This window comes from Sceloporus occidentalis, unplaced genomic scaffold (genome assembly GCF_023333645.1).
Source record: "Sceloporus occidentalis isolate IW3139 unplaced genomic scaffold, rSceOcc1.0.p SCAF_27, whole genome shotgun sequence".
NCBI classification, from domain to species: Eukaryota; Metazoa; Chordata; class Lepidosauria; order Squamata; family Phrynosomatidae; genus Sceloporus; species Sceloporus occidentalis.
The window spans coordinates 8,256,440-8,378,335 of NW_028317007.1; the positions used below are offsets into that span (position 1 = coordinate 8,256,440).

Below are 121,896 nucleotides of genomic sequence, written 5' to 3' on the forward strand. Positions count from 1 at the left end.
TTTTAATGACAAAGAGATCTGCCAAAATACTTGTCTGCTTCGACAGCGTTCAAAAACCTACTCAAACTGTCCAGAATAATTATACGAGATCATTTTAGTATTTCGCACCTAAATATGTCACTTTTTAATTCCATAACGCATTTGTTATGGCTGGCAACTCTTAGTGTAAAACAATTGAATTAAGTAGAACTACTCTATTAACGTTCACCAATTCATACAAATTTATTCCGATTAAATTTGAAAAAAGGCATTTTTGTATTCCAATTTATTGCCTGCCAAGAAATAATTAAGAATAGGAGCCAGAAGATTAATTTTAAATAAAAACTCTTCCCGAATGAAAATGTCAGGTCATAAAAATTCCTTTTAAATCATAACAGCATATAAATCTTTGAAATTAACCATGTAATTGCAACGTCTATCAACTTTACCTTGAGCTTTGAGTTTCTCTTTTTAATCTGCTATTCTTGTTTTAATGAATAGCTATTTTCAAATTAAAAAGTACTGTTCATTACACATGCCCCACTATAATAGGGCTTTTTATCATATTTGCTCTATTTGAAAATACTTGCTACTTTGTAATTATTCACATGATGATCCCTGCCTATATTGAGTAGGAAATAAAAAATGAAATGGAAGTCAAAGGTGCTTTTGAGCTGAATGATTTACACAATTCATTAAGGACGGTGATTTTTCAGTTAGCATCAGATTAAATGGTTACTTACTCTCAAATAGCCCTTGGGGACTTGAATTGCTGGGTAGCAAACAGATTAAAGTTTGCATTGAAAGAAAAATTGAATTCAGAGGTAATCAATAGCATAATAGGGGCAGTGAGTGGTGCCTGCTGCCTGAAATGAAATTACCATATTTTTAATCTTAATTTTCCACTCTGTTTATCTGACAGTGTGGATGTGAAATCCAAACAGATAATGAGAGAGCAGGATATTGACACTGCTGTCCTCTGGAGTGCTTGTTTTCAGTGATTAAATGCTGTGATCTGTGATTACTTTGTGCAGGGATGTCAGGGATGCCGGCCAGGACGAGGGGAGGCATAGTAACTCAGCAGCTGGTCTCAGTAGTCTCATAGGTCCTAAAGACTGAAATTCATTTTCTCCTGGCTATCGCCGGAAAAAAAAAAAAAAAAAAAGGAAAAAAAAAAAAAAAAAAAAAAAGTGGCAATTTATGTAAAACTTCGACTCGGCAGATTATAATAATTAATCCTGATATTATTGGTATCCAGCCCTGTAAACATTATGCATGATTAAAACAGGTTCTTTCAATATATGTTTCCCCATGGTATCAACTGCAAGAGAACAGTTATTGAATAAGCTCATCATGAATCCTCTGTATAGCGCTTTAAAGATTTACAGGCAACTACCAATCTGTTAATGAACACCTCGTCTTCTAGTCTTTCAAAGCTACATTGAATATTTCCTTAAAATCAAAAAGCTAAGCAGTGGCATGAGACAGTCATTATTAAAAGCAAGCCCTTAGAAATATTAAAATTAGCAACAGAAAAAAAAAACAAGACTATATAACCGCTATGCCATATTTCCATATATTCATGTTTAATGTGTTGACTGTTAAAATATGATTTTTTTCAAACCATAATAAAGGCATGTTAATGCTGTTTGTGAAATTAACACCAATACTTTATCTAGGTTAAAGCCGCTTATAAATATCACTCCACCCTTTTTTCCATACATATATATATATATATATATATATATATATATATATATATATATATATATACTACTATATGAACAAAACCATTGGGACACCTGACCATTACATCAACAGTGACTTTAATGGGATTGCATTCCAAATACATAGACATTAATATGCAGTTGGTCCCCCATTCACAGCTATAACGGCTTCCACTCTTCTGGGAAGGCTTTCCACAAGATTTTGGAGTGTTTCTGTGGGAATTGTTGCCTATTCATCTATTAGAGAATTTGTGAGATCAGGCACTGATGTTGGACAAGAAGGCCTGGCTCGCAAGCTATGTTCCAGTTCATCCTAAATGTGGTTGATGGGGTTGAGGTCAGGGCCAGTCAAGTTCTTCCCCCTACCAAACTCATCTAACCGTGTCTTTATGGACCTTGCTTTGTACACTGTCCCCAAAGTGTTCCCACAAACTTGGAAGCATAGCATTGTCCAAAATGTCTTGGTATGTTCCTTTGAGCACACCAAGACATTTTGGACAATGTTATGCTTCCACTACTGTTTCTCAAAAGAAAGATTTGAGTCTGGATGCATTTGCTTTAAAAAATGTATTCTAGTAATGAAAGCTCCATAGGTGAAGAAAAAAAATCCACAAGGTAAGGATTCATTAGTATTGAGTCTTTACATCAAGAATAAACGGGCTCACCAGATGGGTTCATATCTGCTGTCACATTTTATGTTTCTATGTTAGCAGCACAAGCAATCCCTATGGTTGATTATAGACGTCAGGAGCGCAGTTTAACCTGAACACCCTCTCAGGATTTATATGCAAATCTAACCCATTTTTGTCACTCCGCTGTTAACTCTATACTTAGAAATGTGCTTTAGGCAGATAAACTAAACTTATGCATTGACATTATCCAAACATAATCTCATCCTAATGACCTTGATGAGTTAAAGCAGTGATTTAAAGTCTGCATGCGATTATTACCAGGTTTAGATACAATTCGAAGAGAATGCAGTTATTTAGTGTTGTTTATTTTAATATAGCTTAATGTCAGGGATATGTTTACGATAATGACCTCTTAGCATATAATTTCCCTCTGATAGTTGCATGAGACTTTTATATGGAACACTGTGCTAACACTCAGTTTAACATTGGCCTCAGTGCCAATTCCATCAGATTGCAAAAGCACATGAAGTATCACCAGTTGTGAAATGCTACAGTTGAGCAAAACTATTGGTATGTTTTCATTTTGCATTTTTAAGCATTGGTTTTATATACAATTGTAACTGTGTGTGCTAAGGTTCGCTGCTTAGGTTCTAATAATGTTCTTGCACTTAGCTGTTTGGCATTAAAAAATACATGTTGCTAAAGTATTCTTTTTTTGTGACTGTTCCTCTATTTTTCTTTTTTTATGCATGTGTGTGAATTTTATTTAGCCCATTGGGGACCAAAGCAATTTTTTGTTTTGTCTTTCTTCAACCATTATTTCCCTCTTTCCTCACATATTATATGGCTTTAAACCCCCCCCCAAAAAAAACCATTCATTTATGTAAGAAAACACATAAACACTGTTTTATAGGCATTTAAATTATGCACAGCTAGTATACATGTAAAAAATGCCAAAAATATATGAATTCTAATTTTAACATTTTAAACCAGAGTTTATCAGTAAGCGGTAGATTATGACGCGAAATACGCTAAGCCTTTGTTTGTTCTGATCCTGTATGGGCTTCAGAGTATATTGCTGTATCCACCGTGAAATTATAATAAACCTTCACAAGGATTGTAAGAGTGCCTGTCTCATTCATCTTTTTGATTCATTTAACTATCATTCTATAGTTTTTATTTAAGTTTTTTAATAATCTTCAGGATTATTTTTTTTACCACTGCCTTATCATAGCCCTACATAATTCCCCACTAACAACCCAATATACATTAAAGATGCATATAAAAATTAACTCTTTAGGGTCAGGTAAAAATAAAAAATATATATATTTTAAACCTGGGTCTTGCGACCCAGGGAAGCACTGGTTCTTACTGTTTTCTGACAACGAACAGAGACAAAGGCAGTGCTTACAAGCACTGCTGTTGTCATTTAACTGTATCCATTCATATGATTGGCTGTAGTAGTGATCACATGCGCAGAAGCGCAGGGGACCTGCTGTAGGCTGACGGGGATTGGTCATGGATTATGAAGCTACAGTGATGAACCTGCAATCACCAGAATCATGGTAATGTAGAAGAATTTTTGTCCCACGGAAAATTGGTCCTCTAGAGGCTTTTTTTTATGTATCTGGTATGTCATTGGTCACAAAGGGGTTAATATCGATGATGGCATGCAAGTGCTTCTGTCAGACAGCATTAAGGAGTTTATTTTTTTACACCTTGTGTGAATTCTAAAAGTATTTTTAAATTCTCCTGCCTCAGATTTTTTTAACCTTTTTTTTTTAAAAAAATTTTTAGGATGTCTTCATCCTGTAGAAGTGTTGAATATGTCCCTATATAAAGACACTGGTGTCAGTAATAAGGCTTGCGGAAGTCTTTGGTGCACAGGTCCTTTAATAAAAGGCCTAACCCAAAACTCATTGCTGCCCAAACCTAGAACTTTGTCACTTTTTTGGAATTGTCCCTACCAAGCTCTCTTGTACTTTTCTGCCGGCTGCAATCAAACATTTATATTTTTATTTAAAGAAAAAACTTGAATAGCATACATATGACACGCCTGTATTTTGACTGATTGATTGTGTCCACTAATCTTACAGTGTTTTGGCATGTGTAGAGTGAAATGTAATTCTCTTTTTGAAAAGATTTAATCGCTGGGAGTAGACATGCCGGCAAACAAATATAATGCATGAGAACCACAGAAATATAATCACAAAGAGACTTCAATTCAAGTGAGTCACCTGCTTTGTTTAGAAATTAGGCATTTTCCGGTCTCTGTATAATGTCATGTAATTTTTTTTGTGTTTTATTGTTCTGCATATTGTGAATATAACTACAAGGGGAACAGAAGTGTTAGAACAAGATGCCCTAGTCTAATACGAGAGGGTCATAGGTTTGCATGTGATATTAACAAGTTTTACCACACCGAGAGTGTGGTGGGTAACAAGAACAGCCTTGTATTAGTAGAGATTAATACAATAAAGGTAATTTAACCATAAGGCTATCTTGAATAAAAACCAAGATCAATGACTACTCATGGTTTGATGTCAATGTTTTGAAGTTGGCATTTTTGGATTTCAGCAAAACTCTAAGCAAAAAATCACCTTTAAGCAGTAGATGATTTTGAAAATGGTGACTTTCTTGATCTCTACTACTGTAATGTGACAGATATGATTATTCTAAACAAGCCCCTTTTATGATAGGGGCATATACTGTTTCTGCTGTAATGTAACATTGTTCCCAACAGAATGAAAGAGATAGCAGTCATAAACTGTAAAGAACTTTTGCGTTGATCTCATAGCAACTCTTTTTTTACATTTAAGGCCACAATTAAGAAAAAAAGTTGAGGTACAAACTCAAGGATTCTGTCTTCCAAAGTCTTCACGTTACTTGTGCCCCAACTATTGTAGCAGATTAAGTAATACAGATTATTTGATTAGATTAACTCTATGTTTTGGAAGGCAGCAGGCTATAATATATTAGAAATGACTAAAATGCTTAAGCTCCACCTTGTAGAATCACCAGCAGGGCCGGCCTTAGGGGTGTGCGACCTGTGCGACCGCACAGGGCGCCATGGTTGCAGGGGCGCCTGACCGGGACTTAGATTAAAGCATCAGGTTTTTTTTTGTGTTTTTTTTTTTAAACTTTATTTAACATCATTCATGTTAAATAAAGTTTAAAAAAAAAACGATGCTTAAATCTAAGTCCCGGTCAGGGGCGCCGAGCGGTTGCTCGTGAAGTTCTCGGCAACCGCTCGGCGCCCCTTACTCTCCGTGACTCCGTCGCTGTGCCGGCATCTCATGTTGAGCGCCGGACTATTCCGGCTCTCAACATGAAATGCCGGCACCGCAGCAGAGCGAGAAGACGGATGCCTCCCGCTCTCACCGCAGGACTCCGGCAACAAGGTAAGTGGGGGGGGTGTAGTTTGAAGGGGCAGAGGGGGGGTGTAGTTTGAAGGGGCAGAGGGGGGGTGTAGTTTGAAGGGGCAGAGGGGGGGTGTAGTTTGAAGGGGCAGAGGGAGGGGGGTGTAGTTTGAAGGGGCAGAGGGAGGGGGTGTAGTTTGAAGGGGCAGAGGGAGGGGGGTGTAGTTTGAAGGGGCAGAGGGAGGGGGGTGTAGTTTGAAGGGGCAGAGGGGGGTGTAGTTTGAAGGGGCAGAGGGGGGGTGTAGTTTGAATGGGCAGGGGGGGTAGTTTGAGGGGCGGTAGTTTGAAGGGGCATGGGGGGGTAGTTTGAAGGGGCAGAGAGGGCGGGTAGTTTGAAGGGGGGGCGCCAGAGGAGTAGTCCGCACAGGGCGCCACAACGCCTAAGGCCGGCTCTGATCACCAGGATGACTTCTGTATATAGAGGGCCATGGCCCAGTTTTTCTGTCTTGCCCACCTGTAATTTTGAGAGTTCTTATAAATCTAACTGATTACCTGCAATGTTGAGGCAGGGATACTGTAATACTTATTGTATGAACAACATCTAAGCAATACTCGACTAAAGATAGACAAGGTGAGCAAGACCATGGCCACAAAGAACCCAACTGTTAAATCTCCAGAGATAGTGATTGGGCTTGCAGTCCGCCCATCCTTCTAAAACAGGTACAGCTATGCTTAAATTCACAGCACCCTAAAGGATCTCTGATAATAGCCAGCTTAGCTTTTTCCCATATTCTGTATTGCCTATAACTTAAGTACAGTTGTTATTATGAGAAATATTACTTTCCAATTTAACAAAAATGGGGTGAGGCACAGAACACATTTTTATACACACCCTGTTTTGAAGTTGTTTAGGTAAACCCTTCAGGCTTCACTATCAAGGTTTCTGAAAAAATGTAACAACTAGGGAGTGTCTCAATCATTAATTATTCATACCGTACAATGTAATATTTCATAGATATTTACTTTCAAAATGATTAAGATGTTTGTGTGTCATTGTAATGGCAGATTTATCAGTGACTTAACTTTAATTGTGTTAGATAACGTTTAGGAAAGAACAATGACATTATCACATAATAACTTGTGGAAAATCTACTGTAATCTTATTCTTGATGTTAAAAGCAGCAGAGGATCACAACGTACAGAGGGCTCATACGTAAAACTGTATGCGCCACCTAGGCTTACACAAGTCTCATTTCAATATAATTTCAGTAGAAGGATAATAAACAGCAAGAGAAATGGTTGAATTTTACACTTTTCCTGTCTTGGGTTAGAGACTTTAGTAATAAAAAATATACTTTATAAACTTAACATCACAAAACGCCCAATCAGCCATCAATAAAACACAACGCCTTGGTTTAAGGGGTCCACATGGGGCTGACTACTTTAGAATGACCAAGGCTCACCCATCATATAGCGTTAAGAGGAGTGCTTTTCCAAAGTTTGAGAGAGCTACACAGATATAAAATTCTGTTTATTCGGCAAAATACTTATAGCCTGAGGGCTGTCTAAAGAGCGAAGATGAAGAATAGACGAGAAACTCTGAGTGGTTTGTTATTTTTTTTTTTTGGCAGTAGTGAAATAGAGCTAATATTTACAGCTCTCCCTGCAGACACCTTCATTTCAGCTCAATGACAATAACTTACTACGGAGCTAAACCATTTGCAGCTCTGTTATTAAATGTCTTTCAAAGCAGCCTGCAACCTCTATAATTACCGTATAATGGGCACCTGCAAAGAAAACGAGTCCCTTCTCATCAAAAATTATGTTTGTTTGTATATTTTCATGCTGCTAAAAACTATTCAGCACTTTTGAGAGAAGTAAGCTCTAATTAGACAGACTCTTCTTCATGCCAAGCCATGCTTCCAATTTAACACATTAAGCTTTTTTTGTCAGGCATGGACAACAACTTCAATAAAGAGTCGATTTTTATTTCACTCACCGTTTATTGTCAGTCTGTCATTTCTATAGATAATTGTGCAGAATTGACAGTTTAGAAAACATAGCTTTAGCACTTTGTCTCAAATTAATTAGGCAGCATTACCATTTTAAAGGGTAATTAATTACCCTAGATCAACAGAGACGCTGCAAAAATAAAAAGAATGTTCTGTGGCAAATAATATTGGGAATTAGAATTTAAGAGGTTCTTCAGAAGGTATCGACCAGGATCAAGGCCTGTCATATGATACTTAACCTTAATATACCTCGTTTTAAAATGGTACATAGCTCTTCCAAGACTTTTTCTTCAATACATATTAACATTGATTTACCAAGAGGAGCATTTTTTAAGATATGAAAAATTATAGTAGGAACACTCAGATGACCTTGTTTTAAGGCTAAGTCATAAACTCCACAGACAATTTTTCTTGGGTTTTGTTAAAATGTAATCACTGTACATAATTAAATTTATATATATTATATATACATTAATGCTTTGTGCTTCTCTTTACCCTCTAACAGATACACTTAGTTGAGCCGAGAAGGTATCATTTTCTTTCTTTCATTTCTTTTATTTGCTTGCATGTTCCCACAATTCTGTTTTGCTGATTAAGAAAAGTGCTATATTTACCCGATGTTATTCTACAATGTCTGGACTGTATCATCATGCTATGCCCCTTCTAATGAAACAAGAAAAGGAATAAATAATGGATAAATACATATGTATTAATAAACAGTAATATTTTGGCTGTTTCTGAAGCTGTGTAGTACAACAGCAGAATTACAGTGTATTGATACACTTTAATACTAGTGTCACAGTTTGGCCCTTGTCAAAGCCGCTCAGACCCTTTACGCATGCCCATTTTTCCTGCTTCTAACATGTCAACTTTGAGGATGAAATGTTCACTTTGCTGGCTAATATATCCCACCCACTGTCAGGTGCCATGATAACAATTATATAAGTGTTATTCACTTCACCTGTCAGTGGTTATAATGCTATAGCGGTGTAGAAAGGTAAGTCTCCTGTTTAACATGGTGGGTTTTTTTGGGTTGGTAGGCAAGTTATTTTGTCACAGTGATGGGGTGAGTATTACTTTGTTGCTTGGACAAAGGTTTTTTTTTTAGTGTAGTATTATGTAACTGAGGCAGGGTTATGATCTTCCCATCTTTACCCTCTCCCACCCAATACCTCCTTACCAGCACCTTACCACCTCAATAGCAGCAATGAGACCACCTCTCAGCATGTTGAAGCAGAGTGCCACAATATGACATCGTATCCTAATGTTCTGCTTCAGAACATTGCAAAGCGGCGGGTAAGCCCAACTTATGGGTCCCACTTTTGGCACCTAAATGTGTAAAGGGTCTCAACTTTTAGCATATTTGTATCAATTACAGTAATAGTCGAAGGGCATTTGTAATATTTGCAATAATTTTTTAACTGACATATTCATAACTTACTATGACATCATTTTACAATACTATGCTACTGTAAGCAACTCTACGACTGTAAAAATGTATACATTAAATATTCCTAGAATTGGTTCCCATCAAATAAAGAACCACTCTCATACTGTGAAGAGTTGCCTGCAGTGTTTTAGAATAAATGTTTTATGTACATACTTGTATGTGTTATTAATACATCAAAACATAAATAAATGTGGTGTCAGTTACTCAATACTGACAAGGCCTGTACTCTTCTTGCCAAACACAATTATAAGTGTCAATAAAGGCTTTAGTCAGCAGATGAATCACTCAGGATAGATTAAACTGAAAGAATTAGATATCACCCAAAGAACTGAATTCTAAGCAAGGTATCAATTTTTTTTTAGTAAGCAGCCCAGACAAGCTGTATGTTACTTGTCAGATCCTGCACATTGCAATGAACTTATTGTCAGAGATTGTGTTGCTTTGTCATAATGTAGAATTTTTGTTGAATGACAACTTTTTATTAAAGTAAAATTGATTCAACTGGAAAAAAACAACAGCGTGGAAAATATTCATAAAACCTGTAGTAATCTGAACAAAAATTCTAAAAACTGTAGCCTATAATAGAAAACATCAAGCATATTTCTGGAGGCCCCATACATGTTCTGTATACAAAATCCAAAAGATATCCTGATCCATAAACAAAGAGAAGGCAGTATGATGGGATGCCGTGTACCACGACTGGGTACACCCGTCAGATGTTCATTGCTTCCTCCTGGAACTGGTTAAGCACGTCCAGCGCTAGACGATACTATGAGGAAGGGATCAGGAACCGACTCTGTATCCGCGGTGTCCGCCAAGAAGTAGCCAAATACGGTGCTGTAATTTTCCTGAAATGGACAATGAGTGATATAGCGGGTCCCTGAAGCATTAGGCGAGACTAATGTCCAGGTGAACAACAACAGTTTATTGAGAAACACATAGCCTTTTATATTCCACTCTAACAATGAACGGGACATAATCACATTAGCACAACAATACCCTGCCCAGACAGCCTGGCGTCATACTCGGGCCACCAGTCTCCGCAATATCCGTATAACCCCAAACCACTGTTTTCTGGGCGATCCCAAGAAACCCATGGATAGCTCGAGGCCCCTAGAATATTCTGTCCAAAAAGCGCCCTGATCCGCTGTTGGGACTCAGCCCAGTAGCAGTTTAAAGTTTCCCCGGGACGGACCGCCAGTCGTGCAATCCATGACCGCGCTGGCTGAAACCCCCTCTCCTGGAAGTCATAGAAACTGGGGTTACATAGGAAGCTCCCTCTCCGAACCGCCCCTTGTCTGTACTCCACCATCTGTGGGTTAACTCTACAAAACAGCGCCCTGGTAGGATCAATGGTGTATGGGTTATGAGGGGTTAAAGTCAGCAGGCAAGTGCTCAGGTCCTAGCCGAGAAACAGTTCCAGGCAAAAGGGTATGTGATATGCTGGTGATATAAAGGGGGAAACATGACCACATAACAATAAGTAAAAACAAACAAATCTTTCCAACCCAGGGTTATGAGAAGCAGTTTATCTTGAATATCATAAAGTATGTTAATAACGAGAAATATAAGAGGCATTAATTGAAGCTAAAGACTTTATTACAATGCTTGTCTTAGTTTCACAAAACAAAAAAATTATTTTTAAAGCATCAAAAAATAAATAGTAAACTCAATACACACTCACTGGCCACTTTATTATGAACACATTGTTTCTACCGGCTTGGACCCCTTTTGCCTTCAGAACTGCCTTCATTTTTCTTGGTATACTTTCTACAAGGAAACATTCCTCAGAGATTTTGGTCCATATGGACATGATGGCATCACACAGTTGCTGCAGATTTGTCGGCTGCGCATCCATGATGCGAATCTCCCATGATTCCACCCTTCCCAAATGTGCTCTATTGGATTGAGATGTGGTGACTGTGGAGGCCATTGGAGTACAGGGAACTCATTGTCATGTTCAAGAAACCAGTTGGAGATGATGTGAGCTTTGTGACATGGTGCATTATTACTGAGTGTACAGCCTGTATAACAGTGTAAATTTGCTGTCCCCTCAAAATAACTCAACACACAGCCATTAATGTCTAAACCTTGGCAACAAAAGTGAGTACACCCCTAAGTGGAAATGTCCAAATTAGCAATTTTTCCTCCCTAGTGTCATGTGACTCGCTAGTGTTACAAGGTCTCAGGTGTGAATGGGGAGCAGGTGTGTGTATCAATTTCCCACTCTCTCATACTTGTCAATGGAAGTTCAACATGGCACCTCATGGCAAAGAACTCTCTGAGTATGCTCTACATAAAGATGGCCTAGGCTATAAGAAGATTGCCAAGATCCTGAAACTGAGCAGCAGCACGGTGGGCAAGACCATACAGCGGTTTCACAGGACTGGTTCCACTCAGAACAGGCCTCGCCATGGTCGACCAAAGAAGTTGAGTGCACATGCTCAGCGAAATAGATGTATGAGTGCTGCAGAGGTTAAAGGGGGGGGGGTGTCAGCCTGTCAGTGCTCAGACCATACGCTGCACACTGGATCAAAATGGTCTGCATGGCTGTCGTCCCAGAACGAAGCCTCTTCTAAAGATGATGCACAAGAAAGCCCGCAGTTTGCTGAAGATAAGCAGACTAAGGACATGATTACTGGAACCATGTCCTGTGGTACGATGAGACCAAGATAAACTTATTTGGTTCAGATGGTGGGTGTCAAGCGTGTGCGGCGGCAACCAGTTGAGGAGTACAAGTGTGTCTTGCACAGTCATGGTGGTGGGAGTGTCATAGTCTGGGCCTGCATGAGTGCTGCCGGTATGGGGAGCTACGGTTCATTGAAGGAATCATGAATGCCAACATGTGCTGTGACATACTGAAGCAGAGCATGATCCCCTCCCTTCGGAGACCGGGCCACAGCGCAGTATTCCAACATGATAAAGACCCCAAACACACCTCCAAGACGACCACTGCCTTGTTAAAGAAACTGAGGGTAAAGATGATGGACTGGCCAAGCATGTCTCCAGACCTAAACCCTATTGAGCATCTGTGGGGCATCCTTAAATGGAAGGTGGGGGAGCGCAAGGTCTCTAACATCCACCAGCTCCGTGATGTTGTCATGGAGGAGTGGAAGAGGACTCCAGTGGCAACCTGTGACGCTCTGGTGAACTCTATGCCCAAGAGGGTTAAGGCAGTGCTAGAAAATAATGGTGGCCACACAAAATATTGAGACTTTGGGCACAATTCGGACATTTCCACTTAGGGGTGTACTCACTTTTTTTCCAAGGTTTAGACATTAATGACTATGTGTTGAGTTATTTTGAGGGGACAGCACATTTACACTGTTATACAGGCTGTACACTTACTACTTTACATTGTAGCAGAGTCATATCTTCAGTGTTGTCACATGAAAAGATATAATAAAATATTTACAAAAATGTGAGGGGTGTACTCACTTTTGTGAGATACTGTATGCTCTATGTGGCTGTAGTTATATGTGCCAAAGACATGATCCATATGCTATACTCACACATCTAGAAAACGGCATAATGCTTGGTGGAAAGGGTTCACAAAGCAGATTAACTCTATTAATGCATACACAAAGTAAATTAACTTTAGGTAATTCTCGACGTAGTACAGCTGGATTTACTAGAGACCAATATCCACAAATTCTAACAAGACACAGGTCTGAAGCTAGAACATTTGTCTCTTTATACCATACCTATAAACTTTGGTCTATTAAAATTCATCTCACACCTGGTTGGACTATATTCTCTCTGAGACAAATACAGAGTTTTTGAGATCACTCCTTACTGATAGTGTGAAGCTTACAATTTGATAGAATGCATACCGTGTTACAAACTTCACACAATCTTTTACTTTATCAGACAAAATTCTTACAAGAGGGGATATTCACACTTTTTTTTTTTTTTTTTAACGGACATGATCCTTCCCTGCAATGTTTTTCTTAGCTTTAACTAACTACATGAAATAGAACACAGATAAGATGTTCAGCGCAGTATGCAGACTCTCCCAAACACTGATTTTTTGGCAGGTGACAAGAATTTTTCTTCAGGCCATTTAAATTCCCAGGCTTGCATCACTTTGGAATTGCATCAGGTCTCTATTCAAATAGTGTTTATTTACTGTTAAGATATCACAGATAATGTAATCTCTAAATGATTTTTTTTTTAAATAAATCATGTACAGAATTTTATCTGTATATGTTTGAAACTTTCTTCTATAATGTGCCTAAAGAATCACATGTAATTAAAGCAACCAGCAAGCTGTATATGTACCCACGCCTAGTGTTTGTGAAAGTCCACATTGTAAGGTCATGCACTACCGGTATACCCATTGTCCAGTACAGCGGAATATGATTGTTATATAAATCAATAAATAATAACAGGAGCAATCTCTTGTGTCATTGTGATTTCAGTTTTTTTTTTAATGTCCACAAAATGCCAGAGCCTCTGGCCAAATCCTCTACCCCGATAGGCGAAACAGGAGAGAGAGGCTTTCCCTTTTTTTCCACCATCTTGCAGAATGGCACAGACAGGGCAGAATAATACAGATAGATTTGTCAAGAAACGAGGTGCAGAAACGCTTCTCTTTCTCAACAAATTTGTCTTCATTATTCGCTATATTACTCCACAAAATGGCAAAGACTCCGGGCACAGGTCATTATCGTTAGAGCTTTGATGACAGGTATAAGCCCTAAATAGTAGAAAAGTGTACATTGTATTAATATTAAACAGTTAACACAATGTACCATACTTTTTACCAAAATTTGCTCATAATATTACACAATGGCCTCTTAATTTTTGCTTTATCATAATACATGCGGGTGGCAAGCCATTCCATTCCAGTACAATCCACCCAGCTGCCAAAACTACAGCTTCCACAACTACATAAGCATCTATGAATGCACAGCATCTTTGGTTTGCTAAACAGTTAGTCCCATATAATTCATATAGCGCCATACCCACGTGTTTAGATTAAATCCTAGAACACACAGACTGTTATTACAATGATAGTTATTTGCATCTCCTTTCTGTATGTCAACAGATCCTGTGCAGCTTCCCAAGTTACTTATATGTAACTTCACATATTGTCATGTGACCTCACGATTCAATTAACATGACCCAATATAAATGTCAATTGAGCAAAACATAACATGCCTAAAAGGATAAATTTTCTGTATGTTTTCAGCAATCTGTGGCAATAGAGGTGATTTTCCAAAACTGCTCAATTTAGTTGTCAAGACCTGTTTTTAAGTAGCAAGAAGAAAGAAGTTTTTATCAAAGGCATGCAATTTTAACCAAAAATGTGATTGCAATGTCAGCCTTATTATTACATTTCCTTTATAGAGCACCAGCAGATTACATAGCACTTGAATATTGTAATTTTAATGTTAACAAAAATCGGAACACATATAACATATACTCATATAAAAGTACATAAGAGCTCTGCTCTTGCAAGTGCTTGGCCTCTACCGTTTGGAGAGGACCTCAACTTCCAAAAGTTTTCAGGAACTGGGTCACAATTGCCCTCAGAGCATACAGTGCAAAGAAAAAGTAAGTGAACCCTTTGGAATTACCTTGTTTTCTGCATTAATGGTTCAGATCTACATCTAAGTTACAAGTATAGACAAATACAATGTGCTTAAGCAGATTTTTGAGAACAGCAAACTTTGTTTATGTCAAAGTAGCTCTAAAACACATCTCCAGTCCCGTTTTATTGATTGGACTCCAGGTTTGCCAACTCCTGACTTCAATTAGCTTTTCTTGAAGTGATTATGCTAGGGGTTCACATACTTTTTCCAACCCACACTGTGAATGTTTGAATGACATATTCAATATGGATAAGAACAATACAATAATTTGTGTGTTAGTTAACAAGAGTGTGTTGTTCATTATTGTAATTTAGATGAAGTATATATACATAAAATGCTGGTAATTCCAAATGATTCACTTAGTTTTTCTTGCAACTGTACATTCATACTCCCTCCCTAAGTGTGTGTGTTAGCATGAGTTTATACGTGTAAGCATGTATGTGTTAACATCAAAATATATATTATATACACGTGTGTTAGTGTGTGTGTATGTGTAGCATTTGTATGTATGCATGTGTGTACATTGGAATATGTGTACATATATGTGTGTACCAGTGTGTATGTGAGTTAACAAGGGAAGGGAAAGAGACGGAAGGGGACACTTGGCCTAACCTGCCCACAAGGCAAGAAGGTGCCAGTCCTCGCATGCGTCCATTCGATAATGTGCGGCTGTGGCTGCAGTAGCACTTGTGCCAATTGAGGCACAAATATCCTGTCCAAAAAAATTCCTTCTTGACGCCAAAAGGCAATCGGATTTCTCCTTGGATCAAGAAGCTCTAAAATATTAATTGTTTTTATAGCCCTGTATGTCATGCCTTTCAAAACAAAATATCCAGACCCCTTTTGAATGCATCTAATGTATTTGATAGCACCACATCCCTTGGCAGAGAATTCCATACCTTTATTGTCCTCACTGTAAAGAATCCCTTCCTTTGTTGTCTATGAAATCTCCGTTCTTCCAGTCTCACAGGGTGACCTTTTGTTCTTTGTACATTTCTGTTAATGAACAGGTCACTGAAGAGCTCTTTACATTGGTCCGGCATATATTTATATAATGTTATCGTTTTTCCAGTGTATACAATTTTAACTTTTTTAGTCTCTCTTTATAACTAGTATCTTCCAATCCCCTTATTAATTTTGTAGCCCTCCTTTGCACGTCTAGTTCCATGATGTCCTTTTTAATATCCGGTGCCCAGAACTGTACCACATATTCAAGGTAAGGTCTTACCATTGACCTGTAAAGAGGCAAGATGATATCCTCCTCCCATGAATCAATACCTAATTTTATGCATGCCAAAACCTTACTGGCCCTTGCAGCTGCTTGCTGGCATTGTGCACTGTTACCAAGTCCTTCTCATTGGTAGTCATTGCTATTTGATAGAACTTTATTTCCAGTAATGTGAATAAAATTTAAATAGTTAATTTTATACCTGTCCCCTCCAAGGTGGTCCCAACCCATTACATCATGTCACAAGTCAAAGTAATATTAGGAATTAGATTCAATATGTAACTTATTTATGTTCTTCAGATATACTTTAAAATGCATGGTTTGTTTGTCCCTATTTTGAGCAAAAAAAAATATTGGGGCTGGGACATTATTGTGCAGCGTGCACAATAAGAGCACTATGAAATATAGAACTAATATTCAATTATTTCCAGGGCTGGGTTTTATACCCAGTCTGGCCCTTAAGGGGAAGTCCCATGGAAAAAAAATCTTAAACATAAAACACAATAATGTAGTTTTAGTTTTGACCTAAAATGAATTTCATCTCACTTACTTCCAAACAACTTTTTGTTCAGCACCGACTGGATACTCCTTATGGCAAATCCATTAGTCTTCTATGCAAAAACTAGAACTATTTAAAAAAAATATATATTGTTGAAAAGTTATTGTTAATCTGATACTACTACTACTAATAATAAAGGGTGAGTTCCTATGAACTGGTGAGCCCCCAAATGTATTGATATGCTGGCTAGATGAGTACTCACTTACTCTTTGTTCATATTTTAAGTTGTAACGAAACCTATGGGCTAGCAGAACTTCTCCCTGGACAAATGTCTGATAAAAGGGACTAAAAGAGGGTACAAATTACTGGAGAGTATAAATTTATACCAGTCAGCTTCAGGGTATACAATACTACCATATTGTAATTAGACAGGACTCAATTGAGGTAGTTTTGTTGCAAAGCAATATATGGCCACATAGTTTGATTGAATCACCAGTATTTTCATCTAAAATATCTGTTTTAAATAGCATGGACAGTGCCCTCCACCGATATTGGCAGTCTTGGTAAATATGAGCAAAGATTTTTTGCGTATCTTTTGAAGAAAAGATCAAAACTTTAAACAATAAAGACAATTTTTTCACAGCCTCCTTTGTTTATATTTACCAAAGGTGCCAATATTAGTGGAGTGCTCTGTATATATTTGCTTTATGTATGAAATATGTTTACTGCAAATTCTTTGCGTATGTACTGGTCATCTTAGCAGCACCCCCAAAAAACAGCTGTCTCAGGAGCACCCATTACCTTGTGGTGCAATGGGGTAGCTGCCCCCCTTGCCCCACGGAGGTTACTGTCCTCTTAAAATGTCAACACGGATTCATTATATCTTATTTATAGAGCACCAGCAGATTCTGTACTTATATTTTACTATCTCACATTCTACAAACAAAGTGAAGAAAGCCAGACAATGTTTACAACAAAAAACACTACACACATTTGGGAAAAATGTTTTATAGTATTTTCTTTTAGACATGGATACAAATTGGTATATGGGACAGCATCGCGCCTTCATACATTTTCTTCAAAATAAATATTGTTGCACCTTGCATGAATAATGCCCATTTACATTAAGTCATTACCATTTTAGTCTTTAAGACATAAATGAAATATTACAACCCAGTAACTTTTGACAAGTGTAGTATAGACAACCATACTTTCAATCCATGATAATGTATGCTATAACAAAAGAAGTATCCAACATAATAAACTAGAATGTATTGTTACTTTACATAAGGTTTACTAAAGCATAACATGAGAAACTAAATTATTTGAATGCAAAATTTGAAGCTGTTACGAATAAAAAAAAAATGCTAATCTATTTACTAGGCAATGACCATTTAAATGATTCATGATATTTGAGCTTATTGGGGTGGAAGACATCATGTTGGCAGAAGAAAATGTGATCTTGTATCCCTTCATAATGACACAAAGTAACACCACTGCTGGGACATGGAGGTTATTTCCAGCCAGAAATAATCCTACAGTTTGATTACACTCAGCCATATGGTTTCAGCACTTTAAATTCACACAAGTTGTAAGGAGTGTTCTAACGAGATTAAATAAAAAAATTTCATTTTGGCGTTGCATTTTTTTTTTTATATTTCACCACTTTGGTTCTTAGGCGATACCTTAAATACAGCCAGTATTCAATCGCTAATGCTGCTGCTATTGTTACTGAAAACTACAGCTTAAAATTCAAGGATGGCGGTTTAGCCCTACAAAAAAGTTTTGATAAGCAAGTGATGTAATGAAATAACATTCCACATACTACTATTTGTAATAAATTAATAATCTCCACATGTGTATTTAATAAAAAAAAAAAAAATATGGTTATATTTTCTTTACATCTCTGCAGCATTTTATCTATGAGAACATTGTCTTGATACGTACTCGAATATAGAATATGCATATTTAGAAATTCCCTGTAGAATAAACTGTTCAATACGGAACAGTTTGCTATATCTGGGCAAATAAAAAAAATATAAAAATAATATCATATAAGGCACATTCAGGCAAAAACCACAAAATTAAAAGATTGGCTTTAAAAAGAAAACCCAATCAACTTACAACTGGCTTAACTACAGTTGGCCCAACTCTAGTTGGCTTGTTTGATGGAATTGGATGCAAACATTTTCTCCTCCGTAATCAAAAATGGTGCAGTGTTACCGATACCAGCAACATTTTTAAAATTAATACACATTTATATTTACATTACAAGGAGCTACATCCAGACCATAGATGGAATATATACATTCCTCAGATGGCTGCCAAGTGCACAATTATCCCAGAATTTAGTGTTAATCCAAAGAGACTAATTTTTTTGTTTCAATTTGTAATACATTAATTACAATTCAGGGATAAATAATAACGTTAACAGCTTGTTTCTTCAAATACAACAGGACTTTACGAGAAGACAGAAACCTTAAATCAAACTATAGCAAAATGTCAATACACTTTTTCTACAAAAAAGGATTGTGGGGCTGTATTAAACTGATGGGCCAAATTGGTCCTGAATAATGTACTGATAAAGAGCTAACATGTTTGAATTTCATCACACTGACATTATGCACAGTCAATTAACCCATTACGGCAGAACAAATGTTTCATAAGGCATAGTTAAATGGGCACTGCAGCCGTCATATGTACTTTAATCCACATTATAGCTGAGAAGCTACTTTAATTTTTTCTGGTGTCTCCTTGCAAATTCTTCTAGGGTTCTGCAGACCCCCACCCCCCATATACATTTGCCTCCATCCCCATGGCTATATGACATGTAGGAAATGTGTTTGGACAAACAGCTCCAGCAGTGGCTTGGCGAGTGTTATGGGGGAGTAGTTAGACCTCCTTTGTCCACATATGCGACCAATGCGTCCATTCAATATAATTACAAAGCACTTTTATATGCATTAATTGTTTAGGGAGTTCCCTTTTAAGTCAGTGAGATGAAATAATTGATAAATAAATCCCTTTCTAAAATTCACAAAAGTATCTATCTGTAATATCTACATCCCATACTAAATATATCTGGAGTTATTTTTACATGACAACCTATAAAAATGGAGTAATCTGAATTTCAGAAATGTTTTCATTAAAAACAACATACCAAAGTAAACATTATACAAGTTGTATCCAGATAGTTTAACCCCTTAATGATCAATGACTAAGTTTGGCATTAAACAAGCTTAGAACTTTAAGAGATTTACAATCGCTTTCTTTGCCTGAACGGTGTTGCTGTAATGCCTTGATATCAAGGCATTCAGCAACACTGAGATTGGCATCAGGGGCCATGTCTGGTCCCTCCAATGTCCACCATACACTGTATGGCGGCGGATGCCCATTTTAAAAGCACCATCAACGGGACACAATGTGTGAAAAAAGCACACAAATTTTGACAAAGGCTGGTGGTAAAGTTAGTGCATGGAAAGGGTTAAAAGCAGCATTTTAAATACCCTGGGGTGTCCAAGCTCCAAGTTAAAAAAAAAAAAAATAAAAAAAAAATGCGCACTTCCCAAATGTGGGGTTTTACCTCCCAAAAACCCTACAAACCATGCATATTGGGGTGTTATTTGATAGTGGCATATACCAGGAGCTATAAGTTCATACCTGAAGTACAATTTGTCTGGAATTTTTTTTATTTTTTTTTAAATGACTGCCACACACTTTGGCAAAGGCTGGTGGTAAAATCTCGTGCAAGGAAAGGGTTAAAATACCAGCATTTGAAATACCTTGGGGTGTCTAGTTTTCAAAAATATATGGTTTGATGGGGTAAATTGAATTAGCCAGCTTCAAAGATGGCCCTATTAGGACACGGGGCAGTAAGACTAGATGTCAAAGGTCCAAGTTTAAAAAAAAAAAAATGTGAACTTCCCAAATGTGGCATTTTATCTCTCAAACAACCTGACAAATCCATGCACGGGGGGGGGGGGGTAATGTACTCAGGATATGTTGAAGACATATTGTGTTTGGCTGTGACATATACCAGGAGCTGTACATGCATGCATGGAAAGGGTTAAAATAACAGCATTTGACATACCTTGGGGTGTCTAGTTTTAAAAAAATATATGGTTTGATGGGGTAAATTCCATTGGCTGGTTTCAAAGATACCCGAAATAGGACATGGGGCAGAATTACCAGATTTGGAAAAAATGGTTTTGAAATAGCAAAATGCTACCTACTTATTGCCCAATAACTTGCAGAAAAAAGCAAAAAACATAAAAACATTGGGTGTTTCTAAACGCAGGACAAATAGTAGAATCTATTGAGAAGGTTGTTTTCATTAGTTGTTTTTTTTTAGATGAGTAAAAGATTTTTCAAATAAAAGTGAGAAAAGTGTTTTTTCAATTGTTCATCATATTTTATTATTTTTCTTTTTATAGAAAATTAGATACGATCAAAAATTGTATCTGAAGAATGCCCTTCTTGTCCTGAAAACAACAATATATAACTTGTATGGGTTTACTAAATGGGAGAGGAGAAAATTACAGCTAAACACAAGCACTGCAAAAGTGTTAAAAACAGCCTTGGTCACAAAGGGTACAAAAAAAATAAAAAATCAGCCTGGTCCTTAAGGGGTTAAGGCACAAATGGATTTCACAAAGCTGCAGAATATATTTACTGCAATTATAATAAATGGACCTGAGAAATTCTGAAGATATTTCTATTTGTATAGGTTAAATACCTTGGTGGGTTTAATGTTGCTTTCGGTATTGATAATGTAGTTGAAAAGGGACAAGTATGAGGATTTTGGTAAACAGTAATTCAAATAGAACATCTCTTTAAGACATTCTTTGTATTCACCACTAGAATATTGGCAAAGTGAAGACTATACATCAATAATATATCTGTTACTAATGCTTTTTTGGTATGGTATTTCAATCTTATGACAGTGGCATATCTTTAAATAATTGAATATTAATGCATTATAATAATAGATATTATTATAATATTGATAATGCCTGCAATTCTCAGAATGTTTTCTGTATGTTATACGAGTCGGCCAAGCAGTAACCAAGGGATTTTGCCCCCTTTAACTAACTCACCAACACTACTGACAACAATGGGCGGAAGTAAAAGCTTGACACAACCAGTTAAAAGCATGGTGCAGGTGTTCCATTCCTTAAGACATATGGCAGAAGGCACAAAACCATGTCCACATTCGTGAATAAGTGGTACCATCTAGATACTTGGATGAGTGGTGCTGCTCAATATTCCCATGCCATCCACACAGCACATTATAATTCTTCAATACTGCAATTATGTCTCTAATAAGACAGATGTGAAAATATTGGCAATTCGAAAGACCCTTTAAGTATACAAAGACAACAATCCAATGCACCAGTTAGGTTTAGTGCCACAGTCGCGCAGTTGGCTTGTAAGCAAGTAAATATGCTATTACAGAGCCGTTTCAAATATAATGAATGGTTCACCATCGCCTTTAGAGCTGTTCTGTCTGTCTTTTTGGTGGCTTTTATTCAAGTAAGCCTGGAAAAAAGAACAAATATTATTAATATATAAATTGCATATGAGAGAAGAAATATAGATTGACATAAAATCAGAAAGAAAAAAAAGAATAAATTTGTGTGACTCAAATCAACTACCTGATCCTCCTAACAATGAGAGAAGGACTGAATTCATTGTCAATAAAACAGATTTTTCTAGACTCTCAATAGATATAAACCATCACTACATTGCACTGATAAGCGAGAATCACTTTGCAAACTCAAAAACACCACGATAAATTAAACATGGTATGGAGGATCTGGCGTCAGCAAAAAAAAAAAAAAAAAAAAAGGTTTCTCATTTTCACATATAAAACCAAACACAATGACTTTAGATGTTAATATCAGGATGTAATCCCTATATTTTACAAACCGTGATTGACAAGCATTGAAAGTTCAAGGTACATGTATTTGAAATATCACCGTGTTTAATTTGTACTGCAGAGCAGTTATAAGGCCCATAGAAATGTGATCGATGGATAGTATGTGACAATAATGAAACTGGAGGCTCAAGCTTTAACAAAGACTCATCCAGGCAACTTCTTTAAAATGTAAGATGATACTAAATAATAGGAAAGGGTTTTTTTTTTGCTTTGCTTTTCACATTTTGAATTCTCCCTGATTTCTAGCTGAACTAGAAAAGATACAGCATTCCTGATAAATGTATAATCAGAACATAAAGGCAATGAAACGCTGTCAAGTTTCAGTGTCCCACAATCAGAGGTTTTTAGGCGCTGTATCGTATCTCGGTACTTTGACAGATGCGCATAACAAAATGAAATAATGTCAAGACTTGTGTGCTCTTATCTCTAACTGTGTGGGTGAAAAAGGGACTTCAAATGCAATTTTCATCCTCTGCAGATGAATGCGAAAAGTTTTGTTTAGGGCTTTCAAAAAGAAAATGCAATCTGGAAAAGCTGACATCTGCCATGATTCGGACCAAAAATAAAATGTACGCAGCTCTAGAAATATGTTTACAGTATATGAATAGATTAACTGCCATAAAGTGATGTTTATTTGACAATAATATGCTTTATGTGTTGGGTTGATGTGATTTCTTTATATGCTGTATACATTAGGCATTCTGAACAAGCTGTGCTGAAAGAAATTGAAAATTAAATGACAATGGATCAGCTAATGTATAGTGCACAGCCTGCAGAATATGTTTAAGAGACAGAACGAAACATAATGACCCTGACTAATCTTTGTCATCTTTGATTTCTACCAAGTCAAGGTTTGCCTTGAATATACCATCGCCTCTGTTGTGCTGAATAATGTTGTAATGCAGGGGAGCTTTACATTACTGAGAGGGTGGTTGATAAAAGCTTGATGAAAGGAATAGCCATAAGAATTGGTAGAGGCTAATATAGTAAAAGGATTTTAAACATGCATGGGATGGGCATAGGGCTATCCTTAATCTAAAGACAAGACCAATGAGTGATTAAGACCCGAGTCTTACGTCCGGAGAACTGGGCAGACTATATGTGCCAAACAGTTCTTATCTGCTGCCAAGTTCTATGTTCAGATGTATTCAAGATACTTAGTTGTGCAGGTCCATAAGAATTGTTCATAGTTATACATCTACGGGTGTATTCACTTAATAACACAGGGAGGCCATTCAGTAAAAACTATAAGAAAGTTCAATGATTTACCCACCACATTCACTTAGAATATTTAAGATAAAAATGCTTAATCTCCAAGTTTAACAAACATACTCAAGAGTTTAGAAGAACATCCCGCTGAGGGGTGCGGAAGATTGTTTTCCAATGGGTGCTGAATTTAAGATCTCAACTCAGAGTAAACTCAAGGTGTCGGAGTTGCAAATTTAGCAATTATTAATTCTTGTATTTTATATAGAGACCTAATCTTATGGTTAGTGTTTACTGAGTCTTAAAAGGTTTGGAATCAAGTTTACAAGGAGCAGTTTTGAATTTTAAAGCCTTCTAAAAGGCAGTTGAGTACGGTCATTTTTTTTAGCAATGAAGCTTCCGTTCCCATATTTTAGCAGTTATGCAGCAAGATGCGATTATAATTATTATAATCACCTATGACCCATTAGCTTTGTTACAGACTACTCACCTCTTTGGCTGCATGTGCTAGTGCTGCAGCTTCCGCCTTTCCCACCTGCTGCACCATGCTGTAGAAAAGGGACTCTTTATTTTGAAGCAGAATATGTGGCGCGTCATATTCTTTCACTCTTCCCGAATCCAACACCTGTGAAGTAACGGAATGTGGCTTAATGACAAAAAAAACAAAAACAAAACTAAACATTGTCTGTGTATCTCAGCATCGCAGGTTAACACAGCTTTACGGAAGAATGCATGTTCTTGTCCAAAAACTTAAAAAGGTACACCCACCATACTTCTAGATATTTTTGTCCTATGGTTCCTTCATGTGTAATATTTGTAGTAACTATCATTGTATCTATGTTTCACACAAATACTCACCTACCCATGATGCTAGTTTTCATGGCCTTGAAGCTTTTTGGGGATCAGATTGTGGCGCTGATTGCATCACATGTGAACAGTTATGCCACAGATGGCATCAATCGTCCTTATACAAAGCGCATGTTACAAGATGCAAAGTGTGTGTATTTATAACAATACTGTGGCTTCACATACAGAGCGTCGGAACTACAGAGAATACTGGGTTAACTGCATGTGAATTATGCTGGGGAAACAGTAACTCCGTCAAGTCACAAAATACGAGTTGGCACACATTGGTAGTGGCAACATAAATATGCCACATGCAAGGAAAAATTAACACAGGAGTTCAGTTCAATTTTAATGCATTGCACAGAAACTCTTAAAACATGGTGGAAGTTTAAAAAAATCAAGCGATTTAAATAGACCATTAAAAAAGGCTGTTAGACCATGTTATTCCAAAAATACATAACCATTCAAAATGTATCATTTTCTTTTTCTTTCACATTACTATCCGATATTGCAGACACAAATGAGTTATAGGATTAGGGTCAAGGGGATGCAATGGCTAATCTAAAATCTAATTATGGATTTTATCAGATGTTTTTCTTGTATTAGCAATTTTAAAATATACACTTTTGACAAAGGTTAATCTTTACCGGGAGTGACTACTTTGTCCTGTTTGCAGCTTTAATTCAACAATATATCCATCCCAAAATATAATTTTTTCATATTTTAGTAAATCTACCAAAATCATATTCTACATATGCAAGGCCACCACTAAGATTTCTTAACCTTGGTTTTGTACATAGCACTTTATTTTGTTAAGTACCATTACACTTCCACATACCCCTAATAATAGTTAGGACTTTTCGTCAAGGACTGGTTCAAACAGGGTATGGGGTTTTGGGGTATTCAGCGGACATTATCAAGTAATGGGAATTTGTACAACACAAGTTAATTATGGATATACAGGCATTAACAGGAAAAGAGGGGAGCAACAAGTTGATGGACTGTCCCTACTACATCCTAGGTAAATAGAACATTGGTGATATATGGTGTACAATTCATTGTCAAATTACATTTCTAGAATGTTTCAGATGTGTAACTATATATTAAAGGGACACTTTAATGCACCTGATAGCTGAGACATCCCTTTAACATTCTATTGTGTCCCCTTTGCAAATGCATAGGGGGATTCTGCACTTGTACCTTTGCCTGTTTTCCACTATTTTCGGGTGCAGAAGATGATTTCAGCCGAGCACGCTTCCTTGCACGCGATATACTTACTCAGCACAGGGAGGTCTGCTCAGACCCTGGCGAGCATGGTTTCAATGGAAGCGCTTTCCTGACAGTCAGTGGCAGGAATCATCAGACCATGGACCCAAAGAACAGTTGGGTCCGCACTTTGTACCTCAGGTAAGTGCTTTTTTTGTTTCAGAAAAATGTGTATTTAAATATGCAGAGAACTCTACCATACATTCTTCTTTAATGTGGCCCTTAGGACCAGTAAACTGTCCCCTTAAGATCCAGTTCAGTCATTTTGCAGAGCGTTAGCCCTTTGAAATGCAAATAAGTCATAAATCTTTCAACTCATTGTAGTAAATGTGCAAACCAATAGTCCGATATCCCTTTAATGTTTACATTTACCAGAAAGGCCGCTGCTAAAGAAGTTCTAGTTACCAACAAGCACCTAAACACAAAGAACAGAATTAAATTATCTTGAGCACTTGCTAGTGGTTGCCAGCTGCTGGCACACATGGTGTAAGCTGGATTCCACAACCGTGATTCACTTAACTTCACACCTTCATTTGCATTTCTACATAAACATAAAAAGGAATCAAAAACCATTTTTTGCATCTGCCTCTTAGGCCAGTAAGTGTAACTGTGTGCTTTGGCCTGGGTTAAAGTTGAAACTCATAATCTGTAATTAAGGCTCATAAATCTCAGTGACTGTCTTTGAAGCATTTAGAAGTACTTTTATCTGTTTTATCTACCCTCACTATAATTAAGACATCTGATAATTTGACATTCCAATTTGGTGCAACTTAATGTTATGTTCTTTTCTCTCCTTTCCAGTATAACATCATACCTCTCAGAAGGCCCAGTCTCGCCGGGACAGTCCTGATTTTTGGGCACTTTACCTGCCCCACTCGCTTAAAGGGGCAGTGGGGATCATGGGCCATTTAGAGATGTAACTCAATTGACTGGCCCTGGAAGCTGTAATGTCTATGAAATGCCACACACCTCGATAACCCCCAACATTTAGACACCAGAAGTTAGGGGTTATGCAACTCTATAGATCAAGTGTGTGATGGAGTGAGTTAATGTAACTCATGTAAGAAACAAACAGAACTGCCTTGAAGGAGCAGAGTACAAAACTGTAGAATACTAGGCACAGTATGGAGCATGAAAGATAGACCAATCTTCGAATGTCTCACACTGCCATCCACGTAGTGTCAACCAGAGTGGGACATTTGGAAGCGTTGATATATTGAAGATCAGTTGTGTGTCTCAAGTACCATACTGCGCCCACAACTTTGCTGTTTTGTACCCTGCTTTTGCAGGGTAGTAGGGCAGAAACAAATAATCGATAAAATCAACGCTGCAGGGGACCTGGATTCCCGTCACTGTCAGCCGGTGGGTGTCCGTGCGATGCGCACAGACAACTTCCGCCTCTCCCCTCCACTTCCGCTCCTACGATGCAGTGGCAGCATCACATGATGTAGAAGCCCCAGCGGAAGTGAAGGTGAGTAACGGAGGCTGTCTGTGCGCATCGTGCAGACCCCCACCGGCTGACAGAGAATCGAGGTCTCCTGCAGAGGATCATCCTCTGTCAGCTGGTGGGGGTCTGCGCGATGCGCACAGACAGCCTCCGTTACTGCCCTTCACTTACGCTGAGGCTTCTATGAAGCTGCAGTGAAAGTGCCTGTCAGCAACGGAGGCTCACAAGACACCAGGGAGTCGGGAGAGAGGCAGAGCGGTCTATGGGAGGGGGGAGGAGGCAGAGTGGTGTATGGGTGAGTTATAGTGGTGTATGGGGGTATAATGAATTTCAGGGTAGCAGAGTGGTGTATGGGGGTGTAATTAATTTCAGGGAGGCAGAATGGCATATCTGGGGGAGTTAGATTGGTGTATAGGGGGAGGTAGAGTGGTGAATCAGGGAGTATAATGAATTTCAGGGTGGTGCAGGGCATTTATGGGGGCGGAGTGGCATATCTGGGTACACAGTGGCATATAGGGAGGTATAAGGCATAAATGGGGGCGAGTGGCATATTGGAAGTTATAAGGCATATCAGGGGGCACAGTGGCAAATAGGGGGTATAAGGCATGTCGATATTAGGCATATCAGGGGGGCATAAGACATATCTGGGGGTAAAAGGTATATCAGGGGGCTCAGTTGCATATCACTGGCATATAAGGAGTGTAAGGCATATCAGGGGGCACAGTGGAATCTCTGGCATATAGGAGGTATAAGGCATATCTGGGGGCAGAGCGGCAAGCTGGGGGTCAGATGTGCATAACTGGGGGCAGTTTGGTAAATAAAAAAATATAAACAAGGCTTTTTTCTCATAGTTTTTATTAAATATGAAAAATAGTTAACATATGAATTAATATTTACTAATAACTTTGTATTAAAACCTAGTTTGAGAAACACTGTTTGGGTTCTTGTAGCTTTTATTATGTCAGTAAAATAAGAAGGTGAATAGAGAGAGGCCATTGCGATAAAGAGATGAAAGTGTAAATTGTATGTTTTTTATTACATTATTTTAAATTAAAAAAAATTGCATTTTTTATCCGATTAATAGAAAAAATAATCGGCCAACTAATAGATTATTAAAATAATAGTTAGTTGCAGCCCTACAGGGTAGTTCCAGTCATTTCCTACACTTACTTGCTTAACCATCATGTTCTGCACATCACCTTTCCGTTTACCGCATGCACATGCTAATGCGATGTTAGCATTGACAGCAGGCAATTGGAACATGAGCCCAGTGATTGGAACTGTTCCCGCAAATGCAGGACTCTTAGCAGCTACATGTTTAGTGTTATTGAACTAAAACTCCAATGAGCCTCAGTCTGTCCTATTGGCCTACAGATTGGGTCCATTACAAAGCTGAAATGTACACACACGGACAATATAAGCAAGAACAATGTAACTCTGACTCAACTAACACAGACAAGTACTTATGTATGTGACTGCCATACAAATGTGTACAAAGCATCATATTTTCCATATAATATAGTGTGCAGCCTGCAAATTATATTCTATATATTTTGAGTGACGAAGCCCTAAAGTTTATGCAGCTAAGTCAGTTTCCACATATTTGGCATAACTCACATTTTCTGCACAACCACTGGCTCTAGATTACGGACTATTCTATTCCACTCCACTTCAGTCTAAGGCCCAGAATGCACCCAATCGCAGCAACAAAGCCAACATACAAGTGAAACAGAACGCTCTCCGGTGACATAGTTACTAATAGGCGGGTGCGGCTACAACACAGGTATAGCAGGTCTAACTGCAGACTTACTAAAGAAGCCTTAAAGCTATTAACAAGATAATTCTCCATTGGCAATTGAGGATGCTTTTAAGTTTTTTACAATAGCCAATTTTATTTTTATTTGATAAGTTATTTTAGAGGACTTTAATGGTAAAAATGACAGTTAACTTGGTATTAGAATGTATCTAACTTCTGACAGCTAATTATAAAAACTACACATAGGTGCTGTCCTTACAACAACAAAAAAAAAAACCAACACAAAAAACATTGGTTCTTAGTGTTCCTGGCCCAACACTCCTCATGTAGGCGTAATATACAATACAACCAAAATACTCAATAGCATATGAGGACTACTGAAACCAACAAATACTAAAAAAGCTAGTCGCCTCCAAATGATTGTGAATGTGCTAGTGTGGGCATGTGTTCAATTAGTATGCACTAGTTTTGGGGTGCTTAGTGTTTTTGTTACTTTGTTAGCTATTTAGCAAGTATGTTATATTCCTTGTTATGCAAAAATATGTTTATTTAAACATATTCTCTCGCTTTAAAGATATCCTCTGTGAATATCAACAGTTTGAGTACTGAGTATCATATGCAAGGCCCATAAAGACATGGTTTAAAGATAGTTTGGCGTGGAGGAGTTTGGCGTGGAGGAGTTTGGCATGGAGGACCTTGACTGGCCCACAGTCTCTTCAATTATATTACTTAACAGGGACCAAAAGGCCAATTCTACACCTGCAATATATAGTTGTGTTTTTTAACAGTTTCCAGAGAAACCTATAAATGGCAGACGTGTACTCCTTAACCATGCTTTATGTAGCTAACCCCAACAAAACACAAGCAGACGTGCATCAGATGTGAAACTATAGTTGGAATAATTGTAAAATACCACTGCTAATTTACGCAAAACAGCCTAGTGGATAAACAAAAACAACATAATTTACAAGTGTATTATGCCAATGCAAAATAGTGAATTAAAACTAGGTGAATCCCCTTGGAGAATCAGCAAGTAAACAATGCTCATAACAATATCATTAATTATCTTGCAGATGTTTTCTCATATTTCTTTTGTTAAGCTCTATGATCACAAAAAACTCAATGTCCCTCATGAATACATGGAAGGTTATATCTCAATACATCAATGGAATTATAGCTTGTTTAATAGTAAATTAAGAAATGTTTTCAAGACAATGCTAATGCTTAACAGATTTTCTTGACAATAAAAAAGGCAGCGTGACCACTATATTATTACAGATATTTAGAAATTGTGTTCTCTCTCTCTTTCTGGGACAACAAAAACAAGAGGTTTGTTGGAAAAATCTTTTTGCACAATCATGACTGAAAAATATTGCTAGCAGGTCTGTTGTGGACCTGTCTGCGCTTCTTACCCTAATAAAGTTGGCAACAAATATATAAACATAATATAAATGAGAGGTTTTTGTTTTTTGTATACATTGTACAGCCAATACGCTGTTTTTGCAGCATGCTTACACCTGTTTGGTAGGCCTCGTTTTATACATTTGTATTATTTGAGCCTGTGACCTCAAATGACCTCAAATCTGTGCCAGATTTGTAGAAAAGTAGTTAGTGCCCACTTCTAGCCAATTATCTTCTGTCCTTCCCCAAAATCATGTTTGATGCATTCTATTCCAGTGCAAGCAGAATTTTGAATATTTAAATAACCATAAAAATTCCTCACAATAGCCATCAAGGCACCCAGTTTAATTATGTAGTTACCCCCCCCCCCACAAAGACAATACATATAAGCTTGGCAGATGAAGCCGCTGGGATTTTTGCTCATTCTTCAAGGTAAAACTGCTCCAGCTCCTTCAAGTTGGATGGGTTCTGCTGGTGTACAGCAATCTTTATGTCATACCACAGATTCTCAATTGGATTGAAGACTAGGCCATTCCAATTAAATGTTTCCCCTTAAACCACTCGGTGTTGCTTTAGCAGTATGCATTGACCTGCTGGAAGGTGAACCTCCACCCCAGCCGCAAATCTCTGGAAGACAAACAGGTTTCCCTCAAGAATTTCCCTGTATTAAGCACCATCATTCCTACGATCCTGACCAGTTTCCCAGTCCCTGCTGATGAAGGACATCCCCACAGCATGATGTTGCCACCAACATGCTTCACTGTGGGGATGGTGTTCTCTGGGTGATGAGGCTTGCGCCAGACATTTTTATTAATGGCCAAAAAGCTATTTATTTTTTTTTTATTATTATTTTTTTTTTTAAACAATGGCTTTTTTTCTGGCCATTCTTCCGTAGAGCCCAGCTTTGTGGAGTGTACGGACAGATACTCCAATCTCCGCTGTGGAGCTTTGCAGCTTCTTCACAGTTGTCTTTGGTCTCTTTGATGTCTCTCTGATTAATGCCCTCCCCTTGATTGATCCGTGAGTTGTGGTGGACGGTACTCTCTTGGCAGGTTTGTTGCGGTGCCATATTATTTCCATTTCTTAAAAATGGATTTAACGGTGCTCTGTGGGAGGTTTTTTGGTTTTTTAAATAACCCAACCATGGTCTGTACATTCCCACTACTTCACAACTTTGTCCCTGACCTGTTTGGAGAGCTCCTTGCTCGGTGGTGTTGCCCCTTGCTCGGTTGTGTTGCAGACTCTGAGGCCTTTCAGAACAGGTGTATATATACTGAGATCATGTGACACTTAGATTGCACATAGGTGGACTTATTATGTGACTTCTGAAGGAAATTGGTTGCACCAGATCTTATTTAGGGTCTTCATAGCAAAATGGGGTGAATACATATGCATGCACTAACTTTTCTGTTTTTTGTTCTTTTTAAAAAAAAGTTATTTTCTACATTTCACTTCACCAATTTAGACTATTTTACGTATGTCCATTACGTGAAATCCAAATAAAGATCTATATTAATTGTCTGTAATGCAACAAAATAGGAAAAATGCCAAGAGGGGAGGTGAATACTTTTGCAAGGCATTGTAGGTGGAATAAATGTTATTGCTTAGTCTATCCTTGGGAACAAATAAAATCAATTTACATACAGCTTTATTTCAACTCTTTAATATATTGTTATACTATGTGTTCCAGAACTTTTGAACAGCAACACACCAATGCTACACATAAAGAGTTAGAAAGCAATGTCACATATCAATAAATTATGAAATGCTTACCATAATTTTATCACTGTCAATTATTGTGTTCAGCCTGTGTGCAATCGTTAGTACTGTGCATTCGGCAAACTTTTCTCGGATTGTCTTCTGAATAAGTTCATCTGTCCTAGTTTAAAAACAAAAAACAAAGACATGTATGATAAAAATACATTCACGTCTATTGCATTCTGTATCAGTGTACATATTGACTGCAAATTAAAGTCCAGTTCTGCACAAATCTTTTTTATATTGATATTATTCTTGAAAGAATAAGAAATAGTCTATCACTACATAGTATATTAAAAAGTCGAAGTTATTTTAATTTCATTAACTTTGTCTATACTACAAACTTTTGGAACATGAGACATTCATACAATATCTAAAAACTGAAAGATTTTCCAAGTATTGCCTTGGAATTCAGTAATTTCTCAAATATTGCATTTGAATAGTTATGTTTTCCTTAATCTTGTAATCGAGTTTGTCTAATATTCTGAATATTATATGTACCATGTAACTCTGATATTAAATAAAAGCCATGTTTTAATATTAACTATAATTTGGACGTGGATTTACCGATACCATCAATTTTTCAGTAACGAGAGTGTTACCCCTTCAGGTCTCGCTTTAATATTTAAATGGTCATTTTTTAGCTATGTAACAAAGGAGGAGCTGAAATGAAATAAAAATAGCAAAAAAATGGCTAAACGTTTGTAAAAACAAGAGAAAAGAAACATGTTACAGCAGCGTGCATTTTATTCACTACAGATTAAACGACATTAAAATCAACCTAAATATTATTTGATACATTAAATAGCCTTAAGGATGGAATCTAAAGTCACCATGAAGTTGGTAGCACTGAGCTGATCACCCCAGTCGCATGCCTTGCCGACATACACAAGGGGCTTTAAAAAAAAAAAAAAATAATTAAAAAAAAAGGCTTAGCAATGAACTTCAATTAATTATACAGGCTGAAAGCAATGAGTTCGCATCTGAAAGTGTATGACAGACTGAAACGTATGGAAAAGAAAAAAAAATTTAAAAACACTTTTCAGCTCAACAATGAGAACTCTTCTTTGTGAAGGACAGCTATTGTGCACATTTCTGTAGAAATGAAGAGGTTAGCCTAACATAACCTAAGACTTCATTATTTTTAGCAATTTTGAATGGGCAATAATTGAACGTGGGTAGCAAAACAACGCATTGCGCGGTGATACAGAACAAGATAAACACCATACACCAAGGTTTTGGAACATTACACATTTTTATTTGCCTCTATCTTTAAGGGCAGCTCTTTATTCATAGGTTAAAACATGGCAGGAGACATTTCTCATGCCGCCATTCAATTCATATCTACTGAAAATAATGGAAACCTTCAATTATCCTCTCCAGTACGTATAGGTACACAGAGGAAATACAAAAAAAGAACATGTACATTTGAGAGAGAGCGAAAAAAGAAAAAATGCTATGGATAATGCAAAACTCAGATCGGCTTTAAAAGCCAATGCGATGGAGTGACTAGTAACGTGGGCAAAAGATAGCATAAATATTGCAAAAGATGCATTCAAAACCATCAAATATAGTTGTAGGACACTCCGACAATATCTACCAGAACATGAAATAAAGCTACTGTCTTATCTGACCACAAAACAGCTGTTAATAAACCACTATTTAAATGTCAATCACACAGATTAATCTTCAAAAGAAATGTAAATTCTTCACAAAGTTTCTCATACGCCTCAATTAATGGAGGTTTTAAGCTGTAATGCTTGAAGGAGGGTGATTCACGATTCTTGATGCAAATGTCTGGGATTAAATTCTACTTTTAGAAACAAGAACCTTTACAGAGATTTACGCTATATGTGCCTGTCGTACATTGTTTTATGCTTAGCAGGAAATGTTGAAATTGAGCTAAAATCGTTTCAACTCATAATTGGCACTTGAAAAAGTGAAAAAAAAAAAAAAAAAGACAGGGGTTAATAGGTTTAACACTTTAAGAACAGGGCAATATTTTGCCTGCATGACTTCCATTCAAACGAGGGACTTTCTTTCCATACAGGACACATGAATTTAATTAAACTATAATCTGAAATTACCTCTAGCACAATCTTTCAGTAGAAATTAAGAAATCTGTGCAGAATCTCAAACCAATTCCTTTTTTAGCACGACAAGGTCTTGTATAGTTCTCCCTAAGTAGTATCTTCTATGTCTTTAGCCTTGATCAGTTTTACGGTATAACTTGAAATACCATTACATAAGTTATGGAGGGTAAAGGTGATGGAAAACCCTTTCACTTAAAATTAAGGGGGTAGTAGAAGCATTAGTGAACACTCATCTACAGACACCAGACAAGCCAGAAGGCTTGTTGTTTCCCTCAGAAATCTCATGGTGCTGCCACAACCACAAGGGATTCTGGGTAGTCGCATGTAAATAAGGCCATCAATTATCATCTTTTGCCTCTATATCCACTTTATACATGGAACCCTTGAAAGTAATTGCCCGCTGTACAAGACAGCCTTTAACTTGAGGAGCATCCCTTTACCTCTTGCATCTAGGGCATGAAGTCTACAATTCATGTTCATGTTTTACATTCTCACTGGCATAACCTAGTAATTACTGTTATTCTTTTAAAGGTTATAACAAGATTGTTATTTAACTATACTATCCCTGCACGAGCTTATACGTTAACATTTCACATTGAAACACAAGTATATAAACGTCCAAAATTAATGTGTGTATATAACACATACACACACACTGTGGCAAGAAAAAGTAAACATTCACAGGGTGGGTCGGAAGTACTATGTGAACCCCTAGGCTAATCAAAAACTAATTGGAGTCAGGAATTAACTTTGTGCCCATTCAATGAAACGGGACTGGAGACGTGTTTCCCGTGTTTTAAAGCTACATTAAAATAAAACTTAAAAAAAAAAAAAAAAGTTGAACAAGTAGAGACGTTTTATGTACCTGGGATCCACATTTGCTGTTGCTTCATCAATAATTAATATTCGGTTTCGCCTTAAAATTGCCCGTGCAAGGCAAACCAGCTGTCTTTGGCCGACACTGAAATTTGAGCCGGATTCTGCTAATTGTGTCTCAATTTTACCAGGTAATTCTTCAATCGCATCTTTAAGCTGCACCTGTAGTATATAAGAGGAAAGATATTTCTAGCAAAACAAAAAGTATCGATATAACAAAGTATTATTTATTGTTACTATTATGTTATCAAATGATGGTTCGGGATCATCAAGATAATGTAACACATGATGTGGCAGCACACACACACACAGGTGCTTGATTCTATACACCTGTGAGTCACAAAAAGATACCAAAAAAAAAATACAGTTCAATAATGTAAATACCCCCCCACACACACACACACAGCCATCTTTAACTTTGCTCTGGTTGCTAGGGTAACAACATTATTAACATATATAAACATACATATATATATACACACACTTTCTAATGAATGTTGTAATTTCTTTTTGCATTGGTGTACAACATGAATTACTGATTATTAATCAATATATACTCTACTGTCCTGACTAGTGCTTTTAGTATGAAGAACCACCAAAAATGTGAATTTTTCATACAGATACAGACCAGCTACACGTGTAAGGCAAGAAAAGCAATAATAAATGTCAAAAGAAGACCAATTCCAATTTTCTTTTTCCAAGTAAATTACCGAGAGCAAAATACATTTTTATCAGTACCTCTTTTAAAACATCCCATAGCTCCTCATCAGTATGCTCGTCAAAGGGATCAAGGTTCTTCCTCATTGTCCCGGTGAAAAGAACCGGCTCCTGTTATTCAAAAATACAAAATGGAATACAAGAAAGAAAGAAATGCTATCAATAAAGAACACATTATTCAGGAGTACAAAGCAACATGATCTTTTATGTTGGGGTTGGGCACATGTGACCACTCATTTTGTTTGGTTCTGATGGATTTATACTGTCATGGTAATAAGGTACGTTTTAAATTCACATTCCATGCATTTGCATGCATTACAAAAGAAAATATATGTGTTAGTACATCTGCCAATATTGTTGTAAAATGCAGATACACTCAGAGTGTTCTCAATGTTATGCCAAGCCAGGGTGACCCACATCATTAAGTGATTATATTTTAACATAAACAAGAGCCCATTTGTACTACGACAACAATTATTGAAAGAGATAAAGACCACTCTTGGTGCTGGTGCAGGACGATAGTCTACCTGTAGCAGATTGGAACTCTCCCAAGTAATACTGCTGTTCTGGAGATGTTAAATCTAGAGGGCCATCCTACTCAAGGAAACCGAGAGCTCCTTAAAAAGGTGGCAAAGCCGGCATATGTAATCAATTTTCTCTCCCTTCTCCTTAACCCACCCAAAGCAAAGACTGCCTGAACACCATTCTACAGAAAAAAAATTAACACTTTCTAGAAAGAGAATCAACGTTACACTTGCGATGAAGACATAGATAAAAAATGACAATTGATTTAGAAAAAAATTATCTAACAAAGGAAAGTTTCCCAGTAAGAAAGGCTGAGCTGGCCCTGCATAATGTGCAATTCAATGTGCAAGAAGACTGATATAACGAAGCATTATACCACACCTGACAAGAAGTTCCTGCAACACAAGCCCACTCGTGTGGGCCCTTAATGTGTAGTGAACACGGTTTCCTCTACTTTTTAGTAGTTAGTGTACACAGAAATCTTATGTTGTGCAATCTTTACTTGTGCAAATGCAAACCTGAAATTGTTTCAAGATAATGTTGGGACAGTCTCTCTTATATACAGATGCAATATGTGAACTTACATATTTAGATTTTATTCTTTTCTTTTAAGGTTGAACTCATGTTGTTCAGTTTGTTGTTCCATGATGTGCTGCTGGAGGCAGGGCAGTGGATTTATAAAATCCAGTACTGCTCTATTCAGGTACAATAGTGTGGTCCTGTGTATTGTGTTTACACTGTATATTTCGTATTGACCCTTGGCTTGGCTGACTACTTTCCTGCCTAATGATTCTGCTCCTGTTTGATCTACCTGTGTACCATAGATGGATTGGTTGACTACATGCTCTGTGATTTGACCTTTGGCTTTTATGCCTACCCGTTTGGTAAACCGAACCAGGCTGTGTCTGACTATGCATCTTGCTTTAACGCATGGCACCTTGTGTAAGCTGCCTAGGAATTCTTCCTGCAGGATACCTATACAGGTATCTGGCTTCTCTGGTGCTTTGCCCATTATACTCCATGACAAACTATACCTGCCTACACCTAAGCATCCTCACTGTTGGGATCATCTATGTCCTATGTATAAGTATAGAGAGCTGCCACTGACCATTATCATACCCTACACATCAAAATTCATTCACAGACGCCACCACATTCATTATCCCCAACCACTAAATTTTCCATCCCCCTACCATCATCACCCCATATTGTCTCACAATCATCCTCCTCAATCTCCATGCCCACTCAGAATTATTTCTCCATCATCTTCATTCCCATCCCTTAGCACACCCACTTCATATTCATACAAACATGTTTCTCCCCTCAACTCTGGCATCGTATCCCGTGTGGCACTGACTGACAGACGCACAGAGGATATACAACTTAGAGGGAGCATTGATAGTGAAGCCAGGAAACAACTCTCTTGTAAACTCCCATGTCAACTCTCCCTTTAGTGATGGGTACAATGTTAAAGGCATGTTTATTTATGCTAGTAAATGCAAAACCCAAAACAGAGTAATGGGGACCTCACTTCGTGTTTGGGGACCTTGGTAGAGCAAAAGTTACTTGGTGTTTTCCCACCTCCTGCACGCTGATAAACTATTTCATAATGTCCTGTCTGCATATTGTTTACAACATCTCATATGGAACACATTGTCAATTGGGAATGGTTCTGAAAGCAAAAACACTCATTTGTTGAAGTACTAGTTATTTATTTCCACTGGGGGGGAAAAGAAAGGTTTTTGTTAAGGTGACTCCAAGCATCAGAATGTTTCATGTGATATTTGAATATATTTATATTAATATCAACAAAATAGTTAATTTATAAATCAAAACTGATGTGAATATTAGGCAAACATATTCTGCTGGTGGTCTCTAATTAACCCCTGTACTTGATACAGATGGGTTTAATTCAAAAGAATGTAACCATAATATTTTGTGATTTTAATATACGCAAGAAGCATTGCTAAAATAAGCTAGAAATTATAGACCAAATTCTAAAACAGGACTTGCAACCTTAAACTCCATGTGATACGCATTTTTAGTATATTTCTAGTAAAGTCATTATACCCCTTTTGCAAACAAGTGCTTAGAGAAATGTAAACCATTCATGGATGTATGAGTTTTGTTTTGATTTTTAGACGTTGATAAATCTTATTTCCCCAACCATTGAATACAAGACATTGTGAATGGTCTTTTCTTTAAGACAGAAAGTGACCGCAGTCCCTATGAAACAAACTCCATATGCATAGCCCTTCTTGCTGGAGAAACCTGTCAATATTACCCTTTAGTGAATAGTGAAACATAGGAGTTGAAATCCATAGTAATTAAGATTGAAAAAAGTCCCAAGTCCAAACCTACCACCTATTCTTCCTGCTTTTGAACAAAAAGGCAAAAAAACCCTAAAACAATTATGCTATTTTGGGGGGATTTTGCCACTCCAAAAGGCAATCAGGTTTCTCCTTGGATCAATAAGCTCTGAAATATTAAATGTTTATTTAATCATTTATTCTAAAAAAAAAAAAAAAAAAAAAAAAAGCCTTTTGAAGGCATCCAGTGTAGTTGATAGCACCACATCTTTTGGTAGTGAAATCCATACCTTTATTGCCCTTACCGCAAAAAATCCATTCTTTAGTTACGTATGAAATCTTTGCTCTTCCAGTCTCAGAGGATAGCCTCTTGATCTTTGTACATTTTTGTTAATGAATGGGTCGCTGGATGGTCCTTTTATATTTTTATATTATTAATAGAATGTTAGACTATCCCCTCTAAGACACTGTTTTTCTAGTGTGTCTAGAACTCTTTGTCTTTGCTTTGCAGTAATTGAAAGCCATAGCTCTCAAACATAGAACATTTTCAAATTTTGTGATGTCATTCTAAAGTTAATTGCTCTTCTTCCACCTATGTCTGAACCAAACTACTGTCTGCATTTCAGAGTAATTGAGTTTACTCTGCAGATATTTTCATTTTGGTGTGGCTGTCCTGATTTGGGATTCATTATCTGCCATCCTGTGCTGATTTATAGGGCCCTTGTTGAAGTCATAGTATAATGCTGCCAGTAGTGTTTACTAGTACACAGCACATTCGGCTTGTTGTCATATCAGCCGACTTCTCCATCTAAAGAAAACACCCCACACGAGATGCTGAAGATTATGGGGCTGATTGATATTTTTATGCACATTTATTAGAAAGTTAGTTTTAATACACCCCATGGCCTGCCTAATAATCATCAAGGGTGACAAAGAAAACTAAATGCAAGTTGTGGCTATGCTAGGAACTCTTAGCACCACTTCCCTGTTTCTTTTTATTAGTGCATACCAACCAACACAAAGGTTCCTTACAGATGATCCTCCACCAGCGTTTAGCTGAACAAAGGCTATCAAACGACAACTGTACAGCTATTATTTGGCTAACCCCGAGAGACAACTATAAAGAAACATTAAGATACTCCATAAATGTACAAAAGAGGCATATAAATCAGAGAATGTTTTTCAACTAAAACATTTTACCAGAAACAATATATTATATAGGTGAGAACGTAAAAAAAACAAAATACTATATTCTTAACGCAAATTGGGTATACAGCTTAATGACATTTTCTGGGAATTAAAAAATGGTAAAATGTATGTATCTTCATCAGGTAAAGCTTAACCATAACCAACCAACACTTAAAACTTACAGGAACAAGGAAACCATTGGGCAAAACCTTCTCTTTATTCGTAAGCGTAAGTTTGTTCTCTATAATAAAATACATGCAAGCTGTGGGCACAGAATAAAGATATAAAAACACTGACTACTAAAAACTTGTCATGTTAATGTTATACCACTTTTAATAATTGTGAAATAACATACTGAACTTGTAGACCTACAATAAGGGTAATATTTCCTTTCACCACGGGAAAAAGAATTATTGATCTCAAACAAAAAGAGTAGAATCAAAGCCCATGCAGTCTTTTCTTTGGAAACCAAAAGGAAGCCGGTACCAGTGACTAGCACCACTGTGTGTTAATGAAGCCTTTAGTGTGCAGAAACAATGGAAATCCTGAATTAGGTTACAATCCAATTGTATTTATTTGCAGGTAATACATATCAACTTAAATTTGTCTACTGACAAGGGGACCTGGTAATTAATCATGAGGTTTAAAGCGGCATTGTTCAAAATATGCTCATGGGTTATAATGAATTTGTGGGTAACAAGGGAAAAAAATCATGCCTTGTAAATGCTGCTTATGTTCACACAAACACTGTTTGTCTTAATAGACCATACATTAGATATATAATTTAATTCAGCATATACAGTAAACATAGCCGTCCTTCCTCCACCCTTTATAAAACATTACATAGAAGGAAAATGGGTCAGGTGCATGCAGGGAAACATACTCTAGCCTAATGTTAGTACACACCTGTTACGAAAAAGTATTTTGTAAATCTGTTACTTAAAAAGAGAAGACATGTATGAACACACTGGCAGTAATTCACAAGGTGTAGGCACTGAAAGGCATTGGATATACAGGCTGCACAAAGTCAGGAGTACACCTTAAGGCCCTGAACAGGCAAGAAATAAATACGACAAGCATTTTGCAGCCAAAGACGAGTGTGCGTGTGTATTGCATGATGTTGCCCCCTAACTTAGTGAGCTGGCAACAAGAGTTTGGTGCCAGTCAATGACCTCACAGATACTCATTTTGCTATAGTTGTTTAGGGAAAGTAAAGAATAGCTTCCTCAAATTGTGGCGTAGAATTCTCCAAGCTCAGATACTGCTAACTCATGGTATAATTTGGATATTAACTTTTCAACATCATAGGAATATCTATACCTTATTATTGCTATTATTATAGAAAAGAGATGCTATTTGGAGTACAGGTTGAAGACCTGAGAAATGCTGAATTCTACCAACTACTTATAGGAAGTCAGATGTGAAAGGAAACCCACCATATAGCACTGAGGAATATGATGGCACTATGTAAATCAATTAATAATGCAGAGTGAAATGTATTTTGCACCGAATATCGGTTTTTATTTTTCTCATCAAATGACAGATCTGCTTTAAGATCCACAAGTTCAGGAACAAAAGTGATACTTTAAACATCCTTACAGGAAACATCAACTGGTTCTGGAAGGATCATCACTACACTTCCAAGTAGGCCAGTCTAAGTGGGACTGGCCCTATTTGAAGAATTTTGGATCACAACAGGGGGCAATTGCCCCCCCCCACCCCCAGACCAGCCAGACTCTGTCTCTAATTAAGACAACATTAAAAATGAGGTAATGCTTTGTAAGCAATAGTGCTTCTTATTAGGTTAGGAGTTTAAATAATTAAAAACTCAAACTATAATTGCGTTTTCAATGAAAATAACTACTTTTGTTATTGTCACACAATGTGCCTCATTATTTTACATTTTGCTTTTTGTTGCTGTAATGATGGACCTTTTTTAAACCCAAAGCTGTGAATTATTTAAGAGGCAGTAATGGCAAACATGCAGTTGGCACATATGAAAGCAATTACATGCAGTTTTCCATGTGATTTTTGAATACATCACTTATTTTGTCATTCATTACAAATATACCAACCCCTGTTAGTTCTCTCAATACCCACTGATGTAAAATGAGGGTTACACTTTTATAGCATGCCAAACCCAAAATTCAATCATTTAACATAACTGATTTCTCACAACCCATGAAGGTAGTACGAAATTGCTTAGATGGCATGTTAGGGTTATCTACTTAATTGTTTAGGAAGTAATGTCCACTTAAAAAGGGACAACATTTTTAAACATTCCCCTGTTATGTGAAACAAGCCCTAAAGAAAGCTTTCAGGATATTTTTTTTAAACAAGTACCTGTAAGAACTTAAACTTTTTAGCCCTGCCATAACTAAGGTCATATTGCCTGGAACTTTTTTTTTTTTAGGTTTTACCATATGCTTCTTGACCCATACGGCTTTATTTCATCCATTTGTACACGCATCGTCCAATAAACCATGCGTCACTAGATAATGTTACAAATCACAGCCGTTTTTGTGGTCCATTATTGTCCCACATAATGGAACAGAAAAGTAGGTATCCCAGTTTCTGAAAAGCCCTGACACTCTTAAATTTATTATACACATGTAGATTTGCCCATGCGAGCAGTAATAAACGTATCCCAGAATAGGCACACATAAGATGGGGTCAAATCCCTTAGATATCCCTTAGAGATGTACTTTTTTTGCACCTCTGGTGCATTTGCTTTGAGGACAACCAGTCCCAATACCATCATTTTTATCCTGGCTGACAGTCATGGAAGCTGTAGATCACAAAAGCTCGTCCACCATTTTTTTCCCCCTTTCTTTTTTGTGTTTATTTATACTAAATATGATTGTGATATTAAAAAAAAACTATATGGGGAAGGTGGTACTTGTGATATCAAAAACCTCCATCCCCCACATGTTAGCAGGGAACAGACATTTTTCCTGCATTCTGGACAGATGATCCAACATATCAACTGCTAATATGCAGCCATGTTTATTTTTCATATGTACCGTGTTGGTCACATTCAGAGCCTCCATGTTTAGTATACACCAATCAGCCATAACATCATGACCACCTGCCTAACTTTGCATAAGTCCCCTTTTTGCCGCCAAAACAGCCCTGACCCATCGAGGCATTCTCCACTAGACCTCTGAAGGTGTGCTGTGGTATCCCGCACCAAGATGTTAACAGATCCTTTAGTCAAGACAGATCACAGTTTGGGTCAGGAAGTAAAGAAATGTGTGTAGCTCTATGGGGAAAACTGAGTAGATCTAGATTTCATTTGTCTAAGTCTAAAATATTTAACATTTTTAATGCGGACATTTGTTAGATACACGAAAAATAAGAGCTGTGTATGAATAAGCAAGCAAATATATGGAGGGTTTCCTGCATTAGGATTTCTACAATGTTAATTTCTATCACACTGTTTCGGAAACTGACTGGCATGGAAGTCTAAAACAAGACCAGATCGTATTTTTTTTTTCTGTAATTCTTCCAAAAAACCCCCCAAAAACAAGTAATGTATGTATTTTAGATTATTAAAAATACCTGTGGTATAATGGACATTTTCTTCCTGAGATCATGTAGACCAAGTTCTGACGTCAAAATTCTATCAATCCAAATTTTTCCTTCAGGTTCAGCCAGACGGAATAGGGCGGCAATCAAAGAACTCTTTCCTGCACCAGTGCGTCCTACTATTCCAACCTGTCAAACGCAAGCGAAAAATTATTATGGGAAATTTTCCTATGCAAGACTGAGATTTGTTCAAACATACAGGGTATTATGCAGTTGGGAAGTCTGTCTTGTTAAGCTTTCAGAAAGGGAAATATCTACCTGTTACACTTTTGAACTGTTCACTTCAGGTCATTCCTGAATAAAACACCTGCTGCCACATCGTCCACTTTCTCAAAGCCGGATATACAAAACTAGGCATATGTAAGTTGGTGACAGTTAACTATATTTCTGTTTTCTACCCGTTGTAACTTGAAACTACACTATATGGACAAAAGCATTAGGACCCCTGACCATTACACCAACAAGGACTTTGATGACATCAGATTCTAAATACATAGACATCGATATGTAGTTGGTCCCACCCTTTGCAGCTATAACAGATACCACTCTTCTGGGAAGGATTTCCACAAGGTTTTGGAGTGTTTCTGTGGGATTTTTTTCTATTCCTCCAGAAGAGCATTTGTGAGGTCAGGCACTGATGTTGGATGAGAAGACCTGGCTTGCAATCTCTGTTCTAGTACATCCCAAAGATGTTCAAAGGCAATCAGTGCTCAAGCTCTTTTGCCTGGTTACAATGAGTTTTAGCTGTGATCCCACTTAAATATTAAATTGTCAAAAATATAACAGATGGGATGGTAACACTTAGAATGAGAAACAAAAATATATATATTTTTTTTATCTCTTTGCCAATCTCTGAATCATACTGAAGTTTTCAGACACCCCATGAAAAAAATGCAAAATGAAGAATTCCCCTCATGTAATTACACATTAATGTTTTCAACCTAACAAAATGTTGCTACTAATCACTTTAAGTATATGGTTTACTATTACCTAAATGCATTACACACAAGTTTAACCCTGCTAAATAATAAAACAAATAACTCAAAAGCATTTCAGTTCTTCTAAAAACTAATTAGAGGTAAAAAAATGCAGAATGAATTCCATCTGTAGGACACTTATTGTTTCCACATCAACACAGACTAAATCCAGAGTTACCTTTCATTGCCAAAAAACACAATTTCTTCATTATTATAGTTTTAGTTTGCTTTTTCAATCTCGTTATTCAGAATATTTGAAAAGCCAATGAGTTTTAATATATTCAGTGTAACCTGATGTGTATTCTGCAATTATTTATGTGGAATCATCCACTCTTTAAAGCTGTTATGCCATCATCCAGGTCTTTGGGACTTTTACTTTTCGCATAGAAAAATGTAAGCGTTTCGGGCATGTGCATCCACAAGATTTGTAAGCTTTGAGCATGCGGGGAAGAGAGGAGATGAGACCAGTCAGAAATCAGAATGCGGTAAGGCTTCCATGACTCTTTTTATAGCATTAAATGACAATGGGCTTTATTCACTGAACAGAGAGTTGTCAGAAGGGTTTGCGAGAGAGTTGCAGAAAGAGCATCGCTAGCCCTGTATAAAGTATAATTACATGTTAAATTTCTTCATAGTGTCCTCAAACATTGAATTATTCATTGTACGGGGCCAGCTCAGTCCTTGTTGGATGAACCTGCTTGTGGTGGTGCTTCATAATGACTCTTGGTGAATAAGATTTGACCCCATTAATCCAGCAATACAAATACTATTTGACATTTTATTATGAAAGGGATAGCCTACTGGAGAAAAGTTTATGTAACTATTCAACAAATTCTACACAACTAACCATAAGCCACCTTATGACCAGCCCTGTCTACATGAGCTCAAGGAAAGCATGTACAAAGGTACATGCTAATGCCTACATCAAGGGTGCCAACATGTTTGAGGTATCATTTTTTATATACTGATGGCTAATATATGTACTCATAAAGGATACTGCCTGTAAGTATTGTTCTGTGCGAGAGAATATATATTATCATTATGCTTCCTGCCTCTCCACACAAGGGAGACCGTTGGGTGTTGGGAAAAGAAAAAGAAAAACAAACAGCATTGGGAAGCCGAAGTGGGTTTCCACTATACAGGGACAGAAATATGCTGTGTATTTGGAATTAAAAAATGTGCACCTTTTCTTTCGGTCTGATTAAAGCAGTCAAGTGCCTTAAAACCAGTGGTCCATCTAAGCTGTATGCAAAATTGACATTTTCAAATGCAATCATGCCACTGTTGGGCCAGTCCGGGGATGGCCTCTTCCTAGACTCCCATTCAGCTTCTTTCTCAAGTTGAGTGTATTCCATGACTCTTTCGACAGAGATCATCTACATAAGAAATAATAAGGACAACATAATTTATATATATTATATACACACACATATATACATATGTGCTGCCAGTGGTGGATTCAAAAGAGAAGCGAGTGCAATAACACAACAACATTCTGGTTCTATTGTCACTGTAAAAGCTGGTAATACTATATAGCCAGATGCATCACTATTTAAGAACTAATTTTACCAGATTTTCAACTTCAGCACTCTGTCTGACACCCCACTGGAACGTTCCCATAATTGTAATTGCATAAGACAAAGCCAACCCGACCTGTCCCGCATCAAGACCTGCAAAAATTAAAAAAAATAAAAAAGTTTGCATGCATATCATGTTGTGCCAGAAAATAAAACAATTTATTTAAACAATCTGAAATTCAGAATGTCACAAAGGTGGCATTTTCATTGTGCTGTGTCCACTAGACGTGGGATAGCTGAACTGCAACAATTGGATGTCTGAAATATGTTATTTTACATATAACCTAACTGCCATATTGTGAATAGTGTTTAAGTTGAATTGAAACAGCAACAGGGGAAGGAGAAGAAAGCAAATTAAGTTTATGTTGTCTAGCAGAGGGGCACATACTGCACAAACACACATCTCTATAGCCTCACAACCTTCACAAAAGCTGGAAGTCTGGTGGGCTAATCTGGATTCGAATGCCAGGGGAATGCTACATATCAGAATGCATAGTGGTTACTGTGGAAGAGAGATAATGGTCTGAGGCTGGTTTTCAGGGTTTGGGCACCTTAGTTCCAGTATACAAAAGACATGTTAAACAATGCTATGCTCCCAACATTGTGGGAACAGTTTGGGGAAGACCCTTTTCTATTCCAGCATGACCGTGCCCCAGTGTACAAAGCAAGGTCCATACAGACATGGTTTCACAAGTTTGGTGTGAAGAAACTAGAGTGGCCTGCACAGAGCCCTAACCTTAACCCCACTGAACACCTTTATTGTGAATTAGAATGCCAATGGTGAGCCAAGCCTTGTCATCCAACATCAGTGCCTGACCTCACAAATGCTCTTTTGGCTGAATGGGTGCAAATTCTCACAGAAACACTCCAGAATCTTGTAGAAAGCCTTCCCAAAAGAGTGGAGGTTGTTACAGCCGCAAAGGACAAGGGGCTCATATTAATGCCCACGGTTTTGGCACATATAGGCGTGATGGTCAGGTGTCCAGTAACAACACATTAAAGGCAGAGTTTATTGAACTCTTTCACTTCTTGTTGACACGGGGAATTGATCTTAGCAATCATAAAATTCTGCTAAAATCCTGGGCTTGGAGCACGTAACGTTCAGCTTTAACCCTGAACTTCTGACAAATATTTCCTAATAATGTATCATAATAAAGTCATGTGTTACTCATAACAACGCTTTACAACAACTATTGCAATTTAAAGTCATCAATGAGTTGGTTTATCAATGCTATGAAAAAAATTCCCAAAAGGGAATACAAACCATCAAGTGCAAATATCATGCAAGAAGATGACTAACGGGTTCACCAAGAGAGCTGTAGTAACTCCCAGAGATCACCCACATGTAGCCTCTTCTTGTCCCCGGAATCACTTCCAGCACCAGCCAGCATGCGCACCTTGGAACCCTGCTATGTGTACCCAATAAGTAGACACAACTACCTTGAACTGAGTACAGCAGGAATGAACAGTTTATTGATGTAAAACATAGACTGATATAGCCAAAGAACTTAATTAACATAAATCAACATTGATAAACAGGTACATGTAGACAACCCAACCTTTAATCCCCTTTAGCTACTGAATATCCCCCTGGTAGCCATCCTGTTAATTGGGATTAGTTTAACAATGGAGTTCCTGCCTGTTTGGCAGCCAGGCTGGAGCCATCTCTGAGTACCTTGGGCCCCTGTATGACAGCTCATTCTGTCACAATGACAAAGCATGGTTTGGTCAAAACTAGTTTTCCGCCTCTCAGTGTTTGACTCCCGAATCCTCCAGGTCACAGGAGTGGGGGTTCTAACATGCCCCAATCCCCATCCATGTCCCCCCTAAATGGGTGTGTGCCCAGCAAAGTCAGAGGCACCTGATACCAACGGCAGTGGGACATCCTGGCCACATCGCGAAAGAGGTGCTCCAGGTAGCCGGAACCTAAAAGTACCCAGGTATGGTCATGTCTCATAATTCCATGCCCCAAATAATTACCATATGTACTCACTTTTAGCAAGAATTAAAGACCCAAAAGCGATGGCTATAACAAACAAGGCACAGATGGCATCCAGACGCACTGCAAGCCAGCGGGATGTCGTCAGAAACAAAAACCAGGCTTCTAAAAAAAATACAAAAAAAAATAAAAAAAAAAAAGGTTGTACATGTTAACGAATAGAAAAGGGAGCAAGCACAAACTAAGCATCCATTTATTTTCTTACGAAAAATAATGATTTAGATGATAGTTAACTTGAACAAATGGATGTCATCTGTATTTCATATGCATCTGTATTTCAAAGGCCTTAGTGTTTATATTCATAGAATCACGCCCTTTGGAACAATAAAACAAAATAATAATTTTAAAAATAATTATATTGGATGTTAGCGTTTATTTATATGTGAAAGTTCCAGAAATAAGTAGCCCAGCAGATTTTATAATTTAAAATGGTTTAAGACAGAACAAAGTAATCCGGATAAAAATAGCTGAAAGGGCTTATTTTACATGAAAATCTAGAACTTGACGGCAGAGAAAAGCAACTGATGTTGGTTCAAACCTTAAACACTCTTTGGTCTTGCATTAGTTTCAAGACAGCCATATTCTTATCCCATTCATGTTTAAAGGCCCCTCACTGAATTACCCTCTACTATGTCTGCTGGGAGGTTATTCCACTTAACTACCACCCTCTCAAAGTGGGAAAAAAAAAAAAAAAGAAAAAGATACTGATATTTTAAAACACACGTTATTATATCTGGCATTGTTCAAACTACAAAGGCAATGTTAAGCAGAATTTCCTCTTAATAGTACATTGGCACCTAGAGATCAAATCTGAAAACAAATCTTCAACCATAGCTTATAAAAGATCATCAAATAGTAATTGATTTTCCTGTGGTAACCACAAAATAAAAACGAGAAACCAAAAAAGTATGTGCACCTAAAAGTTCTCTGCTTATTGTGGATCTTTTTTGCACTAATAAGAGCTTAATGCCATTTTTTTTTTTTTTTATTACCAATTAGTTTCATTAGGATTTTTTTTTTACGCTTTTGGTTGACATGTTTATGTTCTGGAAAATATATCGAAGCCTTATAGTAAATAGTGAATAGACACCTGTGTCTTTTGTAAAGAGGGGGGTTTGCAGGATATTTGGAATTTTCAACTCTCTGATGTCACTATACATTTGCACTTCCATTGACGAGTTGAACTCTTAGAATGCATAGGTAATGCAGGTGATTTCTTAAAATTCACCTCACTAATTTAAACATTATACAGGGCCAGATCTCCCTTTCCACTGAGGGTTTGCTCTTCCATGTCTAGTGGTATACGGTAGTTGATCCCATTATCTCAAATGTTCTCTTGAATGTTAAATGCAATGATTTTTAAGTCATAACAATCCAATGTCAAGGCCCCGATGTTCAAGCTTTTTAACAATCACTTTTATAGTTAACCCCAAATGTCTGGCTACATGGAATAAAAATTAGCTTTATATGCCCTAAGAGGAATCGGGTCTATTCACTAAAAGTCAAGGCATTACGATGGCGCACAAAAACAAAAAAATGGTTGGGCTGCTCACACACTCAACAATACTCCCTGATATGTCACATAATATTAAGGTACAGCATTCTGGAACTGAACAGACAGCAATCTGGTTGAGCATGCATGTGTGCAGTGCCTAGACAGCCATATTGGAATGCCATAAGAACCAGCACCATTTAGGTAATAATGAAGTCTTACGGTTGCGCAATGTATTTGTGTGTAATTTAAGTTTGTATGACAGCTTGACTAAGCCCATTCGGATGGAATGGAGTCCACCGATGTACCGAGAAATTAAAATAAAGGACTATAAATAATAGATATAGTTACAAATCAATGTAACAAGGTGGACACACCTGAGTGAAGATCTTGTTGGGCATCAAATAATTCCTGGAAACGCTGTTCTGCTTTAAAGGCTCGTATGGTCCATAGACCTTGGAGGGAAGATGACAAGTGGGAAAACACTGGACTTCGAGCTGGAAAGAAAAATAAATAAATAATATTATTATTATTATTATTAATAATAATATTTTACTAACCATAATGAGATGTTCCACAATGCATTTTAATTTATAGTTGGGTGAAATAGAAAGTACACCTTTTTTAATTTTATGGTTTTACATATCAGGACATAATCATCTGTTCCTTAGGACGTCTAAAAACATTAGGTAAATGCAACCTCAGATGAACAACGAATAACATATTACACCATGTCATGATTTATTCAACACAAATAAAGCTAAAATGCAGAAGCCATGTGTGAAAAACTAAGTACACCCTTACTGCTTCCATAGGAATTAAGATGCTAAGCAGCAGACAGGTTCTGCTAATCAAATGCCCTTGATTATAATTGATCACTACTAATTGTCAGCACACCAAAGTTTTAGCAGTTTGCTGGTCTGGAACATCCAGGTGTGTGTTACCACAATGCCAAGGAGGAAAGACATCAGCAATGACCTTAGAGAAGCAATTGTTGCTGCACATCAATCTAGGAAAGGGTTACAATGGAATTTTCAAACAATTCAAAGTCCATCATTCTACAGTGAGAAAGATTATTCAGAAGTGGAAAACATTTAAGACAGTTGCCAATCTTCTCAGGAATGTCACACCAAATTCACCCCAAATGTCAGATCATGCAATCCTCAGAGAAATTGCAAAAAACTCAAGAGTTACTTCTCAGGCTCTAGAGACCATGGCATATTAAATGTTAAAGTTCATGACTTGTTTGGAAGGGTTGCCAGGAGAAATCATCTTCTCTCCAAAAATAATATGGCAGCGTGGCTTAGATTTGCAAAGTTGCATCTGAACAAGACTTCTGAATTAATGTCCTTTGGACAGACGAGACCAAAGTGAAGATGCTTAGTCATAATGCACAGTGCCAAGTTTGGCGAAAACCAGACAGTACAAACACCCGATACAAACTGTCAAGCATTGTGGTGGAGGGGTGATGATTTGGGCTTGTTTTGCACCCACAGGACCTGGGAACCTTGCAGTCATTGAGAATGAATTCCTCAATACCAAAGTATGTTTAGAGTAAAATGTAACAAGGCAATAATCTCAAGCACACCAGCAAATCCACAACAGAATGGCTGAAAAAGAAAAGAATCAAGGTGTTGCAATGGCCCAGTGAAACTTAAGACCTGAAATGCTGTGGTGGGACCCTAAGAAAGCTGTGCATAAACAAATGCCGGCAAACCTCAATGAACTGAAACAATGTTGCAAAGAAGCGTGGGCCAATATGACAGACTGATAAAGTCATAAAGAAAACGATTACTTCAAGTTAGTGCTGTTAGAAGTGGTTCCACAAGATGTTGAATCATAGTTTTTCCACACATGGCTTCTCCATTTTGGCTCTCTTTTTGTTGAATAAATCATGACAAGGTGTAATACGTCATGTGTTGTTGTTAATCCGAGGTTGTATTTACCTAAGTTTTAGACCTGCTAAGAAACAGGTGATTGTTATTTCTTGATATGTAAGCCCATAGTATTCAAAGAGGGTGCATTTTTTCACATGTATTTTAGATATCTTTTTCATTGTGCATTGTAAATATCTGTAAAACTAAAGCTATAACAACTATCTTGAAACTCATGCTCTTACGGCAATCAACACAGCTAGTCAAATCTTAAAATTGTGTTTACTTTACTACATACACACATATAATTGTTCATACTGTATGACAATTCCTTTAGAGAACAAATGCTTAATTTCCCAAATATTTAACAATTCAGTAAAACACATAATTGGGTTTCAGATTAAAAAAAAATAAAAAATATGCATGTAATAGAAATCCACTCTAATATTATACTAGTTTTTTTTTTTGAACTGCACATTCCTGATTGGTGTAGGCACCGATTAGTTATGCAGGTTTTGCCAATTTACAGAGATCTCATTGACTATAGTCTGAAAATAGTTCTGAAGCAATGATATGTAAAAAAGAAGTGAATATGTATAGCTATAATGTTTTTATTTTTAGAAAATTCATAATTGGAGTAAATGATGATCTCCAATAATTAGTCATACGTTAATGTGATATTTGTTTTGGGATTGCGGTCATTTTTTCATATCCCTATCAATGGGCTGTTCATTTACGATCAGAGTGCAAGATAACAGATTAAGGGAGCAAAAAAAGACCCTAAAATGGCAGCACCATTCATGGAGTATGCTGCCATTTCTTTTTAACAAGTGTACGCTACGCTTAGAGAACATTTACCAGACCCCAGCTGTAAATTAACTTAGGAGTAATTACTCCCAGTGTTCTTTGTTATAGGCTGACATGATTGTTGCTACAGCGCACCAACATCACATTTAAAATGCAAGCCTTTTTTCTGGTAATTTACTGATAAGCGGGCATTATTTTTATAGCAATTGTGAAGTTTGAGAAATCTGTCACATGTGGTTAAATGGTTGTTGAATTTGAGGCGAGAACAGCAATTCATAATATTCTGAGTGTGTCCTTATTGTGAGTGATGTTCATTCTCCCACATTAATGGCATATAAAAAGACACCAAATGGCTGTGCCTATCAGCAGGTATGACAGATGTACAAAAGGTGCATTATATAGCTCTTTCAAGCTACAGTAGCTCTCTCCCTTTCGTCTTTTATTCCCCTTTATTCAATGGTCACTTTCTCATAGAAAATAAATGTCACCTAACATGATCTACACAACACAAGGCACGTCAATCATTTCCCTTTAAAGGATACCGAACATTATTTGTTGTTTAAAAGTGGACTCTGGTCACACCGTATAGAGCTCCATGTTATCTCTAATGTTATAAACCTTGTGCAAAAGATCTAATCAAATAAAAGTTATTAGATTGCACAGGATGTACACAAGCTCTTTAAAATAAACATGTTTAAACCCAAATAGCTATAGTATATTAAAGTAGAATTCCCACTATCCTTTGTAGTTGGGGAGCTGCCACTGGTAACTACCAATTTGCACAGGACAACCCCAGCCTTATTTTTGTTTAATCTATATAGGAGTCCACTTTGCATGGATTACAGTGTGTTTTACTGCATGTAAATAAGCCCAATTATTCTTTAGTTACTGGAGTTAAAAAGTACTGCGAAAAGGGAGCATACCTCAATATGCTTCTCGTACATGATCAGCAGAACTCCTATTTTAGTCAACACGTGCTGAATGTCCATTAAAATCAATGAGAGGGGCAACAGCCAATCACATGTATGTTTTCTGAACACTTGCTGATTTAGATCTAATGTCGATGAGAATGCTACTGAGCATGTTACTAATAATTCCTGGATCCAGAAGAGGCCACCACAAGATTACTAAAATGTGATTGTATAACAAAAAAAAAAAACTAAACAGTGCATGCTCCAATATGCATTTAGTAAAATACACTGAAGTCTATGCATAATGAACTCAATACAACACAATTTTGGGGGGACCAGACTGTATATTAAAGGAAAACTTTGGTTGAGGTTTAATTGACTAACTACAGACTCAAATCACCCTCCCCATCCCTCTCACCACTGGATTACATCTGATATTGGAGAACAAAGACCAGGCATCAGTGGAGTAGAGATCCTTAATTTTGATCATGTTTGGCTAAGAAACCCCTGTCTACAACATTAGATATTCTGAGATATTCCCTTCTCGAAAAGTGCAACTTCTTGTGTGATATTTTTTGTTAGTTATGTGCCAAATGAGTACAGGGTATCAAACCCAGATTTTATTCCTTTGTGTTGTCTTCCCAAAATCTGTTTGTTAAGGGAAGGGGCATCTATTATTGTAAAAGGTTGGGGCTGCCCCAACCACCTTTGGATTTGTAAAGGAAAACCAGCTTGTGAGATGTTCTAGGTGGCACGTATCTCTACATAAAGAGACTTCGTTTTGCAGATCTGAAAGAGGACTCTTGTGGTGAGGGCCATTCATTTATGATGAAAATTGTCATATTCAGTTAATACACAGCTTCATCTCATTTGTTTTTTTAATGTCTCATAGCAAAGGAGTTATAAAAACACACGTACTTGTTGATTCAAGGCGTTTAATATCTCTGGATGTTTCGAGGAAATACCTCCTCAGAAAGAAGAATATAAGAACAAGAGGAAGTAGGGGAATTAAAATCCAAGGAATGACTGACACCGCTACCGCTATCACTCCTAAAATCTGGAGCAGCACCTGGAAAGAAGATTAGAAAAAAGTCACATATAAGATATGGTTAAATTATGTCAATTAAGAAATATTATCTAGGCATGAAATAAATTTTCAGCATTTATGCCATTCTTTGTACCTCAACTGCCCCTGTTTCTATTGTTTCAGCCCTGATGACTCTCCTCATCATTTTGGCTGAGGATCATGTGACACATTGGATCAAGTGGACCCCTTTTATTTAATTGTTACACGTCGATAAGCTGTTTATGTTCAGCTACATGAGCTGACGATTTTAAGTCATCAACCCAATGCTCACAAACAGGAATCACGGCTTTTATTTCCATATTTACCTTTTAAAACAAAAATTTTATGTCTTCAAATCCTACATGTAAAATTTTTACATTTTATATACCAGTACATTATATTATTTCAGCTCATAATATGCATGATTTGAACAGAACATGCCCTGTGAGCAGCTTAGCTGCATCAGGTTAAAACAAATAAATGCCAAAGAATGTTTATCCATATATAAAGCAATGCACTGTAACATGATGTTCAAGACCATCAACTGTCCACTATGGAGATGTGACCAATAAATACCCCAATAAGAAAGTAAAAAGAATCAAGTGCTATCTTTTAGTATCACTGAGTGCAGAGATGGCTTTATTTTGCCCCCGAGTGCCTCGATTAGCCCCTTGTTAACTTTTAATAGTACTTTTGTCATTCACATGCTGAGAATGACAAATTAGCACTGTGAATACAAGCAAAGAAAGCATTGAGGGTTTCTAACGGATTATCTGCCATATTGCTACTGTCTTTTGAGATCTTTTTCTGGACAAAGGTTTCAAGGAAAAGGAATCAGACAGCTGTTGACCTCATAATGTCTTTAGGTAGAACAACATAGCCCCTCACCCCCAAACGTAAATGGAAAACTGGGGTTTTCTATAAAAGTTTTACTGCCTGAACTGGTTTCACAAAACTAGTGTTACGTTTTTGCACACATAGAATTGATAACATCGGACACTGAGTAGGGGAGCTTTGTTCTAGAAGAACAGGGGCTAAGGTAGGACCTTTTTCGTATGCATCACATACAACAAAAAACTCCTAAGAATGTGGCTCTTTCAGTCTCGGGTCACCGGCACATAAAATGGTGTATTTAGGGAGTAATTGTTTCTACGTGGATGCAGACGCTAATTATATATTACAACTTGATAACTCTTATAAACAAACTGTGCCAAACAGGAAGTATCAGTTAAAAGAAGTTCCCTATTGTTTAATACCGGTATCACATGACGAAAAAACCATACGCGTTATCACAAAATATATCTGTCCACGGAAGGCCCTTTTATTTTCATAGTTCATTAGTGGGGCGTTTAAAGGAATGCTCGCAATCCCAAAAGAATAACCAGGACATTGAGTGAAAGCAGAATTCATGTAACAGAACGCCGAGGAAAACAAAATGACAAAAGTCATTGTTAAGACAAAATTCTTTCTACACACTTTCCCTGACATTTCCACACAATAAAATTCAAGGGTCAGTGATAATGAAACAAGGCAAGGCAGTTCCAGTCTTTTGCTTCTATGAAAGAGAATGACCTCAGCTATTATTTCCATCTTGGGCACTTTTTGTCCTTAATGTCCAGATGTAAGAGCCATTCTTTGAAATGAATGACTGGGGGACACCTCCTTTACATTTTCCTTCTCCATGGTGTTTTCACTTCATAAAGCTGCAGTCAATGCATTTTGTGTGTGGTGAGATGGAGGTGGGGGGGACACTGCAATCAGTGGTGGTCTGCACCACAGACATCATTGGTGGTTCAAGTAGTCCCAGGATTACGCTTTTGTGTGCAGTGAAAGAATCTGAAAAGTCAGTTCTTTAAAATTAGTCAAGCTGTTGATTTTAAGATAAAGGCTTTTTAGATCTGCTTTCTTTAAAGAAAGAGGATCTCTTTGTTCCTGAGAACAGATGCAGGAACAACAGGCATTTTGTACATGACCGTTCTCTTGTATTTATTTTTTATTTTATTTTATTTTTTTTAATTATTGTTCTTTAATTTAGGAAGTAAAAAATAGCAAATCTAAAGCAATTTATACAACCGATAAAAACAATTAGGAGGGTGTTAAAAAATTCCAGTGGAAAATAGTTATGTGAGGGCAAATGGTGGGAAGATTCCATTGGTTGTTATGGTGATTGGGCCAACTTGTCTCCACATCTAGCTAACCTTGGAAATTCTAGCTAAGTTAGAGATTATCTGAATACTAAAGAAATATTAATACAGTAACAGAAATAAAATAAGGAATACCAATATAAGGTATTCCTATGGAAATAAAGAACCTAGTCTACAGCAGTGTTTAATATTTGATAATGACATACCGGATGCAGAATTACATTTTCCACCTATTTACTTGGGAATTTAATTAGGCAACCCAAAGTCACACACGTTTTAGGTATTTTCAAAGCTTCCCAGCACGATTAGTGTGAATGAATAAACCATTCTGACCCGGCAGTCATTTTCCTTTCATGTATGGTATGTACTGTGATCATAACAGTGAACGCCCTAGTTTCTCACAGGTCGCAACTGAATATTGGTCCAGTTGGCAACCACCTTTTCCGCAGTTACTTCTGAAGTCTATTTACACATCTCATCTGAAGAAAGGTGCTAATTAAAGGGTCCACCCCTTCTTGGTCATCCAGTGATACTTGCAGAACTAGTGTGTGATAACCTTTATAAATAGGTATACCTAAACTAGGTGACCATCTTGGCTTGACTGTAAAATATTGTTTACAATATAAAAAACTAATTGACTCAAGAATAGCTACAGAGCATTTTTTTTTTGCTGAAAGTGTTAAATATACAAAAAATAAGGAAACTTCCATATAATGATCATCTGGTGGTTATGTATAAAAGTTCTACTTTTGTAACTGCCTGAACTGGTTTCACAAAACAACAGCGTTACATTTTTGCACACGTAGAATTGATAACACCAGGTATTGAGTAGGGGAGCTTTGTCCTAGAAGAACAGGGGCTAACCAAAAGGTAGGACCTTTTTTGTATGTATCACATACAACAAAACTCTTAAGAATGTGGCTCTTTTTCAGTTCCAGGTCACTTGCACGTAAAATTGTATGTTTAGGTGGTAATTGTTTCTACGTGGATGCAGACGCTTATTATATTACAACTTGATAACTCTTATAACAGACTCTTTGGTAGATTACACAAACTATGGCAAACGACAGTTAAAAGAAGTTCCCTATTGTTTAATACCAGCATCACGTGACACTATCACAAAATATATCTGTCCACGGAAGGCCCTTTTATTTTCATAGTTCATTAGTGGGGCGTTTAAAGGAATGCTCGCAGTCCCAAACGAATAACCAGGACATTGAGTGAAAGCAGAATTCATGTAACAGAACGCAGAGGAAAACAAAATGACAAAAGACAAAATTCTTTCTACACACTTTCCCTGACATTCCCACATTTTGGCACATCCACATGAATATTTAAACTCTCAATAATTACATTTTTGTGTAATAAAATACTATTTCAGACCTACACAAGTGCATGACAATAACCATGAATGGAGTGTTCCCCACAGAATGCAGAGTGATGTTATTGGAAGGAAGCTCTTTCCTTTTGATTTGCTATTATCCCATATCAAACCTCTCCAAAATGCTGAGCTTTGCTTTTAGGCAGGATTTGTATACTGACATGGGGGGGCGGGGGGAGAAACACTGCCAATACAGTGTATTCTCCAAGAGTTGAAAGTGACCCTAAGTCTACCTCCCAAAAATGCACTTCTTAAATGCAAATCCTCTCCAGAAAGGCTTCACTACAAAGAATGAGATGAACCAGTCACTGCATTGTTTATCAAGTTTCACTTGATTCTTCCTGACAACCATTTAAACAATGAATGTTGGGTTATATCCCTCAAAGAAACGGTGACAATGCTGGGGATCAGAGCCTTTATATTTGCTTAATACTCTTTAAAAGGGAGAAACTATTTCTTCCTGAAGGGATTAGAGGTCGTCTTATAGAAGACACCTGCAAACAAAAAGAACTTTATCATAATTGATATTGCTGTTGTAAGGAAAAAAAAAACAGATCTGAAATGATACAAGGATTCGGCATGTAGCACGACTTGGCACAGAGTACTGGCTGAGAAGGCTGATGTTCACACTGTTGCTATTTGGCCAATAAACAGTAAAGATAAATAGATTTGATAAATCTCAGTTGTCACTTCAGACAAAGCAATACAACAGCATTCAATGTTTGTACACATATCATAGGACTGTGTGGAAGGCTCCAGCATTGATCATGTAATACATTCTTAGATGCCATTGCATAATGAAATCACCAATGTTATTAAATAAAACAAAAATGCATGTTCCTATACACACACACACACACTTCTGAAAGCAAAGACTACAATGCGGATAAAGAAATTGACTCAGAAATAAAAGTTCTTTAAGATTTGTTGCCCTTTGCTTGGTCCAGACAAGAATGTCAACACTTTTTTTCCTTTTTTAGTGCAACATATCCATTTTCCAATTAAATTATAGTGCTTATTCATAAATCAGAAAAATTAATTTTTAGTCAACGAATTTCATTTTCTGTCCTTTTCAGTTCTGTCCCCATTCCTCCAATCAAAAGCTCCGCTATTCTGCGGAAGTTTGTCAGGAGGCCACAATAATGAAGAAAGATTTGCAGAGGAGAAGAGTTTCTCCATCTCTTTTTCAGTGAATCCGCATTATTCTGGCCTCTCTGTGCACTTCCCTAAAAGGGCAGAGTCATGGGGACAGCTCTTTTCCGGAAGTTCACGCGGAGGCCATGTCCATGGAGAAGTGGGCAAAGAAAGAAGACAGAAGAGCAAGAAGGGGAGGTATGCGGCAAGGAAACAAGTTCACATTCAGAGAGCCTGTGTGCGTGAGTGGGTGAGAGTATAAACCAATGAAATTCAAATACAAATTAAGAGCTTTTTGTTTCATTGGGGATGCCCCATTTTTTAGAGATTCATAGAAATAGCCAAAATTGGCAAATTTCATTAACATGGAAATCTGTACGAATTTAAATGCACAAGTCTAGTGTGCACTATAACATTTCAAATTGGTGCTAGTACTAAATGTCATGACACCCATAGCATTAAATACAATATACTTATGTGAAAGCCTATTCTGTATTAATTCATAATGAAACATGGGAACAAGTAACTTTTTCAGTAATATCCTCATATACTTGAGTGCCATGAGTCAATATTTTAAAAACTATCATACAAAGCACAGGCAAAACAGTGAAAGAAAGTGATCAGTTGGCTAACTACTGGATGGCAGCAATTTCTGAACCGCTCCATGCATCTAACCTGCACTTCTTTTGCAGACCAGTAGTACTTGCAAATGTCCAGCTGTGCATAACTTCAACTTATATGATCCTCTACCAGATGGCCTTGGATCCACCATATGAGAATTGTGAGTATCCTATGCCATCCTGAGGACCAACAAGATCAATATAGCCTCTTCGGTGCAAACATAAGCCTTGGACACTTGTTAGATATCTTATTTTACCACACCACCAACTTATCAAAATATTGTCAAAAAGGTTGATGCTACATACATAGTACCATTGGCTATTAAGAGTCACAAATAAATCCTTCTAAGTATTAACTTATCATGCTGCTCAACTAGGGAAAATAATTTATAATGTACTGGGATGTAGAGGGCGTCATATCCGGTGCTCAGATGCAACCAGAATGTGAGGACCGTGAAGGAGCACTAGAAGAGACCTGTCAGTGGCCAATAACCCAACACGAGGTACACAGAGTACAGAGCACAAAGTCAATACTTAACACAAGCTGGGTCAATATACCAGAGAAGGAGCAAGGTCAAGGCAAGCTGGGTCAAGACAACAAAACATCAGGAAGACCAAGGCAGGCCAGGTCAGAACAGCAAGGACAACTTACAACTGGAGCAGATCACAGGAGAACACCACGAAAGGGTACCATCTAGAACTAACTGGGATGAGAAGGGAAAAGTGTGTTCATGTGACCTCAGTAACACTGGTGTTGCTGGAGGAAGTCATCCGCAGATAAAATAAGGTCAGGGAGCCTTAATCTTGTGTGTGTGTCGCGGCATATAGCAGGGGAAGTTGCTAGGAGTTCTTTTCTCTTGGGGAGACTGGGGAATCTGCCACCCAGCACGTTACAAGGAATACACAATAAGCTTAGAGAGACAGTCTGTCCCATACAGCCCTACCAGAAAATGCAGAATTAAGTATTCTGTTAGTACTTTAATATGGGTTGTTTTCTTGCCCCCCAAAAAAACTAATCTGGTGAAAATGCTGCAGGGGAAGGCCCCCTCTGCTGTCCATGTTTGGTGCCAGTTTTGCCTAAACTCTTGTGCACAGGAAGTGGCTAGTGGTAAGTATGTACGCCTGACCACTACTTAGGAGATGAGTAGATAGTTGGGGGACTGGGAAAAAGCACAAATGCACAGAGGATTCTCATGAAAAAACCCTAAATGTTTGCTGAATGTCACCTTTTAAGTTAATATATAGATTTACATGCATTTGATGGCTGCAGCGTGACAAGACTATGTTCAGTGCTGCAATTTTAATTTATAATCTTTAATAAATTCATGTGTAATAAAAGAACATCCTCCCCACCTATTTGGTTATTTAACATAACACCTTTAAAACTTTTCACTCCTTAGAAGGCATAATTAGCAATGGATTTACTGCACGCATACACGACCCAACCCACCATACTCCACCTGTAACCCTTGAGCTTCTGCATTCACAATGCAATGCACTTGATGTAACAGCAGCAGCAAAGAAGTTAATAGGTGTGGTGACTAACTGCATTATGAAGCTTACATTCTACACATATTTACATTCTAATTGTTCTAAATCTACTTGTACAGGTTAATGATACATATGTTGTGTGCATAAAGGTTGGAACAAGAACAGCAGCAAACGGCTTTATATTATAATACCTTTGATCTCTGACAATCTTCTTGGCACATAAATCTTTTGTCTCTTTAGAGATTATTATCTTGAGTTACTGTTTTTCTTTTATTCACATTAAGACAGTATTATTATTACCTTATTACTGCTAATCTGTCCCTTTTTACAAAGAACCACTCCTGTTTTTTTGTTCAAAAGGTGCAGAAAACGGTGGCTTTGCAAAGCCAACATACGTGTAGAATTTGCTTAAACCGTGTTATCGTTCCGTGAGAGCTGAATGTTTCTGCGAGGCCGTAATGTTTCACAATGTATCGCTCTGCTTGCCAGAATGCTCCGAGGCAATCCAGCATAGAGTAAGGGCAATGGGAAAAAAAAAGTAATGATTCGAATGTTTAAAGAAGTGGTATTAAGCTGCGCCGCCACTCCCATTACTACTTTACAAGCAGTCATTATTAAAACCCTCCTTGTGAACAATTAATAAATACAATTATTTTTTGTGGACTCCTAACGAATGGGGTAAGACATTAAAAAACAAATAAATATGGTACAGTAATATGGTACAGCATTTACTTATATGGTGTTATTACTGTTTTGGGTTTTTTTTTTGTTTGTTTAAAACCTTGTTGGTAATGGATTCCTTTAACAAAACAGTGAACACTACATAGCTATATGGTAATGAAAGATGAGAAAAAACCAGCACATATTTATTATGTATTCTTTTTTTCTTTACATGAAATAGGTAATATGAAATCTATAATTAAAGGTTTACAGAATTTTGATAAATACACATATACAGTTAAAAATGTATATTACCTGCATGAAATCCAAAAATGTAAAAGGAAGCAAGTCATCCAGGTGTCCAATATCTTTGGAGAAACGGTTCAGAATCCTCCCTGAAAGAGAGCACAAGACAAAAAAATAAATACGTAAGACAACGCTTAAATGCCAAAGCTGAAATTCAATGCTTCCTTTTCAGCTACTTCTTTTTCTCACCAGGCAGTGTATTATGTTCCAATTCAGAAATAACCCGAAATAAAGCACCAGGGTCTACGTGCATTCACTCCCAGGGAGCGCACATTCAAAGGAATCATATACAGTACAGAACTGAAAATAAACTCAAATTACAGCTTCCTTACTAGGCTTTTCCAATCAATACCGTTTTAACACTATGCCTGAATCGGTGAGCATGCTTTGTAAACAGAGCACTTTAGGCATTAATGGCCCACATGCACTAAGGAGCAACTACCAGTGAGACTGCATCACAATCAGGTAAAAGGCAGTAAAAATAGTTACTAAATAACGTCTACAGGTATATGTGACATCTCATCCACGTGCAGCAAAGAACATTACAATCGTAAACGTATGCAATGTATGACCACATTTTGTCCTGCAACAGAAACTTGATGTAGTTTCTTCAAGGACATAACTTACACGTTAAACAGTACACAAAGCATAGCATAGCACCCGATGATGCGGAAAGGCTTTGGGGTTAGGAGTCCTGCAACAGACAAATGCATGAGTCTATTTTTTTTCCCCACGCATTTCCGGTTACCCAATAACATTCTGGGATGATCCACAGTTCTTGCACCAATACGTACAGCAGGTACATTTTACAACTTGGTCTGACAGCAGGATTCCAATACACTCTTTACCAGGGTAATATGGTAAAGTAATGGAAATGTGCATGAAAATACCTAGCCATGCCATTGGAGAAGGTCAGCACTATAAAAAACAACAAAAAAACCTTAAAATGGAATTTAAAATAAAATGAACACAGATGACAGGTTTCAGTGCTAGATTCAGTTACATTGCAGTTTATGTTGTTATTGGTTTTTTTTTATCACATTCGCTACTTTGTAACAAACTCCATTATTTTGCTAGTCTACCTGAAAATACATAAGGAAACAATATATTTGGTGCTGTATTTTTATGCTTTAAGAGAACATAGAAATACAGTTCTCAAAAGAAACTGAAAAAAGACTTAATTTGACGCACACTTGAGGCTTCACCATAATGAGATAAGTTTAATAAAATCAAAGTACTGGATCACACTATTTCTTCAGGGTTGTAGAATTGCTAATTGAATGGCAAAAAGAAAAACTTGAACTTGAAGATCGAGCTGAATTGTGACATTTTCTGGGATTAAAAAGAATACCTGCAGGGAAAAGGAGAAACACACACACACATATACACACACGTTTAGGCCTTGGAAGCTTTCTAGAGTATATTCAAATGCACATTAAAAAAAATTCAGATTTCTTTGCTCACATTTTGAACTTCAGGAATACACAAAACACAATTACAAATCTAAGTGTTATGTTTTACCTTATATGGTACAAGAATATTTACTTTGGAATTTTGGGACATATGTTAAATATTTATTTCACCAGCCTTGTTTTGGGGGTTAATAGGAAGGCAATCCATCCCCCCTCTCTCTTATATACACCCTTACGTAGAAGCAAAGCCATTACACAATAGGAATTATAGAGACACAAGAAATACAGTAATGATAGTAAAGATATATCAGCCTGTGAGCAGTTTGCCCAATGGCAAGTTCCCAAAACACCGCAAAGCTAGTTTTCCTAACTCTTTCACTTAGTCTGTGACTACAAAACTGTAGTCCTTCACATATTGTACCTCTAATTGTTCTAAAATGAATCTTTCCCTCTATACCATTCTGCTGTCTCTGAAATACAATAAATTAAGGCAAAAAACAGTAAAATACTTGCAAGCTCTTGATGCTTATGTCAAAATCCCACTTAAAAATATCAGCCTCTTTGAAATAACATCCGTCAACTTGCTTAGAGATCTCTTTAGAATATAACAAGTATAGACTCCGTTCAAAGTGGGTGGTCCAACAGACCCTTTATTTCTTAAGCTTTCATATTTGCTAAATAACAATAAATTTGACAAATAGAGGCAGCACTAAATGAAGAACGCTGACCAGGCGCAGAAGGGAATAAAGAACCGGTCAGTTATAATCAAGATTGATTAGGGGCAGAGAAGCATTCAGTGGGGCAAAGGAAAGTCTGAAAGCTGCTGCTCTGCTCTTCTATCTTGGATGGATGAGCTCTTACTAAGCAATTCACATTCTAAGACGGCCCTGAACTAGATTTAATGTATGAATGTTACTGGAAAGAAAATCTGCAGTAGAGTCCGATCCAGATTGGGGGGAAAAAACCCACATGTGAAAGGTTAATTTTAGTTAATGTGCTACTTACATCTCTAACTCAAAAACAAAATCATATGTCAAATGATGCAGCATACTATTAATATGCTATATATACCATTACGTTTCCTTTTCTACAATATTATATGAAAAAGCATGTTTGTTTGAATAGCTATTAATCTTAAGGTATCATACAAACAATATTTAAATTTCTTTTTCACTTCTTTTCTAGAAGCATGTGATATTCTCTAACCCAATCACTTTTGTGTCTAATCTAGTATATAACTGCAGCAATACAGTAACATTGTATCACGGGAATGTTTTTCCCATTAGCCGTAACACATAGAGAAAACTAAAACTGATTGGACTTGCTTTCGAGAAGTCTCTTATAAAAAAAAAAAAAAAAAAAAAAAAAAAAGACCACTTTATGTTGCCCTTGCATAGTCAGAAAAAGGCTGGAAAAACTAAAACTAGTGCAGATGCCATTCTAGATATCAAGAATCAACGGGTTCTAGCATGACAAGTTCTAAATATATTTAAGGCTTAGCCAAATGATACAGAATGTTACTAAAAATTGCTAGAACCGTTTTAAAAGAATAACTGGCAGGAGATATAGGATTGACTTGCAAAAGTAAAGCATAGGCCAATCAACAGACCTCTTGGGAATTTCCACATCAGCTGGACAGCTATCAGCTAGGTTCCTTATTGAAACATGAACAGAAAATGTAGTTCATAAATATTATAACTTAATGTCCTAAACACAAAGCTATTCTATTTGAAGCTCCACTCAAAGAATAATGAAATATCTCGATAAATGCCAATCCTGTAAAAAAAATAAAAAAAAAATAAAAAAAAGAAGGATCATGGGAGTTCTTGTAGTTGTAGAACTTTTCTGAGTCGTATTGTGAATGCCAAGTATGGTACCTTTGGTAACATTCTCCTACAAGTAACTAGTTCATGACAAAAGATGTGTATCAAATAACATTAAATAAAATTGAAATACACACTGTTCTTAGATTTCTCTGCTGTAATTAGTTGTTCAACGTCAATTAATCATAGTTAAATAAGAGACCTGTGAAAGACAGGCTATGTACACATCCAAGACTATTTAATTCTCAAATACTTTGCAGTATCTAAGTTAAACAATGATTCATTAAACCTCCCTTGCTACACAATGGAGAGGCTAAACCTAAAGTGAATGACTCGAAAATCTTTTGTTCATCAATAAAAGACTTCAAACCACTGTGTGTATTATTCTTTCCATGCTAACACTGAAAAAATACTTTAATAGCGTGAACTGAAATGTGTTCAGGTGCTCGTCATCCATTTTCATTCTCACAGGTGTTTTTCGGTCGTTTGCAGTCAATTTGTTAAAACCTTTTGATCTGCGTATGAAATTACCTGACGTTGTACCACACCTGTGCTTTTTATTGCTGTAAATCCAAAAGCTTACTTTGTTGCCCAGTGCAAGATTAAATGATGTTATATTTCCACTTAAGCTTCCAAACATTGTCTTTAGATTTTGAATTAGTACAATGACATTATTAATTTATATAAAGGATCATAGTATGTGTGTGCATGTTAAAAAGTTCACGGTCACTTGTTTTTCTTGTTTTCCATGAAAACAGCTGTCTAGGTTTGCCAATATACCGTATTTGCTCGATTATAAGACGAGGTTTTTTCCCCAGAGCAAATGCTCTGAAAAATACTGAGACTAAAACCCGATCCCCGCAGCGCTGCAGGGGACCTGGACCCACCTGTTGCCCCCCAACTTACCAGTGCTTCTGAGTGCCCGGTGTGTAGCCGGGGCAGCGTGTAGACGTCTACGCGGTTCGCGTAGACAACTCCCCCTGCAGCCGGACGGAGGTGCGGATAGCAGCGGGGGTTGTCTGCGTCCATCACGCAGACCTTCCCCAGCTGGCAGAGATCAGAGTTCCCCTCACCGGGGAATTCTCTCTGACAGCCGGGGAAGGTCTCCGCTGCTTACCACACCTCTTCCGGCTGCAGCGGACGTTGCCTATGCGAATTGCGTAGACGTCTACACGCTGCCCGGACAACACACTGGGAGTCAGAAGCACCGGTAAGTTTTTTTTTGGGGGGGGGTGTTAAATGGGGGCATAAGGCATTTCTGTAGGCAGAGTGCTCTATGATATGCCTTTTAACCACCTTTAATGCCACTCTGCCTCCAGAAATGCCTTATACCTACCTATATGCCACTCTGCCCCATAATATGACTTTTAACCCCCTAAATGCCAGAGTGGCATATAGGGGTATAAGGCATTTCTGAAGGCAGAATGGCACATAGGGGGTTAAAAGGCATATCATGGGGCACAGTGGCATATAGGGGGCATAAGGCATTTATGGGGCAGAGTCACAAGCCTGGGGCAGATGTGCATAACTGGGGGGGCAGGTTGGAAAATAAAAGGAATTAAAAACAAATATTTTTCTCAATCATAGCTTTTATTAAAAAAAAAAAAATTGTTCACATGAATTAACATTTACTGGTAAAACTTTTTTCCTATAGGGTCGTCTTATGTTCAGGCTTTTTCTTTTTTTCCTAAATTAATATTCAGATTTTGGGGGGTCGTCTTATAATTGAGCAAATACGGTAATTCCAAAAGTGTTTTCAAATCATCAATTGGCCTTTTAAAGTTATCCTCGGATTAGCGAACACGAGGTGCCATTGGTGCCATTTCTTTCAAATACAAGGAAATTTCTAAGAGACATTAAACTTTTGAACTGTAGTATATATATAATGCATGTACATACAGGTATATCTATATCTGTCTGTCAGATTTTAAGTATAAGAAAGAGGACATTCACATCCTACCAAAATACACAACACACATTCACCTTACACTTCTTCCTGAGTAGCAATACCAAACTGCAATATACACTCACTGGCCACTTCATTAGGTGCATGTTGCTAGTAGCGGGTTGGACCCACTTTTGCCTTCAGAACTGCCTTCATTCTTTGTGGCATACTTTCTACAAGGCGCTGGAAACATTCATCAGAGATTTTGGTCCATATGGACATGATGGCATCACGCAGTTGCTGCAGATTTGTCAGCTGCACATCCATGATGGGAATCTTCCGTTCCACCACATCCCAAAGAATCGAGACTCATCAGACCAGGCAACGTTCTTCCAGTCTTCTATTGTCCAATGTTGGTGAGCCTGGGCGAATTGTAGCTTCCACTATAAAGCTCATTGTGTGCAAAATATTCCGCAACAAAAGTATTATGCTGCATGCACACAAGTACCCCACATTAATATAAATTCAATTATGATTGCACGACATTTAGATTGTGTCCACAGATTTGCTCTTAATGCCATATGCTTGGTCCTAGAATATTCCATTGGCAGCTTCCAAATTTCTGTCTACATGTCCCATACAACAACAAGTTGGTCAAGCAGGCTAATGTACAAATAAAGCACAACAACATCAGATAAGACCTACTTATATAGTCATATAAAGGAAACAATGTATGCACAAAACCAACTAGATCAATTTTAAAGGCTATATGTGTTTTGTCTCAATCACAGGCTTATATACATGTAAGTTATAATCAAGCTGGCATCATTAATGGTTCTCCATAGAAAGTGGCAAAACATGAATTTCATCATTTTATCAGTTAGTTAAATGGTAAGTAGGAGGCCATTTTAGAAAAGAACAGGTGTTAAGCCAGTGCTTTGATCCGAAATGCTTTGTATAAACCTGCAACAGTGAGATCATGTAGCTAGACAAAAAATGCACAAAAATTGTTTTGGTAAATCTACAGCTTCCACTTTGTCAATAACACCGGTGATCGGGTACAATGTTTATTGTACAACACAGATAATGGGAAGAACAAAACACTGAAGCAAAGGGTCATTCTCGTTATTCTTACTTATAAACAGGCTTGATTGGTAAAATAAACAAAACAGTTGTGGGTTTGGGTGCATAATAGCAAACACAGATGTGTCAAAATCAGCTTCTTGGCAAACAAAAGACTTTTTATCGCATGCAAAAAAAAAAAAAAAAGTCATAGCAAATGAAAGAGAAATTGAGGTAGATTATATTCTATAGCTCACACAATGTAAAATGTCACTATACAAACAGACCATACTCAATAATACACAGGTGGTGGTTGGGGAGAAGGGAATAAGTCGTCCCTTGTATGAAAAGTACTAGAAGGCCTCCATTTGGCCACAGGTTCGACTTTTTTGTATAGATAAGTCTCAAAAGAGAAAAAAAAAAAGTGTATATTATATATAACAGTATGAACGCCTACTCTGCATGGCATTCATTGGCACATGCCAAAGCCACTATATCTAAACATTATATTCGTGATTCCTTCCGCTGGGTTTTGGTGCACACAAGAAAAGAACAGAAAAGGAAAAGCAAAGGCAATAAAGCTTAACACAAATCACGAAGCAGTTAAAATACCAAAACAATGGCATATTGTAACTCATCTGACCCAAAATCATGTGCCATGTCCTCTGGGAACTACCTTCACATAAAGTAAATTGTCCGGAGCGTCTTACAACTCACATTTCTTGGAAGATACACTTTTGAGCTCAGGAGGATGCAGTTACATTGATCTTTTATCAGGCTCTGGCCTCATGCCATGAAAATTTTATTCTAACAATACTCTGCTAACAAACTGACTAAACCCGAGAATCTCCTTTTTGTCTGCCATTTTCAGAATAATTACCCCAAGAACAGACCCCAGAAAACACACTTCACTTTAGAAACCTTAGCATACCGTTCAATAAGAATTAATATTCCTGACTAATACAGCAATTCTGTTTCTTGGTTACATAGTTAAATCGGTTAGACCCAACCTTTCAAATAGTATTCTTCATGAAGAAAAACACTCAGCGGATACAATTATTTTCTGCGGTAATCCAAGAGGGAAATATTTAATTTTATTACTAAGAAATGTTCTTATTGATGGGTTATTGTACCATTTCCCAAGCATGTAGTCAGTCTTTTGTCCCTTTAAATAGTAACAATGCAAAGCAGTCAACGTCCAGGGTACTTCTGGTTCCTCCACACATATGATTAAATAGTCATTAACAGAAATACATTCCGTGCACACAAACCTATAATTTAAAGAAAAAACAGCTCCCTAATACATATTTTTACTGTTTCCATGAATGCTAGGGAAGTCTATATTGGGCACCACCATGGTCAGAATACTTCCCATACTTTTAACACATACCATAAAAAGTCTGGGCAAACCAAATGTCAGGAGCCGGTTTTTCCTCTATATTGATCTCTGTAGGGTCATTCCAAGTCCAGACTTCACTATTACCACTGAGTCAACAAACCCCAGGTGCCAGGTCACAATAGCGACAAGGTGCCTGGGGATTTGGACAAGGAGAAGGAGGTAGCAATGGCCACCATCAGGAAATCCAGGTCCCCATGCCTGGCTGCAGGGGCCCACATTACCTGACCCCACGGTGGTGGAGACAAGTCTCTTCAAGGTAAGAGGGAGTAGTGCATGTGTTTACTTTGGAGTGGAGTGTCTCTAAGTTGGCTCCTACATTTTTCATCGATTTTCCTAAATCTTGGTAACCATCAACTTCCCCTTAGGATCAGTTCCTTCCTAGTAAAACGCACTATTCTAATATTTCCAACATCCCAGAGGTTAAGGTCGTTTAAGCAGAGCCCCCTCACTTATCTACCCATTTCACAGCGCTACGGAATATAATGGCGCTATATAAAAACAAAAACGATAGACAGAGAAAACTGTTTTCTCACTATGCTTTGAGGAAGAACGTCTTCACAAACTAATCCCACTACATAAACAATAGTTAATTTAGTCGTAAAGTATATAAAACTGTCAAAAGCTAAGTAGAATATAATTACTAGCATGCGGGTGCTATGGGTGATGCATTTATAGTCGTTTACAGTCACTAAGTTTTATAGCATAATTATACATATATATTATACATATACATGCAATGGCCAATTAAGGACTCTAAAAATGTCACTTTCGAGATAATTACTCTTTCAAACTATCATAAAAACGGTGTAAATATACACTCGTGTAAATCTCTATCTGCCTTTGTATTAAAAACATGGAAGGAAGTTAGGAGTGTCAAAAGTTACACCCTCGTTTGTAACTAGAAAAAAAAGTGACTATACACAAGAATTGAAGCGCCCAGACGCAACACAGAACATAAATACGGGACATAAATTCTCAATGTAACAAGGATACAAAAATCTTCCAAACATCAAAAGCAAACATTGCTGGCAAGCAAACTGTATTAATACTTTAATTGTAATATGCTCCTGCCACAAAATATTTTGGGTTCAAGTTTGAAGGAACATTTCAACTAACTCATATTACTATGCATTTTCAAGTGCAGAGAAACATAATTCTTTGACAGAAAAGGACAATTATTTGGTCCATGGTCTCATCTTAGGTACAGGACAGCTTTATGCCTATCCCATGCATGTTTCTATAAACCCCATTGAGCTCCTCCTGCATAAAAGTACTAAGCCCACAACGTATCGCTAAATCGGTGCGTTTAAGAATTCTCCCACTTTAACTATGCATTATGAGGGCCAACTCAGCTCTTCTTTCAGGAGAAAGTCACTGCCGTTTGACTTATAATATAATAAAGCTACAAGGGAGTTGAAATGTTTATATCTTCTGCAAACTTTATACTTTTACACCCCAGGATCTGGTTTGTATAAAATAGGATAGGGAGTCTGTCTCCCAGACTGAAGCATGCTGTCTGTGCATGCACAAATGTGATGCTGAACTCTCACAGATATCAGCTCACATAAATGTCATTTGAACAGGCATGCGCTACACTCAGGGCCGGCCTTAGGGGTGTGCGACCGCACAGGGCGCCATGGTTGCAGGGGCGCCTGCCCGGGACTTAACTTAAAACATCGGGGGGTTTTAAAAAATTTTTTACATTTTTTTTTTAAACTTTATTTAACATCATTCACGTTAAATAAAGTTTTCAAAAAACCAATGCTTTATTCTAAGTCCCGGGCAGGGGCGCCGAGCGGTTGCTCGTAAAGTTTTCGGCAACCGCTCGGCGCCCCTTACTCTCCGTCGCGGTGGCGGCATCTCACGTTGAGCGCCGGACTATTCCGGCGCACAACATGAAATGCCGGCACCGCGGCAGAGCGAGAAGACGGATGCCTCCCGCTCTCAGCGCAGGACTCCGGCAACAAGGTAGGTGCGTGTGTGGGGAGGGTAGTTTGAAGGGGCAGAGGGGGGGGTGTAGTTTGAAGGGGCAGAGGGGGGGCGCCAGAGGAGTAGTCCACACAGGGCGCCATAGCGCCTAAGGCCGGCTCTGGTGCTACTGCACATGTGCAGACATTGTTTTAAAGAACATTTCTTATAAGTATTGAGTTGTGATTTTCAAATACATGTATGACAAATTTTGCTTCAAAACTAATGCTATATGCATCCACTGTTCTATGAATAGTTGATGTGTTTGTGGACAGGTGTACTTTGTTGCCTGGTGCCCACATTTACTCTCACACTCTGTTTCCCTACCATCTTTTATCTTCTCACTTCTCTTCTCTCTGTTATCTTCATCCGCATCTCTGCAGACATTACCTGGCGGGAACTAGCGCCAAAATGGCAGCGCTTGGAGGATCAGTGAGAGGACGTCACCCCAAACACTACCGTACTGCCCTGAGTCCTCCAATTGGAGGATATACAATTATATAGAGACAAAAGTATTGAGACACGCCTCTTAATTATTGAATTTCAGGTCTGATTGCACAGGTGTATAAATCAAGCACCTAGCCACACATTCTGCATTTCCAGACATTGGTGAAAAAAAAAAATATGTGTCATTCTGAAGAGCTCAGTGAATTCATGCGTGGTAGTGTGATAGGATGCCTCTTTGCAATAAGTCAGTTCCTGAAATTTCCTGGTATTATTGAAGAGTGGACGCATTAAGGAACAGCAGCAACTGACCCACAAAGCGGAAGAGAACGTAAAGTCACAGAGCGGGGTCACCGAGTGCTGAGGCGCATGGTTCATAACAGTTGCCAATGCACAACTGATTCCATAGCTGAAGAGTTCCAAACTTCCACTAGCATTAATATCAGCACAAAAACTGTGGAATGGGTTTGCATGGACAAACAGTTGCATGCAAGCTACATATCACCAATGCTAAGTGGTGTAAAGCAAGCCGCCACCTTACTCTGGAATAGTGGAAACGTGTTCTGTGGAGTGACAGAGCCCCAACCTCAACCCCATCGAACACCTATGGGATGAACTGGAATGGAGATTGCGAGCCTGGCCTTCTCATCCAACATCAGTGCCTGATCTCAAAAATGCTCTACTGGATGAATGGGCAACCCCCCCCCCCCCCCCAAATCTTGTGGAAAGCCTTCCCAGAACAGCGGAAGCCGTTATAGCTGCGAAGGGGGGGACCAACTAAATATTAATGTCTATTAATATAATGGTCATGTGTCACAAAACTTTTGTCAATACTGTGTACACATACACACAGTAATTATGGGGCAATAGAGAACGCCATCTGTTACATTGCAGGATGCCACAATAACAACAGTTCTCCGTGCCACAGTTATGCAACACGGTTTTTTTAAAGGCTTTAAAGCCACCTCCTTCAGAGAATAATGGAAATTGAATAGCATTTCTGTAGTATTGCCAGCAACAGGGTTATTTTATTTAGTTAGCAATTTCATTTTTTTTGCATTTATGAGAAGTGCTTAAGGCACAACTTTAGAATTCATTCTAGAAAACATAAAAAAGAGGAGGATGAAGTTGTTTTAAGTATTAATACTACACTACATGTTAGAACCTTGGAAATGACTTGGTTTTTGGTTTATACAACTCCATCACGTCCTGCAGTGCTATGCAATATATTTTTTCATTTTGCATTTCACTGTACAATAACCAAACACGTCATTTAATCCCCTTATAAAATTTAATTTTGTATAATTCATAACTAGATCTCTTAAAGACAAGCATCTGTCTTTGAATGCATTACTGAAATATGACCATGTTGACACAGACATGGAAATAAATGTAATATTACACTTTTAGTATATCGCTATTGTATAACATTATCTGGTCATTGTTTAATTTTATGCAAAAACATAAAAAAGAAAACTAATCTATTATCATACAGACAAATGAAATAGAAATCCTGGACGGAAAATTTACATATACATTGCATCCACCTTTACAGAAAACCAAAAAATAAACATGCCAATCGTTTTGAAAATATATATTCAGTAATGCAGGTGGAAATGGTTGAAAGTTCCTGACATGAGAGAATTTAATACTAAGTATAAATCCCATTGAGGTGCTATGAATCATCTGGGAGGTTTAAATTAGATTAACTGCTCGGAAGAACCACAATACACAGGATGATTGCCTATGAGGAAATTATTTATTGCCCCTAGTGGCAGATGCTTGAATTTAAGAGATTCCAGCCTAAGCTCTTTATCTGAGCCCTCGCGACAGGAATCTAATATAAGTGAAACGATTTCCCTAATAGGAGCCAACTTCGACACATGCAAACATGGCAAATGATTTCAAAACTTTAAGACAAAACGTCTTCTGTTCCCACCAAACGGCACAGAACAATTTCACTAGGCATCTCATCATTATGCTTCACTATTATTATTATCACTTCTTTCAAGTTTACATAAACACACATGAAAAATGTGCAATATATATATATATATATATATATATATATATATATATATATATATATATATATATACACACATACATATACACAGAGTGTGCATTATGCTGCTTGTGCACAGGTGAGTTTATGATTTCAATAATTTTGATTTAGTTCAAGCAACAATATCCACATCTGGACTGTCGGCATTTATCTCTGAATAATTCCTATTACATCATATGCTTATGTCACTGTTAAGCATACATCCAAGATTCAACATTTCTACTGCAATCATAGATTACTTTTAAACAATTTCCTAGAAAAAAAATCATAATAGGGATCAGAACTTGTAACATATAGGTTTCATCACTTTATCCTCTAGCAGTTTTCAGTTTCCCAAATAGAACGGCCAATTATAGGATCAGGATAAAAAGAAAGAAGTAATGATGATATGTTAAAAAGACAGGAAGGAAAATCTACGTATCTGCTTCATCCCAGATCCTTTAGCATCGCAAACACGATAGGATGTTCCCTGGGGCATGGATTAATTTTACCTGGGTACGGCTTGATTAAAATGCACGCACTGGCCGACATGTGATAACAAACGGACATTTAGTGCAAACAAACAAATACTTTATCCTAAATATTACTGCCAAATTTTAAATTATTTTATTTCATTTTCTTATGTTCAAAATTACTTTATTTAACCTCAATAATTAAATAAAAATTTTGGTATTCATTCAAATATGAAATTATTCTATTTTCCAAAACATATTCAAGCTGCTTACATTTATAGCTAAATTTAGTGTTAGTACATAATACCCTTGCTTGTTAAGGATCATGTTTTCTTATAGATTTTTATGGATAGTACAATGCAGGGATTAAAAAAAGAGGATTAGTTACATCACTAATTTACAAGGAAAATATATTTTTGGCAAACAATGACAATCATCATAGTTATACGAACATTATCAGCCAATAACACTGCATAGCATAAAACCTCCACAGTAGATGGTCTACAAAAAGATTTGGTTGATATTAAATCTAAAAAAAAAAAAATGTAAAAATTAAGAGACCATTTCTTTTTTTTTTTCTGCTTGTACTACAAAAGTAAATATATTTGGAGTGAATTATTGTATTTCTGAGTTGAGTTGAGTTGAGTTGATTAGGAATTAGTCATCAGATTTGTACCAATTTATCTTTAGTGTTTTTAAAAGAACAAGGAAATGCATTTTATTTAAACGGGCGGCATTAACACTCTTTTCGCACAATTTTCATAAATGCCGTAACTGCTGACAAGGACTTCAAACAAAGATACATTCAATATGTAGCCAGGGACGCCAGGGCAAGTTGTCGCCATATGGAAACATATGTGTACTTATTCATGCTCGGCAAAGTTGTTGGTAAATCTAAATGAATGTTAGAATTTAAAATCAGAACAGGCAGTATTAACTACTCACAAACCTGTGTTCATTCTTACTAAACTCCAAGATGCTATAAAAGGCAAACTGCTCAATAATATAAAGTCTGATACTCATGCTTGCTCCCATTACCTATCTAGCCATTTCACTTCCGACATCGCTAATGCACAACTTCTCCAACACATACATAGAAACCAAATTTGCAGGTGATCAGTTTAGAATTCAGCGCAAGAACTATTCTTCCAAAAAAAAAACATAGCCAACTCCAGTCAGAGGGCAGTTGTTATGTACTAAGTAAATTTTCTGGATTAAACCTCTTGGTTTACTCTGCATTCATTGTTCTAGACCCGACTTTGTTTCTCCGCTTCTCAATATTAGGCCTTTTATCTATATGGAACAAGACGCTACCTGTACTTACTAATCATTATCCAAGCCCTGGGGATCTATCATTACATTACACTTATTGATAAAGCGCCAGCAGATTCCGTAGCAATTTACAATCAGAGTCAGTAAGATACATTTAAAATCACAAACAATCACAAAAAGAGCCCTGTGCTCTTGTGAGCTTACAACCTATCAAGAACAAGCTCAGGAAAGGAAAAGTCAAACTACAGCTTTTTATTTATTTTTTAATACATTCCTTAACGAGAACAGTCAAACCTATTTTAGGAATTGTTAAACTGCTTAAAACAATTAAGGGACAGTTTACGGGAAATGTCTCTTGACTCTAGGAGACCATCTGACTAGCTTGTGACTGGAGAACAGCTGAAGCTTAGGGGGAAAAAATACGATACTGAAATAAAAATAGGTAGTACTGGGTTATCCACACAGATAATGGAGGCAAATAAAACAAATCTAACATAATGTTGACTGGAGCAATGTAATCAGCTTCTAAAAAGATAAGCTAGTAGAATACAATGTGTAATCTACTATATGCCACAGGAGAACTATTTAAATGAGTAACAATGACTATTGTGATACTATGAAGTGCAAATGAACTACTCCCACTAGAAATATCATTTAATATCACACCCTGATATAGACTTGAAGTCCATTGAGCCACTTGTACGAAAACATTATGCTGTTTGTCAAACATGCAAAGTCATACTGGTTTTTGACACACCTGCTTGAGTTATTAGCTGCTCAATTTAAACACCCAAAAAATAATATTTAGTGTGTTATTATGCGGTTGCAGAAAAAACACAGTGACTGATGCAACCCATTGTTCTCCTATCCCTGTATCGATTTGTAATTATCACTGGCAGCAACCTCATCAAAATGATGTAAGAATGTATGCTGAATTTGCTAAATTGTTTAACGTCTGGTTAATGGAATAAAATCTGCTTGAAGGTTACTTTTTTCCCCCTCTGTTCAGATCCTCAGAAGTTCACCCTCCCTAAATATAAGGTGTGCCATCAAGCAAAATGGCATTCTCATTGATAGTGGGAAGGAGTTCTAACTGGTGCTACATACCAAAAGGTTAGCATTTGGAAAGCTCCAAACAAACTGGTTGTGAAATAATTGTAAAGACAAGGAACATAGAGAAACAGCAATGGGTGGCAGTATGTTGCACAAAATATGTGGATTCGTAAACAGCACAATGTTTATAAGGAGACACTCTGGAAAAGGTTTTGGATGGGACTAGGGCATGTTGAGGTATGCTGTGTGGGAGATTTTTTTTCTGGGTCAACAATGTACAGAAAATAATCGCCATAAACTCAGTGTTGAAAACAGTATGAGATCTTTCTCTAACACCTTGACATGAATGGCCATAAATTGTAATTCTATTCAGATTAATAAATTGGTTTATGTATCCTACATCTACTGTGCAACCCAGCCTGAGCAGACAGAGAGCAGACATAGCTTCTTTATCCATGGAGCGGGACTCTTCTTCCACATACAGCAGTGTATGCAAGAGGGAAGAAGGCGCCGTTTCCTCTCCTCATGAGCCAGGCCAAGCACGGCTCTACCATGCCTACACTTCTAGGCCATTCCGACAATAACTTTTTTAAACTGTTGCTTTTAATCATTGAAATTTAAAGGCGAGAATAAGTTAGCGAGAAAGGAATCTAAGCCTTTTGAGTTAAATTATAAAAAGTATTTCTACCTTCCTGAAAAAAGAATTCATTAGGACACCAACTTGGTAGTAGAAGCAGTATTAAACGCTCATCTACAGACACCAGACAAGCCAGAAGGCTTGTTTTTCCCTCAGAAATCTCATGGTGCTGCCACAACCACAAGGGATTCTGGGTAGGTTTCATGCAATTATCAGCTTTTGCCACACTTTTGAGTGTTTAACCCCTTAACGACCTTTGCCGGTTCAGGACCGTCACGGAAAAACGGTCACTTAACAACCTTTGACGGTCCTGAAGCGTCAAAAAATTAAATAAGCTTAGAAAGTGATCAACGATCACTTTCTTCGCTTAAACAGCGTTGCTGTAATGCCTCGATGTCGAGGCATTCAGTAACGCCGAGAACGGCATCGGGGGCCATGCCTGGCCCCTCCCCGGGGCGTCAACAGCCGCCATACATTGTATGGCGGCGGACACCCGTTTTAAAAGTGTTTAGGAGGCGATCAACGATCACCTCCTAAACTTAAATGGTGTCGCTGGAATGCCTCGATCAGGAGGCATCCAGCGACACCAAACACTTACCTCAAGACGGGCTGTGACCGCTCCGGAGAGCGGTCACAGCCGCCACTGCTGGTGATCTTCACCATCAGCAAGATGGCGGCCGCCCTGTAAAAAAAACAATCAAGTTTTAAAAGTTCGCTAGATGGTCTCCAGACCCTCTAGAGAACTCTGGCTCCACTTGCAGGTTGAACACAGGTACTGCATTCAAAAAATAAACATTTAAAAATAAATTATGCAGTGATGTCACTAGAGGAACCATCCAGTACCAGCAAAATGTGTAAAAAAATATAAAAAAAAAAGTATTAAAAAAAAATAAAAAAATAAAGTTTATTATTTTGAGCAAGTGCTAAAATTTCTCAAAAATCTCAACAAAGAGTTAAAATAAAAGCACTTCAAATACCCAAGGGGTGTCTAATATAAAAAAAAAATGGCTGATGGGGTAAATTGGAGTGGCCGAGCTCAAAGATAGGGCATAGGTACAGACTGACCAAAATGGAGAAAATAAAAAGCGCACTTCCCAAATGTGGCATTTTAAATCTCAAACAACACGACAAACCCATGCATGTGGGGTATCAGTGCACTCAGGGGATGTTCCTGAACACACATTGGGGTGTTTGACAGTGACATATACCAGCACCTGTATATCTATAACTAAAGTACAATTTGTGTGAAAAGAAAAATAAAAAAATTACTATTACAAAGTTTGACAAAGTGTGGTTGTATAATGGGTGCATGGAAAGGGTTAAAATAACAGCATTTGAAATACCCTGGGGTGTCTAGTTTTCAAAAATATATGGTTTGATGGGGTTAAATTGAGTTAACCGGATTCAAAGATATTCCAAAGAGGAGATGGAGGCAGAATGACCAGATTTGTTAAAAAAGGTTTGGAAATCATAAAACGCTGCTTGTACTTATTGCCCTATAACTTACAAAAAACAGCAAAAAAAACATAAAAACATTGGGTATTTCTAAACTCAGGACAAGTAGTAGAATCTATTTAGCTAGTTTTTTTACTTGCTTCTTTAGGTGAGTAAAAGATTTTTCAAATAAGTCATAAAATGTGTTTTTTTTTTTGTTTTGTTTTTTTTTTATAGTAAATAAGGTGATATGATCAAAACATATGGTATCTGAAGAAAGCCCATCTTGTCCTGAAAAAACACAATATATAACTTATGTGGGTACACTAAATGGGTGAGGAGAAAATTACAGCTGAACACAAGCATCACAAAAGTATTAAAACAGCCTCGGTCCCACAGGGTACAAAAAGAAAAAATGAGCCCGGTCCTTAAGGGGTTAATAATGCTTCTACTACCCCCTTAATTTTAAGTGGAAGGGTTTTCCATCACCTTTACCCACCATAACTTTTGTGGTTAACATCAACTTGCAGAGATATATTGAAACATATTTTACAAGAAACTGAGCTCAACCTGTCCCCCCAAAAAGCATATAGTACATGTTCTTGTTTTGTTCTGCGCACTTTATGAGGTGTTCAAGGTAAAACAGATGATGGCTTGCTGTGTTTAATGCATATATAGAAAGGGTGTACAGTTGTAAGTGGAATAATGAATATTTACTGAGCTATACCGCCCTCTCTTGGGTAGAAGAGAATATGACTCAGTTTAAAACAGAATCTCCTAAAAGGACTACCGATATGTATGTCTTGTTTGCAGTACTCCTGCAAACGGATGACGTTGAGAACAAAAAATTACTATTAGTATCCTCTGTTCTAAAAAATAAATTCAATTTTTTTTTTTTACATCTACAAAACAATTAAACTTCTCCAGAATACTAATGAAATGTTTATACAACTGGAAACCATAATAGGTTTAATATCTAATTGCAAAGTTAGCTCTCTTATTTAAAATAAGCAACGTTTGTATTTAAGGTACACACTCATAATACTACCCAATTCTATCATACATAGTTTGCTGCACAGCCCTGGGTCAGGTTTTTATGTAATCTGTTAATGCTTGCTTTTGTTATCAAATCCTGTAATGTTAAGAAAACACCTCTCTAAACACCAAAAAGTAAAAAAACATCAAGTTACAAAGAAGAATTTACAAGTTCTAGCAGCTAGTGTTACCTAAACCCTTAGTTAATCCATGGCGATCTGCTCCTACCAGACCTCAGATTGTACGTATGACATATGGCACAGACTGACAGGAGATCAACAGCAATCCAATATAACAACTAGCAGTAGGAACAATAATTAAAATATTGGGAGCTCTTCATTGGGAAAACATGCAAACGTCATTCATTCATCTGGGATCTGACAGCAGCTACTCACAAAGTTCGTAAGCTTGAGGGCCTTCTTACCTGATGTATCGATTTGTCAGTTCTAGTGAAAACATGCGCTGCGCAAATTGTTGCCCCGATAGAAGAAAATAAGCTCAGTCTGTATCGCGGCTAACATTACTGTAAATAGAAGTCTGCAGGAGGTAGTGACAGAGGTTGTATATATCTACACTGAATGCTAGTGCTTAATAAATACCCTGTCTGTCCAGTTTAACTATGACATTAATAAGGTTTTATTTCAATAATATTTAAACACTCTGGACATTTGCCTTTATGAAGCTGGCCCTCTTTATTCCTACCTTAGCCAAAGATGATATTCTAATTGGATATTAACGAGTGGATGCCTAGATAGTATGTATATGGGGGGGGGGGGGGACACTATCCATAAATGTAAATAATTTGTCAGACTCAAAAATTGTGTAGACTGGGTTCCATAACCGCACTTCTGTTACTGCAAATATACATATATAATATAATGTATATATATTATACATATACACGCCGATTTCATATAATAAAGCTTCTTTGTTTTTGAGTAAAACACAATTTACAAAAGCACCCCGTGATGTAGACAACCAAATTATTCTTCCTTTAAAATGTTTAAAATTCTTTCAATGTTCTAAACCATTACTTTCTATTCTCCTTGAGATATGTGTTGCTAGGTTTTCAAAACAGACAATTCAAAAACAAATATTCTAAGCAAACTTTCCTTAAAACCTCCTTCAAACATGTTAAAACAAGAAATGTTTCACACTAGATTAAACACACGGCTATTTTTAGTCTGCTCGCCCCTGGAGGGGTTCAGGTGAATTAAGGGAAATTACGTACGTACATTTTTCTTTGCAAAGAGAAAGGAACTATTAAGGTCAGGGGTGACAAAGATTTTTTTATTTCAGGTCATTTTGACACTTTGAAGCACAAAGGGCTGCACAAAAACTAAACAGAGAAGTAATGGAATATTTACATGTCATGTTTAAACAAAAAACGCAAAGAAAAGAAGGAAATGGCAGTTAATAGCGTATTCATTTTCTTAAAGGTTAACAAAAAAGGTAATAGAGGCTTCTTTTAGACCTCGTACTTATGAGCAGGTGCTAACCGCGCACTACAAAGCAGTTATTTGGACAGGAAAAAGTAAAAAAAAAGGATTCTAAAGTCATTCACACACACACATTATATATTAAAAAAGTATAACAGAAATGTTTTAAAAAATTATCTCCAGGGTCGTTTAAACACACTTAATTGTACATTGCGTATAATATATAAATGAGCACAGAATACCAAACATTAAGTTAAAAAGAACCACGGTTTAAGAGCATTATATGAAATGCATGAATTCTGTTTTTAATGTATTGCTTTGTATGTTCATTTCATACAAAAACACGCTTTATATACTGCAGCACATACAAGAACATTAAATATATATAGAGAGAGAGAGAGAGAGAGAGAGAGAGAGAGAGAGAGATTGTTCTGCTACCAACTTACCAATGGGATTTCTGTCAAAAAACAGGACCGGTGCCTGCAACAGCGCCTTAAACATCTGGTTGTGCAGGGCCTGAGCAGCGCAAACAAGAACATGGAAGACCAGCAAACTGCGCACGACACCAGACAAGATGGTAGCGATAGTTAAACCTATGGTATGAAAAAGTGGGAAAACAATGAGAAGCCTTTTAATACAGGATTAGTTATTGCTTACACAATATACTGGAGATTTGGTATGTGGTGAGAGCTGTATGTATCAGTTAGCAGCAGGAAGACCTGTTAGCAAGCAGTAATTACACTGGTAATGAGTAAGGCTGCTACATTGTTGTAAATTGCTTCGCAATCAAAAAGTCCAAAAAAGTTCGGTATTTATTTTGGTTTGCTACTGGCATTAACCTCAAATCATTATCTAACTTTAATTTAGGGCAGACGTTGACACTTTACTGTGCCGGCCAATTTACACACGTTCTAATGAATAATCCGTGTATGCAGTGCCCCACCTAGTGGCAAAGCTGGAGAACTACATCAGGTTTTCCTTTTTCTATGCATATAACAGAAGCCTTATATTAGGGAAAATGTGTACATAAGTCAAAGTAGCGCAACATGTTTTTATTTAAAAAGTACCTTTACTTCATCAATAAAAACATGTATAATTAATTACACACACACACACACACACATATATATATCTATCATTGTGTTTCAAACAGTAAATCAGTCATTTATTGAGAAATCTACACAAATATTGTGCCAGATTATATTATATATTAATAATGAGTCATAATTCAGCCGTAAACTTCTAATTTACTAATTATTAGCTAATACGGTCTCTCTAAATACATACACATTTGCTGCAAACATAAGCAATTTATGTTTGCAGAAGGATCTTTCAATAGCTACTTTAAATCAATCACAGCATCAGTTCACAGAGACACTGACGTCAGCGGGACACCGACAAGCATCCTGAACAGGGAGGGCTCCAGGTACCTGGAGCCTGGATACGCACAGATATTCTTATTACCTGCATAGACTCCCAAATACAACTTGAGATCCAGCTTCTCTGTCTCAGTGGCATTTGCAGTTGATGTGATATTCAGTTTCTCCTGTTCACTTGCCCTACAAAAAGACACACAAAAAAAAAAGAAATTACGATATGCAAGACTTTTCCCATAAAATAGCTTAAATAAGTTCCACTGTATGAATTAATATATTAATTTCTGTTAAATTCATATCAAAATGACTTAGCTGGAATATGTGGAAACAAATGCTTAATACAGTCTATAAGATACAGAGGCGTTTATGTACTGAAGGAGGAGTTGCCAGGAGAGATTAACCCTTCACCTCGACTCACAAAACATGACTTCACGTAGTGTGACTGTTTACATTTTGCCGGTTGCAGTTAAGGGCATGCAAGTTGGAAGTGCTAGGAAGAATGAGGAAGGCACTGGGTAGTAGCATATCCCTTAAAGTGTTAATAACCAACTCCTGCAAACAGGGTTAGGAAAGCATTTGCCAACCCATCCTATGTTAGTGATCCAGGTGACTAATTTTCCTTCTTATTTATATTCCTTTCTGAGTATGTAGTTGAGATGGCAAGGGTATGGCCAGCTCGTTCGACTTCCAACTCACTGGACTGAACATTTAGCTGGTTAACTCAACTAGCTTCATCATGCTTTATAAAAGGACCAATGCTGATTAGTGTCAGATATTTTATCATAGAAAACATGTATTTCACATATTCTGTATTTTACATGAAATCAAAATGGAGTCAGATCCATTTTATTTTACTTAATCATGTAGTGATTATTTCTTTTTGTCCTTGTTCCCTCTATAATTGAGAACAAAGGAGTATTCATGTATAATGATGTTTCAGTGTATATATGATACAATTAATGTTATCTTCCATGAGAAAGTTAAGGAGTAGACGCTGCATATCTTTAGAAATGTAACTTGGAATGGGGGATACGTCGTAAGACTACCAAGGCCTGAGTTACTATCTAGGAAGTAACATTTGGCGATTAGGGTGACCAAGGATAAATTCCAAACACATATCTAATGGTTTTAAGTTAATTCTTAGACCAGAGCGTCTCTCACAGGTAAATTAAGAAATTACAACGGTGTAAATATGAGTAGAAATCCTAATTATAATGGGTAAAACCCACCGTTATGATTGGAGAATTCCAATCAAGAGGTGGAGGCTATGATAATAAGCTCTGTTTTTAAGCTTATGTCTTGGAAAAAAAAAAAAAAAAAAAAAGAGAAAAAGGAAAAGGACGGACTTATTCACCAAATTTACCCCAGAGAATTGGAATCTTAAGATTCTGGCACCATATTTCACTCTTGGAGTTACTTTGAGTTCTAACCTATATAACTGGTAGAAAGTTATATTCTTTTCCACTTAATTTCTTGCCACTGAACCTGGATTAACTTCTACAAGGACCAGTTGGACAACAGCAACAAGTGGTGGTAATTCTAATTGTTTTATTATTCTGAATAGAGATGAATTTTGTCTTCTTCGTATAGAATTCCCTGTTTCTGGGAAGTACTATATTACATTATTGTATATGGCGGCTTGTGAGACTGCAGCTTATAACCCGTGATAATAACAATAATGAAAAGGTATTTTTACCTGTAGATGAAGTTTGACATCATTTGTATCTATTAGAAATTTCACTAATACTCGTAGACATTATTAAATTACTTTTTAATTTGTCATATTAGTTGAACTAATATTAGAGAGATAGTGATATTTTTATTACTGCCCTGATTATTATAAATTTTTGGTTGCTGAGTGGACTGGAAATTAATTGTGTGTTAGACTCATAAAATACTAATTCATATTGATAACTATCGATAATATATTGTATTTGAATTGATTCATTTTTTACATGTTTTAAGAACTTTGTGTTTTATATTATGCACTGTGTGACCCATATATAGATTTTATAAATTGTATTTACAATAAATAAATATTTTTGATTGATTATTTTGGTGATATATATCTGATTTGAATTATAATTTTCGGTGATTTGAAAGAATTTAGGATGGGAGATAAAATATAGGGTATCTCCTTAAATTCATATTGTGGATGTGGTACTACAATATTTGATAGCGTCGTTATTTTGTGTGTGTGACGAAATATTGGTTTTGCCTATTTTGTCTCATTAATATCCCTAACATTAGCCTATTTTCCAAGAAGGCTTTCCCCACAGAAAGTAGTAGATACTAGGAGGACATTTCCAGTGAAGAACAAAGGCAAACATGGAAAAGGAATTCAAGAATTTTTGGAATGTGCATATCCTAAGGTAAAAAGTTATTTAAAAAAGGCAGCATGGATGGATAATTTTTTTTCTGGGTAAGCAGAGTTTACTCAGAAAGCACATAGTTGTCAGTGAGCTGCAGTAAAATAAGATACTTTACCTCGATGCATTATGAAGAGCATACATAGTAGATTTTAATCTCATCACAATAATTCACTTATAAATTAAATAAAACCAAATATTGAAGGACTTAAAAAAACTTACCAGTAAGAAAGCCACCAGTCTTGCAACACATATGCAACCTTGCAGGAACAAAACACACAATGTCATTACACAATATAGCAAATGTCAGAAATGACAAAATTCAACATTTTTTTTTACAAAATTATAAAATAAAAAAAAAACCAGACCAATTCCCTTTAACTCCAGAGTTAACAGAGTAATAATTAGAATTAGGCATGTAAAACAATTGTTCTTAAGGTGTAGTTTGCAGGCAAACATTCAATACATCAAACACAGACAAATATATTAACACACATGCATATGAGCCTGTTTTTGCTTTTGTTACTTAATTGGCGATTTGTAATCAAACCCTCAAAGTGTCCCACATAATGGGGGGTTCCCTAACACTTCTGCTAATGTTAATTCCCCCCAAAAATATCAAGTTACCAGGACGCACATATGATTTCAGCCCTAGTGATTTACAGTGTCTGAGGGCCTGACCATGATTCCTGGGTTTATTCACTAATCTTAGTATTTGGAGCATATTTCTTCATATTCTACTCCAATTTAATGATATTGGAGCATCCTAAGTAGTCCTTTTATCACAGATGTGATAGGTGATATCCCTGCTTGAACACAGTTGACTTCAGACCTTCATTACAACCTGATAGGCTGGGGATTTCATACAGAATGTTATTAGAGCCATTTGGTTGCCTCCATTAACAACTTCAATGGACTATTAAAGGATTAATAATGACAATGATATGGGTAAGCTCACATTGAAAGTGCCCTGCTATGTTCATAACACTTTTATAAAAGATATACACTCCCGCATTACACAAGGAAAATGAAATGGCATGATAGTAGCAAAAAGACATTTGGTAAAGATGAAGTAAGAGAAGTTGGGATGAATGGGAGTAAACAGTCAGGTTTATAAAAAGAAAGATTTAAAGACTGGGAATAATACCATATTCTAGTAGTATCACTCGGCATCATACAAAGTCTAGGGAAACGTTACATTTCACCTAAATCCATCAATACAGGAATCACTATGCCTTTGAGCCAGATTCAGTACTCTTGATTTTATCTTACATACCTGTGCCAAAATGTTAAGCAAGAAGAGAACAAAAAGGGTCAGATAACGTGATCCAGAAAGAAAGTATTTCTTGTACACCTTGAAGCCAACGGTTCCCTCAGAACGGCTCTCCTCAGGTAGTGTAGTCAGGACAGGTTCTGTCTGTTAGACGTAAGGTGCCACAATGTGAAAATACATCTGGATTACTAGGAAGCAATTCATTACAATGTATTGAGAAGAAAGAAAAGAAACCTTTGGCCTAACAGTGTATAGCAGCCCTCAATTCATAACAGTCGTATGAAGTCACATTTGGTAGAAAACAGAAAATGGATTGTAGAAGACTATTATACTAGTATTTTAAAGGGCTTCAGTATCTTTAATTTCCTTGGTGAAAGCATCTCATCAAGTCTTCTAAAGTCAAAATGAAGTAACACAGCAGACTACCTATGAAATTAGGGAAGGATATAAAAGATCTGAAGTCTCTCTTGGACTGGGAAGTTGAAAGCAGCCAAAGCAGGAGGACCATCTGGCAGGTTAAGGTACTTCACAACCTTCTCACACACATTGGTTTGATTGTATCACATTTGTTATCAAGAGCCGCTTGCAAAATATGTTGGTGTCTGACTAGCAGTTTGTGTACTCACTGGAAAGGCATCAGAAACCCCTTCTTTTTGCGACGGCGCTGAAGAGTCTTGCGACCACACAGACGACTGGGAGAAGGTACGAATTCTAGAAGACCTGATCAGCTGGCCATCTTGAGTCGGTGACTGTTCATCATCTCCACTTTTCAGGAGGGAAGCAAAGTCGACACCAGATTGCAGTAACTCTGGAAAGGTTCCCTTTCCTACCATTCGGCCCTAGGAGTAGAAAGGAAAAAAATAGAGCTAATCTAGTGGATTTAACACTCTCTCCATAATAATTACCACAAGGATCCTTATTTGATCTTTTATGTACTTGAAGAGGTTGGAACAAGTTCCATAGTGGGCGCATAAGTCCAGATATAAAACGCCCACACATGTTTGTCATATTTACAATATCACATTTAAATAAACTTTAGAAATATGCTAGTGGCAGTCAAAAAAAACAAAAAAAAACAAAACACAATGAAATTGATGTATACTACTTAGAAGGCAACACAATGTGTGTCACGAAATGTAGAAGAAACATAATTCCTAGTACCCCCGAAAGCCTGAACTCTTCTGAGAAAGAAATTTTCCTCGTTCATAAATTAAGCCAAGAACACTTAATTGTCGTGTGACGTAAAAGCAGGCACTGCTAATGCCACAGAAACGAAACAAACAAAAGTTTTGGTTGTCGTTTCTGTACGTGAACCTTCACATGAAAGGTAAAAATGACAGACCTCCAAAAAGTTTATTTTAAAATACCATTCAAAATTGAGAGTTCCAGTGTTGTGATAACGTGTTTTACGCATTGCATGTACTGATCTTCCAGTATGGAAAAGAGCTTGTATAGGGAAGAGGGATCCAGAAATGGATGCTGTGTTTTTGGAAAGTGTGCTTTAAATGCCAATGGTATAAAAGCTCAAAGGATTTACTAAACATAACATAAAATATTGCTAAACTGGTTTAGTCTGCTAAGTAGTTATTTCTCCCCTGTAACCTAGCTGATGTAAGCCTGTACCTCCTTCAGGATCAAAATTTGCTTGGCCGCGCTAAGATACTGCAGCTGATGGGTGACCAAAATGCAAAGCTTTTTTCGGAGAGCCTGGCAGACGCACCTAAAATGAAAACAAAAACACAATAATTACCAAAACCGAGTAAAGGCCGCAACAATGTTTTGTAATGTTAAACATTAAAACGAATTCTAAAGTTCCAAAACACCAAAAAATAAGCAGTCAAAAAAGGAGATAAACTACTTTTAAATAATTTCTAAAATAGAGTAGCAGCCACAGCTACTGCATGAAGCTTATTGAGCATCGAAAAAATAAAATGACTAAAATAAAAATTAGGTGGACCTAATAAGCGAGGTTGTAAATTCATAGAGAACCACCACATGGAGCTGACAAATTGGCCACCTCTTCTGCTTACAACAGATAACATCTGTTAAGAGACCTTTTAAACAGCAGTAGGTGTCCAACCTCAGTCTGTCTTTCAGCCGACACATGGGTCTTTAAAACCCCCGAGAAGGCACGGGTCAGACTTCTGGCAGAGGCAGCAGAAGTCAATGGTACTTGCGACTAGTCATGTCAGCACCACACACTCAAAGCCGTCATAAAAATGTGGTGTGTTCTAATTCTATTGCATGCACATCAATAAGAAAGGCATTATAAAATGTTTTTGAAAAATTTAAGGCAAAGTACAAAACAGGAATTGTTCCATTTCAAATCCTTGACGGATTCTAGCCAGCGAACATTTTTTCAGTCTTCTACTGCCTCACATTCTCACTTTTATATAAAACAAATCCCTGGATGACAAGGCTGGCATGCCTTAATTTAAAGGCTTTGTCTGACACATTTCATGTGCAAATTCCTACAGTATTGCTTAACCAATAAATGTTTCATGTCCTTGGGCTTCAATGGGTGACAAATGTGTTCTGTTTAGTGAATATGTTTCATGGCATAATCACAGTATTGAGCATCAGTTCTGTTTGTGGGAGCACGAAAGGGTAACTAATCATCAAAGTAACTTTCTGAGTATTGTCATACAGATTCAGAATTATCTATCTGTTTCAACAACACAAATGTCTGAATTTATTTAGATAACAGAGCTGTTTAGAGTACAAAACAAAACATCAAAGATCGCAACAGAAATTGTAACCGGAGGCGAAGGCAAAACTTTAGGAAATAAACCAAAGAAACTGAGTTGTTCAAAAACACTACAGCAAATCAACTTTATATACACAAATCTGTATGGCAGCACCATGAAGACATTGTGGCATCCTAGTGTACACTAGTGTACTTATATGACATACTAGTCCGTAGTTAATGAGCCGTGCTAAAGGAGTATAGGAAATAGCCAATGATGAAGTACAAATCACCATACCATTTAGATTAGATATGTACAAATGGGCCAAATACGATCCAGACACATTTTTGGTTTCGTTTTTCGCCCATTTGTTTTCGGGCAACGAAAAACATTCCCTGCCCGTTTGGTTCAGACAAAAATCAGGGGGGAATTTTACCCACATTAACACTCTCTCTCATGCTCTCTAACAGACTTCCCCTACCTTCTCTGCCGGCCACTTCATCTTCTCTCTTCTACCTTCCGTCTTTCATCTTCTCTATTTAATCTTCTCTTCTATCTTCATCCGCATTTCCACAGACACAACCAGGAGCAAACTCCTACCGAAACGCCGGCGCTTCCATTGACATCCTCTACCCAGATTGGTGGCTTGTAGGACAGGACGTCGCCGGAAGCGCCGCAATTTTGGAGGAAGCTCGTCATAGGTTACTTCCGCAGAGATGCAGATGAAGGTATGAGAGAGAAGATGCGGAAGTGAGTGGAAGAAGCGAAAGTGGTGACCAGAGAAGGTAGGGAAACATTTAGTGAGTGTGACAGAGTGAACGAGAATGAGAGTGTGTGAATGAAAGGGCCAGTGAATTTCAGACCAAAAATCTGAGCTACTTGCTTTATTTAATCTGGCTTGTTTTCATGGCTTTGTACAAATCACCGAATTTGCCAAATTCTTTAAAATTTGTAATTCGTACCAATCCAAATGCACAAGTCTATTTGAGATTACCCAGTGTTAAGAAAATCCTGAAGCCTTTCCCAACACAAGAGAGAGATGTCAAATATAACATGTTTTTGTCCTGTACTCCAAACCAAAGGTTATTACTATACAAGGACAAACGCTGTCTGAACAAGTCTTTAAGGCCACAGTGGTGAAGGGGCCTTGGCCTATGTGATAGGAGTAGGCCGTTCAGGTCAGGACTAATCTAAAGCCAATATTGAGTCATAGCAACAACTTTAATAGATACCAATGTTAAAACGAAAGACCTACAGGAGGTAAATAGTATAACCACATGTTCATGAACATAATTGTGTTGGATGTGTTAATAATTATGTGACGAGCAAAGTTACATTGAACCATATAGATGTAAACAATGAAAAAACGACGAAGGAACATACTTTTCAAACAGATGTCTCCCAACTTCAGCATCCACAGCACTTAGAGGATCATCCAAAAGATAAATGTCTGCATCCTGGTAAACTGCCCTGTGGAAGCCAAGCGCAACAAATCACTTTAAATAGCGTGTAATTGTTTGTTTTTTTCTAAGCAGTTATGGGTGTGTTTCTGTATCAATGAGAAAAGAGGGACTGTGTATTAATCTGTAGTCTGGCAACCACCATACACAATAATAAAACACTGGCTTCACTACTGCAAAGCAGTCTAAGAGCAATATAACTGCAAAAAAATAAATTGAGCAATAAAAAGTTTTAAGACAAAACCCTTTAAGAATTTCTTTGGTAAACTGGTAAGGACAGTAAAAGGGATTTTGGTGAAGCGTGGTTTTAGAACCATAGTGAACAACGCAATGGTCAAATCAGTAGGAAACTTGTCATATGTCACTATTGGCATAAGACCACATTGAAAATCCCACGATATTACATGATGCGCACACCAGTATTCCAGTAGGTGCCTTGGTTGCGATGAGCTATAAAATAATTTTAGTCTGTGTGGACGTATCTACTTCATGTAAGAAGTTTATTCCACCCATGCCAGTTCTCGGTTTAACCCTTAAATTTACAAATTGATGTATTGTATGTGAAGATAAATATCCTCTAATCTGTCCTTTTTACCTGCTACAAAGACACATACCTTAATCAGTCTTAGATTCAGGATATCTTTATGCCTATCCTGTGCATGTTTAGACTCTCTCGCAGTACTGACCTCTACCACCTCTGTTCAGAGGTTGAACGCAAGTATTTTGTCTATACCTCATTGTGGAAACTTTAAACCTGGGCATAACCAAGACGAACCTTGCCAAATTCACACGGGCTTTCTGTCCACCACTCAGCGTAACACCGCGGTCTCCAATTACAGTCAGGTCTCCGTCATCTAATTGCAGCATATCCTGTAGAGAGAAGGTTACAAATGCGATCATTATGCCAATGTACATAAATTAATGATTAATATTTAAATGTAATTTTGCATTCTAATTGCAAGGAAAATACATACCGTATATTCCGGCGTATAAGACGACTGGGTGTATAAGACGACCCCCAACTTTGCCAGTTCAAATATAGAGTTTGGGCTATACTCGCCGTATAAGACTACCCCCCTCTACCCAGCATACAACAACCAGCCAATCACGGCAAGCGATGTACCTTACCGGTGATTGGCTGGTTGTTATACAGACATATACATACATACACTGCCTTTACACACACACATATATATATCTACACATACGCCTGTCCATACATACACATTTATACACTGCCGTCGCCACACACCCCTGCCTTTACACACACACATATATATATATACACAGGGCCGGCCCGACGATGGAGCCGAGTGGGGCAACCGCTCCAGGCGGCACTTTTGAAGGCGTGTCTCTCTCTCTCTCTCTCACACCCCTTTCTCGTTGTCTATCTTCCATCCAGTTGTGGGAGCGTGAGGTCTGTCATTTCAGACCTCTGCTTTACTGCTCCCTCATCACTACGCGCCGGCAATTGCCGAGCGCCGGGACATGACGTCATCCCCGCGCTCGGCATCAATAGCCAGTGCGTAGTGATTAGGGAGCTCCTTAATGTTGGGCTAGTTAGAGGGAGGTCGTGATCTCCCCAACCAGCCCTGCTCATCAGGCGCCCGCTGATCAGGGCTAGTTGGGGAGATCACGATCTTGCACCTACCTCAGCCTGAAGACCGGCTCAGGGGAGGCGGCTTCTCTGCTCGCCCCTCCCCTAGAGATTCGTGGCTTTGTGGGAATCTCCGGCTGGGTAAGTACCCGGTACTCGGTTAGTACCCGTCGTATAAGACGACCCCCGACTTCTGAGAAGATTTTCTGGGGTTAAAAAGTCGTCTTATACGCCGGAATATACGGTAGTTTAGTGTAACAAAACAGTCACTACCAGGTTATAGCATTAAAGGGATGCTCCAGCCATCTTATGCACTCTAATGCCGTGAGGTCACTTCAAATTTTCGTGGTGTGCTTCTTGCAAATGCATGGGGTAAAACTGCACAATTTCCCCATATGCATTTGCGTCTTTTCCCACCCATTTTCCGAGCAGGAGATGTGTTCAACCACAGCTGCCGGTCAGCACCAGCGCCACTACCTAAACTTTTGTGCTAGCGTACACGTATCTCTATGGAGGCATTACATGTAGGTGCGCCCAACCTACAGAAAAGAAAAAAAAAGTACTGCAAGAAACAAACAAACCTGCAAAATGAGCAGCTAGTTTGATCACAAACCCTTTTATAATAAAAAAAATAAAAAAAAAGATAGATTGGTCCTTAAGGGGTTAATAAATACATTAAAATGTTTGTTTTGTGAGATCACAATATTCCATGGATGCATTTTGTTCAGAATCAATTTAGAATATGGTACTGAACCAAACAATGCTGACTCCCCATCACCCAATCATCATTTTCTGTCTCAGATACTACAAAAGCAGTTACCTTTTTGAGGGCGCATGCTCTGAGGACTCTCTCGTATTTTTCTTGAACATATTCTTTCCCAAATAATATATTACTTCTGACCGTTCCTGAAAATACCCATGGCTGCTGGGAGACATATGCAATTTTTCCTCTGACATCCACAAAGCCTTTATCTTTTGGAAGCTCCCCGAGCACCGCACTTAAAAGCGATGACTAGGAAAGAAAAAAAAATAAAAACAATTTAAAAAAAAAAAAAGTTTGAAACTTTTACATTAACTTAATAAAACAATAAAAATATGAATTAAGGTAAGTAAATCATTAGTAAAATGCGTTTTAAACCATTACATGAGAAAATTCACCACCACGTACACAAAAATTGGTGGGCATGCCTGACACCACTATCTATTGTTAAAATAATGTAAGCGAACACTTGAAAACTATAGTGTCTTGAAAATTGCTTGACGTGTTATTTGTCCCCAACATTGCATCACCCATTTGGAACGCATTTAACAATCAATGTGAACGCACACACATGCACACATATTCTCTTTCACTACATGCTCAATAACTACCACTGAATGTGGCTTACAGAGAGTATCAGCATTTTCATTATCTTGTAAAGTCAGTTTCCCAACCCGGGGGGGGGGGGGAAATGTACTCACTTTCCCAGCTCCAACAGGTCCGATAACAGCCAGTAATTCCCCAGGTCGAACGGTAAAGGATATATTTTGAAGAGTTGGCATTTCCAAACTCTGTAAAGAAATATAGTTTAGAATGTATTATATTAAGAGAACAATTTGATAAATCGTATTTTAATTTAAAAAGTTTTTAAAGCAGGATACTTATACACACACATACACACTTATTCCAGGAGAACCTACAGTCATGGAAGGCATGTTTAGATAACCTTTCTATTTTAATGCATGTGCTGAAAATGCCCCAGGCGGCACTTTTGAAGAGGCGCCACTTTGCAGCCCCAAGTGCCTTTTTTTTGTGGTTTTCGCTTACCAAGTTGTCAGTACCCGCTCGTAGCCCCTCTCCTCTGCGAGCCCTCTAGCTCGGTCTCGGTGCCTGCTTGTAATGCTGAGCGCCGGAAATTGACGTCATTTCTGGTGCTCAGCAGTAAAGCAGCGCACAACATGGCAGAGCAGGGAGACTCGCCGCAGGACTGCTGGAAAGGTAACTGCAAAGGGGGGGGATAGGGTAAATAATAGGAGAGGGAGGGAGGGAGGGAAGGAGAGGAAAGATAGATAATAGGGAGGGAGGGAGAGGAAGGGTAGATAATGACCCTTGGCGTCGGCGGGGGGGGGGAGCATTTTAAACTTCGCCCCAGGCGGCATTATGTCTTTGGCCGGCCCTGGCTCAGTTTCACAACTAACTTATTTACACAGCACACTGAATGATATGGTACCAAAAAACATTGAACCACTCTCATCCCGGGAGGAAGATAACAGGGTTAACGTTTTACGTATACCTCTTTTGCTATTTTCCCCCCTTGTTTCCCACTAAATCAATAACCAAGCCCACCCCACATCACAATCATCCATGGCCCTGCTTGCATCATTCATCTTTTTTTCTCTTTCACGTTGATAAATCACACAATTATAAAGTCGAACCTTAAAGATGCTACAAAAACCCATCATAACAGGAGATTTTGCAGAAGAGGTGTGCTCTACCCCAAACTCTCCCTTAAGTGAATAGACCCCATAGTAGTCAGGATCTGTTCATTCACACGAATGCTGAATGCTGTAAAAACCCAAAAAACAAGGCTCAATCCGTACAAGTTTCCTTGTATGCCTATAATTTAACTAGACTGGCACAAAGGAGGTCCAGTGCATATGAATAAAAAATAGTTATTGATAGGATTGGAGTTCGCTAAAAGACCTTGATGACATATACAATATTTCTGTACATTCTATTGTTTGCAGTGGTCTGATTTATGTTCACAAATGCTCTGAAAAATACCCCTCGTTTTATAATCGGGGTCGTCTTATAATCAGACCTCAAAGTCTGACTATGAGACGACTAAGATCCAGATCCCCCGCAGCTGCAGGGGATCTGGATCCTCCTGTCTCACAAACCCCCCGGCCCCACTTACCGGTACTTCAGAGTCCCCGGTGTGCAGCTGTCATGTAGCTGGGGCAGCGTGTAGACTCACGCTGCAGCCGGAAGGAGGCGTGGCTAGCAGCGGGGGTTGTCTGCTTGCATCGCACAGACATTCCCCGGCTGTCAAAGATCAGAGTTCCGACACCGGCGCGGGGAACTCTGATCTCTGACAGCCGGGGAATGTCTGCGCGATGCACGCAGACAACCCCCGCTGCTAGCCACGCCTCCTTCCTGCTGCAGCGTGAGTCTACACGCTGCCCCAGCTACATGACAGGAGACTCAGAAGTACCGGTAAGTGGGGCGGGGGAGGAAAGTGTTAAATGGGGGGCATAAGGCATTTCTGGAGGCAGGGTGCTCTGTGAAATGCCTTTTAACCCCCTTAATGCCACTCTGCCTCCAGAAATGCCTTTTTAAACCTCTATACGCCACTCTGCCTCCAGAAATGCCTTTTTAAACCTCCCTATATGCCACTCTGCCCCATAATATGCCTTTTAAACCTCTAAGTGCCAGAGTGGCATATAGGGTTAAAAGGCATATCATGGGGCACAGTGGCATTTAGAGGGTTAAAATGCATATCATGGGGCACAGTGGCATATAGGGGGTATAAGGCATTTCTGGGGCAGATGTGCATAACTGGGGGGCAGGTTGGAAAATAGAAGGAAATAAAACCAAAATATTTTTTCTCAATCATAGCTTTTATTAAAAAAATTGTTTAAATGAATTAACACACACACATTATATATATATATATATATATATATATATATATATATATATATATATATATATATATATATATATATATATATATATATATATATATATATATATATATATGTAAAAGGGTGAAGCCGTATTAGTCCAGCAGACACGATGTCAAAAAATAGAGTATTGCAGAGTATGCGGTGATACCTTTTTTATTGGACTAACATAATATTAAAAAGACAAGCTTTCGAGAGTTATCCTCCCTTCATCAGGTCTGAAGCAATACTAATCAACATGATAGAGGTTACAACTTAAAACAAGTGATGGTATAAGGTGGGGGGGGTTGAGTGGGGTGTCGTAAATAATAGGTCTGGAGGTGAGAAATGCAGAGAGGTGGAGAGATAACCCAGGGACAGAACAAACCCCCCCCCCCCACCTTATACCATCACTTGTTTTAAGTTGTAACCTCTATCATGTTGATTAGTATTGCTTCAGACCTGATGAAGGGAGGATAACTCTCGAAAGCTTGTCTTTTTAATATTATGTTAGTCCAATAAAAAAGGTATCACCGCATACTCTGCAATACTCTATTTTTTGACATTTTATATATATATATATATATATATATATATATATATATATATATATATATATATATATATATATATATATATACACACACATACATACATACATACATACATACACACACAGTGACACTTCTCAAATTATTTGATGTTGCTCTACCTATAAAACAAGTAAAAGGATACAAAGAGCAATCAGCTGGGAAGGGGCAGCCTAGTGGTTTATTATATTTTTCTGTATTTAATGTTATTCCCCCTATTCCTTACCATGATGCTTCCAGGTAACCTTAAAAATATACAGAAAAAAACCACCCTGAACACTTTGACCCACATTTAAACTGTGCCAGCCAAAGTTTTGTTTGTAAACCCGTCAGTGCTCGGATAAGTGTTATGAAAGCATAATTTAGGCATCTTGTAAAATGAAATGAGCAGCATGTACCAAAACATTGCATTCTGAAGACAACTCAAGGGCAGGAAATTAAACACTAGGCAAAGTCAACGCCATCTCACTTTCTTACCGTGTCCCAGTAACCTGTGAGGTCTTGGATTTGCACCAGCAGATTTTCTTCCGGTTCATCCGTCTCTTCAAGAGCTGGTCTGGTAATCTCATCAAGCAATAAAAAATTCTGAAACATAGGTTTAGAGATTTTTAGTATCTGAATACCAGCTAATGCATTTAGAAATAGAATCTGAAACATAATAAAACACTAAATACAGTTGCCTTGAAAAGTTAAGCTTCCAAGCAGCACATTATAGCAGTCTGGCTTGAATTGAAATTTATCCTAAATAAAAACTCCAAATGTATCACTGCCACAGAGCACGGATATTGTTAGTTTTAATGTTCTATTAAATAGGACTTGCCGGAATTGGGGTACTTTAATGTTGTGGCATCAACCAGTGTGATGGAATCCCCAATATTTTTGCGTTAGACAGGCATTTCTAAATGGTATCGGCTGAGTATACCCTTTTTTGTGCTCTGTATTAAATAACAGATGTGGTCAGTGACCATACGGAAGCCTACTTGGCCTCAAACACCAGGAAGACAATCAAAATGTAACTTTGGTTTCTTCATCCAAAGAAAGCCATGACCACTCAAAAGTATGACTTTTAGAAACATGGTGCAATCGTAACTACCCTGAAAGTCAATGATTGCCCTTCTCAACTACAAAAGGGCGAGGGAAAATATTGTTGATGATTTAAGCAAATCTAGCATCTTGTTTGCCCTGAAACATAGCGTAGATTAAAAAAAAAATTCTAAAAAATACAGTATTAAAGGATTTTACTTCCGAGGCCTCCTGCCTTTTTTGGCAGCGTGGAAACGTATTAAGTCACTGTTTAAACCAAAGGTTAATCACTTGAAGGAAAGTGCAAAAATGCAAGAACAAGGAGGTATTTACATTGTAGGACAACATGTTGAACATAATTATTTAAAAAAAAATAAAAAAATTTAAACAGCCCTGTGGAACATTCTGAAGCGATTATAGGGTTATATATTTAGGGGTTTCGAAATGCATGATGGTGTTACAATCAAAACCATATGTCTGCTTAAACAAAAACATTTGTTCTGATAATCTGAACAAGGAACTCCGTTTTCACGAATACCCTAAATCTCTATTGTAAGGATGATTTGGGTTTTTGTCTAAATCTCATGGTTCTGGTTTTCCAAGCGGCAGAACAGGGGCTAACAAAATCAAAAGCCTTATGTGTATCAAGGCTTCTGCGTCAAACAATCTCCCGGCACACGATATATTCCCCTCCAGCGCTGGCTCGGGGACACGCTGTAGAAAGGTGTGTGTTCAGACGCCTGTGTGTACATGTGGAAAGTGCTTCCAACAGCCAATCAGCCGCAAGAATAGTATGACCATGGAGGAGAGAAGCTGCTGCAGCGGAGCAGCCTCTTCTGTGTCAGGTAAGTGCTTTGTTTTTATATATATTTTTTTTTTGTTTAGGTAAAATGAATATTACTCACGGAACACTTTAATATGCACTTTTCTATAGTTTGTGTGCTAGCAGGGACATGGCACTATCCCTTTAAACTAGTTTTTAATGGCCAGTCCGATACATATACACGTTTGGCTGTAAATTGCATATATTATCTATCAGGTCCCATGCTTAGTCTGCAACATCAATGGCTGTCTTGTACTGATTGCTGGGCACTTTACAGATGACCTATAAGGTTATATAATTTCAGATCATAGCAGGGGGGGGGGTTTCAATGTTACTGGTCCAACACTGCAGCGGCAAACTATACATACGATACAATTGCCACAGCATGGCATGTTCTGTTATGTTTGTAACTAAGAACTATTTATGAAAACTATTTTAGAGGGGTTCTGTATTTTTTTTATTTTTTTTTTTACTAAAATCTTGAAATGTAGATACTGTGATGTCATATCTCGAGAGCAAGCAGTGAACATGTATGCCTATTTTCATCTTCAAAGAAGGGGAGTCTACATATGCCTGGCTGAATGCAATAGCAGATCAGAACAAGAAAGAAGGAGCTACTGCCATTCCACATGCACACAGAGAAGATTAAGAAGAGGATTAACATTTTGGAATGCCAAACCACTAAAATCTGAAAAAGTGATTTATGAGATGGTGGGGGTTGGTATCAAAGTTTAAAACGCTCTTGGTCAGCATGCCAACCAGTTGAATGGTCCTCCTCGCTGGACCATTCAATCGGTTGCTATGGCAATAAGACTACTTTGTGACAGAATCACTTTCCATACATAATAAAAAACAGCTTGCTTTTTAAGAAAGTTATTGTTACTATAATGGTTGAATATGCTTCAGTAGTTCCTGCACCCTGACTGGTGTTGTGACCCCATGTTGTGACCGGTGCTACCGTTCTTTGGAAGACTTTTTCCCCAGTGAAGCACCCTTACTATGTTTCTAGTTCCTGTTACATTCTCACCGTAAGTTGTTTGTTTTTTTGTCATTTTCACAATGGATCTTTTGATGACCAAAATTTAACACTACTGTCTGCATTCCTCTCTACACTGCAAGCTCCTTTTCCTCTCGTTTTACATAACAATCAAGTCATGTTACATATACTACTTGGTATATCCCTGTATACGCATTGGACAGCGCTGAGGGATATGAAAACACTATATAAAACAATAATAATAATCCTTGTGTAGTCAATCATAAGATAACAGTGTGGATTTTGTTTTATAAGACAACAGAGTATGAAGAAGTTGGCTAGAAATGACAAGGGATGGGCTAAATGTATAAAATGAATGGTTATGAAAACAAATGACATTTGCACGCACTGTACCTTGATTCTCCTTATGCTGACTTTTGCCTCAGATACCCTCTCAATAGCTGAGGGGAAGAAGAGAGTCACAGTGAGTCTCACTGCACTATAAAGGGACACTGCAACAAACACTCGACTTGCAGAGATAACATTGCCAAGCAGAACATACGTGGTGAAAGTCACAAACACGATGATTTTGCTTGCAACAAAGAAAGACGCCAAGTTGATTCCACGAAGATAGGAGCTTCGGAGTACCTTGGATATCTCATTCCTAAAATAAAGAAATGCAAAAAAGCAAAACTAATGCCTTCAAACCACACAGAGAAGTAAAATACTGTTAAAAACACATTCTTGGATCCATGCTGGAGAACATTATCGAAAGGAGAAGTGCCTTTTCTATAAAACAAACCATTATTGCTTTACCAATGCGGTTTGTTTACTTTAATAACATCGCCAATTATTTCTTGGCATACAACACCATCGAGCCTACTGCACGCGGGTTCATAGGCATTTGCATGATCCCAATGAATTATCTAGAGGTTCCAGGGGTCTGCACTGAAATCTGCATCCACCCATCTCACTGGCAATACAATCTGTTTAACATGTCAACATGCCATTAAAACGAAAGGAGCAGATCCAAAATAGAGAACATTTTAAAAAAGTATTCCCAGTATATTAACCAGTAAACAGAGGTGTAGATGTGACCATGTACAGCTATGTATAAAAATGTAAGATTAAATAAAAAAAAAAACACATACTTCCTTATGTTATTGACTAGCTCTGTAAATGGCTGTTCCCAAGCATACATCTTAATTATCCTCATTCCGGATATTACTTCATTCATGGTGCGAATTCTGATGTCTGTGAAGGCTGCTGTCTTGCCCCTAAAGAAAGACAAAAACGTACAAATGATACACAAGTTACACAAAATGCTGTTACAAACAAGACACAGTTTTACAACTTGTTTAGCAAATTTTGCCCTGTGCAATACCGTAAGCAAGCAGGCAAGGGCACTGGTGATAAACTACTATTATATATTAATATAATACCAAGTGGATTGAAAAACATAATAAGCCAGGAAATCTGGAATAAAAGTTACAAATGAATAACAGGTTATACTAATTTTTGGCAACAAAAAAAAAAAAAAAAAAAACACACACACACTGGCATGTGCCTACATAGGGATGACCTTTGTTTGTTAAAGAAGTAGAGATAATATATTTTTTAAATGGGCAGACAAAACATTTTGCCTACATCATAAACCCAAAGGTGGCCAAAATTATCTTTGCTACCGACCTCTAATATTAACATATTTTACGTCTAAACACATGGACACAAAAAAAAAATAAAAAAAAATGAAAATGCTACTAAAAATATATACAAATATGATTTACCTTAAAGAAGTGAAGAATTTACCAAGACATGTTTGCAAAGGCATCAATATAATTAGCACAGCCATTCCTGCAAGGCACGACGGGCCAATTTCAATCCAAAGAAGCACGGTTACAGCTACGGCTTGCAAAGGGCCAGCCCACAAAAAGTGAAGAAAAATGGTAACCTGTTAAAGATGAGAGGTTAAAATTTGTATTGCACAATTTCACTATTTTTTAAGCCTTAAAATGTTTGGCATATATCAATATGTCACATTAAAACAAAGAAAGCAGTATAACAACCACCTTTCCATGGTTAATCCACACTGGTTAGTGCTTACTGAATGCATGCATATATAAAAACAAACAATAAACCACGGCTTATTGTTTAACCCCTTCAGGACCGGGATTTTGATACTAAGGTGTCGCTAAAGGACCAGAGCCGTTTTTGTGTTTTTGCCATGTCTTTCTTCAACTGTAATTTCTCTCTTATTAATTAGTGCACCCACACAAATCATATATTGTTTTTTTCAGCACAAGTAGGGCTTTCATTTGAAACCATAATAAGCTGGGTAGTACATTGTTTTGTTTGAAATAAACTGGAAAAAGTGGGGGGGGGGTTAAAAAAAACAGTTTTGTATACATACAAATTGTACACACATTGAACCAATGAGAAAAAAATATCCAAAATATATTCATTAACTTGTTCCTTTTTGGAAACCACCCAATATGGCCAGGATTTTCATCTATTTTGACCAGTATAGGGCAAATATTGCAAGGCATGCATCACTTTTTGAAATGTAATTTTTTTCAAATTTGGCATGGTAATCTAATAACTGCAATAGTTGTCACAGATACTGATTATCCCCCCAAAATTATATGTTTATGAACAGTAGATAAGTCAAGGTGTACAACTAGGGTCATTTTGACACTTTTCAAACAGGGATTTTATCGCCAATTGCTGCCAAATTTTGAGGTATTTTTATATTTTTGGGGTTTTTTTTGCATATGTTGCATTGTGGCTTTAGATTTCATATTACATTTTTTTATAGAATAGGTGCAACTGCAGAAAAAATTGTGTTCACCAACATCCCTCGGTTCCAACAAGGCCTCACATGCATGGTTCATGCATTTTTTGAGGAAGCTATGAGGGCAAAACGGGAACATGTGCATTTTAGTTTTCAAATTTGGAATTTTCAGTTGGTTTACTGGGCCCGTATCCCATTTGGGAGATTTTGGAAGCCCCCCACTGTAAATTACCCCATAAAATTATATATTTTTGAACAGCAGACAAGTCAAGGTATTCAACTAGGGTAATTTTGACAGTTTTCAGGCAGCCATTTCTTCATTGATGTCTCCCAAAGTTCACGGAAAAATTTTATTTTATTGCGTTTTTAACGAATACATTTCAATGTTGCAATTTATTTCTTGCACAGCATATGTGCAACAGTGGAAGAAAACACCACATTTTGTCCACCAACAAGGCCTCACATGCATGGTTCATGCATTTTTTGAGGAAGCTATGAGGGCAAAACTGTAACATGCGCATTTCAATTTTTAAACTTTTTTAAATAATTTTTTTTTTTTAAATCAGATTACTTGTAAGTGACAGGTTTAGGCCGCCGACATCAATCAGGGAGACCGATCAATAATCAGCGACTTAACATGTCACCGACAAGTGATCAGGTAATAATTATGTTTTTGGGGTTTTTTATATTAATAATTTGTGTTTTTTCATAATTACCCTAGATGACCCCTCTCTCTTTGTAGGGCAGGGTCATCCATGGGCTGCCACAATGATCCGATTACTCCTATTGGCCAGGAGTGATCTGATCATCATCAGCCCAGCATTTGACCTGTAAGCACCCTGGAATTCAGGTCAGTGCTGTTATTTTTTTAATTTATTTATTTTTTAATTTTATTTATATATATTTTTTTTAAACTTTTTTTTTAACTCTTTCAATGCTGATGCTCCATTGAAGCACAGCATTGACTGATATTTAGTCCCCACAAGCTTGTGGGGACTAATTTTAACCCCTGCAATGCTGCGATGGAGGTCATACACAATCGCAGCATTGAAGGGGTTAATTAAGCAAGATGGGGGGTAGGGGGTAATTGAGCAAGGGAGGGGGTGGGGCCTCTGGCAGCTGGGACACAATCTCCCATAGACTGGAGATTGCAGGGGAGGAGTCTCTTTGATCAGTCCTACAGGACTGATCAAGGGGCTTGTGGGGGCTCGTTTTTGCTGTTGCTGGTCTGCCTGGGCTTCCAGGCAGACCACCAGCAGCAGAGCCCCATAAAAAAACGGGAATTAACCCCTTAAGGGGTTAACGCTGCACTGACACTCTCATGGAGCGATCAGGCAGCAACACACCACCCCCTTCCCTGAAGCTGCCTGTGGCAGCTGAAAACGCGATTGCAGGTTTTTCTGCAATCACGGTTTCAGCCTACAGAATTACTCCATGGGAGTGATCGTAGGCTTGGGGGCGGGCTTAGAGAGGCTGTGCTGGTCTGCCCAGACTCCTGGGCAGACAGCAGCAGCAGCGCCCCCGCGATCACCTGAAGGGGTTAAAAACTAAGCTCTGTTCCATTGAACTATGCATACATGAAATTACTCTTCAGCACCATTTCTATGCACAAGGACAAAAGAAATGTGATTTATATAATAGTACATTGTTCACAACAAAATCTAACAGTACCTGGTCAAACTTATTCACATCATTTGATAAGAGATTTACTATTTGTCCTGTGGTTGTTTTTCCCATGGCAGTGTTACTAAGACGAAGAGCCTACAAAAAGAAAGAAAAAAAAAAGACAAGAAAAGAAACAGATAAAATTTCATACATTACCAAACCAGTCTTTCCAGAGCACTAAATCAAGCATTTAATCCATTAATTGGCTGTTTTGACCAACTAACTTGTGTTAGAACAGTAAAACTACATCCCCAGGCTTGAACAAAGTTCCACACGTGTGATATAATATATATATATTATATATATATACACACATATATATATATAATATATATATATATATATATATATATATATATATATATATACACACACACATACATAATTTTATAGATTACAGCACCCCTAAAAGGCAAAGGGTGGTCACACCAAATATTGATTTGATTTACACTTTACATTTTGTTAATGTATCACAAATATACATGCTACTACTTTTTAAAGCATTCTTGCTTTACAGCATTTTTTCATACCTGCCTAAACATTTTGCACAGTACTGTATAAAAAATATATCACACACATTATATATATATATATATATATATATATATATATATATATATATATATATATATATATATATATATATATATATACACACACACACACACATACATACAGTGTTGTGAAAATGTATTTGCCTCCTTCCAGATTTGTTCTATGTTTGGTTATTTGACACATTTAAATGTTTCAGAGCATCCAACTGATTTTAATATAAGAGAAGGACAACATGAGTAAACACAAAATGCAGTCTGGGGTTTTTTTGTGACCTCCTGGATGAGTCGTTGATGCTCTTGGAGGAATTTTGGTAGGCCGGCCACTCCTAGGAAGGTTCACCAGGGTTCCAGATTTTCCATTTCTAGATAATAGCTTTCACCTTGGTTCACTGGAGTCCCAGTGCCTTGGAAAAGTCTTTGAATTCCTTTAGATCATGGCAGCATGTGCTGTCTTTTGAGACATTTTAGGCTTGTTCACTTTGTAATACAGGTTCTAATTATTTCATGTTTAAAATCAACAGTTTCTAGTGAAATTGAAATAATGAAATTGTTTAACTGGTTGATTTAGTAACTAAGGGGGCAGATACTTTTTCACGTTGGATAGCTTTTTTTCCTTCTACACATGGAATCATAATTTATAAACTGAATGTTGTCTCTACTTGTGTTATCCTTGTCTAACCTTTAAATCAGCTTGATTTAAGTGTGCCAAATTTGCAAAAGTAGAAGAAACCGGGAACACATATTTTCAGGTGCTGCTTAAATGACCAACATGTACACACACAACAAACCAAGAAATCAGTAGCAAACACTACTTAAAAAGCACCTGTTTGAAGCACAAAGACACAAAATGTTAATAATAGCATTGTATTATTTTCTGTGCTTCAAATAGGCGCTTTTGGGTAGTATATCTACGATATATAGAATTTGCCTAAATTGGAGTACTTTGACGTAGTGGTGGGTTAGCCAATATAGTGTATAGTAATCCACAATATTTATGCTTAAATTGTATTTGCTTTGTGTGCACTGATTTTGTGCTTTGTTTAAAATATATATTTTAACATTTTTGGTATAATAAGCACAATTCACCCCTTTTTCCTACAACATTTAGTGTGAAGTTATACCTGTATATTATACACATGTGTCTTATTCCAGAGATTTTATGGCATATATCAAAATACTTCGAGCCAAAAATAGGGTTCTAACTGATTTTCCCTTTCTCAGAATGTTTAGGTCCTTTTAGCACAAAACACGCATGTTTTAGGTTTTCTGAAGGAGACTCTTACCTTCTTATAAATCATGTGGCACATGGCTACTCGAAGCTTCATACCGGCTCGGAGAACATGATAAAAGTAGATATGATGCAGCACGGCTAAAAGGAGGGTGCAGACGGACAAGGCGGCAGCGTTGATATAAGCATTAGCCAAGGCTGCATCACTGGGATCATTGATCTCAAAGTAACTCACAACATTTCCAAGAAATATTGGCTGGATCACTTTAATGCTTTCCTAAACAGAGAAGAAACAACCTTTTAAAAGCATGGCCCTGGTCGAATGCAACTAAGTTAGATAATTCTTTTAATAGTAGACAGATTATATATGAGTGTTAATCACTGCCCTGTTCTATCAGGCAATGGTGCCAAGTATAGTATTTTACTGCAACTAAGCAGGAAAGAACACACCGTACTTTTATAAATCAGTTTAAGTGGTAACAGATAACTCACATATCTCATTAAAAAGGCCAAGGAAGTAGAACTGTTAACAATTCTAGACAAAATCAGGCAAAACATTTGTCTAGAGTGTATTTATAAGAGGTTCAAGTACTTTGCATCAGCTAAGTTTTAGAAGAGTCCTTGATAAAAATGAATACAAACTATTAATTGTTTACCTTTGTTTTTAAGTACAGAAGATAATAAAACATTATCAAGGTTAGAAATTAAAAATATTGGTTAGATTATCTCCAAAGTCCACAGTACCATGTGACATTATTTAGAGAGAGAAACAAGTATATAGAATACAAGGAATTACATGTTCTAACGGTTCTACTTATCTACTTTATATTATATATTAAAAAAAAAAATTATATATATATATTATATATATATATATATATAACTATACGATAGGTGTGTAAATTAAAGGTTACATCAGTAGACCGATCCTATTAGCGTGCCATGCTTCATTCACATATAGTAGTAGCAGGTACAAATCCAGGGTTGAATATAAAAGTTAAGTTATAAGAGTTAAAAAAAAAAAAATTAAATTATGTACCTCAATAAATGTAAAAAACCCTAAAACTGAATAGGCTCTCCAGTAGCAGCGTATGATGGCTTTTGTCAAACGTGGTGCACGTGCTTCTTTTTGAGCTTTTTGTTTTTCCTCCTCCCAATACCTGAAACAAAATATATATACAAATTTAAAAACCGGGTAAAGAGAGAGCTTTATTATTCCAAATAATAGATCAATGATTTATCTATTTTTCTGGGATCAGAGATAATCTCACAAGAGGCTTGGGTCACCACCTGACAGAATTTCCGACTCTAGACTGCCGAGCTATGCATACATTGCGCATGTTCCCTTCTAGTCGTCAGCTAAAACTGTATTCCTGAGCTGCCGTGATGCTGTTTAAACATGCATTTTAAACTGATGCCTTGATGTTAGGGATAAGAGCGTAATATAGACGCTAAACAGTTGTTGCAATTAAATCCATGAGTTGGACCAAAAGCACCAGGAGACTAGTCAGGACCATATGGGGAATGGGGGCTACTATTTATACAAAGACCTAATGCTGCTTGATTTTCCAACAAGGTAATCCTCACTATTTCTCAGGCTACTTCTTCACTATTTGTGTCACCTAGCACCAGAAGCTCAAACACAGTCCAGTGAAACATTGTAGGTAAAGTCCAAGAACTGTGTTACAAATTCCAGATGGACTGGAATGGACATCCATTTTACATTGGATGGGTCACGGGTAAGGGAAAGGAATTTGCATGATTACCTCTGGTCTACGTCTCTGGAGGATATAAGAAAATCTAAACAACCTAAAATTGGAACATTATACAAAATAATACAACCGATGTTTTGGATGGATTTCAGTTACGATTTTAGCTGAAATGTAACACTTCCTTTTTATTATAGATGGGGGGGCAATGAAAGCAATAACCCAGTGGAGAATCCACCAATAATAGTAAATTGATTTGCTACGTTAATATTGTCATGACTGGATCATCAATGAAATTAGAATATAGTTGTGGAATATTCAACACACAACAGAATGAAATTGTGGTAAAAGTCTCTGACACACCTTGGATTTTGCTATAAGGTTTTCTTATAAAATCATTTAAGTGCACCAAAAATTGTTCAGAGGTTCATGAACTAGTAAAGCTCACTCATCACCATGTAAAATGCAATTAATCTGGCAACAGGACTGATGCAATTACATGCAGAGAAGTTCATATTTTTTAGTTAAATCCATTACCACTGAAGCTCTTCTCCAAGCCTCTCTGAGGTGTCTTCGGGGAGTACTTTATACATGTCATCTTCTTCAAGCTTTCGTTTGTGGCCAATAAGAAACAAGGAGTTGAGCCAACTGAGAATGAAAGAATGAATACCTTGGTTATGAAGCACGTAGATCACATATAATCTTCCTGCAGGCTGAAGGCCGTAAGTCTAATGCCAGATAATGATAGGCAGAACAGAAAAGTACAACATAAAAAACTATTTGCATTGTGGTTTCCATCAAATAAAACATTAGTCTCATTATCAATGACCCCCTAGTATACACTGGCCTATCAAACAAAACCTACAGTTGCTTGAAATGGTACCCACCATATAAGAAAGCCAACAAATTGCCAAATACAGCACATAACTTCACAAAATTCAGTGTCACAAGGAATAAGTGAACTGACCAAGTAAAGATCTAAGATTATTGTTTCATGAACATTTTCCCCCTTTTTCTGTCAATATACCACAACAGAAAGGGTGATCAATACCTTTAACCCAATGTCAAGATACTGGATATAATAATTGCATATGTGTCAAACATCAGTATATATTATAAACACATCCTTACACTACCAAATTATCACTTCATTGTTTCCAGTGGTTTAAGAGGCAATACAAAAACTAATTCGAAGAAGAAAAAAAATTGCTCTAACAAAATGGTTTTTCATGAGAAGATTAATCTCATATTTTGTATAAAATGGCTAACAATACTAGCCATTTGTGTGGATTGTTATATTTAGTTACACCAACTAATGTATTTACACACACATGCACACACGGTCCCATCCACTAATAATGGCACCCATGGTAAATATGAGCAAAGACGAAAATGTGGAAATGTGTCTATTGTTTAACCCTTTGATCTTTTCTTCAAAAAACACACAAAAATGCTTTTGGTATGCTGAAAGAGACACATATTAATGTATTTAGAATGCAACGTCATAAAAGTCCCTGTCCCAATATTTTTGTCCATATAGTGTTGCGTGCGCACAGATATATATATACCGTATTGGCTCGATAATATAGGCCGCCCCCCTATATAGACCGCACCCTAAAATTTTGGTGCTTTTTTAAAGAAAACTTTTTTTTCTTTAAAAAAGCACCAAAAAAACATGCTGCCACTCTGTCTCCCCCCCCCAAGATATGCTGCCACTGTCCTCCTCCTCCCCCCCCCCGAGATATGCTGCCACTGTCCTCCTCCTCCCCCCCCCCGAGATATGCTGCCACTGTCCTCCTCCTCCCCCCACCCCCGAGATATGCTGCCATCTACGCAATACGCGTACACAACTTGCGGTGCCGGCACTCAGCTGATGTGCCGGCACCGGAAGTTGTATACGCGTATTGCGTAGATGTCCCCCACAAGACACCCGGGAGTCTCCTCTGGTAAGTCTTGGGGGCAGAGGTAAAACGCATCGCGCGGACGGTCACCGGCTGCGGCGATGCGGGTAAACAACCTCCGCAGCCGGTGACCATCCGCACGATGCGCTTAGACAACCTCCCGTGCCGGCACCCCCCCCCGTGGAAAGTGCTGGCAGGGGAGGCTGTCTAAGCGTATCGGGGAGTAGGATGCATGCCCGGGCGTCTGGCGCTAGACCCTGAATATAGGCCGCACCCCCACTTTAAAGTGCGGCCTATATTCGAGCCAATACGGTATATATATATATGTGTGTGTGTGTGTGTGTGTGTGTGTGTGTGTGTGTATTATATATATAGATATAAAAAAATATAACCCACCTATATAAACCATTAAAAACCATCCAATTTAATATAAGAAATAATTGTACAATATACAGTACTTAAAATCACATACAGGTTTAATAGAGGATGTTCTATACCGTACTCATGGTCAGTATGGGCCACTAATTTAAGGATAGCATAGAACATCCGTTACCAAAATAAAAACTTACAATACTTGAATTATCAGTGGTTTAAAATAAAATATCATACACAATGAAATCCCAATATTACATTTGGAATCCAGAGAATTAGGATGGGGTCTGAAAATGTTTGCAAGGTACTGTATATCTGAGGTGAGGAAAGATCCCTTGGCCATTCCATTCTTCAAATATAAAGCTTTCCTGTTAAACAAACCCACATTTCTGTTTGTTTATCAAGCAGTAAACCTCACTGCAATACTTTACAGACTAGCTTTTAACTACATTAGTGATTTTCTACTCCATAGACTTTTTTAACCCCTTCGAGACAAAGGCTGATTTTACTTTTTGTACCCTTTGTGACAATGGCCTTTTTAACATTTCTGTGCTGCTCGTGTTTAGCTGTAATTTTCTTCTTTCCCGTTTACTGAACCCACACACATTAGATATTGTTTTTTTCAGGACAAGAAGGGCTTTCTTTAGATGACATTGTTTTGATTGTATCATATTATTTACTATTAAAAAAATTATAAAATATGGTGAAAAATTTAGAAAAAAATGACCGTTTCTAACTTTTAGTTGAAAAATCTTTTACTCATCTATAAAAGGTAATGAAAAAACCTGCTAAATAGATTCTACTATTTGTCCTGAGTTTAGAAATACCCAATGTTTTTATGTTTTTTTGCTTTTTTCTACCCATTAGGGGGCAATAAGTACAGGTAGCGTTTTGCTATTTCAAAGCCATTTTTTCCAAATCTGGTAATTCTTCCCCCCATGTGCCATTTCGGGTATCTTTGAACCCGGCCAATGCAATTTACCCCATCAAGTCATATATTTTTGAAAACTAGACAGCCCAGGGTATTCCAAATGCTAGTATTTTAACTCTTTCCATGCACCATATCTACCACCAGTCTTTGTCAAACTTTATGGTAGTCATTTTTTTGCATTTGTTTTGTCATACACATTTTACTTCAGGTATGAATTAAAATGTTCTAGTTTATGTCACTATCACAAAACACCCCAATATGTGTTCAGCAACATCTCCTGAGCGCAGCGATACCCCACATGAATGATTTTGCCTGGCTGTTTGGGGGCAAAAGGGCCACATTTGGGGCATGCGCATTTTTCAATGTTGAACTTTGGCATTTGGGATCCACTGCCCATGCCCTATTTGGTACATCTTTGAGCCAGGCCATTTCAGTGTGCCCAACAAAACCATATATTTTTCAAAACTAGACACCACAGGGTATTTTAAATGCTGGTATTTTAACTCTTTGCATGCACATATTTTACCACCAGCATTTTTTCAAAGTTTGCAGTAATATTTTTGTGTGTGTATTTTTCCCACACACACCTACTTTATGTATGAATTTACAGCTCCTGGTATATGCCGCTGTCACACGACACCCCATAATGTGTTCAGCAACATCTCCTGAGTGCAGTGATACCCCACATGCATGGGTGTGTCATTTTTTGGGGGAACTAAAAGGCCACATTTGGTACGTGTGCATTTTTCTAATTGGAAATTAGATGTGTGGCCATCCTTCCCCCCGTGTTAATTGGGACGTTGTTGAACCTGGCCCATTCAATTTACCCCATCAAATCATACATTTTTTTAAAGTAGACACCCCACGGGCATTTAATATGCCAGTATTTTAACTCTTTCCATGCGAGAATTGTTTTAAGCTAATATGCTAATTTTAGGACTTGCTCACAAAAATATATTTATATATATATATATATTATATATATATATATATATATATATATATATATATATATATATATATATATATATATATATATTATTTTTTTTTATTATTTTTTTTAAAAAAAAATTAACATTTTTTTTCAACTTGGAGGTTCCCCTGATAGTGACATCAGTGGGAAATGATTTTTAAATTTTACTGTTTTTTTTATTATTATTTTCTAATTATTATTAATTTTATTTTATTTTTTAATTTATTTTTACTAATCACACTGTGATTAGAAAGCTGGGCTCCATTGACTTGCATGGTGAATGCAGTACCTGTATTCAACCTGCAAGTGGAGCCAAAGTTCTCTAGATGGTCTGGACCATCTAGCGAACTTTTAAAATTTGTGGTTCCTGTTACAGGACGGCGGCCATCTTCCTTGATGGCGAAGATTGCCGGCAGCCGCGGCTGTGACCGCTCTCCGGAGCGGTCACAGCCCATCAAAAGGTTAGTGTTTGGTGTCGCTGGATGCCTCCTGATCGAGGCATTCCAGCGACACCATTTAAGTTTAGGAGGCGATCGTCGATCGCCTCCTAAACGCTTTTAAAACGGGCGTCCGCCCGGATGTTGACGCCCCGTGGAGGGGCCAGAGATGGCCCCTTCGTGCCGATCGCGGCGTTGCTGAATGCCTCGAGGTCGAGGCATTCAGCAACGCTTTTTGGGTGCAGAAAGCGATAGTAGATCGCTTTCTGCACCCGTTTAAAAACGTGCCGGTCCTGGCACGTCAATTGTCGTAAAGCACATGCTTTTCCGTGCCGTGCCAGGACCGGCAATTGTCATTAAGGGGTTAAACACAACAACCCTTTTGACATTAAGTTACAAAAAAAAAAAAAAAAAAAAATACTGCCTTCCTGAATTATTTTAGAGAATAGACATTTAAATGTCAATTTGGGTAATACGGGGGCTTTTCTTTTCACAAAATCACTTCATGACAAACTCCTTGCCCCAGGGCAATGTTTTCACACCAAATGCCCCAAGTCAAATTCATGTGTAAAAGTCCTTTACCAAACATGTTATTTTCCAGTAAGTCACTCCTGTGAGTGGCTTTCCCTGCTCAAAACACCACACTGAGCTGATCCCGTATGGAAATGCAAATGAAGTCCTACTTAACTATTTTCTTTAGAAATTGTCATTAGAGTGTCCAGCTGGGTGATTAAGACAACACTATTCTATTGTTTACCACAGGCAGTATGACAAGGAGTCAGGTTATTTGCCTAGCAGATCGGGCCAAGATTACTGAGCTATAACACACACTATAACCCACTGACATCCAAATCAAATGTTCACCCTTCCCACAGCTAAGGCTCTAATTCTAGGTGGGTAACTTTCACCTTTACTTCAATTTACAGATTAACGCATGATCCGCACTGAAAACCCTATTAGAGAAAGAGGAACAGTTTCAGGACAGTCTCATAACCATGTTGACATGTAATAACTGCTCACAGGCCGTGCAAATTAAATGTACTCTGTTGCATAATGTGTATGTTATTTTCTCATTCACAGACAAGTCATTTCTGTATCGTCAAAAATTAAAAGTTGTATTTGAAGCTACAGTAATAATACAACGACAAGTGGAGCTTATAATGGCAAGACAACTACAGAAAAGGCTACAGGAAAAATATCTGAGCCTCAAACTATTTTGCCGTAGGATCCGTAAGGACAAAGACCAAGATTTGTACACCCTTTCTTACACCAATTCTTACTTTCACACAATAATTCGTATCTGTTAGGAAGCAGACACTACTATATTGGCTTAGGAGCTACAAACAGGATGCACCGGATAAGATTCACCATATTTAAAACAAAATCTGCCTTTCCAAATAGAAAATGACAACATTCCATAACTCTTCTTTTCGTTGGCGAACAGCCAGTAAAACCAAACCCACCAAGAACTCTGCACCCAAAATATCTCAAACTCTTCTAGGAATTTAAAAAATAATAATAAAAAAAGTCAATTCCCAGCACAACCCCAGCATTTTCAAGAAAGCATACAGGACTTCAAGTGCTCATTGAGTCCTACGGTCATGGAGCACAAGAAATCACACCACTGTTCCTGATTACATTGGCCGTGCTTCTGACAGTAATTGTCTGCATGTCGCCCCATTGTTTGACGAGAATCCTTTTCAGCCAGAGGAAATGTGTTTGCTGGAAGTAAGTGAAGTTAATTGTTCTGCGTAAGCATTCTGATCCCTTGAGGATGATTCTCCTATCACACCCCGTAAATTGAATTCTCTATGTCTAGACTAATTGTTGAGGATATATGAGTGCTCATTCAGAAACACATTTTCCAAAAGATGTAATTACTTTTACTTGGGGAGGAAATAAATTAGCAAGACTTGGCATGAGATCACAAATGTTATGGCAAAGGACCAAACAGGTTCACCCAGGTAGCTCCAAGAATCCCAGAATACTTCATTCCTACTCCCTACACTGCCCATTATTCAACATAAGTTAGAATGAACAACTCTAAAACTCTTGTAGGTTTCTGTAAATTTGTTTTAAAGCACACATTCCCTGCAGATAACTTGAAGATTTGTAAACACCTCATGACCTCAAACTATAGAGATTATGAAACACTTACTTGTCCTTGAAGAGTCTGTGAGACTGGATTTGTCCTTCAAAGGCACCTTCTCGGTGCCAACATAAAAACAATCCTACGGATAATAAATTCATGGGAAAAGCCAAACACTCCACTGATTATTATCGGATTTCAGCTTATGTAGTCTAAATTATTATTATTATTATCCTTTATTTATATAGCGCCAACAGTTTACGCAGCACTTAATACAATACATAAATTCAAGGGGTCTGACAAGACAAGAATTGACAGACTAAGACAAACCGATACATTTGGTGGAGAGAGCCCTGCTCGCAAGCTTACAATCTAGAGGTAGTCTAAATGTTCCTTCTATCTTAAAGCTTTTTCACGAACGTAGACTTTGTGCAACTGAATATATTAAGTCAGATTTTAAGTCACTCTGTGTCAATAAACAAAGTCCTCCTATAATCAGCTAACGTATATATTTTATATTCACTCCACTGCTAATGTCACATTTCCTCTGGCATTATTCAGGGGTAGGTTCATTTTCGTTACACTCTTACCTCTTGAAAATTAAACTTGAAGTATTTTTCTTAAACCAATTGAGTAATTTATCTCAAGCCATGAGAAGCGGTTACATACCGTTCTCCCAGGCAGCCAACCAGTTGTTAATAATCCAAATATAAGCCTCTTACCCTTTTGTACTTGTATAGCTAACCATAGTTCACATATCTTCTCTCAATGCCAAGGCAAACACCTAAACTATTTAATGGTGTAAGTCATGCTTTCCAGATTAACCTTAACATTGTATACCCAGTCTGCTTCATGCATGCATTATATTATATAAAAGGGGGGGTACCAATTACTGAAATTCAACAACGTGTAAAAAAGTGTAAAAATAAGCAAGAAACAGACACGGTAAATTTGTTCATCTGTTTTTGGTTAGACACAGATTTGAAGACATCTTCCATGTGAAGAAGCCAACTTTTTCTTTAACTTTATACTCAGTGTCTGTTCCTGCCACAGGTGTCAGATGGTCCATTTAAACTCAAAAGGAGCAGTCCTGTATCTTAGATCTTCTTTTTAACAATGAGCCACCTGGGGGTACTCACTAGTGAAATGGGCAAATCCTCTCAGAATACACAGCTTGGCGACTTTCCATCCAAAGCTACCTTAAGCTATTTCTGTTGACAACTATATAAATAATAATAAGTACTAAAGTTATTCATTAATACATTTTGATTTCTAAATAATTATGAATTTCATACTTGTGAGGTAACAATTTTGATATACCCAGGAACTTTTATCTCTACCGATAAACAGAATGGTTTCTTAAAGACCATCAATTGCTTGTAGAACCGGCCTAATAAGATGATAGTAGAAGACATCTTGCTCAATGCAAGTGTATCTGTTACGTGAACTGTGAAGGAAGTTGTAGGTTATAATCACATGTAGGGTACTGGTGAATGTTTTCATTACCCTTTCATTACGGCAAGAGACTCAGTCACCAATTTTTTGTGGTACTTTTCCCATGTTGGCTTCATGACTATCACTCCCTAATGCTTCCCATCCAGGAAACAAGCTACCCATTATAAAGGTGTTCTCCCGCTTCCTGCATCCTCCAGTTTTTAAAGCAAAAACCCAAAATTATTTGGCAAAAGTTTACAGCTGCGGTTCCATTTTTTCCTAGACATTCCTAAATGACTCCATACACGCTAAATAACCTTATTCCTGCATTTGTGTGTCTGTCAAGGGGCATTTGCTTGAAGGTCTTGTAGTTTAAAGGGTGGGAGTTGCTGTAGGAGGTCGGACTGCTGCTTTGTAATACATAGAGGAGAGAAGAATGACAAGCGTCGTTTCTGAGCAACTCTAGCATCTCAAACCTTTCAATGGCGGTTTTAAGTAGCGCTGAAGAAAAACATTAAATGGCAGATTTCTTTTACATCTCTTTACGGAATGCAGCATTTATCTGGTGATATTTTTATTATTATCATCTTTTCTTTATATAGCGCCAACAATTTACGCAGCGCTTAATGACAGACTGCGACAAACCGATACATTAGGAGGAGAAGGCCCTGGGTGGAACAGCAGCTTTAACAAATATCTGGGGAGGGTTTGGGTATTCAGCAGTACTGAGAATTATGTTTCTGATATTGCATTTATTAACAAAACTAAAAGCAGGTGAAACAGCACAGTTAAAACATTACAGTGCAAAAGTCAGAACATGACTGACCCCTTGGGAGACCTGAAATACATTTCAGTTTTGCTATAGCTAGATTTTAGAGACAACCCAATCTACAGCTTACACTTTACAATCTATGTATTGTAGGGTACCACGTATGATGGTATATAGGTAAAATCCCATAATTATGGTAAAGAAATACAATATAGGTAGAAAACACATGTTCACAAGTATGGCACCTTTTATGCACCTCTCAACTCCCATCACTTCTTATTCAGGCCAAGGGGTGGATATTGTAGACCACCACCCATTTTGATTGTTTACATACATTCTACTCTATTTATTTAAGGTGGAGTAACTGTGATATTAAAAATTCTGTCCCCTGTATGTTGTAAGCATGGGGACTAATACATACAACAGATAACCTGGCAGCATGCTGGCAATTTTTTTAACTCACAGAGAAGATGCCGGCCGGTCCCAGACAGATCAGCATCATTGTCTCTCCATAGAAAGGTACCTTGTGTTTTTATTCTAAAAGCAAGGCATGTGTCTATAACAAAAGTCTTGCACGCAAGACTGTCTGGAGGAGATAAGAGCACATCATCACAGTACTGTACATCAGGGCTTGACAAATTTGTTGTGAATCTAGGCGCCAGGTAAAAAAGTTAGGAACCAGGATTTTTTTAAACTAACAGTTGGTTAGGAGTGATCGGAATCATCATCAGCCCACCTACTAAACTCACAGCATTTGACCTGGAAGCACCCTGGACTTTCAGGTCAGTGCTGTTTGTTTTTTTTTTTTTTTTTATAACTCTTTCGATGCTGATGTTCCATTGGAGCACAGCATTGACTGATATTTAGTCCCCACAAGCTTGTGGGGACAAATGTTAACCCCTGCAATGCCAGGAATGTGTCATACACAATTGTGGCATTGAAGGGGTTAACGCTGCACTGTCGCTCTCATGGAGCGATCAGGCAGCAGGGGGGTGTTGGGGCTGGTGTCCACACTCATGTGGAGACCGAAGAACCCTCTCCCCTGTCCCTGAAGCTGCCTCTGGCAGCTGGGACTCAATTGCTGGTCTACAGACCAGCCATTGCAGGGAGGGGAGTCTTTGATGACTGCTGTAGGCTTCCATGCCTACAGGAATCATCAAAGGGCTTGTGGGGGGCTCGTTTTTGCTGTTGCTGGCCTGTCTGGGCTTCTAGGCAGACCACCAGCAGCAGAGCCCCCTGCAAAACAGGAATTAACTCCTAATCGCGGCATTGAAGGGGTTAACGCTGCACTGTCGCTCTCATGGAGCGATCAGGCAGCAGGGGGGTGTTGGGTCAGGTCCCCACACTTGTGTGGGGTCCCAATCAACACTGAACCCCCTTCCTTGAAGCTGCCTGTGGCAGCTGAAAACACGATTGCTGGTTTTGCAGCAACCGCGTTTTCAGCCTACAGGATCACTGTGGGAGTGATCTCAGGCTCGGGGGCGGGCTCGGAGTGGCTGTGCTGTCTGCCCATACTCCTGGGCAGACAGCAGCAGCAGTGCCCCCGCGTGGTGACGCGGGGACATTTTTTTCTGGATGTAAGAGGCTGACAAACACCTAGACGCCAGGACAAAATGCTCTGTCGCCATGGCGACCTGGCGCCTGGGATTTGTCGAGCCCTGCTGTACATAGCTTGAACTCTAAAGGGTTAAAATGCCGTAAATACATGGCTAGGATAACAGAATGGTCAGCAACATTCTGCCATTCACTGGCACAGCTGCCTTTGAGCGCACACCGAATCACCACATGTTGTTTATAAAGCGGTATGTCATTAAAGGTTTTTGGACAGGTGTGTGGAGTATTGTAAGATGTAGTAAGTGCAGCACTTCCCTTTACCCAATCTACAGGCACATGGGGCAGCTAATAAACTGTAAAATATATCGATGTAGTAGTTCATTTGTATACGCCTTTTTATATTCGCAACAAAATATATTTCTCTTAAGATTTATACCTTTTTTCAGAACATGTGTGATACAATATTACCAATACCGGAGACCAACTCAGGTTAAAGCAGCAGAGCGTTCTTTGCATTGTCTGTTCATTCTGAGAAACCCCAAAAAGAATGATAAAGATTTGTTTATATGTGGCTACCCGGATTCTATCAATGATTTCATCATGACGAAGTTAACAATACCATCACATGCTGACATTCTATCATTTCATATGTACTGGATTAAGGTGTGATTAATCTGTCACTTTTCCCATAGCTACAATTAATTATTCAGCTCTATATACACTAAACCTTTACAACTGTGCTTACTAATTAATGTAAGCAATATATACCGTACTTAAAATTCATCTTAAGTACATAAAAACAGCCATCTTTGTTTTCTCAAAATCATTATGATTTTTTTTCTCTCCATTAACCAATTACTACCCTGTTAAACTGTGCATTCAAATAGTCTGTGTAAGGACGTTATGCTGTGAAAAAGAATAAATTAAAAAAAATACTGCAAACATTTTTTGAAGAAGACTTTTAAGAAGCTCGGGATGCTCGCCATGATATGCATTTTAAAGCATAAGATAGCTTAGAGGTCGCTTTAAATTTATATGGCGTACTCATTGCTGGTACATGGAGGGGACGTCTGTAGAATGCCTTTATATGCATTTTTTCCCGCACAGGGTATATGTTTGGTAAAACCCATCTCCTGACATGCGATATGCTCACTAGTTTACGCCAGCATTGAGCAGGGGAGAACTACCGGTAATTTGAACCCTATGAGTACGCAAGGAAAGCAATCCCATTGGTTTCAGCCAATCAACAGCCAGAACACAGAAAGAGTGGGGAGCTGCAGCTTCTCTCTATCGTAAGTGTTGGGGGGTGGGTTTTTTTTTTTAATTATTATTATTTACCTTTTAAAGAATATATATTAAATCACTCTTTGTAAGGCTTTTGGGTTGTGCACTTGCATAACCTAGACACATTTACCTAGTGTCTGGGTTGCAGAAAAATAGCCCTTTGACATTATCTACTTATTGTTCTTAGAAGCCATGCCCCAATGTTGTCATAGAACTCAAGCTTCTGGCATTGCCAAAGAATGTATTAGCACCCTATAAAACAATGCACCAAAACACATCTTACTACAAGGATTATCAGATCAGGATAATTTTGGTTTGGTAGAATGTAGAGGCCAGTAAACATGCACCTGGACAACTTATATGAAATAACTTTAAAAATAATATGATATTCATTCACTAGTTAATAAGTTTGCTATTCACCAAAAGGCCGTTAATTTGAGGGCTCTTTGCATTAAACGGAGTTTAGGACCTCAGATCAGAAACATATTGAACCAGAGTTAATAAGAACCTAATATGCATTTGATGCTTTCTGAAAAAAGAAAAATATATATATTGATATCAATTAGACTGCTCCATGTGCACAGGGTGTTCTATTAGACCACTCAAAATCCCACATAAGCCAGTGTCAGAGGTGACCATATACAAGATACATCACCTGCAAAAAAAAAAAAGCTGGGGGGCAACGAAGGCATAAAAGAACTTTCATATATTTGCTTGGGCAAACAATGATAAATACAGCACTCAGCTGTCATATGATCCCTGCATAGTCCCTTTATTTGCTCGGTTTTCAGCATGGGGTTTATTCTTGTGCAAAATGACTTTTGGTATCAATAGTAATATATTGCTTTTCTACACTTGAAAAGTGAATGTATATTTTCTGTAAACAAAGAAAAAAAATAAAAAATGGTTCACCATAAAAAGCCTTAACTCAAAAATAAAATAGTCTTTGTGGAATTACATCAAATGTACTTAAAGTGGGGGGGGGGCAGTGAAAACATTTTTGGTGGTGGGCTGAGCAAGAGCTGCTCCTTCTAATTACATGCAAACTCACTCTAGTGAAAGACACTTATGTTTATCAGTCTAAACTGAACTCTAATAATGCAAGGCAATCTTCCAGAATGCTTTGGCAGTATCTCAGAAAGTGTACCCTCAGGTCACCTGCATTGAGCATATTTTGAAAACCTGTTATTTACAATGTTATAAAACAATAACATTAGAAACATTAGAACAGTAAGTTGTATAAGTTTGAAATAAAGTAACATCCAGGCAAAATATTATGGCATTAGGGTTGAGTATTCAGCAAAATAGCAAAATGTGCTTTGTAAAATGATTAAGAGATTCCCCCATTCCACCTCATCATAGGAAGAGGTCTGCATGTCTGAAACAGAGGATGCGCGTCTTTAAATGAGTGTAAATATGTAACAAAGAAAGTGGGAACAGAAACCATGAACTGTAGCCATAAAATGTATCCTTTTTTTAATCCAGATAAAGTACTGGCCATTTAAATCCCTACCGACCAATGATATAACAGGGATGACATAAAAAGATGAACCTAGAGGACCAACGACATACCTAGTACGTCATCGGTAAAAATCGGTCCCACTTCATTGTGATCACTCTGATCCATGGTTCACCACTGTAGGTGACTGCTCCATTAAACGGGAGCAGTCATCTTACAGCAGGTCTCCTGCACTTGTGTGCATGTGATCGATGCCAGGGCCAATTAAATGCACCAATACAGTTAAACGACACAGACAGTGCTTGTAAACACTGCCTTGGTCTCTGTTCTCTGTCCCTCTCTCTCCTTTTCCCTGTGATCATGAGCTGGACAGAATCAGAAAACAGTAAGTAAGTCCCAAGGCCAAAAAATAGTTTTATTTTTACCTCACCCTAAGGAATTCATTTTTATTTACATTAGGTAGTTAGTGTGAAATTAGATTTGATTTAATACTAGTGACTTAGGTCATGGAAAACCACTTACCTGTCATTGGAAAACATACATTCGCCGTTGGAGAATCATGCAACCGAAGTGGATCTTGTGTAGCTGATGCTCGAACCCCATGTACAGTGGGATTTAAGCTAGTAGACCACTTCATCCTTAACATGATCCAAAGCTCATGCGAAGCTGGTCTCATACGTTATATATATATATATATATATATATATATATATATATATAGTTACACACACACATATTTGGATATGTGGACACCTTTGTTTTATCGAACATTTTAAGAAAAGCAGTAAAAGAATAGGTCTGGACGTCTTAAAAAAAAAAAAAAAAAAAAAAAAAAAAATCTAGCTCACAATGACATCACATTCTCCTTCCTCTTGGCCAATATCCCGATGTCGAGAAGAACTGCCCCGGCTCAATAATTCCCAATCCGGTGTCAGAATCGTGATAGCTAAATCAGAAAACCCTTTATCTGAAGACCACCTGGAACCGTCCCGCACCTACTCACAAGTACAGTGGCTGAAAACACCACAAAGACGTACCTTAAGTGGGTAGAAAGTACCGAGAAGCCGCTTTAGCACCGAGCTGCAGGGCTCGTGAAAGGTATGATTTACAGAGTTTACTGGAAGGCTACTAAGCTGTAAAGCCAGCCGTTCTCTACTGCCGGCTATTACCGGACACACACGTGGGCTCGACATGTACACCCTTGTGTACCTCAGCCGGCACTGTCATGTGTTACCCTAGCAGCCATGTCACGTATCAATTACAATGGAACAAGACGACGGAGAACTTCCTACCAGAAAAAGATTTTTGAGCAGAAGTTGGCGTTTTGCAGGGGATTGTCTTTGCCTTCCTTGCGCACGGGCTCCATAGCGTCTACCGCCTTCTTTGCTGGGGGTGCCCGGCCTGCCTGTTCATGAGGACACCTTGTGGGTGCCAAGGTCCAGCACGGTAAGCAGCCTCTTCCCGCAGAGCAGAGTCTCCGCTGACCAGACTTCCCAGAGGCAGCAGCGCTAGCTCGAGCTCTACATAGCCCCGCCCATCCTCGCAGTTGCTTCATCCCATTGGCGAACAGACCTAAACCTGGCAGAAGCTACTAAGTGCACGCCAGATTACGTCACGCCGCCCCCCTCACCTCCGCCAGAAGCGTGCCTGGCAGGGGGAGCGAAAGGTGAGTGGGGTCCGGGTGAGAGCTGAAGGGCTGGTTTCGGTCCAA

General features: G+C 37.8%; 1 protein-coding gene across 1 annotated transcript; it reads right to left on the reverse strand.

Moving 5' to 3' along the window:
- Positions 1 to 21,931: 21,931 nt before the first annotated feature.
- LOC149299898 (ATP-binding cassette sub-family C member 4-like) lies at positions 21,932 to 121,378 on the reverse strand. Its single transcript, XM_089485851.1, has 31 exons — positions 121,223 to 121,378; positions 107,520 to 107,710; positions 106,313 to 106,433; positions 105,329 to 105,550; positions 103,498 to 103,587; positions 100,823 to 100,986; positions 100,187 to 100,312; positions 99,450 to 99,699; positions 96,691 to 96,798; positions 93,440 to 93,529; positions 92,799 to 92,990; positions 91,157 to 91,251; positions 90,305 to 90,391; positions 87,858 to 87,954; positions 86,861 to 87,073; positions 86,238 to 86,378; positions 85,184 to 85,221; positions 82,681 to 82,775; positions 81,663 to 81,809; positions 61,846 to 61,925; positions 53,953 to 54,103; positions 49,820 to 49,939; positions 47,945 to 48,055; positions 45,944 to 46,044; positions 45,559 to 45,750; positions 43,371 to 43,526; positions 35,809 to 35,898; positions 35,060 to 35,232; positions 32,117 to 32,222; positions 24,118 to 24,252; positions 21,932 to 22,021 (listed from the first exon to the last, which is right to left on the reverse strand). Exons 1-31 carry the CDS (start codon positions 121,376 to 121,378, stop codon positions 21,932 to 21,934), a joined length of 4,128 nt encoding a protein of 1,375 aa, XP_089341977.1.
- Positions 121,379 to 121,896: the final 518 nt, after the last annotated feature.

Excerpts from the sequence above, each read along its gene's own strand:
- LOC149299898 (XM_089485851.1), bottom strand. The coding sequence starts at position 121,378 with ATGTCGAGCCCACGTGTGTGTCCGGTAATAGCCGGCAGTAGAGAACGG. Across the intron at positions 85,222-86,237 it reads TGCTTAACATTTTGGCACAG|GTTGCATATGTGTTGCAAGA; the intron begins GTATGTAAGATA and ends TGTTCCTGCAAG. Across the intron at positions 35,233-35,808 it reads TATGGGATGTTTTAAAAGAG|GTGCAGCTTAAAGATGCGAT; the intron begins GTACTGATAAAA and ends TATATACTACAG.